Source organism: Gopherus evgoodei, chromosome 6, assembly GCF_007399415.2.
Source record: "Gopherus evgoodei ecotype Sinaloan lineage chromosome 6, rGopEvg1_v1.p, whole genome shotgun sequence".
Classification (NCBI taxonomy): domain Eukaryota; kingdom Metazoa; phylum Chordata; order Testudines; family Testudinidae; genus Gopherus; species Gopherus evgoodei.
This window is the reverse complement of record NC_044327.1, coordinates 15,863,176-16,007,354: the sequence shown is the minus strand read 5'-3', so window position 1 is coordinate 16,007,354 and position 144,179 is coordinate 15,863,176. Positions and strand designations below refer to the sequence as shown.

The 144,179-nt window shown below is 44.6% G+C and overlaps 1 protein-coding gene across 2 annotated transcripts; it reads left to right on the top strand.

Moving 5' to 3' along the window:
• The first annotated feature begins 79,720 nt into the window (after positions 1 to 79,720).
• On the top strand, positions 79,721 to 122,314 carry UGCG (UDP-glucose ceramide glucosyltransferase). Of its 2 annotated transcripts, none has more exons than XM_030566164.1 (9): positions 79,721 to 79,933; positions 106,166 to 106,307; positions 108,633 to 108,735; positions 109,937 to 110,038; positions 111,351 to 111,463; positions 115,047 to 115,225; positions 116,205 to 116,291; positions 116,799 to 116,922; positions 119,937 to 122,314. In XM_030566164.1, exons 1-9 carry the CDS (start codon positions 79,836 to 79,838, stop codon positions 120,105 to 120,107), a joined length of 1,119 nt encoding a protein of 372 aa, XP_030422024.1. In that variant the 5' UTR covers positions 79,721 to 79,835; the 3' UTR covers positions 120,108 to 122,314. The 2 variants fall into 2 exon arrangements, with proteins under 2 accessions (XP_030422024.1, XP_030422023.1); XM_030566163.1 differs by having other exon boundaries at positions 79,723 to 79,933; positions 116,799 to 116,988.
• Positions 122,315 to 144,179: the final 21,865 nt, after the last annotated feature.

Here is a 144,179-nt window from a genome sequence, read left to right as displayed (position 1 = left end):
AGGGCAATTTGTTCGCCAGAGTGATGTAAGCTTCGTTATGATTGCATCATCTATGACTTCTAGGAATAACATGATGCAATTCATATCATGTATGATGCAATACCAGCTTCAGTCAAAGATGTATTTTAGTCATTTCTGGTTTAAAATGAGATCCCTTCCCTTTATAACTCACTTATCCTCCGCCATTCCCAAGTCAAGGGTCGTATATACTGACCCAATAGCATATCTTGAAAACTAGAGCCAATCAACAATTTTAAGCACCATTTTCTTTCTCAGTGACCCAGAATTAGTAAAGTTGGACTACATTTATTTCAGAAGCATTTTGGCTGTAGAGCAGTGTTAACAGATCTAACAAATACTTATTTCTTCTGTGCCTGCTGAAGATGTTTATCTTAAAAGCAGAGGGCTTTGGTATTCTAAAATCTGATACTGCCCGGATTGTGCTGCCACTGCTCATGCTCTTCACCATTTTTATTTAAGCTATCATTCCGGCAAGTATATCAGACAGCACTGTGAGTCACTTCATCTGATGAAGTGAGCTGTAGCCCATGAAAGCTGATGCTCAAATAACTTTGTTAGTCTCTAAGGTGCCACAACTACTCCTGTTCTTTTTGTGGATACAGACTAAGATGGTTGCTACTCTGAAACCATTCACACTGCCAGACATGCTGAGTAAGTTTTGATGGTCAGCTGAATTCAGTGAAATGTCCATTTAAGACATCAGCCTGGTCATATGTCAGCTAGTGGAGATTTGGTGTGTGCTAAAGCTGGCAGCCTGTGTCAAGAAGTTATGTCTGCATTGTTTAGCTTCTGTATGTTTGTGTCACCCCTCTATTATGTAACACTGGGATTTCTTTTGGTAATTGTTCTGCAGAGCTGCCATGTGTGTCAAACACCAGCAGCGAGGAAAAGATGGAACAGGCAATAGATTGCTTCCTCCTTCCTTAGCAAAGAAATAGGGATGATTGTGCAAATAAACAATGGCTATTCCTAAACACCCTTTGCCAACAAGGGTAGGATTTTGACGGAACCAATTTCTGAGGCCAGCCAAGGCCAAAATGATCTTATCTGGCCAGGGCTGGCTCTAGGCACCAGCTAAGGAAGCAGGTTCCTGGGCGGCAAATCTGAAGGGGTGGCACTCTTATTTTTTTTTCTTTTTCTTCTTCGGCAGCAGTTCGGCGGCCGCTTTTTTTTCTTTTTTGCTTTGCCGTTTGGGGCGGCAAAAAAGGTAGCACCTGGCCAAAAGGAGTCATGAATCTGCTGATGCTTTAGGTGCTCAGAGATGGCTATGCGTCACCCTGCACGCCGCAGGGGCCCAAAGCGGCTCTCATATCAGGATGGTACCTTTCAATAACTATTTACTTGGCCTGATTGTCCTCTAACACCAGTTTGACACTATTGTATCTGCATTGACTTCCACAGGCTCACTCCTGATTTACCATGATGTAAGAGAAGAATCTGCCCCTGGCACACAGTCCTGAGAAGAAACAACCTAGAAATCTACATAATAGTGAGGGAAAATGCTCATGGCTTTTGTTTTTTGGTTTTTTTTTTGCACCCAGAAGCTCATTTGCAAAGAGAGCTAAAGGCAGAGGAAAAAGTAACATGTTTCCTCCCCCTCTCCCCATACTGGGTATATTGCACCATCCTGTGAGAAAGCCCATCCATGCACTAACCAAGAATCGACCATTATAATACAGATGTCTCACCCTGTGCACTCTTACAGTCCAGCGTGCCATCTGTTCCATACTGTAGTGAGGAGCCTGGTCAGCACTGTAGTATGGATGTGGGCTGATTGGATGCTTTGTATTCTAGGTGTCAGCAGTGGTCATCTCATTGTATAGAATATCCCATTACTCTGATGTAAATAACACATTCAGGTTGCTGATTGTGACGGGATTCGACTCACCACTGTGGCACCTCCTGCTGGCCGTCCTGAGAATTAGCTTGAGGTTGCCAGTGCACCCTTCTCAGGTGGTGTCTAGCCCGTCGTCACTCCCGACTCCGCACCCAAGACCTGCGTCGCTCCCCGGCCCATGTCACCCTCTTCTGGACACAGCCCTCCAGCTGTACCCCACTTGGTTCTTTCCCACCTTCCAGGGGACCAACAGTCCTCAATCCAGCCACTTGCCTCAGTGGCAATCTGCAGTCCAGATTCTTGCCACTCATCTCAGTGGCAGACTGCAGTCCCTGCACTGGTCACTCCCCTCAGTGACCAGTGGGGACAAAGGTGGGGACCCCAGCCCCGGCCACTACTCCAGGCCCAACTCAGGGACCCTGTAGCCAGCAGCCAAGTACTGCCCCTCGTCCAACTCCACCATCTCCTTCCTTGGGCTACTTTCCCCACAGCCCTAGCACCTCCTCTGCCCTTGTATCAGGGCCTCAGTTTGGCAGTCGTCAGCCTGGAGCTTTCTCATACTCTGCTCTGCCCAGGGTGCTCCAGCCTTCTAAGCAGCCAGTCCTCCTCCCTCAAACTCCAGGGAGTGACTGCCCCTGCTCTGCTCAGCAGCCCCTTCTTATATGGGCTAGCCTGGCCCTGATTGGCTCCTCCAGTAAACCTTCCCCTAATTGGCTGGTGTTACAAGCCTTTTCCTTATTGGCTGCCTCCTGCACAGCCTCCCCAGGGTTGCTTTAACCCCTTACATACCAGCGAGGGGCAGCTGCCCCATCACACTGATCCATATGAAATGTGTTGATCATCTCAGGTTTCTAGAGGATAAGTGTCCACCTTATAAAAACAATTTGGTACAATCGCAGTAAAGGGGACTAGACCTCAGTGATTCTGGGCACTGAACTACTCTCTCATTCCCAGGTGGTGCTCCCATGGTGTCATAGATAAGCCACATTAGTGGAGGTGGAGAAGTTAGTGTAAGGAACTGTGCACTGTTGCTGCCCGTGCTTTACTTGTCTGAGTAACCCTGTAAAGGATTTTGGCTTCTACAGCTGTTCTCCTGAAATAATGCTCAGCTTTTTGAATGAATCTGAAAAATGCAGCCCATTTTTTCTGGTGTTTTAATTTTGCTCAGTGGCAGCTTTCAGTGGTCTCATAGCTGCTGTTACTTGAACAACTAGACATAATGCACTCTTTGAACTGACACCACAATATAAAGAAATCCAGGTTATCCAGCATAAGATTATGTTTCCCACACAAGCGATCGTGTTATCTGATTTAAAATTGTCATCTTTTTAATTTAACCTTTGTTTCGCAATACTGCCCATACCTCTATTGTTTCTCTGTTTGCTTTTCATCTGTGCCTAAGGAAAAGTTTGGATTAGATTGTATCAGTGCTGAATGAGTTATATGTTAGGAGATTATTTATTAAATGATCCTGTGGCATTGGAGCTTCTTCAAGCAGAATTTCCAAGTGTCCTGAGTAATAATAATAACTTCTGTGTTAAGGTGAAGATTGTATTAGTTATTGCCATGGAGCACTAAGACATTGGCACATAGGTAGTGCTTTATCAAGGAAAAAAAGATAAATAAAAATTCAGCCTTGAAACAAGAAGACTGAAGATTGCAAAGGAAAGCAAAGATCTCTGATAATAATTAATGAGGATGAGGTAGCTCAAGTGAGAGTCGGTGCCAAATGCAAACATTTGACGAATAAATCATTATGTTGCTGAACCTGACTTCATGAGGGAAAGCAATAAAACTAACTACCTGTTTGCTTTAAACAAAATGCCTTAAAGTTCAATTGGTAAGATTAGAAATTATAAAGGAAGGTCAACAAATGAAAGGTTATAAGTAAGGCCTTACATCATTTGAAATACTGCAGAAATTGTGGATCCTACATTATTAGGCTTCCACTACAATTTTGATTTTAGTTAGCTCTAGGGCTGTCAATGAATCGCAGTTAACTCATGCGATTAACTCAAATTAATTGCAATTTAAAAAATTAATCATGATTAATCACAGTGTTAAATAATAGAATACCAACTGAAATGTATTAAATATTTTTGGATGTTTTTCTACGTTTTCAAATATATCAATTTCAATTACAACACAGAATACAAAGTGCACAGTGATCACTTTATATTTTCTTAGATTACAAATATTTGCACTGTAAAAATGATAAACAAAAGAAATGGTTTTTTAAATTCACCTCATATAAGTACCGTAGTGCAATCTCATGAAAGTGCAACTTTCAAATATAGGTTTTGGTTTTTTTACATGACTGCACTCAAAAACAAAACAATGTAAAACTTTAGAGCCTATAAGTCTACTCAGTTCTACTTCTTGTTCAATCGCTAAGAGAAACAAGTTTGTTTACATTAATGGGAGATCATGCTGCACAGTTCTTAATTACAGTATCACCTGAAAGTGAGAACAGGTGTTCGCATGGCACTGTTGTAGCCGGCATCGCAAGATATTTAAATGCCAGATGCACTAAAAGTCATATATCTCTACAAGGCTCCAACAGAGGAGATTGTGTGCTTACATTTTATTTTCTTTTGGTAACCACTCTGACTTTTTGTCTATCACTTATAATCACTTAAAATCTATCTTTTGTAGTCAATAAACTTGTTTTACTGTTTATCTTTACCAGTGAGTTTGCCTGAAGTGTTTGGTAAAACTGCTCAGATTTACGAAGGCTGGTGTATATCCATGTTCCATTGATGCAGTGGCGAACCAATTAATAAACTTGCACTTCTCGTCTTGAGCAGTGCAATACAGGCTATTCCTGGGGTACAGTGCTGGGGGACTTGGCTTGTGTCTTTCTCTGTGTGATTCATGAGTGGCTCTGGGAGCATTCGTGCAATCTAGCTGGATGTGGGGCTCCACGTGCTGTTGTGCTGAGTGATTACAGCGCCTGGAGGTGTTTGCTGCTTGTCACTGGCAAAGCATTGTGAGACACTCCCCAGGTTGGAGAGTTAGGGGAACACAGTGGTCCCACAGTCCCAGGCTGCACCCCAGGGATCCCATCACAGCTCCTGCCATAGCTCAGGGGCTGGAGGAGCTGTTGCACTCCCCAAACCCTTATGCTGTAACAAGTCTTTGGGTATATCAAACAAATTTGAACCCTTGTTCAAATCCTTTCTTCCTGTCTGGGTCTCCCATGTCCCAGGTGAGTGGTCTAACCTCTGGGCTAAAAGTTATAAGGTGGGCAGTGACACTAACATAACCACCTTGAGTTTTATTAGACCCTGCTGCTGTAGATGGCCTATGAGCAGCCTGCTGGCTCAGGTCCCCTGTGTGAGCTGGGTGGCCAATCTCTCTTCTCCCATTTCATGAACCACTCTGGGGCTCAGGCGCACCCAGAGGGAGGCAGAAGTGTGCCTGTCCAGAGGCAGAAACCTAGGTTTCTGCCAAGGGAACTTTTATCTTGAAAATCCTTTGTGAATCCCACTGTTAATAATTAGTTAGGATGTATGAAGAAATTTTATTGTCTGATTCATGAGCAAACATCATGTATAATATAAGGCAATAATCTCATTCTGAAAGAAAACAAACCCATCTGTACTCTTTGTAGAAAGGATTTTGTGAAATGTTGTTGTTGATTCACATGTGCTCCACTAGAGGCTGACATTGTCACACATGTAAACAATCAGGTATATCATAGGACAACAAGTTAACTATTTCACTGAGACGTAGTGGGGTTGACACAAGCTTCAGTCTACCCAAGCAAGGGTTCTTGCCACTGAGCTGACGAGGCAGCTTGGCTGTCAGAACATAAGAGGCTTTAGTTCCTGAAACTGGATAGGAGTTGAACAAAAAAAATACTTGCTATGGAACCAATTGGTGTTGTAATAGTGGACCATCCTTAGCTAATCACCAACAAAGTCAGTTTCCCTGGTCACTGGGATAAAAGATGAGCATTTTTATGGAGTCTGATTTCTTCTTTGGAAAATACAGAGGGCAAATAATGCTAACTTAAGGCCAAGGGTGTTACTGTGCTACCATAGAAGCTCCATGAACTTTATTACACTCATCTGAACACTTCTTGGGTGCTGACAGTTACTAAGCTGCTAGCCTTATACCATAATGCCTCCAAGGCATATGATAGTTACTGTTGGTTACGAAGTGTCAGTGTGATCATCTTATTTATGCTTTGATTTTGAATAATATTTTGGTCACAAGTGCCTCTCAGATGCCCTTAAAAATATAAACATTAACAGGCTAATCAACTAAATATTAAGGGTGGGATTTTCAAAAGCACTCAGCATTGGCCTCTGTTCCCATAAAGCAGTGGTCCCAAAGCTTTTGAGGTTCATGCCTCCCCTTACTCCTGTCTGTGCCCCCCTGCTCTCCTCCTAGAGCTGGGAGAGGGGCCATGGCTCCAGGGGAGGTGGGACGAGGAATGCAAACGGGGGCAAAGGGGCCAAGGCCAGGGCCTGTGGTGGGGCTGGGAGCGGGGCTGCAGCTGGGCTGCTGTGGGGGCAGACAGCTGGGCCTGGGGCCAGGTGCGGCTCTGCTCCCGGCCTCGCCCCCAACCTTAGCCCCAGGCCGGAAACAGAGCCACAGCCAGTAGCTGAGGCTAGCGGCGGAACCAGGTGTGGAGCCAGGAGGCTGGGGACACGACTACGGTGGGAAGGGGCTAGGTGGTGCTCCCTCCCCACCCCATGGGGGCTGTCCCAGTCCCTGCCACGTGCCCCCAAAGGCTCCTCCATGCCCCCTTAGGGGAAGTGCGTCCCATAGTTCAGGGATCTCTGTCATAAAGTCAGCACTTTTGAAAATCCCATCTTCATTGTGCACTCAAAATTAAAAGCCATGGTGCCAATAGAAAATGGTTCCAATCCTGCATCATGTTCTCAAGTAAGGAGCCCTGTTTACTTTAATGGGACTACTCATATAAGCAAGGACTGCAGGATTGGCCCTGATATTACTATCACAGAATGAAATCTTTGCAGAAGGAATAAAGGGAAAATTATTTTTCTTCCACTAATATTTGTACAATTGGTGTTTTAATATATTTCATTTTCTAATTAATCTAAGGCCATCTGGGGCATGTTAATACAATATTACAAGGTAAACTGCTAAGGTGGCTATGACCACGAAGCTAAACTATAAGAACTCAGATGATATTTGCACTACAGGCTAGGTTGGACCTGGTCTTTCTCTAGTTGTGAAAATGGATTCAGTTAAAAAGTAAGTGGCACATCAGGCTGGTAAATGTGAAACTCCAAATGTACTTTAGGAATATAATCAGGTGGGGGGTAAAAGAAACATAGCAATATAAGGGTTTCCTAAGTAAAGAAATAGTATACAAAACCATAATCTTAAACATCAGTAGCCGTAGTGATACCTCTTCCAAAGGTTCAAATAATTGTTGTATAAGGGCTTTGAGTACTAATCTTAAAACCTGCTATTGCACAATACTGTACCTGCACATACATAGTTACAAACTCAACCCTCTATGTAACATGGGTTAGTCTCTATTTCACTGTCTTCTGATAGATTTCCTCCCTCTAGCTAAACACTCCATCACCTGAGATACGCTCTCTCCTAGGAATCTACCCAGGCTGCAGGGCTACAGCAAAACAGTTCAAGTTTAGTTCTGCAAATGTGAAATGTTCATGTTTAAACAAAGTACAGATACTTTGAAACGGGGAGCCAGATGCAGAGGAGATGTATAAGGTGATTAGGTTACACATCACTAAGGGAGTGTAAATGAGTTGAAGGGACTCATTTGTAAGTTGATGCTACATACATACCAAAGGACCAGAAGAGAGCAATCTAGTAGAGGAAAACCAGTTGTGTGTGTGTGTGTGTGATGAGGTTAGCTAATTCAAGTCACCTTTTGGGCTGATGTGTAAATTGCACCAAGTTGGACTCCTGTAGTCACTGACACTCACTTACTCCTAGTGAAATGATAAGCTACCTGTTGATGGCAGTGTTTGCTTTCTGTGTCTTTGGTGTTTCACTTGTAACGTCTTCATTTACTTCCTTTACCTACATACAGAGAGGTACTAAAAGCTGAGAATTAATGAAACCATCAGTAACAGACAGGGGGGAAGCTTTTCTTCTCAAAACTGAGTTCAAAACTGAGCTTATAAATTAATTGGAGTTTTGGTGATCTCTCATCCACAATAGATATTTGTGTAAAATATAAAGTCCCTGCACATTTGGACCCAAGTAATAGTCTCTTCTCAAGAGAGGTCTAGGACTGGAATAGCAGGCATTTTGCAGCTCAGGAACCTTGACAATACTATATGGAGAAGCTAGCACAGTACTTGAGCACTAGCCAGTGCTATGAATCCAATGATCTGGCTTGTGTTTTCATGAGCAGTTGGTTGTGATTTATTATCAATCTCTTCAATGCAGTGGTCCCTAACATTTTTCCATGGGGCAGGCACCAGACAACTAGTCGCCAAGGTCTGTGGCCGCCGGACAAGCAGCCGCCGAAATGCCGCCATTAAGCAGCAACATCAAGAGGCGTCGCCATCAAAATGCAACCAAAGTTCGGCAGCATTTCGGCGGTAGCACTTCTTGACATTGCCATTTTTCAGCAGCATTTCATTGGCTGCTTGTCTAGCGGCCAGTAGGTGGGCGCTAATGGATGCCCTGGTGGGTGTCATGTGCTCATGGGCACCGCGTTGGGGACCTCTGCTTCAATGGAACAACAAAAGAAAATCCTCCTGAGGGGACCTTAAATATTTCTTTTTGACGACCAGGGCGGTAAATGTGACCCTAAGCAAATCTATTAAACTTAAATATCGTATGTATCATTCTAGTCTAGTAAAAAGATTAGACTCTTTGCTTGTTGTTAATGTGAAGCTCTTTTCTCTCACCAAGCACTCTGGCACATAAAAGGAAGGCCCACATTTGGCTCTATGGAGTCATATTTGGACAATTGCAACCACATTTCTGTGTGCGCACATGGGCACAGATTCATTCAGCTATGTCATGAATGCCACATGCTTGATTTGCATAGACAAAGAATGCACAAGCCGATTTGTCCCAAAGAGAAATATTTAAAACATATATTTAAATATTGTATTTCGTTTAGAAGGAGTGCATAGAAAACAGAACAGAACAACATACCCGCGCATTCATCTTCATCTCTGCTCACCTGCCATGGGTGTCATCTTGTCAGTTCATACAGTGCACCAAGTTCTCAGCTTAGTTCTCACACACTACTACTATGCAACATATCAGACAAGCTGGGAGCTGGGAGTAGTGCATCCATTGAGGTGTAACTAAGTTGGGAGTTGCCCAGTGGACTCAAACTAGTGTTGTTTTAACACTCAAATCCATGAAAAAGGCTTGAGTGACATTTTGAACTGTGAGTTGATTTTAAAAGCTTCAGAAGGTATTTGCAGGCCATGTACTGTACAAAGCCAATAACATAAGTAGGGCTAAGGGAGAAAGTTGCTGGGCCAAGTTTTGTCCCTGGATATGTGCATTCAGCTCATACAATTCCCACTGAAATGAATGGATGCTCATCTAATGGTAGAATTTGATAGACTTTTTATGAATAAACAAGAAGGCCGGAATTCCATTGATCTCTAGAGCAGTGCTTCTCAAAATAGTGGTCCGTAGACTGGTGCCGGTCCGTGAGCTATCAGCTGCCAATCCGCGGCAAGTTTCCTCATAAGAGCATCGAATAGGATAATAATATGGCACTGGTCCCTGGCACACTGGGAAAAAAAATTGCCGTTCCCCCACATCAGATAGCTTGAGAAGCACTGCTCTAGAGCACTCTAGGTGTTCATGGAACTTTACAATCGCCTGGGGGCTAAAGAAATAGAGGGGAAGGGTATTGACAGCAGAAGTTAGAGGAATTAGAGGACTGGGCCAAAAGAAACCTGATGAGGTTCAACAAGGACAAGTGCAGAGTCCTTTTCCCATCGCTGTTACAGACTAGGGACCGAATAGCTAGGAAGCAGTTCTGCAGAAAAGGACCTAAGGGTTACAGTGAACAAGAAGCTGGATATGAGTCGACAGTGTGCCCTTGTTGCCAAGAAGGCTAATGGCATTCTGGGCTGTATAAGTAGGAGCATTGCCAACAGATCGAGGGATGTGATCATTCACCTCGATTTGACATTGGTAAGGCCTTGTATGGAGTACTGCGTCCAGCGTTTGGGCCCACACTAGAAGAAGGATGTGGAAAAATTAGAAAGAGTTCAGTGGAGGGAAACAAAAATGATTAGGGAGCTAGAGCACATGACTCATGAGGAGAGGCTGAGGGAACTGGGATTGTTTAGTCTGCAGAAGAGAAGAATGAGGAGGGATTTGATAGCTTCTTTCAACTACCTGAAAGGGGGTTCCAAAGAGGATGGATCTAGATTGTTCTCAGTGGTAGCAGATGACAGAACAAGGAGTAATGGTCTCAAGTTGCAGTGGGGGAGGTTTAGGTTGGATATTAGGAAAAACTTTTTCACTCAGAGAGTGGTGAAGCACTGGAATGGGTTACCTAGGGAGGTGGTGGCATCTCCTTCCTTAGAGGTTTTTAAGGTCAGGCTTGACAAAGCCCTGGCTGGGATGATTTAATTGGGAATTGGTCCTGCTTTGAGCAGGGGGTTGGACTAGATGACCTCCTAAGGTCCCTTCCAACCCTGATATTCTATGATTCTATGATTCTATGAAACTGAGTTAGCATCTATGGAAAAGCCTGGCTAAACAGGTTAGTCTTGCAGCACCTTCAGAACGTGGGCAGGCTTGGCTTTAGGCAAATAGCTAGTGGAAGTGAGTTCCAAAGGTTAGGACCTGTCACTGAGAATTCCATCCCTCTGGAACGTGGAGGAGAACGTCGTTCTGTGTAGGTTGTGAAGTGATCAGAGACAGAGGTGATCCTTGAGGTGGGCTTTAGATAGCTTACTGGTAGGTAGTGCAGAGTTCAGGTGTAACATGTTCTTGTCAGCCAGCCCCATTCAAGAAGTGGAAAATGATGTTCTGCACTAGCTGAAATTTCCAGCTGACCCCTGCACTTATTTCTTGGTAAAACACTTTGCCACAGTCTATTTTTGATGTCACAAATGCATGGATGATGGAGGTGAGATTTTCACAGAAAGAAAAAGGGTAGAGGAAACTGTCTTTTGGCTAGCCCAAAGGAGAGAGAGGCACTTCTGGCTACTGCTGTTATCTGGGAGTCAGGGAGCACAGATCTAGTAAATCTCTGAGCTTGCGGACAGTTTTTATGATGGATGGACAGGTAACCTCTATAGTGTTGCCAGTTCTTTAGGGTACTTCCACCTCCTAATCAGTATCACCTTCAACTTGTTTGAGCAGATTTTAAGACAACTGGTTTTTATCCAGGCTCCTCTTTCTGCCACACAGTGGGACAGCCAGGAAATTGCTTCTCTAAGGTCAGATGAGAAGGAGCGGCTGAGGGGAATTCCACTACCCCGCTGATGATGTTGGCGCTTGTACTGCCTCATGCATTACAGTGGTGGGATTATACAAGTTGAAAAAGACAGGTGATGAGTTTGAATCTTGAAGGACTCCACAGCTGAGAGTGGAATTGCCCATTACTAACTTGGGAGATTGCTCAGACAGGAATGAGTAGAACCATTTTAGGAGAACTCTATCTGCTCCTGCTACATGCATCAGCAGCACCTCATGCCTGACAGTAGGGAAGGTTGCAGCTGGATTTGGCAGAATTACAAGGAAATGAGGGAAATAACTGGCTCAGAAGAAACCTGTGGTCTGAAAACCCTTTCCCAGAGAAGGAGAAGAGGGCTATGTACTTACCCTGCAGCCCAGAAGGATTCTATGATCCAGCACCCCCTCCATGGAACACAGGAAGGAGAAGGAGACTGGGCTTGGGTCCTGCAAGATGGCTGGACTTTGTAAGGTCAGTACAGAACCTGACCTTCTGTAGGATCGCCTTCCCCAAATTAGAGCTTTAGCTATCAGTAAAAACTTCAGTCTGCCCAGTGCTAGAGCCAATAAGGAGACACACTGTAGCTGCAAAATCATGATCTCAGGGCCTCAATCTGGGAACATCTGGTTGTAAATTCCTTTTAGTTTGCATGGGCCTGATCACACACTGAACTGCTTCCAAAATGACACAATCTTGGCAGCCTGTCCTGGAGTCTGTAATCAAAGATCAATGCAACTTTTGCAGTGTATGTGACAAAAAGTATTAGGTAACACCCTAGGGGCTGAACTGTCAGTGCACCCAGCAGGGAACAGTGATTTCCACTTGCAGTGGCATATCCAGTCCTCCCCTGAGAGTCCTGCCCCATAAGGCACCACCCTGATGGAGGTACTTGCTTTGATTAATACCTAGAAGTCAGGGCTTTGTAACCAAACATTCCAAGGTCTGGATTATCAATGGTGACAACAATCAGTGTTGATCTACTGCAGTCATGTCCTGACTGCAGATATTCCAAGTTACTATCTACCCATAGGCCTGCCAACTTTGGATCAGGATCAGAACTTTGCTAAATGTAAGGGGGCTGTTGTCCCCTTCCTAAAACTCAGTGAGGGTGTCTTGGTTGGCTAGCTTGCAGTACCAAAAGAAAGGGGACCGGTAAATGGGAAATCAGGACCCTGAGACTGACAGTCCCCAGGAACAATGGGGAGAGGCCAGGGCTCCAGGTCATCCTAATTAACAGGGCAAGCAGGCTAATCAGGGAATCAGGAGGCTGAGGGGGGTCCCTTCCTGCTGTGAGTGGGAATTGCCTGGGCCAGACAGAGTGGGGCTGAGCTAAGGAGAAAGCAGGGGCCCGAGCTGAGCTGGGGAGCAGAGCTGAGCCAGAGGGGCCAGACAAGCAGCCCAGGGAGAAGGTCAGAGCTGGGAGCAGAGCCACAGAAGCAGCCCACAGAGCAGACCTGTCCTAGGAGCAGAGCTGCAGAAACCAGAGCCACTGGGGCCAGAGAAGCAGCCCAGGGAGCTGGAGGCAGAGTAGCAGCAGCAGCCATGCTGAGGCAGAGTGGTGGAGCTGGAGCTGGAGCTGGGTCTGGAGCTGGGTGCGGTGAGCAGCTGGGGAGAGCGAGGGGGACCCTGGGCAGCAGACCCAGCGCAGGGAGACGCCTCCAGCTAAGAGGCCTTGCAGGGCAGACTTGGACAGGGATCGTAACCCCGATGGGGCAGGGGCGATGCTGGGAAAAAGGGTCCTGCCACCTTGAGCTTGAGAGTGTGTGGCTGCTGCCAGAGCAAGTGTCCAACCCACAGCATCCCTGCAGCACAGCCAGGGCCTGAGAGGGAGGCCTGGAACTTGTGAGGAACAGACTGTGAACTGCCCTTACATTCCAGAGATACTGGTTGTGATGTCCCTGTGCCACAGAGCATGTTGATGTGTTTTCCTTTAACTTTTCCCATTTTTTCCCTATTTTTTTTAATTGATTGCTGTTTAATCAATTGTATTTGCTTTGAACCGTATGTAATGATCAGTGGGGTCAGGGAAGCATCTAGTGCAGAAAGAGCACCCCAGAGTGGGAACGCCTGGTGCCTGCCCTAAGTGGCCATGACAAGGTTGGGGATCGAGCCCCCCAGGAATCCTGGGCCCGCCTTGTTGGGGTTACGAGGACTCTGCCACACAGAGGAGTGGAAGGGGAGCCCTTGACATCAGGCAGGCCGCTGTGTAAAGGAAGGGAGAGTGAGGATTCAGATCCTTTCTCTAGCCCATTTCACTGGGGTAGTGTATAACCCAGAAAAGTTCCCCACAATAGCAAGACCATTCCCCCGCTTACATAATGTTCAGGAGATGTTCATAGGTAGGTTCAGGTTCCCCTATTCCTAACCTTGCCTTTGCTACACTCTAACAGGCCATACTCTGTGTAGGGGAATGTGCAGTGAGAAAGCTTTACACACAGGGGTCAAGAAAGAATTTCTCTCTTCCCCTCCACCTTTCCCTCTCCATTGTCCAGCACTGCATTGCTAATCTAATGTATTACAGGCTCTTTCCTCGCCTTCCTCTGTAAGCATTAAGTATTGGTCCCTGTTGGAAGCAGAGCACCAGCCTAGATGGGTCAATGGATTGATCCAGGATGCTATATCCCAAGTTTCACATAACTTTCCAGCTATCATTCAAACCCTCTGAAAGTGGATAGCTTGGATTATTATTCTATCTGAGTTTAGGTTGCCACACCCCTAATGCTATATGGAGGGACTCTGGTTTGGGATTGACATAAAACTGCTGTGACAGGTTAATCACAGAAGGGCTGATCTCATTTGTTTACTAAATCACAATATCACTGAAGCAGTAAATATTGTGGGTGAAACCCTGTCTTCAAGGAAGTCAATGGCAAAGCATCCATTGACTTCAGCAGGGCCAGGATTTCACCCTATATGGGTGAATTAAATTTAGCGGCAAGATTATTTTTACAATGTTTTGAGTTAACACACAGGAAATAGCCCTGAAGCCCCAACAGAGGTTAGGACAATGACAGGTCTGAGGAAGCCTTTGGATTCTCATGACAAGCCTGTGACTCCTTCGCGCCCACACTGCTAGAATGACGCTTTATGCTCTTTGAGGGAGTAGCTTGTTTAATGCAATTAGAGGGACTGGTAATGTTAGTTAATGATCTTTGTTATTTGCCCAAGAGCCAGGGATGGTGCTAATGGTATAGAATGTGCTTTATTTTAGCCTTTCCTTCCTCTTGTCTTGTCTTCTGATTCTAATATCCACCACTAGCTTACTGGGTGACCTTGGGCAAGTTGCTTGACCCTCAGTGTTTCAGCAGCCCCTCTGTACATTGGGGGTACTATGCTCTGTGAAGTGCTTTGAGAGCTACGGATGAAAAGCACCATATCATTGCAAAGGTTTAGTAGTACTGAGTCAGGTTTCTGCCGTGACATTCTGATGTCTTCCAAGGGCATTTCCCACTCCGTGCAGGTATTCTCTCTCTCCCTATCTTGCCTGCAGTTCTTGAGGGTGGTTGGTTGATCTTGCAGAAGTGAATGAAACTATGTGGTGCTTAGGTTCCTGTTGAAGCATTACACAACAGTGTGGCAGCTGGGGGTGGGGGTGGAAGCAACATGAAGTGACCGGTGTGTGTGTAAATATAACATGAAAAATCTCTATTCAGCTCCCTCATCCCACCGTCCCCACACACTGCACATTTCTGTAGGAATTTGTAGTGGTTGACATTATTTCTTGTTGTCTTCTAATTATATATGGGGGTCAGATTCTCCGCTGGTGTGAATAGGCAAAGCCACACTCATTTAAACAGAGTTACACCAATTTATGTTAATTTAGCATCTTGCCCTATATGTTACAATAATCCTTGCCAGAGAGCTGAGAGAGGGGCATCTAGGAAAGTGTTTGTGGCACATATGGCATTGTCTGGGCCCACTTCCCTTCCATGGCTGGAGTCTCCTGTACTTTTTAGCTTAGTAGCATTGGGTCAGTTTGTAGTTGTTGTCTGGCTTGGGGAGTTGCCAAAGAGGAGAGTAATTCTCAGGCAGTAGGAGGGTAATGAACTGGCAGGAATTTCGAATGGCCCAAGGTGCTCGTGTTCATTTAGTACTATTAAAGTCCCTGTCACACTGCAGTAGAACAAACACTACTGAGGAAAACAGTGTTAAAGGGAAGCAGTGACCCTTGGATTCTTGCATTTTAATTCTTGCATTTTAAAAGTTTCTTCCATGCCTGGAACTCTCTTCCTGATCCCCAACTTACCATTCTGCTCCTCTTTTGTTCAGCAAGGCCCTTCTCAGAAAAACCCACTTCCTCAAGGAGGCCTATAAACGCCAACCCTATTAACGAACTAGAAGGGCTAAAAACAAACACCATCCCTCCACAGCCCCAAAACTCCAGCCACAGATCATTCTCCTATGCAACCACATGGCTGGACAGTCCTATCCCTCTCACTTACTCCTTGTGCATCCTCCTGTTTTTCTTCTCTTAACCAGAACTGAGAACCCTTCAGGGCAGAGACCTGTCCTTTAATAGGTGATTTCTGGGTACCTGTCTCACTCTGTCAATCTGTTTCTTTGCTTCCCCGGGTGGGTATTGTAGTTTTAAGAATGCATGATACAGATGTTGTAGGTGTTTGTCTCTGTCTGAGGGATTGGAGGAAATGCAAATATTGCCTGAGGCTCAGCCTCTGTGCACACCCCTGATTCATACCCTTTTTGACATCATCACAGAGGCCAAAGACTGGATGGGTCTTTGGGCTGAATGCCTCTCCCCTTCAAAAGAAGGTCTTTTCCAGTTAGGGATGAGGCATAGTGGCAGATCAGTGTGAGAAAGGCTGCCCTGCTGCTGCCTAGGAGGTGTACCTGCTTTGAGAACAAAAGCCTTTATTCTCTAGGGTTATCGGTTGAGCGCCTTTCAGAAACACTTAAGTTCTTCTGATAAGAACAAATTATTTCTCAGTGCTGCGTTGTGTGCTTGGTACCAGTCTGTCCTCCAGAGCTTGGGACAGGAGAGCCAGCATTGTTCTTCGCAAACACAAAAGCTTTTAAGGGAAAAAACAAACCAAAACTTGCTTCCTCTGTTTATAAAGGCCGAAGAAATACTTTAAGGTACTGCCAATTATTGTATGGTGCACCCTTTCTGGGGCAGAGACATATTGTGCCTTTACTGGATCAGACTGCTGCAGACTGTGGATGAAAACTGAGCTGCAGATTTAATTATGAGGAGGCTGATTTTGACAATGAATATTTTGGTGAAATATTCAAAATGATGCAAACAGTCATTTCATGATGTACCTGTTGGGGCTTAGGTATCTTGTCTGATTCTGTACTCTATTGCAGAGGGGACAAGTCTGCCAGGAGCTTGACTCAATAGCCCTGCACACATCATGGAGCTCACTTGTGTTATTTTGCCACCATCAGCTTCTTCAAGAGCAATCTAGACTATTCCTGATTAGTGTGTCACACAGGAGGCCTTCTTATAAGGCTTGTTGCCTGTTGGCTTGAACTGTGATTCTGGTGCTGGTAACCATTTAGAGAGATAGGAAATCCAGGCCCAGCTGAACTCAATCATTGAGAACACTCTAGTCTAGGAGCTGGCATCAAAGCACCTATCAAACTCCAGCTGGGCATCACCTTGAGTGGCAAAGAATTCTGGGAAAAGGCAGTGGCTTTGAAATCCAATATAAGGCAGCCCGGGACAATAGCAGCATCTAAGTATAGTGACTGATCCTTAGAGGACAAATGCCCTTGTAGCTATGCCTCTGGTCATGTCATCTGTAGGGACAGACTCTGTGACCTCTGGATCTAAAAGCATGAGTGTCTACTGTGTGAGCTAAAGAGCCAGATACAATTGTTGGGAGGCAACAACAGAGCCATAAACCCTTTAAGTGGTCCAGCCACTAGTGGGGACAAAGACACAGTTGGCCAGCACATCACACCCTCAGCAGAAGGCGAATGTGAAGCCAGTGTCCTGGCTGTCTTCTAGAAGCTCCTCTTCTGACCAGCATCACTTCTCCCTTCCTCAGTCCCCATGTGTATACACTGTATGTTTATCCTATCAAGGAGTCATCTGTCTGGCAGTCTGGAAGATATCCGAATTCTAAGGGTTAATATAATAAATAGGCCCCTTTAGAATTGTTCTTATGGTCTGAGTAGGTGGTGAGCTGCAAATGAGAGAGATTGACATTTTGGTGGCATTCTATTAAAATTGTAATTGGCATCATAAGGACGATACATTGGTATCTGCTTGGATAAGGAGCAAGCCTTTGATACTCTCCTGTGTATTTTTACACATACAGTATTGTCTGGCAAGAAAGCAAGCAACTTTCCATTGCATCTTTCACACTGTAAATTAGGGTGTTTGGGATTTTTTAGAGAGAGCAGTTATATAAACTCCCCTTAAAACTAATGCAATGCCGCATGCACATTGTTTCAGTGAAAATAGGGGGAAAAGTAACGCTGAATCAATCCTTAAACGGTTCTGGGCCTGAGTCTCATGTACAGTAGGGCCATTTAAACTACTCTGGCAATGTAAAGGAGCCTTAATGTGGGTGAAAATTTTGGAAGCACCTACACAGTGAAATTTAGCAGGCAGGAATTGAATAGCAAGAAGTGTTGTTAAGTGAGGGGATTGGAACCTTCGCAGGCATCAAGCTATAGGCAGGACTTGATATTTCTACTGCAGCTGACCTAGGCTACAAAGTTGGTGCTGGTGGGAGGAAAAAAAAACAATTTGAAAGGGTTTGGGATTCAAATATCCTGTGGTCTCCCATGTTTGGCTCTCACTGCCAGCTCTCATAGACACTGACATCTGAAACATGGGAAGAAGAGCATTTTTCTCTCCAAGACTCCTTTGCTTTTCCTGCTTACACACCCATCCTCACATCACAGCCACTGTCTTTTTGCTGAGATCTGAACAGACCTTCCTTCATGAGTCCACTGGCACTGTTCTACCATAGGAGTTGCTGTTCCGTGGTGCAAAGCTTCTCTCTTTCACAGCCCCAAGACCTGCTGGCCCAGGCAATACGAGGCCAAACCTGAAAATCAAAACAGTAACAGTACACTCATCTTCAGTATGGCTGTGCAGAGCACTGCCACAGAGCCACTGGGTTGGCCCAAGAGTACTGTTTGCTCCACTAAACTGAACAGGACCGATCCTTCTCCACTGAAGTCAAGGGGAGTTTTGCTATTGATGTTAATGGCAGCAGAAGCAGACTGGATGGATATATACAAGATAATTGCAGTCTGTATGAAAGCTGGTTTCCAAAACAGAATCAATTGGAAGTATGGTTTATTATCTGTACAGCAGCAGAATCTAGAGGCTGCAGCCAGGATAGGGACCCCATTGTGTTATGTGCTGTACAATCCCATATAGGAGTCTACATTTTAAAACAAATGATTTTTTTCTGGAATTTTCCCTTATGTTTCTCTTCCACTTTAGTTTGTGAGAGGGGAACAGCATTAAGGAACAGAAATAGCCAGGGTAAAGAATGTCGTGCTTAACTAAGAGAACAGGAAGATATCGAACAGAAAATAAATCAGATGAGAAGTTCTGCTGGGTAAAACCAGCACCTATGCATCTCCACCTACGCATCAGTTTGGCTAGTTCCCCTTCACAAGAGGAAGGGGCTTTAAATCACTAGTGAAGTAAGAAACAATGTTGGAAACAAAAGAACAAGCGAAATGTGCACTCCTATGTTCTCAAGGAATCAGACAGGATGAAATCACATTTTTAACACTGTAACTGTTAGCTTGTTTTCCTGTGAACAAATTCTGCAGCTACATTACGTCCCTGCAACCCCTGAATGTTTTATAAGCCAATCAAAAACCTGATTCTGAACAGAGGAATGAGATCCAGAGAAACAGGAAAGATTGAGCTGATAAGTGGGTATTTAGCCAAGTTATATCATGCAGGGGGAGAGGACATGCTAATGGTCTTCAAGAAGGTCAACATTTAAAAAAATAGGGGCCTTAAGTTAGTTTAGGGTCCTAAATCTTTACTTAGATGCTAAAATAACAAGCCTGATCTTCAAAAGCTCCAAGGGAGCCTAACTTTAAACATTTGTTTCCTGAGGACCAAGGCCCCTTGCAGTTCCAGCATGAGCTAAAATCACTCTGATATCAGTGGGAATTTTGACAGCGTAAGGGCTGCAGGATCAGGAAGGGAATGGAAATCTTCACGTGGTCCCAGAAAGTGTAACTAGATGAAACAAGCAAAGGAAATTTAGGGTGACTGCTGGGAAACAGTTCCTGATAAGGAGGCCTGGTAGAATGGGGGGTAGTCACCAAAGGGAAGTGATGGAATAATTCTCATTGCTGGAATAATTCAAAACAGGATTCTGCAAAACACTAAGGAGTATTTTGTATTGGCAGCTACCCTTCACTGGCAGGGGCTTTTCAGCCTTAAACTTTTGTAAAACAAAGTGAGTTTGGTTAAAACAAAAAAGCCAGTGCTCCCCCTGCTGCCTCGGGTTCTGAGCTTGGATTGCTATATGGGAGCTTGGCTATGGTTCACTCAAGTTTGAAGAGTCTGCTGAGATCCTCAGATGGAAGGTGCTATTCGGGAGTCAGACAAAGGGAAGTGCCTCCACAGTTCCAGCAGCTCATAGTAAAATGATTTTCATTCATTTTGTTAGTTTAGGCTTTATTTCAATTTAGAGTATAAGCCCCTTGGGGCAGGGACTGGTCCTTGGTTTAGCACAACGGGGTCTGGGCCATGACAAGGGCTTGTAGGCACTACCGCAATACAAACAATAAATAGTAATAAGGAGAGGAAAATGTGTGTTAGTTGATCTCAAACCTATACAAGGCAAAAGAGACACTGTAGCGTAGAAGGTGTATAGATGAGGATTTTCAGATGAAATAAATGACTACAAAATGCCTGCCTGTCATTTGGTTCTTGATAACATATCTAGACAATGTCCAGAGAACAAGTGTAGTATTTAATAAAACTGGATGTGCTATACAGCCATGTTCAAAGAACTGTTTCCTTTCATTCCACTGGGCTGCTAAAGTTAGCATAACTAGCATTGTCACTTTCTTTATGAGACCGTCCTGTATTTGGAAGTGTCAGGTTGGCACCAGCTGTGCTCTCACATGGCTGACTGTGTTTTGGTTGTTTTTGAAACTTTTCGACATCAAACTTTCCAGAACTGTCTCTTGACTTTCCTTGCAGCTGAGCACACACTCATTAGGGTTCTTACATTACCCAGAGGCTCAGATCTCTGGAAGTGTTCATTGGCATAACTCTAGTGACGTCTGTACATCTGCGCTGCTTTGCACCTGATGAGAAGCTGGCCCATTAGTTTTGCCTGCTGTTTGAGGTGCACAGAAGTGGCTTTTTGCTAATACAGATGCCTATGTGCTCGTAGAGGTCAAGTTTGAGGCTTCTTTGGAAATTTGGTCTTTCGGGGGTTAATTTGAAGTGATAAGTGAAGCAGAAAATCTCAAAGCAATTTATAGACATTAAGTTATCAAACCTTACAGTGACCTCATCAGGGAGGTAAATTATAATTATCCCTCTTTTGCATAATGTAGAACTGATAAATGAAATTGTTTTTAATTGTTCACTTTATTAATGTAACTTCTGTTCACCATTCACTACACTTGCCTACACTGTAACTTCTGTTCCATATTTTAATTCAAACCCCATTTTAAAACACTCACTCCATTTTGTAAAAGCTTCCTCCAACCTTCATTTTTGCAACCCCTGCTGTAATCTTATTAGTTTAGTTTAGATGTGTGAATGAGGTATGTATGAATGATGGAATCAACCTCCAGCCCCAGCCTGTCCTGATGAGATAAAGTTCAAATACCAACGGCTGAAGACCTAGACAACAGCCCTAAACAAAGTAAGAAGCATCCACCCTAAAAAGAAAAGGACAACAGAACAACAGAAGGAAGATCAAAGCCAGGTCCAAGGCTGAAAGTCACGCCTGCAATTGATGGGTGATCAATCTAAACCCAGAGGCAGCGTGACACAGCAAGACCTATAGACTTTGAATCCAAACTAAAAGCCTATAAAAAAGAAGGGTGAGATGAGAGACTCTGGGTAACATTCTGCTGCCAACATGGAAGAACATCGGTGCCTGCCCAACAGAGATCCAGCTCAGCCTTGTGCCCACCTTTCCTGGCCAGTTAGCTGCCACAAGCTACGAACCCAAGCTGCAAAATCAAGCCATGAACTTAAGCTATCTTCAGGACTGGTAACTATGCAGCAGCTGCAGAACACCTGAGGAATGTGGGGGTGTGTGTGTGAATGTGTGTGTGTGTATAGGTATTAGGTATAATGTGAATGTGTGTGTGTGTGTGTATAGGTATTAGGTATAAGGTGTGCATATAAGAATTAAGATATTAGTTATTAGTCATAAATTGTTATCATAATAAATGTGGCATCTTTGCCTTGTCCCCTTTAATAAGATCCTGCTGGTTTTTACTGGTCTAATATAATTGGTACAATAATAACAGGATATAGACACACAGAGAGATTGTGATAGTGGTTTGCCTGAGGCGCCTCAGAAAGTCTGTTGCAGACCTAGGAGAAGTACCCAGATCTTCTGACGTATAACTCTGTGCCTCAACTACAGGGCCATCTTTCCTCTCAAATGCAATACAGTCTGAAGGCAAAATAATAGAAATAAGCTACTTTGCTACAGTAGCTATTGTTTCTTTTCCCCAAATGTGGGGCCCTTCTCCCTCCCTCTTCACTTCATAGCATACATGCACTCAGAGTAAATCTTTCTAATTTCAAGAGAACCACACTCTGGACTTAATATCAGTAGATTGCATTGTAGGGAATATCTGACACCAAAGAGAGATTAGTTTTTGACATTGGCTTTCTTTGGCTTAGATAAAATGCAGCAAAGGCTAAAGAATTAACAAGTTGGCTGTCATCTTCTAAGTTGTTAAATGATGATTGTTATTGATTCTCTTTCTTCTTCATGTCAGCTCTGGCCAAAAAAAAAAAAAAAAATTTTTAATCAAGACATAGCGTATTTGTGGCTAAATCGCTTCTTCTAGTGCGTGGCTTGCATCCATTTTAGGACCTCTGAGGATGTCCTAAAATGGACACTTGAGGGGTTCCTCACCCTTGACCTCCATGTTCTAAATTAATGAGTTGAGCAAGTGTTGCTGCTGGTAGTGCTGATCACTGCTACCTATAATCAAGCATTCCTAAGGATTTGCATGGTAAGACTCTGTTTTGCACAGCAGGGCAGTTTCCTCATGAATTTCTGCATAATTTGGTGTTGAGTGACTGCCTCTCCATAAGGAGGTTTTTATGGTCTGTAATCTTGACACAACCAACTATTGTACCAAACATCCTGGAGGGAAAGAACTTGATGAAGGTGTGTGTGTAGAAAGGCCTATACAAGGGTTTCACAGATTCAGAGATTTTTCAGGCCAGAAGGGACCATTAGGTCATGTAGGCTGATCTCCTGCACATCACCATAGAATTTCATCCAGTTACCCCTGTATTGAGTCCAGTACAACTTGTGTTTTGACTACAATATACCTTCTGGAATGGCATCCACTCTTGATCTGAAGACATCAAGAGACGCAGAAGCCACATTTCCCTTTGTAGTTTGTTTTAATGGCTCATCTCCCTTGCTGTTAAATTTGTGTCTAATTTGAATTTGTCTGACTTCAGCTTCCAACCTTGCTTCTTGGTCTGCTTTTCTCTGCCCTTTAGTACCCAGTAATGTGTCCACATGAAAGTACTTACGCACACCATAATCAAGCCACAAACCAATCTTCTTTTTGATAGGCTAAACCGATTGAGCTCTGTAATTCTCTCACTGTAAGGCATTTTCTCCAGCCCTTAAAAAAAATGTTCTGGCTGTTTTCTGAGCCCTTTCCAGTTTTTCAACATCCTTTTAAAAATGTGGACGCTACAACTGGATGCAGTTTTCCAGTGTCAGTCTTACCAATGCCGTAAACAGAGGTAAAATCACTTCCTGCTCTAACGCCTTACTCTTGTTTACACATCCCAGGATCACATTAGCCCCTCTTGCAGAGCTTTGCACTGGGAGCTCATGTTCCATTGCTTGTCCGCTTCATTTAATTACTTGGATAATGGAGTGGAGACTTCGCTTATACAATTTGCAGATCACACTGAGAGGAGTGGATTTACAAGCACATTGGAGGACAGGATTAGAATTCAAAATGATACATTGGAGAATTGGTCTGACAGCAACAAAATGAAACTGAGTAAAGAAAAGTGCAAAGTTCTACACTTAAGAGGGAAAAATCAAACTCACAAGTACAAAATGGGGACTAAATGGCTAGGCAGCAGTACAGCAGTACAGCAGAAAAGGATCTGGGGGTTGTAGTGGATCACAAAATGAATATGAGCTAACAATGTGATGCCAATATCTTTCTGGGTTGTATTAATAGGAGTGTCATGTGTAAGACATGGGAGGTAATTGTCCCAGCCCTCAGCTGGAGTATTGTGACCTGTTTTGAGTGCCAAACTTTAGGAAACATGCATAAACTGGAGAGAGTCCAGAGGAGAGCAACAAACATGATCAAAGATTTAGAAACTCTGACCTCTGAGGAAACGTTTAAAAACCTGGACATGTTTACAGTGAAAAAAGAAGACTGAAGGGGGACTTGATAACAGCCTTTGAACATGTTAATTGTTCTCTATGTCTGCTTATGGTAGGACAAGAAGTAATGGTCTTTATCAGCAGCAAGGGAGATTTCGGTTAGATGTTAGGAAAAATATTACAACTATAAAGATAGTTAAGCTCTGGAATAGGTTACTAAGTGAGGTTGTGGAATCCCTGTCACTGGAGGTTTTTAAGAAGAGGTTAGATAAACACCTATCGGGGTGGCATAGGTTTACTTGGCCCTGCCTCAGCGCAGGGGCTGGACTAGATGACTTCTCGAGGACCCTTCCAATCCTACATTTCTGTGATTCATGTTGAAACACTGGACACACCAGTCCAATGAACTGTCAGCCTGCTCCTTCCTTTGAGTCATGAGGTTGACTCCCACTGACCACAAACTCTGTTTCTTAATCTATACCCTTCTTGCCTCCTCTCTGTTGTTCGGTACTTGACTCAACTTCCTGTGTCACCCTGAGCAAGTCACTTAGCCTCTTCGTGTCTCAGTTCCCAATCTGTAAAAACAGGGCTAATAGTGCTTTCCCATCTCACTGGAGTGTGGTGAGGATAAATACATTACAGATTGTGAAGTGCTTTGAGATCTAGCATTGAAAAGTGCCATCTAAGAGCTAGGTATAACTAATTCCTAACAGACTTAAGCTGAATCAAAATAAATGTGTCCCCAGAGTCTTTAAAACCCCTTTAGTTCAGGCAGTGCAATTTAGGTGTAGGCAAGCCATTAAGCCCAGATCCACAAAAGTATTTTGGCTCCTAGCTTCTATTGACTTCAGTGACAGTTAGGAACTTAAATATCTTTGTGGATCTGGGTCTTAGTCTGTACAATAATTGTATGAGCTTTACTCTCCCCCATCTCAGACTGTGGATACATCCAGATCCCTCTTCAGCAAAGCTTAGCTTGAAGTCAATAGGATGTAAGCTCATCCTTAAAGGGAGGCACATGCTTAAGTGCCCTGCTGTATCTGAGCCCAAATGTTGCGATTCCTCCTCACTTGTTTAAATGATAAAAAACACAAATATCTATAGAATGAAATTAGAACAGCTCCATGGGGAGGCTCTGAGGTCTTCTGTCACGTATTGAATGCGTGTCTTTGAACATGCACTGTTGCAGAAAATACTGAGTGAGTGTCTGGGAGTAGCAGTTTTGTAGTGATAGCTCTCGAAACCACACGTGTGCTGGAGTGGGAGTATGTTGTACCATGCTGAGATAGTCCTAATGACAACATTAAATGTTGAGCAAAAGTACCAAGAGTGATGGAGGGAAAGGAGGTGACAGGGAAAGGAAAATGCTGAAGAAAGTGGTGAAGAGTTCGAAGAAAGTTAATTCCTTAGTTCACACTGGCTTCCATGTGCATGTGCCAACAAACCACTGGGCCGAGGTCTGCCACAGGAGGCCCCATTGGAGTCAAGCCAGCAAAAGTGAATAGCATGTAGCTCTTTACAGATTGTTTGGTTTCGTCCAGGGGGGGAAATGTTACTGAAATGTTGATTTCAACAGTGCTTTACAGACCAGAGTGGTGAGGATTCAGCAGCCATTGGTGTAACCCTGAGAGTCAGCCAGATACAGTGTGCAGATGGATTTGAACACACACAGCTTTCTAAGCATCAGGCAGACCCCTCCGCCCCGCCCCCAATTCCTCGCTGCCACTGTCTTCAGAGGTACCATGGCCAGGCTGTGCCAGCCTGCTCCTAGGGCCAGACCAAATCCTGAAGTCCTGGGGAAGAGCAGGCTCCTCAATCTCTACACTGGCCCTAGCACCTAAGCAGGTTGGAATGTGCTCCAGTGAGTGCTGATGGGTCAGTGTTTGTACAGCGCCTAGCACAATGGGGTCCTGGTACATGACTGAGGTTCCTAGACACTATAATACAAATAATAATAATATGATGGGGAATTAGCTGGATCCTGGCATTTGAGGGTCTGTTGGTTTTTTTAATGGTGTGGGAAAAGGAAGAGTCATATTAACTTTAACTACACTCTTTTCTGTGGGAGGACTGCAGTGCAGAGTAGACCTTAGCTGCTTTGCCTAATGTTCCTGCTTCAACCACTGCTCTTGCTTCCTGCAGCAGAAGTGAACCTCAGGGGCTATTGCTCAGGCCTGGTCCACACTACGCAGTTAAATCGATTTAAACAGCGTTAAATTGATTTAATGCTGTACCCGTCCACACTACAACACACTCGATTTAGGGTTAGTGTGGATGGAAATCGAAGTTATTGGCCTCATCATTTTACAGTCGCTACCCACAGTGCACCACTCCAGAAATCGACGCTAGCCTCGGACCATGGACGCACCACCAAATTAATGTGCCCTAGTGTGGACACATAAAATCGATTTTATAATATTGGTTTTATAAAACCGGTTTTAGTTATTTCGATTTTATGCTGTAGTGTAGACGTAGCCTCAGTAGCTCTGTTCCTGTATTTGGGGCAGGGATGGAGGGAAAGGAAGCGGCGTTAGCGCCTTTAAGCCATCTTTATGCTCTCTATGATCTGGGGCCATGCAGCAGCCTTCCTGGCTCAGGTGTAATTTAGAGCAGCCTCAATGCTTCTCTGACTTGCACTCAGCTTCCCAGGGCCTCCTATGGGAAGTGGATACTAGCTATAGTGCAGTGCCAGCACTGCCAGCTTTCATGATTTTAGCATGACTCTCATGATAGTTGGTGTTCTTCTTAAAGCCGCAACTCCTAGAATCATGTGATAACATCGAATCTCAGTGTTCATTTTAGAAAAGTCACTTTCTAGCCCACATGACTGTAATGAGAAGCAAAAAACATGACGAGAGGGCACCCTAAGGCCCAGGAACCGGAATGCAAAGAAAAAAACTCAAAATATTTTCAGAATCTCATGAACTGTAAGCCAGTATCATGATTTTGAGAGGCCTGACTCCTGATCTGTGAAGGCTTGGAGTTGGATGATACTGAGCACAGTTCGGTCATGCCCCTGACACATCAAATCCACCTCTTAGGACAGGAGTGGGAGCAGGGCCATCATAGGGCCCTTACACCAGTTCCACGCCCACTGCAGAGGCTTGATGTTCAAGGGGTCCATTGACAGCTCCCCTTCCAGTGCTCCTTTACAATGCCAGAGCAGCATAAAGAGGTCTTAGTGTAATTGAGAATCAGGCACTCAATTTATTTTCCCTTCCTGAATAGATGTTTAGTCTTGACAAGGCACAGAAAAGAGTTCAGTGAAATGCCTGGGTTTTTTTAAGCAGATTTTTTGTCTAATTGCAGTCATCTGGCTTGCTAATAAATCCTGGTATTCCAGAAATCATAGAATATCAGGGTTGGAAGGGATCTCAGGAGGTCATCTATTCCAACCCCCTGCTCAGGGAGGACCAATCCCCAACTGAATCATCCCAGACAGGGCTTTGTCAAGCCTGACTTTAAAAACCTCTAAGGAAGAAGATTCTACCACCTCCCTAGTAACCCATTCCAGTGCTTCACCACCCTCCTAGTGCAACAGTTTTTCCTAATATCCAACATAAACCTCCCCCACTGCAACTTGAGACCATTACTCCTTGTTCTGTCATCTGGTATCACTGAGAACAGTCTAGATCCATCCTCTTTGGAACCCCCTTTCAGGTAGTTGAAAGCAGCTATCAAATCCCACCTCATTCTTCTCTTCTGCAGACTAAATATTCCAGTTCCCTCAGCCTCTTCTCATAAGTCATGTGCTCCAGCCCCCTAATCATTTTTGTTGCCCTCTGCTGGACTGTTTCCAATTTTTCCACATCCTTCTTGTAGTGTGGGGCCCAAAACTGGACACAGTACTGTAGATGAGGCCTCACCAATGCTGAATAGAGGGGAATGATCATGTTCCTCGATTTGTTGGCAGTGCTTCTACTTATACAGCCCAAAATGCCGTTAGCCTTCTTGGCAACAAGGGCACACTGTTGGCTCATATCCAGCTTCTCGTCCACTGTAACCCCTAGGTCCCTTTCTGCAGAACTACTGCCTAGTAGTCCCTAGTCTGTAGCAGTGCATGAGATTCTTCCGTCCTAAGTGCAGGACTCTGTACTTGTCCTTGTTGAACTTCATCAGACTTCTTTTGGCCCAATCCTCTAATTTGTGTAGGTCCCTCTGTATCCTATCCCTACCTTCCAGTGTATCTACCACTCCTCCCACTTTAGTGTCATCTGCAAACTTGTTGAGGGTGCAATCCACTCCATCCTCCAGATCATTAATTAGCCTTGTCAAAAGACCATCCAACCAAGGTTCCCTGATGGAGTGGAAATAGAGAACAAGGTGACAGGTTTTGCTACTGTATTTCAACTCCTACTGGGACAAGCCTTCCTGAAAGTGCAGCAGAGAGGTGGGGCTGATGACAGCCCTCTGCCAAGTAGTATGGATTACAAAGGAAGGATGATCTGTGCTGGACAAGTGATTGCTGCATAGTTCCCAGTAGTGTTACTTAATAAAGTTGCAGCATAGTTAAATCATATGCCTTGTGTCTTGTCATTCTTCCTGTCCTTTCTTTTTATTCTGCATGTGCACAAATACTTGACAAACACAGTATTTTAATATAAACATAACAGAGTCTGATAAACATAACCCCAATTAATGGAGCGGCAGAATCCAATTCACCATTCTCTCTCTCTCCTTTAATCCTGCCCACTCCATTCAGATTCTTTCCAGTAAATGATTTGTACAGTGCCGGTCCCAGAAAGCACATAGCACTCATGCTTTATTTTGTACTTCCATAGAATCTTTCATCCATGGCTCTCACAGCAATTGGTAGCTCATTCACTAGCCCTTCCAACACATCCAGGAGGCAGGTAGCATCCTCCTCAATGTACAGATAGGGAAATGGAGGCAGAGAGAGGTCAAATGACTTCCCTGAGGTCACACAATCTCTGAGTAGCAGAGAAGGAAATAGAACCTAGTTCTGGTGACTCCCAGACCTGTGGTCTAATCGCATAACAATCCTTCCTACATTTTCCTATTGAAAATGACTTTGGGCCTGGTTCTCCACCACTTTGCCCATTGCGTGGTCACTTACAGCTGGGCAAAGTGAGTGTGATGAGCGTGTCGAACGCCACTGAGTCAGGATAGTAGCATTTTACGTGCATGTTGCACTGGTGGAACAGACAAAACAAGGTGCAGGGCAATGGAGTCATGTGCCAGCCCAGGGTGCTTGTATTTGCTCTGCTTTTAGGTGCACTCTCCACTTCAGCTGTAGGAAGAGAATATCTCTTTTTAAATAGGAACTCTATCTCCATCAGCGGCATTCTCCCTGCAGCACAAGAACTCCTCAGCGGGGCAGGTAGGCTTGTGAGGCTCCCGAGGCTAAGGGAAGGGTTAGCGTTTCAGGTAGGAATTGCCATACTGGATCAGAACTGAGGTCCATCTGGTCTAGTATTCTGTCTGACAGTGGCCAGAACATGTGCACTAGAGGAAGGTGTAAGAACTCCATAGTAGCAGCTCTCATCCTGGTCTCTAATAGTTAGAGATTGGCTTAAGCCCAGAAACACTCGGAGTAGGGAGCTGGCTCCATCCCCATCTTCTCCCTTGGGCCTCCCCAAGTGATAATTTTTGGAAGGGGGTGGGGGGCTCAATATCAGATTTTGCCCAGGCCTCCAGAAACCTCTGAAGGCAGATGCAAACATTAGTTCTCACAGTAATTACACAAGGCAAAATTCTGAAGGGGAAACTCTCACGGCTGTAATGGGAATTTTACTTAAGTAAGGACAGAGAAAGGATTTCTGGGTTTGGCCTATTTTTTTTTTTTTAATTCCAAAGCTCCATATTAAACATAGAAATTCTCATTTTGCTGCAAGGACCTTCAACCTTTAGAACAATGCCACTGCAGCAATCCTTGCATCCTTAACTCAATTAACTCCTTGCATCCTTTCCAACAGATCTTTATTCCTTTTAAAAACAGACATATAAGTGTAGCTCCTTGCAAACAGGATTGGGAGAGTGGGAGAACCACAAAGGGATGTTTCAGTTCAGAGAAGCATCATCCAAAAGTTTAGGTGCTTATCTAAGTGGCACTGAAATAAGACTGCAAATCTCACAATTATCTGTTAGATTTCCCCCCCCCGGTTTTGACTTGATTGGAAATACTGTGACACAAGCTTTTCTTTCCTTATATTGATGCCGGTATTTACAAATGTGGTCCTTGAAGAATCCAGGAAGTGGAGAAGCATATGAAAGTAGAATGAAAAATAGTTAAATGAGAAGATTGTAAGTGGGGTCCTAGTTCATGAACGGGGCTTCTAGGAACTACTGTAACAAATACATAATAAAACAATGAGTATTTTTATAGTTCTCAAAATGAGATTTGATTTCAAGTGTAGGGGAAGATTCAGATCAGTCTGTATTTTAGCCAAATCATTTTGCCCATCTTTACATGTTACCTATTGAAAGAATCACGCACTTCTCAATATTTTGTGGGTTTGGTTTACATGTTAGATTTCCCCATTTTGCTCCAGACGCAAAGCATATTTCCAGCTGTTGGAAAGTGACTGATGTTTGTTTACTATCAGCTTTGCCACCCACTTTGAAATCATCCCCAGTTTCCATTGACAGGAAGATGAGCTTTTAATAGTTAAATACATGCCTAAATTCAGGGTAGATCAATGTGTTTGCTGCCAAAGCCCCAACGGAGGGTTAACCCAACTATATGTTGCAAATTGTGTGACTGGCTGACTACTTGGTACACAGAGTAATCTGCAGGCTTCATTAAGGGTGTGTCTACACTTCTCGCTGGAAGGTGTAATTTCCAGCTTGAGGAGACAAATGCCAAGACTCAGGGTAGCAAATTCCGGTTGTTGCTCTTGTAGCCATGGTTACACTCCATGGGCTTGTCTACACTGATAGTGCTGCACTGGTGCCGCTGTACTGCTGTAGTGCTTAGTGAAGATGCTACCTATGCTGAGGGGAAAGCTTCACCTCCCCAAGCACAGGGGCGGGTTAAGATTTATTGCGGCCCTGGGCACAAAGAACATTCTGGGCCATGATAAGAGCTACCCAGGGAGCCTGGGTCATTGTGGGAGTCATGGACCCTCCACTTGCCCTGGGTGGCATGCCCTGGCGGGCAGGGAATGGGTCAGAGGCTGGTCTCGTGCCCCCCATTCGCCCACGCAGAGCAGGAGGTGGATCCGGGGCTCCCCACAGTGGCCCGGGCTTCCTGGGTGGTTCTTAGCACAACCTAGGGTGACCACACGATCCATTTTGGCCGGGACAGTCCCCTTTTTAAGCCTTGCTCTGGACATCCTGACCTTTTTGGTGAAACTATGCATTTGTCCCATTTTGCCAAAAAAGGATTGGGGGGTGGTGGATCTCAGGCCAGCTCTGCATGGGGAGTTGGAGGTGGGGGGAAAGAGAGGCTCTGGCCAGCTCCACGTGTGTGCATGGGGGGTGACCCTCAGGCCAGCTCTGTGTGGAGGGAGCGGGGAAGGGAGGAATATGGTCACCCTACCACAGCCGGGTTCCGGCTTCTGGCCTGGCCATGGGGCAGGGCCTCAGAGGGAAGAGGAGCAGGGCACAGGGGCCCCAGTGGAAGAGAGGAGGAGCAGGGGGCAGGATCACAGTTCTGGCACTCCTATGGGGGCCCCCGAATTGGCTGGTTAATCCACCACTGCCAAAGAGGGAGTAGCTGTATCGACAAGTGAAGCCCTCCTACCAACATCGCAATGTCTCCATGAGGACTTGGGTCAGTATAACTATCACACTCAGGGGTGTGGATACAGTAGTTATCCCGACATTGGTTGACATGTAGACCAAGCCTCTATTTAATGGGCTTGCTTGATTAGAGCAAGCGTGGGTATGTCTCCTCGAGCTGGGAATCGCACTTCCATTTTGAAGTCTGGACATACCCTAAAATCAAAAACCATTACATGGGCTCAGATGTGTGTAACAAAAGGCTCCTGAGTCTTCTGTTCACAAAAAGTTAATGTCCATCCCCTTCCTACTTCTTCTTTTCTGCACTGCCGTTGCATTCTGCAGGGAGCGCAATCATTCCTATTCAGCATGTGCAGTTTTACTCACTTATCTTGTTCTTTCAACATCAAGTGATTATGGGAACTGGGAAACCAGCACTGCTGACTACCCTGGGGATGGAATGTTTCAATTCATACAGCAAATGAGGAACTTTCAGACTTCATGATAAGCACTTAAAACGCAACCTGTACTTCTGCCCCTGCAAATGGTACAACCTAGCCTGGTTTTTCTATTCCTTTTTGTTAAATTTTAAAGTAAACTAGTATTGGACACTGTTCCTCTATAACGTCTACTTCATTGTATATAGACACAGACTAACAACAGCCAGGCTCTGAGGGGACATTGGCAACAGTGCCTGAGGCCATGTCTACATCTAAAATTTTGCAGCGCTGGTTGTTACAGCTGTATTAGTACAGCTGTATAGGGCCAGCGCTGCAGAGTGGCCACACTTACAGCAACCAGCGCTGCAAGTGGTGTTAGATGTGGCCACACTGCAGCGCTGTTGGGCGGCTTCAAGGGGGGTTCCGGGACCGAGAGAGCAAACCGGGAAAGGAAACCAGCTTCGCCGCGGTTTGCTCTCTCGGTCCCGGAGCCAGCCAGCAAACCGCGGGGAAGGAGACCTGCTTGCTCGGGGTTCCGGGACCGAGAGAGCAAACCGGGAACGCCGCGGTTTGCTCTCTCGGTCCCGGAGCCAGCCAGCAAACCGCGGGGAAGGAGACCTGCTTGCTCGGGGTTCCGGGACCGAGAGAGCAAACCGGGAAAGGAAACCAGCTTCGCCGCGGTTTGCTCTCTCGGTCCCGGAGCCAGCCAGCAAACCGCGGGGAAGGAGACCTGCTTGCTCGGGGTTCCGGGACCGAGAGAGCAAACCGGGAACGCCGCGGTTTGCTCTCTCGGTCCCGGAGCCAGCCAGCAAACCGCGGGGAAGGAGACCTGCTTGCTCGGGGTTCCGGGACCGAGAGAGCAAACCGCGGCGAAGCTGGTTTCCTTTCCCGGTTTGCTCTCTCGGTCCCGGAACCCCGAGCAAGCAGGTCTCCTTCCCCGCGGTTTGCTGGCTGGCTCCGGGACCGAGAGAGCAAACCGCGGCGTTCCCGGTTTGCTCTCTCGGTCCCGGAACCCCGAGCAAGCAGGTCTCCTTCCCCGCGGTTTGCTGGCTGGCTCCGGGACCGAGAGAGCAAACCGCGGCGTTCCCGGTTTGCTCTCTCGGTCCCGGAACCCCGAGCAAGCAGGTCTCCTTCCCCGTGGTTTGCTGGCTGGCTCCGGGACCGAGAGAGCAAACCGCGGCGTTCCCGGTTTGCTCTCTCGGTCCCGGAACCCCGAGCAAGCAGGTCTCCTTCCCCGCGGTTTGCTGGCTGGCTCCGGGACCGAGAGAGCAAACCGCGGCGTTCCCGGTTTGCTCTCTCGTCCCGGAACCCCGAGCAAGCAGGTCTCCTTCCCTGCGGTTTGCTGGCTGGCTCCGGGACCGAGAGAGCAAACCGCGGCGTTCCCGGTTTGCTCTCTCGGTCCCGGAACCCCGAGCAAGCAGGTCTCCTTCCCCGCGGTTTGCTGGCTGGCTCCGGGACCGAGAGAGCAAACCGCGGCGTTCCCGGTTTGCTCTCTCGTCCCGGAACCCCGAGCAAGCAGGTCTCCTTCCCTGCGGTTTGCTGGCTGGCTCCGGGACCGAGAGAGCAAACCGGGAAAGGAAACCAGCTTGATTACCAGAGGCTTCCTCCTTCCACGGAGGTCAAGAAAAGCGCTGGTGAGTGTCTACATTGCATTACCAGCGCTGGATCACCAGCGCTGGATCCTCTACACCCGAGACAAAACGGGAGTACGGCCAGCGCTGCAAACAGGGAGTTGCAGCGCTGGTGATGCCCTGCAGATGTGGACACTCTCAAAGTTGCAGCGCTGTAACTCCCTCACCAGCGCTGCAACTTTCTGATGTAGACAAGCCCTGAGAGTCAGAGTTTTTAGGTATTCGGTGCCTAAAGATGTAGGTAGGCATCAAGTGGGGTTTTCAAAAGTGCCTGGCACCTAACTCTCTTTGAAGTCAATGGGAACTGGGCACCTAACGTGCTTGCGTGCTTTTAAAAATCCCCCTTGGTGCCTATCTACATCTTTAGGCACCTAAATATCGTGAAAATACAGCCCTTAGACACTTCTGACTTCTTGAACCCAGAACACTCTGGCTGTGACTTCATGCTGCATATTTTAACATAAATGTTCTTACCCCTTGCTCCACATACACACTGATTGACAAGCTGTACTGAAAATGTGCACAACTTTTGCAGAAATTGAGAAAAAGAAGAGGTTCTCATAATACCTATTATTACACTTGTCCATTTTCTTGAAGGGGAGAAGAGGCAGAAAGTCCAGCTCTTGAGTACACACATAACTTCAAGCGTGTGAATAATCCCATTGAAGTCAATGGGATTACCCAGGTACTTAAGCGCTTTTCTGAACTAGTGGTCTATGTGAACAGAAAATTTTGCCAGGGAACTGCTTTTTTGCTTTATTGGCTATAAGATGTAGCACAATGCAGATGGATCAGATGGTTAAAACCGGATCCTAGCCATAAAACCACTAGTACAAATGAGAGACTTTGCCAAGGAAAGAGTCGTACAGAAAGAACAGTAATTATCAGGTTGTCAGTGTTGCCAACACTCATGATTTTACTGCCTGTCTTGCAATATTTGGTGTTTTTTCTCAAAAGCCCTAGCTCCTAGAATTGTGTTATTTCATGAGAATCTCAGCTGTCATTTTAAAAAAAAAAGTGTCTAGCTTTCGTGGTTGTTGAGAAAAGCTTGAAAATGTGACTCAAGTCTTATCTAAAGCTTCAGAACCAGAAGGCAAATAAAAAGAACCCAATGAGAGCCAAAATAACATTAAGCAGAGATACACACTGCAGGTTGGCTAAACAACAGAGGAGGAGCAAGAGTTCCTGATAGCGCTGGACCAAGTGATATGTGAAGTGGGTTATTTGAGCAGATCTCAATGGACACATGGACAACTGCCAGGGAGGAGAAGGCTTTGGAATCAGAAATAAAGCTGGTAAGGATAACTTACAATTAGCCAGAGCCCATGGGCTGATTGTTGCCTTTACATGCTTTGTAAAGAGGGAGGAGCACTTAATTACATACAAGAGCCATGCCAGCAATGCCTTGATTGACTAACTCCTGACAAGAAGAAGAGATCTAAAAAATGTGAGAGACTGTAAAGTGATTTCTGGGATAGCACACGGATCGTTTGTAATGGACTTTTGGGTAAAAAGGTGTTAGTGGGGACAAAAGATGTGTTGTGGAACAAAAGAGAAAGTGGTGAAGGCCTGCCGCAAGGGAAGTTAGTCTGACATTTAAGGATGAAGTTCTATGGAGGTTGGATAACAACCAAACCAACCACAAGGACAGCAATCAAGTATCAGAGGGGTAGCCATGTTAGTCTGGCAAAGAATCCTGTGGCACCTTATAGACTAACAGACGTTTTGGAGCATGAGCTTTCGTGGGTGAATACCCACTTCGTCAGATGCATGTAGTGAAAATTTCCAGGGGCAGGTATATATATGCAAGCAAGAAGCAAGCTAGAGATAACGAGGTTAGTTTAATCAGGGAGGATGAGGCCCTGTTCTAGCAGTTGAGGTATGAAAACCAAGGGAAGAGAAACTGGTTTTGTAGTTGGCAAGCCATTCACAGTCTCTGTTTAATCCTGAGCTGATGGTGTCAAATTTGCAGATGAACTGAAGCTCAGCAGTTTCTCTTTGAAGTCTGGTCCTGAAGTTTTTTTGCTACAGGATGGCCACCTTAAGGTCTGCTATAGTGAGGCCAGGGAGGTTGAAGTGCTCTCCTACAGGTTTTTGTATATTGCCATTCCTAATATCTAATTTGTGTCCATTTATCCTTTTCCATAGAGACTGTCCAGTTTGGCTGATGTACATAGCAGAGGGGCATTGCTGGCATATGATAGCGTATATTACATTGGTGGACGTGCAGGTGAATGAACCGGTGATGGTGTGGCTGGTGTGGTTAGGTCCTGTGATGGTATCGCTGGTGTAGATATGTGGGCAGAGTTGGCATCGAGGTTTGTTGCATGGATTGGTTCCTGAGCTAAAGTTACTATGGTGCGGTGTGCAGTTACTGGTGAGAATATGTTTCAGGTTGTCAGGTTGTCTGTGGGCGAGGACTGGCCTGCCACCCAAGGCCTGTGAAAGTGTGGGATCATTGTCCAGGATGGGTTGTAGATCCCTGATGATGCATTGGAGGGGTTTTAGCTGGGGACTGTATGTGATGGCCAGTGGAATCCTGTTGGTTTCTTTCTTGGGTTTGTCTTGCAGTAGGATGCTTCTGGGTACACGTCTGGTTCTGTTGATCTGTTTCCTTATTTCCTCGTGGGGGTATTGTAGTTTTGAGAATGCTTGGTGGAGATTTTGTAGGTGTTGGTCTCTGTCTGAGGGGTTAGAGCACATGCGGTTGTACCTCAGTGCTTGGCTGTAGACAATGAATTGTGTTATGTGCCTGGGATGGAAGCTGGAGGCATGAAGGTAGGCATAGCAGTCGGTAGGTTTTCGGTATAGGGTGGTGTTAATATGACCATCACTTATTTGCACCGTTGTGTCTAGGAAATGGACCTCCCGTGTAGATTGGTCCAGGCTGAGGTTGATGGTGGGCTGGAAGCTCTTGTAATCATCGTGGAATTTTTCCAGAGTCTCCTTCCCATGGGTCCAGATGATGAAGATGTCTTCAATGTAGCGTAGGTAGAGAAGGGGCATGAGTGGACGAGAGCTGAGGAAGCGTTGTTCCAGGTCGGCCATAAAAATATTGGCATATTATGGGGCCATGCGGGTGCCCATAGCGGTGCCACTGATCTGGAGATATATATTGTCATCAAATTTGAAATAGTTGTGTGTGAGGATAAAGGCACAGAGCTCAGCAGCCAGTTGTGCTGTGGCATCATCAGGGATACTGTTCCTGACAGCTTGTATTCCATCTGTGTGTGGGATGTTTGTGTAGAGAGCCTCTACATCCATAGTGGCTAGGATGGTGTTTTCTGGAAGGTCACTAATGCATTGTAGTTTCCTCAGGAAATCAGTGGTGTCACGGAGATAGCTGGGAGTGCTGGTGGCATAGGGTCTGAGTAGGGAGTCCACATATCCAGACAGTCCATCAGTGAGAGTGCCAATGCCCGAGATGATGGGGTGTCCAGGATTCCCGGGTCTGTGGATCTTGGGTAGTAGATAGAATAACCCTGGTCGGGGCTCTAAGGGTGTGTTGATTTGTTCTGGTGTTAGTGTAGGGAGTGTCCTGAGTAGATGGTGCAGTTTCTTAGTGTATTCCTCAGTGGGATCTGAGAGAAGTGGCCTGTAGAATCTGGTATTGGAGAGTTGTCTGGCGGCCTCCTTTTGGTAGTCAGACCTGTTCATGATGACAACAGCACCTCCTTTATCAGCCTCTTTGATGATAATGTCAGGGTGGTTTCTGAGGCTGTGGATGGCATTGCATTCTGCACGACTTAGGTTTTCTCTATGGAAAAGGATAAATGGACACAAATCAGATATTAGGAATGACAATATACAAAAACCTGTAGGAGAACACTTCAACCTCCCTGGCCACACTATAGCAGACCTTAAAGTGGCCATCCTGCAGCAAAAAAACTTCAGGACCAGACTTCAAAGAGAAACTGCTGAGCTTCAGTTCCTTTGCAAATTTGATACCATCAGCTCAGGATTAAACAGAGACTGTGAATGGCTTGCCAACTACAAAACCAGTTTCTCCTCCCTTGGTTTTCACACCTCAACTGCTAGAACAGGGCCTCATCCTCCCTGATTAACTAACCTTGTTATCTCTAGCTTGCTTGCTTATATATACCTGCCCCTGGAAATTTCCACTACATGCATCTGACGAAGTGGGTATTCACCCACGAAAGCTCATGCTCCAAAATGTCTGTTAGTCTATAAGATGCCACAGGATTCTTTGCTGCAAGGACAGCAATGAGGCTTGTGGAAAAATACTCAAACATGTTACAGAAAATGCACACGTTGCCTGTGGCCAAATGAAAGGAGAGAGAGTTCATGGTGAGGAGACATGGTGATGGTCTGAGGTAGGAGGCAGTAAAGAAGAAGGAAAGGCATAAGTGGTGGCAGAAAATAAGAATGTTAGAAAGTTGTAAGAAATACACAGTGATGAAGAAGAAGGAAAAAAGAGCAGTTGCGGAAGCCAAGATTCAAGTACTTAAAGCCTTATACGCAGGGCTACTTACAAAGGAAAGGGAGAAAGGAATATACTGATTAGCTTAGATCAGGCAAAGAAGCATGGACAACTTGGGAGCTATGAAGTATGTCAAAGAAAAAAATGGAAGAGTACTGGTGGAAGATGGCGAAATTGGTAGGAAATTGCAGTAGTTTTACAAGAAACTGCTTAATGAAGAGAATCTGAGGAAACCATTGAGGGAGGTGTGCATAAGCAATTACATCACAAGACCTATCACTGCAGTGGAGACTCTGACAGTGCTCATGATGATGAAATGTGAGAAGGCAGTGGGACTGGATGGTGTACTAATTGAAGCATTTAAAACATTAGGCCATGAAGGAGTGGCAGTCATGACAAAACGTCTTCAATTTAATCCTCTGTATTGGAAAAATGCCTAAAGAGTGGAGGAAGAGTACATTAGTTCCTATCTTCAGACGCAAAGGAGATGTGCAAGAATGTAATAATTAACAACCCTTCAAGTTAATGAGTCACACAATGAAATGGCAGGAGAGAATTATTGAGAGAAGACTTTGTGAGGAACTGGAGCATGCAATAAGCAACAACCAATTCAGGTTTATCCCAGGAAGGTCAACAATGGATATGGTGTTTGTAGTCCAAATAGTGCAGGAGAAGTACAGGGATAACACAAAGAATTGCATTAAGTATTTGTGGACTTAGAGAAGACTTAAGACAGAGTTCCTAGAGAACTGATATGATGGTGCCTGTGGTCACACAATCTGCCAGAGACATACGTTGAGGTTATTATGGACATGTAAACATGTACATGTAGTAGTTTAACAGTAGTGGAAAGCAGCTGCAGCTACAATAATTCACTGTGAGGGGAGGTCTATATCATCGCTTAGTCTTAAAACCATTCCTATTTGTGATTGTAATGGACATCTTGATGCAGAGGATTAGGGGAGAAACTCCACAAACATGCTTTTTGCTGATGAAGTTATGTTGTGCCGCAAAGATAAATATGAATGGGAAAGGGAACTAGAACTATGGAGGACTGCATTAGAAGAAAATGGTTTACCAATCAGCTGGCAAAGACAGAAAACATGGGATGCTTCTTTGAGTGGGATAATGAGAAGCCAGTAAAACTAGACGGCATAGAGTTAAAATCTGTGCAGCCATTCAAATACCTGGTTCAGTGCTGAGCCATGATGGGAAGGTGGATGAGGAGGTTGGACATTGCATGAAGAGTGTTTGGTGCAAATGGAGGGAGTTGACGGGAATTCTCTGTGGTAAGAATATACCAAGTAAGCTAAAGAGCAAAGTGTATAAGACCATGATTAATTCAGTCATGATGTATGGGTCGAAATGCTGGCCAGTGAGGAAGAGAGAACAACTACTACCTCACATTGCTGAAATTAGTCTGTCAGGTGGACACAGGGTAAGACAAGAGCGGACAGGCTATGCAATGAAACAGCACAAGCCACGATGAAGGAAGCCACACCCTGGAAAAGCTGAGAAACTATCAACTGAGACGGTTGGATCATGGGAGATAAGATGCAGGAGATGTTGACCAGAGAGTACAAGATGTATTAATCACAGGAGAAAGACCGTGAGGAAGACCCAGAAAAAGGTGGTTTGGGACACTGAAGGAGGACAGTATCGGTTTACGCACACAATAGGAATGGCTGGAGGTGGAGAACAAGAGCCACAGACTCTGACTAATGGGACAAGGTGAAGGCAAAGAAGAATATCATTTGTATTACTGTAGAGCCTAGGGCAGGGGTGGTCAACCTGTGGCTCCAGAGCCACATGCGGCTCTTCAGAAGTTAATATAGGCACTGATTCCAGGGCTGGAGCTACAGGTGCCAACTTTCCAATGCTCCAGGGAGTGCTGACTGCTCAACTCCTGGCTCTGAGTTTGGTACAGGGCTGAGCACATTGTTTCTGCTAAACAACAATCAGTAACAGTAAGAGCAATGGTATCTCTGATTATTGTTGTTTGTAACTGGGCGCACTCCACTCCTGCCTTCTCGCACCACAGAAACTGCGCCGACTCCACTGGCTGTGTATCCACCTGTGCCATTTATTTATCTTCCCTGCACCAACACCTGTACAGCCTGTTGCAGCAATACTGTTTAGAGTGTCCCCTGTGCTGCTGGCCCTTTCCCCAGGGCCTGAGAGGAGCAGAGGTCCCCCTTCTCTGAGATCTCTGTGAGACTGGGGTCAGCTATTCCTCTCTCCCTACTTCCTTCCTGCACCCTTCTTATCAGCCTTGAGCCGATGGGCTAATTGGCTCTTTATCTCCCCCAGGTCCCCCACATGATTAGCTAATTAACTTCCATTACCCCAGTCAGCCTTCTTGTGGGGGGAGAGGATGAGGAGGGACTAACAGGGGCCAGACTAATCAGAGTGCAGACTCATTGGTTAATTGCCAGCACTCTGTCACACTTACAAAGATGGGCTGGTGTCCGAAAAGGGGGGCAATGCTATTTGAATAATGACAGAATAATTGTATTCTACGTGGTTTCCCAGAGAGGTGCCTGAAAGGAGCACAGCAGGTGGCTCTCTAGGTATGACATCTATGATTATTTCGATAGTGCCGTAGGTGCATGTGGTGCTGCACAAACATGCAAGAAGGCAGGTTCCCAGTGGAGCTCACTATCTAAATCAGCCCAGTACAGTCTGCACCTCTGGGCAAAGGTGGAGCAGTTAGCAACTGGGAGGGTGTTGCCACATCTGTAGAGTTTAGAATGGGAGGACAGGCTTGAGTGCTGGTGCGCTCCCTTTCCTCTTTTGGGGATCTCTTTAGTTTCCTGCTCCCTCTGCTGCATCTCTTCTCGGCACCTGCAATTTGGCTCCAAAGATCCTGCACACGCTAATGGCCTGTCTGATCACTGATGCATGCACCCTAGCAGGCTTGGTGCTTAGGCACAGGAAATGGCTTTTGTGCTGTGACAGACAAGTACAAAATCAGCTGGGGAACGTTAGCTCAGCTGGAGAAGCTAGTGAATGGGAGCTGGTCAGTCACACAGGAGTTCCTTACAGATTCCATGAAGGGGCAGGAGTGGAGGGAAAGGCAGAGTAGGGACCTACACTCTGGATGAATGAACAGGCTGTGGGGACCTGGGCCCCGATTCTTATGTACCCCCTTCCTGCCCATGGGACAGCAATAGGTCTGGGGAAAAGTGGAGCTTTAAATCATCTGTGCAATCTCTCTGTTCTGGGGCTACACCAAGGCCTGCCTGGCCTCCTCTATAAAGTTAGAACAGCCTCAAAGCTGTTCCAAGTCTAACTTCAGTTCTGCTTCCCACTGTTTGCAGAGTGATGCCAAATGCTGGTTAACTTGAACAAGCAGAACTTTATTAAACCCTCTCCTCTGCTCTGTCCAGGTGGCAGAATTGCTTCCACCAGTTCTATTTCCCTGGTGTGCCTTCAATAACAGTCCCTCCAGAGCACATGGGCCTCTGATTCCTGTTCCTCCAATCATGATACACCCATGACCCTCTCTGAGCCCTGGGAAGCAGAGAATAGCTGTAATGCAATACATTCTGGCTGTGCCCTGATCTGTTCACTATGCCACAGTCTGGGATCAGGGCCAGTACATAACCTTTAGCTAGCAAGGGAGGCCCCACTTGCAGAGGGTATCCTCAGAAGTCTAGTTCTGGCAGCATGGTATGAAAGGCCCTTAGAGTGTGAGAGAATCAGGCCCTTACTATAGAAGTTGGCAGCAGTGCAGAGGGGGTGCGTTTGGCTCGTTTTGTGGTTTTGTATAGAGCTCTGTACTCTTTATCGCTTCTTTTAACAGTAGTTTCACACCCACAAATTACTGTAATAATAACTGAAATTAAAAGATGACTGCATGTCCTTCTTTGTTATGGTTTTAACAAGTGAAAGACAAACAACATTTAGGCTGCTCTGCAGTTAACAGAATTAGTCTAGAGTCTCTTATGTACTGAATGTACAGAAAATGTTTTGTGATTTTCATAGGAAAAGGGGCCTTTGAAGTTCTTATGTCTGGACTGTTTTAATGTCTATTTGGAGAAATGTTGCTTCTCAAGAGACATTTCGAACAGCTACACTTCTGATTGTGAGAGTTTGACTTGAGTATAAAAAGAAAGGCTGACATTTTAACAGCTTGTATGTGTTCTGAGGACAGTGGTCTCGATCCTTGGCTGATGAGTGTGCTACAAATGCAGAAGGCGACACATTGAGAGAGTGCTGTTTCTAGCAGGAGGCTTTATTAAAAAGGGGTGTTTATGGTCTGAACATCATCAGAGTTGGGTTCGCTTTGATTCCTTGTAGCAAGGAATTGTACAGGTGCCATATTGTTTCCAGAGGGTGATATTAGGAAGCAGAACCCTTAGTGGTGGTGGCAAATATCAGTTTGCAAACACACAGGACTGCTATAGCCATGGTACTTAATATAGGCAAAATACAAAATATGTCTACAATTGCCCCATCTTCTGTGTAAGCTAGCCCCAGCTAAATCGAAGGGGTGGAGAGAGAGTTTACTAGCAATGTCAAACACTGTCTAGCTTGTCACTGAACCATAGGCTAGGATCATTATTATTTGTACAATTGTACTATGAAGTGTAAACTGAAATTGCTGCAGTCTCTTGTCGTCAGCATCTTGCTATGTGCATGTGAGGTCTCTTACTGTGGTCTTAAAAACTGAGGTCCTGTTGTCCCATATACACTTTAAAGTCCCCATAAAATTAAAATCTGGGGATCTGGCCCATTGTCCTTGGCCCACACTGTTGTGCAGCACCCTTGATTGTAAGTTTCTTGGGGCAAGGACCATCATCTTGTACAGCAGCTAACATGGTGGGGTCCTCCGTCGTGACTGGGGTTCCTACATGCTACCAAACTGCAAATAATAAATAGTAACACTGTGTTCTAGTTGTCCATCTGGGTTGCTGCCCTGCACTCTAGGGAGTTGCATTTCAAGGAGTCATTTTTATGTCTTTCTAAAATCCTTGTGCTACGTAAGTGGGAGGTCTGACATCAGGATTTTGCCTTTACAGTAACATTTTATTGTTTTAATTATTTATTTTTACAGACATCTATGTGCATTTGTAAATGGCAATGCTTTGCCCAGATCAAATTTAGGAATAAAACTCCACAAAAGCATCAGTCCCCCCCTCCGAATGCTTGGGAATAGAATATGGTAGTTCTACACAGCTCTAGTGTTAGCTGACTCCTGACGTGGCACTGATGACGTCCAAGCCCTGACAACGTTCATGAGACACACTTGATGAAAGAGACTGCGCCGGCAATGCTTCCCAAGACACTAATGGACCCTGCAGCCACAACTCCTAAGAAGCCCCTTAGTGGCAGTCATTTGCTGATTTCACAATCAGAGGGGAGGCAGGGGGAGGTTGAGAGTGTTAGTCCCCTATTTAAATGTTCACACAGTGCTCCATGAACTTGACCCAAAAGCCCACTAAAGGCAGAGGAAAGACTCACACTGACTGATGGGCTGTGAATCAGGTCCTATGTGACTCTGGCCCAGCTCCACCAAGGCAGGAAGCAAAGTATTATTCAGTGATGCAGATCGAGTTCAGTGAGACTACTGTTATGTGTTAAATCTACTCATGTGAGTCAGTGTTTGCAAGGTTGGGGCCTACGGGTGGAACAGATTTACAGCGAACTGGAATCTGCACAAAACCCTAGTATTGAGTTTACGGCGTGTTAATGAGAGACACAAGTAATGAGGGGAAATGAGGATTAAATTTATAATTTTTAAAAGACAAGATTGTGAAACTTTAGGTATTTCAGTGGTTCTGATAAAGTTAATGTAAAGATTGGGAACAGAAGGTCATTTCACCTAATCTTTATAGCTCCCATCATATAGGCAGTACAAAAACATGGGTTGGAGACAAGATTCCCTTTACATCTTTGCTTCAAAAATTTTTTTTGCTTGAATACTGCAGCTATAAAGAATGAAGTTGATTAGTTCTGTCTCACTAGCAGATGTTGCTGTGGAAATGGGTAAAATATAATAGCTCTTAAGAATTACAAGGATGCACTGAACAATAGTGGAAAAAAAGTAACTCATAACTTGCCTTGAACAATGCTAAACAATAATGTGGATACACAGCTAATTTAGAGGGGCCAGTCTTTTACCATTTATTTGTTGCACTATACTTCTTTAGTTATGGCTATTCAAAACATTTAGAGGAAGAAAATGGGAAGTGATATCTTTTATTGGACCAACTTCTGTTCGTGTGAGAGACAAGCTTTCAAGCTACACAGAGCTCTTCTTCAGGTCTGGAAGCTTGTCTCTCTCACGCTAACAAGTTGGTTCAATAAAAGATATTCACCCACTATGTCTCTCTAATATCCTGGGTCCAACATGCTACAACAACACTGCATACAGTAGTTCAAAGCATTATCCATTAAACAACTACAAAACAAAGGTTTCCATTCAGTAGTGCTCAGTCTGTAAATCCTTCACAGCCTGAAGTTTCTGTGTGAGCTATGTCTCTCAGATGCGTATATAAGGGAAAAGACAAGATTTACAGAGCTTGGCTGAGCAGATGTGGTTCATGGCAGTGACTGAGGGGCTGCAAGCTGCTAACTTGGCTGAGTGAGGCCAGACCCAGGGTAGCTTTAGCAGGAGATAGGATGGATGAAGATAATGACGTTTTACCAAACAAATCTGCATACAGTAAACCACACAGCAGGAGATGGGGATGAGGCAGGGCCATTAGCATACTGGTTCTTTTAGGGCAAAATTCACTCCAGGGAGAAAGGCACATGCAATGACCCCATGTATCACTAAAAGCCAAATTAAGGACATTTACTTCACGGCATAAAATATATGAGATAAGGCTCTGTGTGGGTAGAGTGCTGCTGACTAGGAGGTATAATCCACACCTAGTCCGTGCCCAGAGTGTGGGGCTGCAGCCACTACTCCAGCCTACATCCTAGGCTCTCCCCCATCACACTCCCTTTTTGTCAGCCTATGTAGTGCCCAGGCAGATTGCCTTCTGCAACACACAGGGACTACTGTTCCCCCAGTCCATGGCAGCTTTGCTCCTGCTCTCCCTCCATGGCACAGCAGTAGGGCTGGGCCTTCATAAATTTTCACCCTGAGGGAACTTAAGTATCACATAGAACCTTGCAAGGCCCTCTGCACTGGAACGAATTTCCCTCCTAGTTAAGCTGTGACTCCAAGGGTATGTCCACACTGCAATCAGAGGTGTGAGTGCATCACACGCAGACATATCCTTCCTCAAATAATAATAGTAGCAAATCTGGCCTGCAGCAGCATGGGCTAGCTGCTTGAGTATGTACCCAGGCTTCCAAGCGGAGTTTTACAGTCCATGCTGCCATGGCTTCACTTCTATTGTTGTTAGAACTAGCCAGATCAAAGTTAGCTTGGGTATATCTACACATGCTGCAGTCACACCTCGGACTGCAGCATACACAACCTCAAGAAGAATCAAGGCCACTAATGTATAGATAGTACAGAGAAGATAATGTCATGAATAGATAATAAATAGAAACAAAAGGCACTCCAAGTATAGTCCATAAACAACTCCATGGACTGAATCAGTTTTTATTTAAAGAAAAAAAATTACTCGAGCACTGAGATCACTCATTACTGTAGAGTATGTCTAATGGGTTCTAATGATTGGATCCTGGAAATTTATAAGGCAGTAATTATTCTACTTGGAAATTAGAGACTTGGGGCTGGTCCACACTACGGGGGGGAAATCGATCTTAGATACGCAACTTCAGCTATGTGAATAACGTAGCTGAAGTCGAATATCTAAGATCGGATTACTCACCCGTCCACACCGCGCGGGATCGATGTTCGCGGCTCTCCCTGTCGATTCCAGAACTCCGTTGGGGTTGATGGCGTTCCAGAATCGATATAAGCGCGCTCGGGGATCGATATATCGCATCTAGATGAGACCTGATATATCGATCCCCGAGCAATCGATTTTAACCCGCCGATACGGCGGGTAGTCTGGACATAGCATTGGAAATATTGACGAGACTGTTCCCTCAGTGTGCCTGCCACACTCCCATTAGCGTTAATGGAAATTACACCAAGAGGGTATCCAGTGTGTTGATGTTTTCTTAACTGTATTGCCAGGTCCTTAGGTATATGAAAATTCAAGGTTAGTACCCTGACCCCTTATAATAATAATTGAAGATTACCTATCTCCTAGAGCTGGAAGGGACCTCAAAAGGCCATTGGGTCCAGTCTGCTCCTTCGCTAGGAGAACCAAGTACTGATTTTTGCCCCAGATCCCTAAGTGGCCCCCTCAAGGATTGAACTCACAACCCTGAGTTTAGCAGGCCAATGCTCAAACCACTGAGCTATCCCTTCCCCTGTAAAGAGTTGAGTTTTCCCCTTTGATCCACCACAACAGAATAAAATCTGTTTAATCTAATGCTTTTCATACTGGATGTATCTTAAACAGCTTTAGCAAGAAATATGTTTGGTAGTGATATTGCAATGCCTTTACTGGCACCAGGAGCACCTTTGGGTGCAATTTCTCACACAGAGGTTAGAGTGTGAGACCCTGTTTACTTAAGAGCGGGACTATTGGCCAGGACATCAGAGCTCTACCCTCCTCCAATGGTTGTCATGATCTAGGTTAGGCGATTTCTATAGTCAAAGTTGCACTGGTTTAGCTAAAGGTGTCATATTCAGACGGGTTTGGTTAAAACAGTGCAAAGTCCTTTAATTGATTTAAATCTGGCTAGTATCCCTTTAAGTCAATTCCTTATCGAGTTAAAGTGAATAGATATAAACCAGGTTTAAATCGAGTGAAGATAATCCCATGGGATTTTGCACTTGTTTTTAAAATACATTTAAATGAACTTGTTTTTAAAATACTTCTAAATTAAGCCTTTGTTAAGTTAACTGAAGTGCAACTTTGAATATAGACAAGGTCTTATTTGCTGCATGGCTTTGGACAAGCCACTTAATCACTTTATCAATTATCCCACCTATAAAATGGGCCTAATTGTACTACTTTTCCACACAAGAGTGTTGTGAAATTAATTAGTTATTGTTTGCCTTGAGCCAGAAAAGTGCTAATCCTTATTATCAATCAAAAAGAGCTTGGAAAACTTTAAGGCCTTATCTAAACTACCAAGTTTTGTCGCCAAAAACTGCCTTTTGTCAACCAAACAGTGTGTGCATACAACCTTTTTCGGGAGAAATGCCTGGTTTTGGTGACTAAATACATCCACCCCGATAAGAGACTTACGTCTTTTTCCCCTACATTTTTCTGGACAAAGTGCCAGCGCAGATACCACACTTGATTTCATTGCTTTTATTGGCCTCTAGGAGGCATCCCACAATGCCCATCGTAACCACTCTGTCAGCGGTTTGAACTAAACGACCACCCACCCCTCCCCCTTAGAAGTCCTAGTAATTTTTGAAATTCCATTTCCTGCTGGCTCTGTGTGGAAAGGTCTCCTCGCATCTTCCCAGGTTACCATGGCAGGTTATCGCACCAAATACTCTCCCACTTGCACCATTGTCGAGCTGTTGGATCTGATCAGTATATGGGGAGAGGAGGCTGTGCAGTCCGAGCTGCGCTTGTGCTGTAGGAATTGGGATACCTACGGCACGTTTCTTGAGGCTTGTGCGAAAAGGGCTATGATCGGGACACGCTGCATGCAGAGCAAAGTTAAAGGCCTCACAATCCACCATCATCCAAGTGTCATTCAGTTCCAGTCACCAGTAGAAAATTCAATCAAGTTAAGAATTCTAAACAAGTCCACCAGGAAACAGCTTCTCCTCAAAACCCTCCCCATCCTATGAAGGTGCCTTCACCTTGCCATGGAAGAAAGGATCAGTTCTTGGCTGTGAGAGGAGAGATCAGTCTCTTTTGTCTATACAGACCTGGGCCACCAAATCATTTAATGTGGACCATCAAATGGTCAGGAATCATTTGTATCCCTTACAGCTTAGATAGTTTCACTGCAGAGAGGACTTCAGTGACTTGGACATGGGTTGGAGGTTTGTTGCAGGAGTCGGTGGGTGAGATTCTGTGGTCTGCATTGTGCAGGAGTTTGGACTAGATGATCACGGTTGTCCCTTCAGGCCTTAAAGTCTATGAGTCTATGAGATGAGGCAGACTAACCATAAGGCAAGGGAGGCAAACCGTCGCTTTGGTGCTTCTCCTAAGACCTGCCAGTTCTATAAGGAGCAGGATGCTATCCTTGGTGGCGATCCCAATCCATTGCTAAGAGCCCCCTGGATACTTCGGAGGGAACAGAGGCGGTGGAGAGAGGATCTAACCCAGAGGACAAAGTTATTGATGAAGAGGTGGAGTTGGACGAGGATTTGCAGCTCCCGGCGGGGTCACCTGGTGGGGCAGGCAGCCAGGAAATGTGCATCATGCCAGAAGTGTCTAGCCAGTCATAGCAGTCACTCTCTAGGGAGCAAGAAGCAGGAAATGAGATGCCTGGCAAGTGGCTGTGGTTTGTGTAGCACGGAGGTGGGTTCAGAGTATAGAAATGTGGGTGGCTGACTGTGTTTCTGTGAGCTGGACACTTCCCTGTGTAGCTAATCAGTACAGCGGAACAAGGTGTTGATGCACGTCAAGATCTCCCGCTGGGCATCCTGCAGAGAGATCTCCGGGAAAGTTTTCTGGAGGTACTCGGTAATCCTCTGCCACAGATGGCGTGGCAAAGCAGCTTTGTTGCTTCCCCCATTGTAGGAAACTTTCCCACACCATTCGGCAATCACTTGTGCGGGGACCAAAGCAGCACATAGGTGAGCAGCATAGGAAGCAGGGTGGAAGTCACAAGCGTGGAGTAGATGTACCCTTGCTTCCCTGCTTATCCTTAACAGTGAGATGTCTGCTAGAATGACCCTTGCCTATAGAAAAGAGTGGGAGAATTTTAGAATTTGTTCCCTAGAATGCTGCACTACAACCCTTTCAGAGAGTGCGTGCTCTTTTCCCCATGTGGAGCACCTCAGCCTCACCCTACCAACACTCACCATGTTTTGGCTGTTCGTGGAGATGTGTGCCTGGTTCTGCATGGAGTAAGATCTCAAACAGATGTCACACAGGAATGTGAAGGCTCCCACTGAAGACTTTTTTTCAATTAGTTCTTCACATCCATTTTTTTCTCAAAGTGTTTCCAATCTTCCTTGATAGTTACTCTCCACTCAGGTCTGTCTGCGGCCATGTCTGCGAAGTTATCAATATCTATGCTGCATGGTGTGGGATTCTGCGTAAGAGTGGTTTATGAAGTGTTTTCGTTGACCAGCGCTCCTGTGCTCTCTGAGTTTCAGCTCACCACAGAGAACTTTTTTCTGGCATCAGTCACCATCCATTTTGATAACATGACCTGTACACTTAAGCTGAGTTTTGATGATTATTGCCTTGATGCTGGTTGCTTTTGCTCTTTCAAAGATGTTAATGTTTGAGACTTTGTCTCACCATTGGACCTTCAGAACAGAACGGAGACAGAGCGTGTGAAGTTTTTCAAGTTGCTTAAAGTGTCTGCTGTAAATTGTCCATATTTCACACCCATGTAAAAGGGACGCTATCACCACTGTGTTGTATATCATCATTTTTGTTGACTGTTTTATAGTATGCTAGTTGAGGATTCTATGGTAACATTTTCAGAAGGCCTGATTTGCCTTTTGTATTCTGTTTGCTATTTCTTGGTCCAGAGAACTGTCACTCAAGATAGTACTGCCAAGGAATGTAAAGCGATTGATGCTCTTTAATTCTACACCACTGATGGCGCTGTCTGGCTCAGTGGTAGTGGTTGAGGGACCTGGCTGGAAGTGGACTTTGGTTTTTTTCCATGCTGATGATAAGTCCAAAATGTTTAGGTGCCTCTGAGATGGTCAAGGATGAGCTGTAGGTCACTTTCATTATGACTAAGTAGAGACAATTATCTGCAGAAAGTTCCTCAGACACTTTGGAGACACCTCTAATGGTACACATTCTGCCAATCCAATACAGCAGTTTCCTCAGGATAGAAAAAACAAGGCACATGAAATCGATGTTATGACACTCGCTGACAGAACTTTCAGCGCCCACCATCACCACCACACCGGATGCTTCATCGACTCGCCAAGAACACTCTATGCACAATAAAGGGACATTTTTATAGGAGCTCAAAAGTTTGGATCCTGAAACAGAGAGAAGCAAATGCAACTCATTAATTTACAATTGCATAACAGTGTAGGCTTGTGCAGGATCTCTCCCATGCTTCCTTGAATACACCATGGCACCTGAGTGTTTTTATATGGAGCAGTCACAAGATGCTGTAGTCAGTACATACCTCTTGGTGAGCTGTACGAACAGATAAGACTCCAAAGGTATATGTATAGCTTCACACGTTATCAGGTGAAGGGGCATGATTGCTTCAGATGTATGAATAGTAAGCAGGGCATGTTGCTGCATCTCCACAGGCACTGATTCATTCCAGAACTGGATGGTGAGTCTAATGCCACAGTTAAAATCCACTTGCGCTCATTCACGAAGTACAAGAATGCAGTAAGGATTAGATTTACAAAATGTCCCCGTCAACATGTTAAGGACACTATACAACATAAAGACAATAACAACATTCAATGGACATATTATAATGAGGAACAACCCTCTGAGAATTCAGTCCCATTGAATACTAGTATTGGCAATGCTGTCCTGTAGGTACTTACGATTTCAGCTCAAGGAGCTAACATATCCCACTGCTAGGACTCAAATCATGGGCAAGGATTAGGAAAGACTCTTGTTGGGATGACAGCAACCAGGTCTGGAGTATGTTCCATATCCCCTGGTACAGTTCTGGAGCCAGGGGACATATTAAGGCTCCAGGAGTGTAGGGCTGTTTCGTTACTGTACATACATTTACTATGATGTGTATAATATTGGTGAAATATTTCAGAGATAGGCTGCTTGTTTTCTTGGTATTGTCAGAGCAGAGTTATGCTCCTGTGTAATAAATAGCTCCCTTTGATGGACACCCAGCCTGCCAGTTAGATGTAAAATCCCTCCTGCTAGCTGTCCTTTACTTGCTTTATTTGTAAAGGGTTAAAAAGTCCCCCAGGTAAAGAAAAAAACTGGGCAGCTGACAAAAAGAGCCAATGGGAAGGTAGAACTTTTTAAAATTGTGAAAGAAACTGTCCCTTTGTCTGTCCTCTCTGGGCTGGAGGATCAGAGCAGCCATGCTATAAGCAGCCAAGCCAGGTATGATTATAAGTTATCAGAGCATGCCTGGAACTACTTATCTGAACTCCAATGTGTAAGTAGATCAGAATGTTAACTAGATGTGATTAGGGTTATTTCTTACCAGCTTGCGGACTCCTCTTTGCTAACCCCAGATGCTTTCGTTTGCTTGTAACCTTTAAGTTGAACCCCTAAGAAAGCTATTTTGGGTGCTTGATTTTTGGAATTGCTCTTTTAAAATCTAGCAAAAGTCTAAGCTCCAGATGTATTTTCTTTCTTTTTGTTTTTAATAAATTTTGCCTTTTTTCTTAAAGAAAAGGATTGGATTTTTGGTGTCCTAAGAGGCTTGTGCATGTTTTTTGATTAGCTGGTAGCCATGGCTAATTTCCTTTGTTTCCTTTCTCTGTTCTTCCCTGGAGGGGGGGGGGTGAAAGGGCTTGAGGGGACCCCACAGGGAGGAATTCCCAAGTGCTCCTTCCTGGGTTCAGAGGGGGTTTTGTTGCATTTGAGTGGTGGCAGCGTTTACCAAGCCAAGATCAGAGACAAAAGCTGTAACCTTGGGAGTTTAATACAAGCCTGAAGTGACAAGTAGAGTGAAACCCCGCTATAACGCCATGTTTGGGCTCCAAAAAATTCCATTGTGATAAATGCAGGGTGGCAGTATAGTGGGGTTTCAAGCCAATCAGTTTAAGTCAGTGGTCCCCAATGCATTGCATTGATGTGCGCTGCCCAGTGCCCCTAGTGCCTAGTGCCAAGCAGGGGAGAAAAGCCGCGGCCCCGTGCCTGCCAGGGACAGAGAGCACTGGCACCCACAGCCCTGGAGTTCTCTGCCCCAGCAGGCGTGGGGTCGCGGCTTCTCTCTAAGCCGGAGAGAAGCCGCAGCCCCACGCCTGCTGGGGACAGTGAGCACCAGCGCCCGCAGCCTCGCAGTTCTCTGTCCCCGGCAGGCACGGGGCCACAGCTTCTCTCTCCTGCTGGGCACTAGGCAGGGGCACATCAATGTCCCGGCAGGTGCCATGGCATTGGTGACCACTGGTATTAGGCCTTAAAGGGGAGGCAACTTATGATCACGTTATATGCGATTTTGCGTTATGGCTGGGCGCGTTATTGAGAGGTTTGACTGTATTAATTTTTAAAATCCTTGCAGGCCCCACCTTCTGCACTTGGAGTGACAGAGTGGGGATTCAGCCTTGACACCCAGTTTCAGTCTTATATTCATCCTGCCCACAGTACAGCAGCAAAATCACTGGACAAGTGGTACATTTGATATAACCCCAATACTAGGCCTTAGCATGTGGATGGGGAGTAGATAGTCTAGTGCACACTGGACTGGGAGCATCTCAACCTTGTTTTACATCTGCAAGCTATTGTCTCTGTAGAAACTGGGCTATTTAGGAGCATACAGCTGGAAGAGGAAAAGGAACATATGTTGCTATGAACAAGAGGAAACACATGCAGGCAGTGTTCTAGTGGAACGTTGTTTAGATACTAAGCTATTTGAGAGTGGGGTATTGGACAGTATTTTATGTCTTTTACAGCACTGAACATGTTGTTGCTCAGCAAATGAATGATAATTAATAATACTTACAGATACGTCAGTGTACACTGCAGATAGTCTCATCTCAGTAAAACACTTTAGTCCAATGTGGACTTGCAGCACTGCAGGTTGTTACATATCAGCTGAAATTTATGAATCAGTCAGCCATAAACTCTGTATTCAGATGTGTAGCGTTATTGTCATTCAAAAAGGGAAACGGAACCTTTAAACTTTCACCTCAGCATTCCCCAAAACCTGGGAGTGACGGGTCAGAATGTTGATAACACAATGACATTCTTGAGCCAGCATGAGCAGAAAAACCAAGGAGGAAGGAGAGGCACAGGTCTCATAAGTGTACCCACCTGCTTGCCCCAAGGCAGAACATGGCTCAGTGTGTTGCATATCTGTGTGGCAAGCAGCAAGCACAGAGCTTATCACAAACAGAACACATATGTACCCCTTTGCTTTGTAAAAAATGCCTGCATGCCAGTGCCCTCTGATCCATGTAGCAAACAGTGATCAAAGTTTCCAACAAATTTTCCTTGTTTTTTTTCCCTGTGACACAGTCATCCTGTTTATTCTGGCCACTGCCACGGCTTAGGAGAAGTGGGGCTCTCACTATGGTCTACCCATGCCGGCTCTCTAATATCAGTGTGCTATCAGCATTCTGAGGTGAGCCAGGAACAGAGGCACTGGAGCTCGGCCTGCCTGTGTGCTTGGACCATATGGTTAAGGGAGGTTTATAGAGTGGATTGAGCCAGCCAGCCAAACCAGCATCTCTCTGCTTTCAAAAGCTGCTTTTTATTAATTATTATTATTTATTATGACCTCTGCTCTCTGTATGTTTATTGTACTCCCCCCTCCATTTATCATCTGGTTGTACTGGGACCCCTCCTATCCTTTTATCTCTCTGGGGGATGAGATTGTCATTCTATGGGGGCTCTAAAAGGGCCTCTCCAAGGACCCTCTCACAAACTCTCATGGTGTGGGCAGGGCCAGTGACGAGAGGGCAGATTTGGGACTCCAGCATCCAGTACTGTGGCCCATAGGGCAGCCCAGGGAGGCTGCTGTCACTTATATAAACCCCCAGGATTGTCTAGGCCCTTAGAGCTGCCCAAGCTTTAAAATCACCAGAGTTCCCCATCTCCTAGGGCTGCAAGTTCTGGGCTAACCCTGAGGCTCAGAATCTCACCCTTGGATTTTAAGCAGGAGTTTAAATGTATGTCACAAGAGCCAGAGTGTCTTGGCTGGCTATTTTAAAAATGAGTTAATATCATTATAACTGTTGTTAGTCAACAAGAACAATAGACCATTGTTATTTCACTTTGGGATTTACAGTTAAGCTGGGGAAGACTGTATCCAGTCATACTAAAAGTGCCTATGAGGAGTACTTACCCAGTTTACCCCATCAGGAGTACCGAGGACATGTGTCCAGTGCAGCATACGACTACCTGGGTGAGGTTCAGTAATGCTTTGTTTACTCATAAAAGGCCTGATCCAGCTTCCACTGACTTCAATGGGAATTAAAACAGTCAGAGGATAAGCCTAGAGGTCTCTCTGTCTCTTCTCTGAGGCTTGGTCTACACTAGAAAATTGAGTTGGCCTAATGACATCAGTCAGAGGGTGTGAAAGTTGAGCTGGGCTCATTCCCCATGTAGACAGTGCTAGGTCAACAGAAGAATTCTTCCATTGACCTAGCTACTGCCTCTCTAGCATCTTAAGTGTAGATGAGCCCTTTCATAGAAGATTTTAAGGATCGTCATCTCTCCTGTGTGTCGTGTCTCTGTGCAGTTTAGTGGTTGCAAGAATTAGTAATGATTTGGATGCCCTATGGAACCGTTGACTGTGTGTGGGAGTATGTATTGTGGGGACAGGCCAGGATCAGCTTTGGGAGAGGAAACTTATACAAAGAGAAGGTGGCATGCAGGGCAGCAGTTGTAGCCTTCCTCTGTCCTTGCCTACAATATACTTCAAAAAATGTCAAAGAAAAGTACCAATTCACTTGGTACTTTGTGAGTACCAAATTTCAAGCAAAGGTGGCTTTTTGTCTTTCTGGCAATTTTCACACACACACAATAACCATTTGCGCCTGAAATGTTGCAGAAAGAGGCAATTTCAGGAAGCCCAAATAACTTGACAACATCTCCTCTAGGTCTAGTTAGTGTTGTAATTTCTTCACCAGATTTCATCCTCAAGTAAAGTAATTTAATTTCTTGCACTGCTGCTCTGAGGAGCAGTTGTCACTGAAAAACAAGGCCTTAGCTCATCTGCACAGTGAGTAAGGATGATAAGGATGATACATCAATAGGATGGCATGCAGTGCTACAGGGTTGCACAAATCTAGGGCCCTGAACCACAGTCCATTGAAGTCTATGGGAGTTTTTCCATTGACTGTGCTGGGCTTTGGATTGGGCTTTGGATTAGGCTTTGAGAGAATGCCCCTTTTGAAAGTAGTGCTTAGCCTTTAGCATATTTTAGATTTTTGTTTCTCTTTTTTCTATTCAAGTTTTAAAACATTTATAGCTGGATGTTGAAAGGATTATGAACAAGTCCTTTTGCCTGACAGCCTGCATGTGGAGAAACATTATGTATATGACTGAAAAGCTTGCTATATCATCACAGGATGTATCTGGCACAAATAGAACGGTTGCAAATCTGGCTTTCTGCTTATGCAACTTTGCAGGTTACAGTAACACAGGGCACTTCCTATATGCACAGAGCCAGACTTTAGCTCATGGTGAGTAGCACTTGCTCACTTATGAGGGATCTTGCTGAAATCATGTTATCTTCCCACTCTTTGAAATTTCCCGTTATAGACTAAGGGCCCTCTGAAGCACATACTCAGCCTAAGTAGCACTTACTATTGCAAATAGTTCCATTGGCATTTTAGTATTCATGGGTGTGACGGACTGGACCCTCTGGGATGTCTCCTGGTGTGCTGGGATGCTATTCTGCCAGCCTGGGCCCCCTTTTACCTGGTCTTGCTGGGATAGGCTCCTCAGCCTTTTCCAGCCAAGCGCACGGGCAGGGCCCCACCCAGCTGCACAGATAGACAGAGATCCATTCTGGGAAGGCTCAGCTTAAGGGGCTTGCCACAGCACCCAGATGTCCACCCTCGCTTGGAGTACAAATCCAAACTTATATGAAATTCACTTCTTCCCTCAATGTGAAGGAGGGTATGCACACTTCTTGCCCCCCCACCCCCAGTTAGAAATCACGTAAACTGGGTTATATTGTAAGTCAGAAATAAATGTATTAACGATAACTATAATTTTAAGTAGCTGAGGTAGCAGACAGAAAAAGGAAGATTACTAAGAGAATAAAACAGAGCATGCAAACGAAGCTTAATACACTAAAAAAAACTGGTTACATGTGGTTTTAATAATCTTCACAGGCCAGATGCTCTTCCAGCCTGAGTCCAGTTCTTTCCCCCAGTGCAGTCTTAGTTGTTTCCAGCAGTCATCTTGGGTGGGGTAGTCGGGGAGAACTGACAACCTAGATTACCTCAGTCCCCACCCTTAAATAGGATCTGCATAAGGTGGGAGTCCTCTGTTTCCTAGTTTGGCCCCCCACACACACCTCCCCCCAGCTTCTCATGGAAAAGTACAGAATTCAAGATGGGTTCCAGTATCAGGTGACATGGTCACCTGCCCCCGTAGGGCCCCGGTAGTCATTCTTCACAGGCTGACCCACATGTTCACAGGAAGACTAAGCTCTTTTACAGTCCATTGTCTCTTGCTGATGAGCCATAAGCACTGTCTGACACCTTAAGTGTTAGCAAGGGGGGTCACCCAAAGTAGCATAGGTGAAATACAGATACAGAGTCATTATTCCTAACTTCAGCTACAGAAATGATACTGGCATACAAACTGGATAATCACATTCAGTAAATTATAACCTTTCCAATGATACCTTACAAAACCCATCTTGTGTAAAGTGCATCTCAGTTATGTCATATTCATATCATAAGCATATTTTCATAAAGAATATGGAGCGAAGCGCCACAGTGGGATATTTCCGATTTCTATGCATTTTTATCAAACCTGCTCTTAGCTTTCAGGTCCAGGTTCCACATACAGAGCTGGAGACCAAACCACCACCAATGCCAGCAATATTTACCTGTTAGCTTGTCACAAGACCACCTCTGTGTCTTATTCCCCATTGCCCCTTATGCATGGAAGTGAGCTGTACGGTTACTATTCTCATCTCCTTCAAATCCCTCTTCAAGACCCACTTCTGCAGGGATGCTTATGAGAAATCAGCCTACAAATGATGGTTTGGCTGAAGGGCAGTTGGAGATAATTGACACTTGCTTTATCTAGTTATAATAATGATAATGAAAATGTACATATGTATGTAAAGATTGTATATATTTTACCCGTCTTCTCTTCCCTCTCCCCCACATCCTCTGCATGTTGATTGTCTTCTTAAATCAGCAAAGCCTGTATGTTTGTACAGTACAATGTGGTCCAGATTCTGGGCCTCTGAGCGCGACTGCAATGGAAGTGCTAAGTAACACTGATGCATACTCAGCAGTCTCTTTCTATTGTGTAATATACTGCGTGCTCAGTATGGTCAAGTAAGTAATAAAGGGAGGACAGGATGTCTAGAAGGGGGAAATGATCAAGAGTACTGAAAATGGCAGAGAGGTTGAGGAGGATTAGGGTGGAGGATGAGAATACAGTATTGCCTATTTTGGCTGACGTCCATGCTTCTTTTTCTTGCCAGGCAAAATGACTGGGAAAATCCCTGGCAAGATCAGGAGCAAGCTAGGAACAGTAACAGGAAAAAAAGGGGCCACACAGTGGTGGGAAGTGAGCTGGGGAGTTTCCGGGATGGAGTGCTAGAAACTAGATACAGGTTTAGACAAGAAAGGTGTAGGTAAAAGGACTGGAACACAAGTGGTGTACTTAGAACCCTGAAGGTGGAATTGGTTCTTTGCTGCTGTTTATGCTGTCTCTGTTCAAGATAAGCAGGGCTTGTCTGCATAGCGTGTGTTTCATGCACCATGTGTTGGGTAATAACATTAAAGGACTCCATGCTTATAAAATTAAATTGGCTCTTTAATATTAGAGCGATTTGCAGAGATTATGCAGGAGCAGCTAGCATTCTAGCTATGTTCATACAGACTGACTTTCTGATGCTGCTTCCATACTCTTCTCTCCTGCAACCTGTAGTCCTCCCTCTGAATCCCATGCAGGGTGTAAATTGAACAGACCAGGAGGATTATGCTAAATCTCTTTCATCAATTTCTCTCCCACTGAGAAACAGATATACCCTGAAGTCCCGCACTTTAATATAGGACTCCCCATCTTCTTTCTTAGATCAAGCTTACTGATGTCCATTGGCCCTGTGATAGAGCTCCTTGAGCCTCAAGGTGTGCACTGAATCTGTGATCATGGCTGTAAGGTAGCATGGTGACTGAGGAGATGGATTTGAAGTGTGATCAACCAGGATTGGCAAGTAACAGTTAGTTGTGGGGCAGCATCAGCCTGAGGAGACAGAATGGGAAGTCACTTCTAAGATGAAAGGATCTCGTTCTGCATCCTGGAACCAATAAACATGTGGGGATGAACTTCACGAAGAAGGTAATAGAAAAGAGCACAAAGACACTAGGAAGAGTGAAATATTTAGGGAGAGATGATTGCTGTAGAGAACATCAAAAGTCTCTTAGGTGGTCCCCACCAAAACCTGGATCAATACATAACATACAGTGTGAGGTACAGAAGAGGATGATTGTTATTAGCATCAATTCACAAAGAAGACTCTTGGGAAGAAATGACATTGCCACTTAATGATATGTGTTCTTCTGTTTGCCCTTTTTCTTTTGAATACGAGTTCAACCTTTGCATGGCAGTGGTCTTTTAGTTGCTGTTTTTCCAGTGGAACCTCACCTCAAAGACGATGCACTGTGCCAAATACATGGGGCAGCACTGGAGATACATATTGGTCTCCATTGCTGGTACAATAGGCAGAACTCAAGTGGTCAAAGACGGCTATGAAAAGCTGGCTAATAGACTTGCTTTCAGAGAAATGGGCATGTTCAAAGAGACAGCAAAGAATAACATGCATTGGAAACACAGGAGAAAAGACTTAAAAGATCATAAGCACCCCATAGGATGAAAATGGTGTAAGTAAGCAGGGAAAAGCTAAGCTGACAACAATCCGTAGGTTACTAGCAAAAACTAAAAGGTTCTAAATATCCATTTCTTTCAAATAATGTACAGTTCACTGGTGCCTGAAGATGTGAACCTTAGAAGCTTTCTTGGAAAGTCTGAGGGACAGCTGTGACAACGAAATGCATTGTCAGAATACCCAATGGAGAGCCGGAACAAGGAAGTCACCCTGCATCTACTGTTACAGAATTTTACATTTCATGTACCCAGAAACTTGTGTTTCAACAATCTAAACAAAATACAAAACCCAAAAAGCTCCCAATAATGCAATAGCAGCCTGATCCAAAGCCCATCAAAGTCAATGGGAGATTTTCAACTGTTAGGAAGTGCAAATGAGGACACAGTCCCTTGAGGGTTTTTTTTTAATAATAATAAGAAAATAAAAAAGGAATGATGTGTCTAATCCAAATGGACAGTGAGTGAAGAATAAAGCTGTTTTCTTAAGAAGGAGACCTGCATGTATTAGTTGTTTGCTGAATTGTCTAATCAGACCAAATGTGCTGAAATAAAACAACCCTACACTACTAATGTGTTGGAAAGGACAGAAGTTTGATTTTATATTGTAAGTACCTTGGGACACAGACTACCTTTGGGTGTGTCTTCGTGTGACGCTGAGCACATCCTCAGCTCTTAACAAATAATAATTGTGATGGGATTGGGCCCTTCAGGGTGTCACCGGATGTGCTGAGGTTTAACTGAGCTTCCCTTGCTCAATCAGCCTGTGCTCCCTCTCCCTGCTTTGCTGGATTAGGCTCTCCGGCCTCTTGCAGCACACACACACAGGTAGGGCCTTCCCTTCAGGCGGCTTTAGCAGTCTTTCTTCTTGGGCAAACAAGGCACGGAGAGGAGGAGTCATGTTTGCATTCCTCTCCACCCTTAAATAGGATTTACGTAAGGTGGGAATCTTTTATTTCCCAAACTTGATCCCCCCTTCTCTTCCAGTGGAAAGTTACAAGAAGTCCCAGGTAATGTTTAATATCAGGTGACAAGACCACCTGACTTAGTAGTTTCACAGCTATGTCCCCGGATGCCTCCCAGGAGGGAGAGAGATTAGTATCTTCATGGTTTTGTTGTTCTTTCCTGATGACTCATTAAATTTGATGGCCTGTCCTCTGGTGGGTGTCTTCCCAATACACACCCAGTTGTAATTGTTACATAGTCCATATTTCTAACTTTAGATATAGAAATGATACATGCATACAAATTGGATAATCACATTAAGTAAATCATAACCTTTCCAATGATACAAGACCCATCTTGTATCAGTTATGTCATATTAATATCATACACATATTTTCATCAAGAATATAGAGTGAAATGTCAATAATCATATCTAAGGGACTACAGGAATTACTGGAACTAGAATTATCAAGATATTCAGTGTAGGTATCTGCGTAATTGTGTGATCTAGACTGCAAAATCTGGGTATTTCCTATATGTTTCCAGAGCATTTAGCAAACCGGATACTCTACTGGGGCCTCTAAGCACTAATGTAATATAAAAAAATAATACTTTCGTAGTAATTTTCATCCTACCTCTCCCTTTAAGACTCCTTTTCTTTGTTGTCCTCCCATGTTGTGCCATATCTAAAATCTAGCCTGGAAGTTCTTTGAGGCATGGAGCAGTCTGACTTGTTCTGCAAAGTGTGTGATACAGTTTTGAGTAAACTCAAAATACATAACAATTACAACGAACCCAGAAGATTTGTATACCATTAACATATTTGTTGTAATAAAGAACATTTAAGTAGATCACATTTATCAAATACGGGTTATTGTATGGACTTGGGAATTAGTTTCCTTATAGTCCACAAAAACTACAAATAATTGAAATTCATACATGAAAAGCTGAAAGTGTTCACTGTCAATAAGGAAATGATGTGATCTGTTAAGTGAAAGGTCATTGTTCAATTACCTTTGTATGGGAAATTGATTTATAATTATTATTAGTATAGCTGAAGTGGGAAGGGATCACAGAAAAGCCATAACAATCAGTGCTAGATATAGATGAGGACCAGATCCTGCAGTTCAGATACTGACGTCAGTGGGAGCTCAAAAGCAGTTATGGATCTGCTGTGCTTTAAATGTATCCATAGAGCATATCTACTGAAGCTCTTTAAAACTTGAGAGGATGAAACCAGAAAATTTCAAAGGGATGCTCTAGGGCAGTGGTTCTCAAACTTTTTTTTTCATGGACCACTTGAAAATTGTTGAGGGTCTTGGCAGACCACTTCATGATCTTTCTAAATGTTGTTTGTACCATAAGCTAACTAGTGTAAACCGCTTTGGATAAAAGCGCTATATTAAAATAAAAATAACTTTTTTTTTGTTCTACAAATAAAAGCACACAACTCATATTTTAATATTGGTAGTCTTATCTTTCTAATGAGATGTATGTGCCCTCTCTCACATGCCGCGACAGCCCCCTGAGCTGGGGCTGGGAAGGAGTGGGGTCTCTCCCAGGCAGCCTCATCCCTGAAGCTGGGGAAAGTCGCCTCTTTCTCTGGCCACCGCAGCCCTGCACGTCCCAAATTCCCCCCACCCCTCACCCCACTGCACCCTCCCACCTACTTCCTCTTCCCCCCAAGGCCACTATCTCACCTTACATGTATGTCTTCTCAGAGGCCAGGCACCTAATTAGTGGAGCCACGCCTATGCGGCTTCACTAATTAGGTGGGTGGGCCTTCATTCTCTTGTTTGCGGCTGCCCAGGTGTGCACCTTAGAGGGAACTTTCTGAGGACCACCTGAATGGCGCTCGCAGACAACTGGTGGTCCACAGACCACAGTTTGAGAACCTCTGCTCTAGGTGCATGGCTTGGGAATGCTTTTTTCATATCTTTTTTTTTTTTAAATTTGGGCCAGATCCTTAGCTGATATAATATGACATAGCTGCATTGGAAAAAATGAACCACATTTTCTTTGACTGTTCACACTCCTTTCCTGTTTGCTGTCCGTTAGTATTTTAGTGAGCAGGTTTATGAGCCAATCAGCAAATTGTATTCAAATATGATTGAATTACTGTGGACACAAGTTTCAAATGTGTAGCTAAGAATCACACTGGAAACCTGTTTCTAATAGTTACACTCTTCCAGTTAGGGAAGAGATCCATACCATGTGTCCAATCCAAACAGTGCCCTGGGAGCGGACCTGTCTGGGTCCCCAGAGAGAATGCAAGCTTTCTGCATTGCAACCCCTATTCCTAGACTCACTGAGCAACAGCTAAGTTAGAATTAGAGCTTCTGCAGTTTGGTTCCATGCTATGATCCCATCCCACTTTTTTCTGCCCCACCCCTGGAGGAACCTGCACCATGTCCCTGTTCACTGGGGAGCCATGGGAGGCACTGTGGACAATCATTTCTGGAGCTACTTTAAGCACACTGCCACCTGTGTGTAAGTCAGTGGTCAAATGCCTGAATCTGGCCAGACAGCTTTGGGGTTTTGTTGCCTGTTGAGAAATCCCATTGCTTCATTCTGTTCTCAGCAATATTGCCCAATGACAGTCAGTTTACTGTTCCACTTTCAAGATGTAGCTTACTCTGTGAGCAATCCCATTTTCATCAGTGGAAACACCTGCAGATTAAAGTACATGATTAAGGGGGGCGATATCTGACCCTGAGTTTGCAAAGTGCTTCAAATAGGTCAGTGAGGTGTAAATGTGAAGTAGAACTAGGGCCTCAGAAATATTGTGGCTGGTTATTTTTAGAATTTTGCATGTCTAGACAGGGGCGGCTCCAGGCACCAGCACGCCAAGCATGTGCCTGGAGTGGCAAGCCATGGGGGGCACTCTGCCGGTCGCCACGAGGGTGGCAGGCAGGTTGCCTTCAGCGGCATGCCTGCGGAGAGTCTGCTGGTCCTGCAGCTTCGGCGGACCTCCCACAGGTGTGCTGCCGAATCCGCGGGACTGGGGACCTCCCACAGGCAAGTCGCCGAAGGCAGCCTGCCTGCCGTGCTTGGGGCAGCAAAATATCTAGAGCTGCCCCTGTATCTAGACCAATTGCTTACTTGTTTCCTTCTAAGCCATTTCACTCTTGCCTGTAAGACACAGTAATTGTACATTCACATGAATAAGGAAATGTGTTCTATTACATAAAATGGAGTTAGTTTCAAGATACCACAGGGAGACTCAGCAGTTCACTGAAACTTCCTATGATCATTAGTCCAGAGAAGTCACACCAGCTCTAGTCAGTAGGATGTATGTAGGTGAAATTGACATCCAGGGCAAAGTCAGAGCAAACAGATGCTGGAAGGGCTGGTCTTAGGCATGAGCCAGTGCAGTGGCTGCCCAGGATGCCCGGTGGTCAAGGGAGTGCCATGTGGCAGCACAGAGTTGTGAGGTTCCAGTGTAGTGTCAGAAACTGCTCCCTGGGGAGCACCACTTGGAGAGGCACCCAGATTTTTCCCTGCTTCCTCCCGGTGGAGGAACATGGAGCGGGAGCGGCGACACTCTGGTGACAGATACTGCTCACCCCCCCAAACGTTCCTCTGCACCCCACGAGGGGGCAGAGTGAGGCACAACACCAAGTGCTCCGTGCATCCAGGTCATTTTTCCCACCTCGGCTGGGCTGGGCTGTGAAGTGAGCATCAGGAGCTGCTGCCCTGGTGCTCTGCCCTCCCCTTACATAACCCAGGTGGGGAAAGTGACCTGGGTGCAGGGAGCCCTGATGTCGCTCCTCGCTCCCCCCTCACTGTCCCCTAGGATTGTGGGGAGGAGCAGTGTGCCGGGGGGAGCAAGCAGCAGTGCCGGTTAGTCTCCTCACATGGGCTCAGGAGGGGGTTCACGGGTTGGGGGTGCAGGAGGGAGGTGCAGGGATTGGGGGGCAGGAGAGGGGCAGGAGGATGGTGCAGGACTGGGGACTCAGGAGGGGGTACATGGGCAGGGGGGCAGGAGGAAGGTGCAGGGGATGGGGTGCAAAAGAGGGACAGGAGGGGGTGCATGAGTTGGGGGAACAGGAGGGAGGTGTAGGGGTTGGGGGCAGGAGGGAGGTTTAGGGGTTGGGGCAAAGAGGGAGGTGAAGGGTTTGGGCTCAGCAGGGGGTGTATGGGTTGGGGCAGGAGGTAGTACATGGGTTAGGGGGCAGGAGGGAGGTGCAGGGGTTAGGGTGCAGGAGGGAGGTTCAGGGGTTGGGGAAAAGAGGGAGGTGCAAGGGTTGGGCTACAGGAGAGGGGCAGGAGGGGGTATATGGGTTGAGGGCAGGAGGGGGTACATGGGTTAGGTTGCAGGAGGGAGGTTCAGGGATTGAGGCAAAGAGGGAGGTGCAGGGGTTGGGGTGCAGGAGAGGGGCAGGAGGGAGGTGCAGGACTTGGGGGCTCAGGAGGGGGTACATGGATGTGGGGGAGGGATGCAGGAGCTATGGGGGGAGTGCAGGGGTTAGTGGCAAAGGGAGCTCAGTTCAGGGGTTGGGGGGCAGGGTCACAGGAGGGGAGTGCTGGGGGTTGGGGCAAAAGAGGAGAGAGAAGCCCATAGGGACCCAAGGCAGTGGGGTGGCCCTGCACCCACGGGGGCCAGGGGTACCAAAATACAAGTTCACCCAGGGCACCATTTTGCTTAAGGCCAGCCCTGTAGCAGCCACCGCCCACATTATGTCCTCTGTGGGGTAGGGGACAGTGTTTTGGCTAACAGAGCCACCAATAGAGCCCAGTGACTATGTTCCTGCCCCTCTTCTTGCTTAATATCCCCATTTTCCATGCTCCCACAGAGAGCTGCGGTGGAGTTTATCTCCAAGGCCCAGGGCCTGTGCGGCATCCCTGCTTCCCACCCTGAGTGCGGGAAACCACCACAGTGCTGCTGCGTTGTCCAAGAGCTGGTGTCCCCCAGCAGATGGAAAGTATAGACTGCCTCAGCACCCAGCAGCGGCTCCTAAATAATAGCGCTTTAAAAAAATGGAAAAGGAGGAAAGCTGAATGGACCCAATAGTCATAAATACCAACGTTTAAATCCTGTCAAGCTGTCTGAAGGGAACACGGGGGGCTGTGGCGGGGGGGGGGGGTGCAAGCTGCCAGTAAATTCTGAGACATTCTGCTGCTGTAGGACAGAATAGCACAGGGTGCTCCTGGGGAAAATGTGTTTGGGCTTGAGCCAAAGCTCATTGAAGTCTGTGGAAGGACTCCCATTCACTTCAGTGGACCATAGATCAGACCCTTAGTGAACAAGCTGACATTCCTTTAAGAAAGGGGAGGGACAGCTCAGTGGTTTGACCATTGGCCTGCTAAACCCAGGGTTGTGAATTCAATCATTGAGGGGGCCATTTAGGGATCTGGGGCAAAATCAGTACTTGGTCCTGCTAGTGAAGGCAGAGAGCTGGACTCAATGACCTTTCAGGGTCCCTTCCAGTTCTATGAGACAGGAATATGGTGCAATGTACATGGTGAGAGGCTGACCAAGCCTCTCAGATAGCACCCCACAAGCCCTGGGGCTGTAGAGCACAGTGGGTGCGATAGCCCCTTACTTGCTTCTCCTTTGAACATAGGAACATAGGCATTGCTGGTCTGGATCAGACTCAAGGTCCATCTCATCCAGTCTCCTGTCTCTGACCCTGGCCAGCAACAGATGCTGCAGAGGCAGATGCAAGAAACCTTTCATTAGGCAGATGTGGGATAATCTGGCCCCACACTAGGTTTTATTCTGATCCCTGATAGTTAGAGATTGGTGTAAAGCCTGAAGCATGAGCTTTAATATCCCTTCCAGAATTCGCATTAGCATTAACAATCATAACCTTGAGTGTTCTTGTTATCCACAGATCTAGCCAATGCCTTTTTGAATCTCACTAAGTTTTGGCTTCAACAACATCCTGCGGCAATGAGTTCCACAGCTGAATTACGTGTTGTGTGGAAAAAGTATTTCCTCACCAGGTGAGAATTGTGCTGTGGTGTTAATTGAGGTGCACTGGGTGGTAGTGGTAGGTGGAGGGAGAAAGGATCTCAAGGCTTGATTGGGTCCTGAAGATATCCATACTGCAGACTGTAACACATGCATTGCAACTATGAGGGAGTGAGAGAGGCCAGTGAAATTCTCTTTACTTTTTTAATAAAATTTTGAAGGGGGGGTTGTTTTATTACGTTTTATCTTCAGGGGCGGGGGAAGTTGGGTCCTGCTCCTGGGAAGTGGGAGGCCCTGGGGCCATATCTGGTCCTGCCATGGAGGGATGAGCTGGAGACTGAGCCTGCCCTATTCAAGTGAAGAGAGGAGGGTAAAATTCACCCCTGTGGAAAGACCCAGCACAAGGTCTAAGCACCACTTCAAGTCCCACGTAAACCCTCAAAACAGTCCTTAAGTGGTGCGCAGGTTTTGTGCTAATTCTTGGCCCAGGGATGAATTTCTCCCTTATTAAGGTTTTGTTGAGGACGGTTCATGTGAAGGAAAACCTATGTTTGCTTTAAAAGCATATTATCACTTTATGTGGTGGTAAAAAAGTATTCAAATCACCAATCATTTTTAAATCATTAAACATAATGAAAATGGAAAGTTGCTCAAGAAGGAGGAAGCCGCCACCTTGACTTTCAGCTGGCAGTTTGGAACAAAGGAATGTCAGTACAGGAGAGAAGCTAGAGAATTTCACAGATGTTTTCAGGTAAGCTTTGTCATCTAATGCATTTAAAAAAAATAGTAGTTTAATATAAATATTTTCTATGGGTGCTTTTCTAGTAAATAATACTTTGCATTTCAGTGGCATCTTCCAAGAGAGAAAGTGCTTTGCAAGCAATTAATTTACTCTCATGAACACTCCTGTGAGGAATGGCAGTACATTATTAGCCCAGTTGTGCCAACAAGAAAACTGAAGCACAGAGACGTTAAGAGCTTAAGTGGAATTCCTGCTTGAAAGCAGCTTAAAATGGCAGCACTCATTGAGAGACACTAGAACCATTCATCCTTTATAAAATATGACAGCAGCTCCAGTGTTTCTACAAATATTTTTAAAACGTATATTGAGATGGATTTTTTGGTGTAACAAATATAATACCTTGGACAGCCAAATGAATACTGCAACTTTCCTCTCACAACCGTGACAGTGTCCTTTTACTTCAGGCTATGTTATAAATTGTCTTTATATTTTAATTAATGTAGGAAAAGCAAAGATTGGAAAATATGAATATAGAAATTTCACAATGGAGATAAAAAAGAACCAAACAACTGAACACACTTATTTTGTATGCAATATTCTGTCATTACCTGCAGCTGATGCATAATGTCCCTCTAATTCTAGGAGACTATTATTCAGTAACTGAACTATTTAAAACCGCTAGCAATAACAATTAATAGCACATTTATTTAGAAAACACATTCTGGAACGCCCATCTTAGAACTTACAAAAGTGGATATAGTCATGGAGACAAATTCAGTGCACACACATCTGCAGAATTTTAAGAAAAATATTTAGTACGTGAATGTTTATGCCCCAAAGTCTTTTTGGTTTCACAGCTCTCCCTATAATCAATGTAAATGCTTTGTGATCACAAAAGGAAATAAAATAGAATTACATTTTCTCATAGCCTCTTCTCAGCATTCAGACATCTATGGATAAACCTGCAAATGGACCTGGCTGTTAAAGGGACTGTTTGCTTTATAAGAGCCTTAAACGGACAAGGGTCAACTTTTCAAACTTGGGGAGCAAGGGAATGTTTTTTAAAATTTATTCCATTAACCAAAAGGCGAGAGAAGGAATAGTACATAACGTCCTCCTATTCACCTTAGCCTTCATCTCCCATCCAGCTCCACACTTCAGGTCTCATTCTTTGCCTGTGAAGCATTCATGTGAAACTCATGGGGAAAAAACAACCAACCAATCCTCTCCTATGGAAAAGATTAGGTCTCTCCAGCAGTCTCTACCATGTGATTTTGATTACTACGTGGACAGCCTTGGCCCAGCCTCTGCTTCGCCTCTTTTGTCATTGTGCTGACTAATGAACAAGTTATGCTGGCACTAAGGTGAGGCTGCAGCCAGGTGTTCTGTTTTCTCCCAGGCTGGGTTTTGTGTGGGGTCGTCGTTTGCTGCAGAGGATGATGAAATGATTTAATAAGAACCTTTGTTCCTTATATTGAGCTTAAGAGCAAAAGGAAACTCATTTTATTTAGTCTACATCTTTGAGATGATATCTGTCTGGGAAGGAAAACACTGATTTCTTTTCAGCTGTTCTTGGAAATGGGGAATGAAACATGGCGATATGTAGGTACAGCAGCTATTTATGGATGCTAACGTCCAGAGGGCAGTGTTTTAACAAAGGTCCTGCCTATCACAGGGCTGCTCCTGTTCCCCCATGAACAGAAGCTGGAAGTAGCTTGGCTGCTGTCAACAGAACTAAACTGTGTAAGACCCTTTAATAATAGTAATATTAATATACATGTATGTAGTGCAATACTGGCAGTGCTTCACATAGAGTTAAAGAGAAGTCATGGTCCCTGCCCAAAAGACTTTACAGATTTTAGAAAAGCAAAGCAAAAGGAGTAGGAAAAGGTGAGATGAAGGTTAAATAGATATGTATGCACATCACATTACTTAGACTGCAAAGCATAAACTTTGTGATGATTTTTTAAAGCAGAAACTGTGGTCGGGTAAGAAGGGAGAAGACAGCACAAGAGGAATAGTAAGCAGTGGGCAACACTTATATTTAGGACAAAATTCTGCCTCTCTTTGCTCCCCCCGTTCCCTTCAAAAAGAGAAATCAACATGACACAATGTTAATTTATGTCTGTATTCTGGCTCCCCACAACCCTGTGCACAACTCCTTCTGCACATTATTCCCACCACAAGATGTAGTAATATGTGGAAGCAGTTGTGGAAACACAAGGACTATGGTCCAAAATGGCTAAATGGCACCCTGAAATGACCCTCTACAACCAGAGGTATGGAGAAGCTGTGGAGTGGTATTTCCTCAAGTGTGAAAGGGAGCCAAAATGGGGCAGGAGGATGTTGGGGACCATTCTGCCCCACCCACAATTCTTCATGTGCTACAGATGTACAGACATATGTGAAAGTGTAGCCCCAAACAATAATATGGCTCATTGTGATAGGTGAAGAGGAACCTGGCCAGTCCAAAATTCTGAGCATCCCACAGAAAGGTTAGCCAGGGATGTCAGTCACCCTTGTCATTTAATATATGTCTCTATTCACCTACACATACATGATGTTCTTTTTGCAGTGTTCTAAGAATAGTTTTCTTATGAATTCGAAGTCTTGCAAGCTTGTTTAGGGTCTGTAATTTGCTTGCTCCCGTACATGCACAATCCACCATTAGGATGACTGCGTGGGAGACTACCATTGGATTTAATATCGGCCTTCTGGCTAAGAGAGGTGAAAACATTATTTAGTTTCTTTAGGCCTCAACAAAGCTATATTCAAACACTTCTATATTTAATTAGCAGTAGGTCACCAAAACAATAAACAATATACAGGAGGGACAAGGTGGGTGAGGTAATATCTTTTATTGGCTCAACATCTGTTGGGGAGAGGGAGAAGCTTTTGAGCTTTCACAGACCTCTTCTTCAACAAAGACACAAGCCAGGAGTGGCAGCTGTGTCCCAAGAGCTGCTAACAAAATGGAATTAACATTCCATCACAGTACATACATTAGGGCAAACCCAAAGCATCTGATTCACACCACGGAGTATTTTGCCTCTAGGTCAGCTTGATGAGCCACCACCCTGTGTGAAGGAGGCAATCTTGGCAGGTATGCAACAGAGGAAGTACCATGTTTTACAAAATGTAATATTTACATTTCACACTAACAATGGACCTTGGGGCAGATCTTCAGTTTCAGTGAGCTGTCATAGTTCCAAATGATTCAGCAACTAAGAATCTGATGCCTTGTTTGAGAAAATATATCCTGCTACTACTCCTAAATCCAGTGGTTATGCATTCTTAATAGAATCCATGTTGCAGAGGACAGGAGCAGGGGCTAGTAAAGAATGTGTACAGAAAAGATGTCCTGCATATAACATTACCATTTATTGTTAGCCATGCTCTCAAAGAATCAATTAAAAAGTGAATTGGAGTTACATATTGATCCAATCCAGACCATCCCTGAGAAATATTAGGTCCCCATGAAATGGTTCAAATATTTTAAATCAATCTTCTCTGCAGAAATCATGCATAAGGAGGTGGCCCTTTTGTTCCCCTCTAATGCACAGTAAGGTGGCTAGATCTCTGTTGAATAGTAAAAACACAGGAGAATTTGGCTCCTTTGCTAACCTGAAGTTATTTGTACCAACTGTGTATTGACCATACATTTTGATATCTTTTGGTCAGAAGAACAGAAATTCGTGGTGGTGGTGTTTATTAATGGCATGAAATTTGATTTCTGTGGGAATGGAATTAGATTTCTTTCATCAGGTTTAGTCTGCTTAAATGAAATAAGAGATATAGTGTTAGGATGAACCAATAAAAGGTATTTTATTTAAACACAGTCAATTCTTAAACATGGCCCTAAGTTAATAGAAAAACACACCTAAGGGCTTGTATACATGCTAGTGCAGACTAGCTATTCTAGAATAATTCTCCCTCTAGATACTTATTCCAGAATAAAAATGCCTTTTCTCTATTAACTTAATCCACTTTGGAAATCAAAAAAGGCACTTTTATTTTAGAACAAGAGTCCACACAGGGAGCTATTCTAGAATGGCCATAGTGGAATATCTTATTCTGCAGTAGCTATTCTGGTCAATTCCCCTGTTTTAGCAAGCCCTCAAACATCCTAAATCCACCATACTATATCTTACTTCCTTTTCTTCTGCAGCGTAAGGGTGGGTAATACAAAAAGCTATTTCCCATTCCCTCTAATTAAGGAAGGAAAACAATTCATTAAATATTTCACTAAGGTCATAATCCTGTTTTCATGACAAACCTTTGCAGCAGAAAATATTGCAGGTTTAAAAATACAACATTATGCGCCAATTCACCACTAGCGTATGCGAGTGTAGTACGTTGATTTAAATAGAGCTAAAGTTTCGTACACCAATATAAGTTTTTGTTTTGTGATTCTAAATGCAGGATCAAACAGAAGACCATTTAAGCAAAAAGCAGCTTCCGTTAGCAAATGATGTAAGAATAATTATAAAAGACACGTGAAAGGTAAAACTGATAATTTAAAGTTATTTTATTTAATTAAAAGTTTTTCTGATCATAACAAAGTTACTGTAAGAAAATACCATGGTTGGTTTGAGGATGGGTTTCTGCACATTAAACTGCCACCATGACATGAGCTACAATTACAGTATACTTCCAGTCATCCAAAACCCTATAATCCAAACCTCTGCATTATTCAAGTCCCTTCCTTGTCCTCCGCCATGAGATACATGCCCTCTGCAGCATATATTTCATACTGGAGGATAATCAAGAGATTTGGATAATGCAGAGAATCGGCTAATAGAGCAGAGACCCCCAGCCAGGACTGTGAGGATAAGCAGGAAGAGGGAAATGCTGTGCCACTGCTGAATGGCTCCTGAACTTCCAATTATGCAAATCAAATCTCCCATTCTGTTCAGATAATCGGAAGTATACTGTAGCGCTGTTGGCTCCATGAACAACTGATTCTTCATCCATTCTTATGTCTGGAGTTAACAGCTTTTAATTCTTTTAAAAATAAATTCAGCCAACCAACCTTTCTCCTGTCAACAGCACATGAAATCCCAGTTGTTTTTTTTAATATGTAATAACTGTGAAATCTCTATTTCCTACTTCTCATTAATGAGGAGAACACCTTTAAGTTTCATTCATGCTAAATTTCAAAATGTTATGGTGCCTAGCTTGAAAAAAAAGACGCCTTTGAAATAAATATAGTATATTCTTAAACCTAGCTGAGCTCTTATGCAGTATTTATAGGTACTCTTTAATCTAAATTAATAATTGAGGTTCCTGAGATGACAAAGGAAAAATACACCTAGAGAAGTGGAAGTCAAAAAAAATCTCATAACTTTTAGTTTGTGGTTCTGGACCCAAGTGCATAATTGGTAAATACAACTCTCTTCGGGCTCAGATTGTAGAAATTTCAAACCTAAAGTACTAACGGGTGGTTCCTCTCTGACATGTATCTATGTACAAACAAGAGAAACAAGGTGGGTGAGGTAATATCTTTTATTGGACCAGCTCCTCTTGGTGAAAGAAACAAGCTATTGAGCTACACAGACCTCTTCTTCAGGTCACAAAGAGGGTTACCAACTTCCTAACTCCAGAAAACTGAACACCCTTGTCCACTACCCCCTGCCTTCCCTGAGGCCCTTCCTTGAGGCCCTGCCCCCGCTCCCTCCCTCCCTCCATCGCTTGCTCTCCCTCACCCTCGCTCATGTACTAATTTTCACTGCAAGGCCCAAACAGGCATATTTATTGTTCTGACAGATGTATTATGCCAAGTTCAGGTTTTATTTGTTACAGGACACTTGAGCTAGCAGCAAAATAGTCAAAAAGGGTAATCTTTAAAAAAATGAAATTTCACAGTGGTTTTCATGATTCTTTCCCTCCCCTCTTCCCATTTTTTGTAACCAGCTCCATGGTTTTTGTTCACTAAAGATATTGTAATTTTATGTGTGGAATTAGGACCACACATTATCACAGCTGCAAAGGGTCCATTAAAGGCCCATTCCTGAAGCCCAAATACAAATCCATAGAGCACAACCACAGAAATGCACCTGTCCAGACACCTGTATAAATAAATCTGTAGAAACTGACTCCCACCCCTACATGCAGATACACACGTGTATTCATGTGTACACATCTAGCATGCACTAACACAGGTACTTCCACATTAGGCACTAAACAACAATTTTAATATTAAATAGAGACCCCAACTAAGATCAGGGCAATCAGGGCTCCAGGGTGGTAGGTGCTGGACATACACACAAAAAGAGAGAGTCTGCAACAAAGAGTTTATAATGTAGCTAGACAAAGGTGGGGAGAAATGTCTGATTCATCGGCTCTTCTGCAATTACTAGTCAACAACATTCACTTTCTAAGAAATAATACATTTCTTCTAGAGTTCCCGTCTCTTTTAAAAACTTGTTATGAAATGAATACACACACATTTTATGTCATCAATTTTTTTTTTTTTGCACAAGCCAGCAAAGGGAATAAAAGTCAAAGAGTTAGGCTGCAAATTTTATTCACACAGGTACACACACGTGGCAATACACACACCTCCCTACACAAACAGACAGTCTCTTACATACATACAATGCATGTACACACTTGCTTACACAGAGACACTTTTTCATACACTTTTCCAGGGGCTGCCTAAATCACCCAGCAGGGAAGGGAGGAGAGTGGGCTGGAGGGGAAAAGATAGGGGCTGGGGTAGAGGAGAGAGGCTGGGGAGGGAAAGAGGCCAAGGACGAGAGCAGGGTAGGGTTAAGAGGAGGCAGTAAAGGAGAGAGGAGGGGCTGGGGGGGTATGTGGGGTGGATGGGGATGCAAGGGGAGGCAGAAAGCTACAGGTGCATGAGGATGTGAGGGGCACAGGTGTGTACAGGGACATAATAGGAGTGCAGCAGTGTATGGAGGTGAATGGGGTACAGGGCTGTGGGGGGTGAGGGACATGGGGGCGGTGGCTCTGGTAGGTGGGGAGAATGGGTGGGAGAGCGCTATAAGGGGTACATGACTGGGATGTGGGGGACAGGATGGAACAGGGGAGGGATGCAGTGAGGAGGATAGGGGTGGGGGGTGGGACGGGGAGGGATGCAATGATGGGGCAATGGGGGTGCGAGGGAGTTGGGATGGGGAGGGATGCAATGATGGGGCAATGGGGGGTGCGGGGGAGTTGGGATGGGGAGGGACGCAGTGAGAGGGATGGGGGAGTGGGGGTGCGGGGAAGGGAGGGATGCAGTGATGGGGGAATGCAGTGAGGGGGATGGCGTGGGGGGGCTGGGACAGGGAGAGATGCAGTGAGGGGGATGGGGGTGTGGGGCGATTGGGACGGGGAGGGATGTAGTGAAGGAGATGGGGGTGGGTTGGAACAGGGAGAGATGCATGAGGTGGGTGGAGGTGTGGGGGGTTTGGGAAAAGGACAGATGCAGTGAGGGGGTGGAGGGGTTGGGGCGGGGACAGGGGGATGGGGCAGGTAGGAATGCAGTGAGGGGGTAGGAGTGCGGGGAGTTGGGACAGGGACAGATGCAGTGAGGGGGATGGGGGAGGGATGCAGTGACAGGGTTTGGGATGGGGAGGGATGCAATGACAGAGGCATGGGAGGGCAGAGGGGTTGCGGCAGGCAGAGATGCAGTGGGGGGTGGGGGTGCTAGAGGGTTGGGACAGGGACAGATGCAGTGAGGGGGTGGGGGAGTTGGGGCGGGGAGGAATGCAGTGACAGGGATGGAGGTGCGGGGGGGGCTGGGGTGAGGAGGGATGTGGGGGGGTTGCAGCAGGGAGAGATGCATTGAGGGTGTGGAGGGAAGCAGTGACGGGGGGATGGAGATGCGGGGGGTAGGCAGCCCCATTCCCAGCACTCAGAGATGCGTATACACATACCTCGAACTCCTGTGTGCCGGTAATGGGGTGACAGACAGTGGTTCGCCACAGGGTACATGCCGCAGCTTGCGCCCAGTCACACGAGGAGAAGATGGCTGGGCACCAGTGGGAGAGGTGTTGCTACACGACCCCTCAACAGCCGCCTGCTGCGCGCTTATGAGGCACGCTCATTCCTCCCCTGCCCTAAGCCAGCCAATGGGAGCTGTGCCTGGGCAGGGCAGCACATGGACCCCCCTAGCCGCCCCGATGGCTAGGAGCCAGACATGCCGGCTGCTTTCCAATCTGGAAGCCATGCAGCATGACAGCTAGCAGGCAGCCTGCCAGCCCTGCTGTGCAGCACGGCCAGCTGGACAGTCAACGGCCCCGTCAGCAGTGCTGACCAGAGCTACCAGGATTCCTTTGTGACTGGGTGTTCCAGTCCAAAACCAGCCACCTAGTCACCCTAGTCACAAACAACGTAACAAACAATATCTTCTTAGTCAACAGACCTGTTCCCTAGATGTATCATGGTCATCTTTCAAGTATAGTAACAAAAATAAATATTTACTGCTTTTTACTTCTATGAACCCTTTAGGACTAACACAGGTAAAGGAACGCAAACTGAAGTCTATTCCTATTTGTGCATCATTACATTTGAATCTGTTTGAAGACAATAAGGGTGAGATTCTGTGCTGCATCTCCAAAAATGCTTGCAAACCCAGAGAAGGAAGAGTACCCTCCTGATTCCAGGCTGCTCTGGCGGCTGCAAAGGCCCCCAGTGTACATTATGGCAGCCTGTGTTGAATTGCAAATAAGAATCAGTGCCAGTATCACCCACAATTCTCCTAGTGCTACTCACAACATGTCCCTGGGCAGGGTTTGTTTGCAGTGGAGCCTGTGAAGGACTGATAAGCCCTATGTCAGGAGAATTATTTCTGGTTGGCTGCAGGGGTTTTACAGCCCCTGCCTAATCCAGCACTAGTGTTCAGGGGCTGTCACAGGACTCACAATCTCACCCTGGGATTCTACAGGTGTATGTGAATGTTTAGTTCAGCCTGAACCATTATTACTGGTGATGATGTATGAGAGGGAAAGAATCCATCCTGAATCATTCTGAGTTTCCGGGGCTGGTAGGTAGAAAAAAAAGTTACTTTTAAATTGAGTATGTTTGATGTCGAAATAACTGAGAAACAATAACCATGGAAACCAACACTAACATTTTTACATTGTTACTTTGCAGAGTAATACCACCTATTTAACTATATGGTCCTTACCACCATGGTAGCTGAGTGTCTCACCAAAATGAACCAATTTATCTTCACAATATCCATGTGACGCTGGGGTGTACTATTACCCCCATTTCATAGATAGATTGGGAACTGGAAGAAAGAGTGACTGAGTGAGTTGCCAAAAATCACAGAGGAAGTCTATGCCAGAACCAGAAATTAAACCCTAATCTCCTAACTCACAGTTCAAAAGCCCATACTTCCCCATTTTGCATTTTCTAAGGTTTCATGTTGTTGAAATATACTAAATAGGGCTGTAGCTCTGCACCTGCTCATTCAGTGCCCCATCTTCAGTTTATCTCCCAAGGGCCCTCTCTGACCTCAGGACCAGGAAGTGAATAAAGCTTTCATTGTCACTGTTTCCATCATGTATAAATAGAAGTATATGATATAGATACTGATTAGCTGCTGGATGCAGAATAAAGACCCCTTGAAAAAGATATACATTACAACAAAAGAGGGAGCAAACATAAATACCATATAACAGGAGAGACTGGATGGGCCAGAGGATTAGTATGGTGCTAAAGTGCCTTTTACCTACAGGGCATCGGTTCAAATCTAGCCTAGGCTGGTAACGGCCATGTGTTGTGACTAGGCCTGACAATTAATCGCAGTTAACATCTGCAATTAACTGAAAAGAAAATTAATGCGTTAATTTCATACTTCTGGGCGGCAAGGGAGGCATCTGGGCAGAGAGGGAAGCATTGGTGGCAAGGGAGCTGAAGAAGCCCACAGCTCTGCAGCAGTCCTTTGGATCGGAGCGCGGACCAGTAGGTTTTTGCCAGGAGCTGGAGCAGAGCAATTCAAAAATGTGATTGCTCCAAATCCCTGCTCTGCATGGTGCACAAGGAGGGAACGAAGTCCAAGCCTGCAGCTCCGTGGCTAGGGCTGGAGCCCTGTGTGCCAAGGGAGGCTGGAGCCCCACAGAGCACACCCCCAGGGGGCTGAAGTCCAGCACCCCAAGGAGGGATGAAGCCCAGCGCCCTGAGCCTATATTTAAATAAATAGTATTCTATTATTGTGTAATAGGGCAATTAAAATTGGGATTTTTAATCGCTTCACAGCCTTGGTTGTGACTATATAAATTAATAGTGTAAATGCAGTTCTTATTTGTCCACATTATAACTGACATTTATTTTCACCCTTCTTGGAAAAACCAGCATATCTGAAGACGAAGTTACCCTGCAGAACAAGAATGAGACACATTGACAGGATGGCATAGGCTAGTGAATGTCCAGTTATTTCCAGGGGTATTTTGTTTGAATAACCTCATAAGCAGTGTTCAAAATGTGCTTTCAACTAAAAATCTGTCATGTGATCTGATGACATCAACGATCATCCCATTCACCGGGCAAACTCAAAACCCTGGTGCTTGCGTTGCACCTGTTCTATATGTAGAAGCCTTCGCTCTCCTCAGCTGCCAAGCCAGCACCCTTCCCTTGCAATAAATGTCATTTTAAAACCTCCCATAAAGATTTTTAAAAGGTCACTTTAGAAATGATTAACATGCTGTAACTACCTGCTTGAATATCCTTCACCATCACACCTATCCAGCTCCCTCTCTGTCTCTCCTTTCTCACTCTCTAGCTTCCCAGAGCCTGTGACCCCTGCCTCCCCCTTCCATTCCTCTAGTTAATTTTGGTTTGTTCAAAGGCTTTGCCATCCGTCCTCCCATATTAGAGCACCACACAGACACTGATGAGTGCAGCCTCGTGACCCGTGCCCCACGGACTGCCAAGTACCATTAAGCCCACTGTGCCATTCAGTGACTTGCCCAAGGTCACACAGGGAGTCAGTGGCAGAGGAAGGAGTGGGACAGAGACTATCTCCCCCTACTCCAGTCTAGGGCCTCAGCCATATACCCTTCCCTCCCTCTCTCCACCCAACCATCCCTTTCCAGCTCCCCCTCCTTTGCTTCCTCCGTCCCCTCTCTTCCCAGCTCCCACCACCCGTGCCTTCCCAGTTCCACCTCCTCCACTCACTCTGCTCCTTGCCTCCATCCCTTTTCCCAGTTCCTGTTCCTCTGTCCCTCCCTTCCCAGCTCTCCCTTTCTCAGCTAGGATTGCCAACTTCCTACTTGCACAAAACCATCTTTGCCCTGCCCCCTCCGCTCCTCCAAGGCCCTGCCCCCTGCTCACTCCATCCCCCCTCCCTCTGTCGCATGCTCTCCCTACCCTCACTCACTTGCTTATTTTTACTGTGGGTGCGGGCTCTGGGGTGGGGCGCAGGAGGGAAATCAGGGCTGATGGATGGGGTCGAGGAGGGGTCAGGGTACAGGCTCCAGGTGGCACTTACCTCAGGCTCCTGGAAGCAGCGGCTCCTACCTGGTGGCATGGCCAGGAGGGTCTACATGCCTCCCCGTCCACAGGCACTGCCCCTGCAGCTCCTTTTGACCGTGATTCCCAGCCAGTAAGAGCGGTGAAACCGGCACTTGGGGCAGGGGCAGCACACGGACCCCCGTGGCTTCCCCTGTGTGCAGGAGCCAGAGGGGGGTTATGCCGCTGCTTCCAGGAGCTGCGCGGAGCCACGGCAGGCAGCGGGCCTGCCTTAGCCCTGCTGCGCCAGCGACTGGACTTTTAACAGCCCAGTCAGTGATGCTGACTGGAATCGCCAGGGTCCCTTTTTGACCAGGCATTCGGGTCGAAAACCAGACACCCGGCAGCCCTACTCTCAACCCCTCCCTTCCCAGTTCCCCCTCCTCTCCTTCCTCTCCCTTCTCAGCTCCCCCTCTCCCAACCCTCCCTCCCCAGCTCCCCCTCCTCTCCCTCCCCAGCTCCCCCTCCTCTCCTTCCTCTGTCCTCTCCCTTCCCAGCTCCCCTTCCCCAACCCTCCCTCCCCAGCTCCCCCTCCTCTCCTTCCTCTGTCCTCTCCCTTCCCAGCTCCCCTTCCCCAACCCTCCCTCCCCAGCTCCCCCTCCTCTCCTTCCTCTCCCTCCCCAGCTCCCCCTCCTCTCCTTCCTTTGTCCTCTCCCTTCCCAGCTCCACTTCCCCAACCCTCCCTCCCCAGTTCCCCCTCCTCTCCCTGCCCAGCTCCCCCTCCTCTCCTTCCTCTGTTCTCCTCTTCCCCAGCTTCCCCTCTCCCAACCCTCCCTCGCCAGTTCCTCCTCCTCTCCTTCTTGTCCCCTCCCTCCGCAGCTCCCCCTCCTCTCCTTCCTCTCCCTTCCCAGCTCCCCTTCCCCAATCCTCCCTCCCCAGTTCCCCCTCCTCTCCCTGCCCAGTTCCCCCTCCTCTCCTTCCTCTGTCCTCTCCCTTCCCAGCTCCACTTCCTCAACCCTCCCTCCCCAGTTCCCCCTCCTCTCCCTCCCCAGCTCCCCCTCCTCTCCTTCCTCTGTCCTCTCCCTTCCCAGCTCCACTTCCCCAACCCTCCCTCCCCAGTTCCCCCTCCTCTCCTTCCTCTCCCTTCTCAGCGCCCTCTCTCCAAACCCTCCCTCCCCAGCTCCCCCTCCTCTCCTTCCTCTCCCTTCTCAGCTCCCCCTCTCCCAACCCTCCCTCCCCAGCTCCCCCTCCTCTCCCTCCCCAGCTCCCCCTCCTCTCCTTCCTCTCCCTTCTCAGCTCCCCCTCTCCCAACCCTCCCTCCCCAGCTCCCCCTCCTCTCCTTCCTGTCCTCTCCCTTCCCAGCTCCACTTCCTCAACCCTCCCTCCCCACTTCCCCCTCCTCTCCCTGCCCAGCTCCCCCTCCTCTCCTTCCTCTGTTCTCCTCTTCCCCAGCTCCCCCTTCCCCAATCCTCCCTCCCCAGTTCCCCCTCCTCTCCCTTCTCAGCTCCCCCCCCCCATTTCCCCTTCTCTCCTTCCTGTCCTCTCCCTCCCCAACCCAGGCCCCCTCCTCTCCTTCCTGCCCCCCCTCCCAGCAGGGAGGAACTTCCCTTGCCAGGGGCTGCCCCTCGCGGGGCCGTGACATCACTGCCGCCCTCGCCGTGACTCATCCCTCCCCCGCGAGAATCCTGCCCCCTCATTCCCGCTCCTCCCAGCGCCAGGTGAGAGACGCGAGGGCGGGACGGGGCTGCTAAGCGGATGGCGTCACTGCGGGGAAGGGAAGGGGAGGGGCGATCGGGGGCGTGGCTAGCGGCTGACGGCGGGGCGGGGCGCCCCAGGGTTGTCAGCGCGCGCCGAGCCGTTTCGCTTAGTGCGCGAGCAGCGGCTGGGTGGAGCGCGGCGGGTCTGGCAGGGACGGACCGAGGAGGGGACTGCGGGCAGAGCCGCCAGCGGGGGTCGGAGCGGCCCGGCCAGCGCCTCTCGCTGCGTGCGCGGCCCCGGGGCGGGGATGGCGGTACTGGCCCTGGCTTTGGACGGACTCGCCATCTTCGGGCTCAGCCTCTTCGTCGTGCTGTGGCTCATGCACTTCATGTCCATCATCTACACGTAAGTGCGGCCGCGGGGCCGGCCCGGGGTCCTCGCTGCTTCCCCCGGGCGGCGGCGCCCCGCAGCCAGCGGGCTTGGCCCGACCGCCGCCCCGGGAGCTGAGGTGGACTCTCCGCAGCTCCCTCCGCGCCCGGCCCTGTACAGAAGGGGGGCGGCATTGCTGGATGATTCATTTCCCACCGGAGAGCTTCGCCTAGCGCCTGGGCAGCCTCCCTCCCCGGGGCAGGGGGGCATCGGTCTGCCCCCCCGACACGTGGCCCCCCCGAGCCGGACCGGCCCCCCACTCAGTCTCCCCCCGACACGTGGCCCCCCGAGCCGGACCCGCCCCCGCCCCTCACTTTGCGCCCCCCCACACACACACATCGACCCTCCTTGACACACGGATCGCTGAGCAGGACCCGCCTCCCACTTAGCCTTCCTCTGACACATCGACCTTCCCCAACACATGCGCCCTACCCCCCGCACTCAGCCTCACCCCCCCGCACACACACATGGCCCCTTGAACTGGACCCGCCCTCCACTCAGCCTCCCCCTGATACATGGTCCCCCTAAGCCAGATCCACTGCCCACTTAGCCTGCCCCTGACACATCAACCCCCGACACATGGATCCCCTGAGACAAACTGAACCCCTTGAGACTTGGAGCCCCTTGAGCTGAATCCCCCCAACACTTAACCTTCCTGACACATGGACCCCAGATGCATGGATCCTCGCAAGGCAGACCCACCTCCCCGTGTAGCCCCCTCCCCCCCCATGGATCCCCGTGAGCTGGACCCCCCACATACATGTGACATGGATCCCCCGAGCTGCACCATCCCAAGCCTACTCCCTCTTGGCACATGAACCCCCTGCCAGCCTGCCCTCGCCTGCCCTCAACGCATGAATTCCCTTGAACCTAACCGCCCCCCCATATACCCTCCCCAAGCTTTCTGCCTGTTGACACCCAACACATTCACACCTGTAATATATGCACACCCATAACCCTGCTGCTACATCGCATATATCTGCACACTCCCATAAACCTTCCCTTTCATAACATACATGCACCAGTGAGCCAGCCCTAGTTGTTTTAACACACATGCACACACATTAGCCTGCACCCCCAGAATACACACACACACACCCTCTTTCTGCCCTAACCCATCTTAATTGTTAAATATGTGAGTTTGCCTTTTGTTTGGGACTCTATTACCTCCTGGCCATCGCCACCATACCTTCCTTTCTTATGCACTGATTTACAGTGATAGGTGTGTGCTTTTCATTCTGTCTTTGTTGTTATTGTTATTGTTACATTTAAAATGTTTGCTTGGAGGCATAGCCTTGAGGGAGGGACTTTAGGTTTCTTGTGAGGGTCTCTTGGGGACAGCAGTCATAAAATGTTGTGTTGAGCATTCTTTAGAAGAATGCAGACAACAGCTCAGTCTTAAATAGCACACAACTTTGAACAGTCTTAATTTTAGTGATATTTACACTGATAAGGTTTCTCAAGATAACTTATAATGGCAGGGGGAATGAATTCTGGTCTGGATCTGCCTAGAAAACTAGCTCTGAAGACAGGTTTCAGAGAGGTAGCTGTGCTAGTCTGTATCAGCAAAAACAATTAGGAGTCTTTGTGGCACCTTAGAGGCTAAAATGTATTTGGGCATAAGCTTTTCTGGGCTATGACCCACTTTATCATGGAGTGAAAATGGAGATGTATGGAGTGAAAATACAGTAGTCAGGTATAAATATGTGCTGTATATTTATTGTTCTAGCTCTGAAGAGAAGAGGTGCTTAAAAATAGCTCCCTGCTACTGTTTATTTCCTTTTTTCATTACTACAATTGACCAAGCATTTCTGCTTGGGCTGTGTGCAGGAATTGATGTGTGTGTGTAAAATGGGAGAGAATATTAAGAGATGGGTTACTTTTGAATGCAATCAGTATTGTTCAAATAACAGTCTAAATTTACCTTACAATGACTACAGCAATGTACTGGTTACTGCAAATGGGTTTTCCTGTAGCTGTTGTAGAATATACTGTAACAGAGTATCAAAGATTCTGCTGTTAGTAAATGATGCAAGTCTTCCTTTCATATTTTTGTTTTATGTTATGTGGTATTTGTGCCTGTCTTGCTGTTCACTCAGCCACACCACAATTAGTTGTCTGTGGAATCCTGGCCTTAGTAAAATCAATGGCAAAAGTCCCATTGACTGTAGTGCAGCCAGCACGCCAGGATTTCATTTCTGGAATTTGTGGCTGTGACTGAATTATGAAAACCCACATATGAGCATTAATAATTTTATTGTAATTCAGTTGCATTTAGCTTCCGTATTTACTCAAGAAACCATGCCTTTCTTCCTTTGAAAGTTAACTGTACAGGAATGATATGGCACTCCCCTTCGTGTACTGTTCTCCGAAGTTCCTGTAGGAGTCAGATACTTTCCTGCAAGACTCCCATCAAAGTCAATGGGAGTTCTGAAAGCAAGGGATTGTAGAACTGCAGCCTTAAACATCAAACACCAGATGGTTTCAGTCTGTCCAACTGAAAGTTACTTAAATGGAACCTGGGAGATTGTGGAATGCTCATAGTCTTGTTTGGACAGAGTTACATTTCTGTTAAATGTGTCTTTGATTGAAGCACTCTACTGTGTTTCTCTCCTCTTCCCCCCTTCAAAAAACAACAACAAAAACAAACCAACCCACAGCAGCCCTTCATCCTGTAATTCTGTAGTTGTGGTCAGTTGGACAGTCTTTCACTCTGATTCAACAAGGTACTTAAGTACATGCCTAACTTCCAGGATGTGACTAGTCCCATTCCCATCTTTAAAGTTGCATACATGCTTAAGTGCCTTGCTGAATTGGGGCCTCTTCTCTTAGTGCCTTCAGGAATTGCCAATGTAAAGTCCTGTCAGCAGGTTTCCATTACAGGGGTTTTTGATGTGGCATCTTTAAAAATGTACGTCTATATGTGATATCCACAGGGATGAATTTTGGCATATAGGATTTGAGTCAGGGAACAACTCTAATGGACAATATTTGGTGAAGTGAAACTGTCACTATTTTCTCAAATTTGAGTGGCTTTGATTTAAAAAAAAAAAAAAAGAATTGGGTCACAGTGTGGCCTTTATAGCTCTTGAAATTAAATAAACCATTAAAGATAAAAATCTTAAGTAGCTACTGCTGTTGTCATGGCAAATGTCCATTTTATAAATCTACTTAATACATGTGATTATAAAACAATAATGGTTTTGCTAGGATCATTGAGGTAAGCTCAGTCCCCAGGAAGACTCCCAAAGTTTGGCCCCCTAACGGTAAGGGTTGAATATAGTCTGCATGTATTATTTTTAGGCAGGTTTAAAGATTTTAGCCATTTCAGTCAAGCCCCATGCAGAGTTATCTGCCATGAATCGCTTGTGACTACCTGGAGTCTATTTGAAGTCAATAAGGACTGCACATAGAGGCATGGGTCTGTCTACTGATCTAATGGCAGGATTGTGGCCTACCACTGTAGACTATCTAAATATGTTAATTTGAGAACCTAAAACATGTTGTTTTTGAAATAACTTTTTAACTTTATGAAGCTGTGATGCTATAAGTAGCTAAGGTGGACATATTTAACAGAAAATGAGTGCGTGGCAAAGGAGAAGTTAGATTCTGAGTGTGTATGATGTACCGAGGAAAAATGTGATTGAATGAAAATATTGTCTGAAATAATACATCCTTAAGTTATAGGAAACCATGGAAAAAACAAGGACTAATTCTTGATTTCCCCTCCCCCGCCAACAGTCTCTTTACATATAATGATTTTAAGTGAAGTAATGTTTTCCAGTGCTATCCATTCAAAATTCTTCCAGAGTGTAGTGCAAATGACTCTCTCTAAAATTAAAAAGAAACATTTAAAATAGTATATTAAAATTTATAGCATTCCAAGATGTATGCTTAAAAAAGAACTTTTGAACCAATGAGTGAGAGATTAATCTGAGTAACAATGGATTTATGGTTGTACTATTTTAATGCTAATTACTTACATTCATCTTGATAGAAATTTTGTATGCATAAATAATATTCTTTTAACATAGATTTATTTATTTATAAACATACAGTTAAAAAATGCCTGAATTAAAATTGCCTGTGTATCCTTAATTTGCCCCCCTTTGTCCCTGTGTATTTGCATGATGATAGTCTTTAATTACATGATATACTTTTTTTTTAATTCATTCCTTCTGTCAGTGTTGTTGGTAAGACGCCTGCCTCATTTGCTGCAGAAGTTGGAAGATGTGTGGTGAATGAGGCAGGGGATTGCAGAAAGAGATTGGATGGTCTTGTGGTTAAGGAAATTGAATGCCACCCTGGAGAATTGGATTTTATCCTTGCCTTAGCCGTAGAATACCTGTGTGGTGCTTGGCAAATCACTTACATGAAAATGTCCACAGCTGGCCACTCCTTTTCTGTGTACCCAACTTGAGATACCTGCATTTACAGTTTTGAGTTCTCAGTTCTCCTGCAACTGAGCACAGTAGGAGCTCTGATCTGAACATACATAGTGCCATAATATGGTGCATATTCTGAAAAATTGGGTCCTAGTCTTCTAAAATTGGGCACCCAAAATAAATTTGGCTCTTTTTTAGCTTTCAGCTCCCCACATGTTTCATTAGTGAGGTTGGAATCTTTAGCTGCATGGCACAGTCCTCAAGCATGTGAGCTAGAGAGTAACTGGTAAAGGCTATCATTTTCTGTATGGACCTGCCTCTAGAGGGAGATGGAGACACACTTTGCCTTTGGCTTTCACAGCTGTTTTGCTACACACCAAAGGAATGTTGAAATTCAAGAATAATGGTTTTGATTCCAGATTATGTCAGGGAGTGATCTCTAGTGGTTACAGCCCTTCAGCTCCTAGCTTCCCCTACTCCTGTCTGATTCATGCACCTGTTCCACTCTGACCTAGCTCCTGCCCCTTTTCATTTTGATCTGTTCTTGACCCTCTCTCCTCCCTGCCTTTTATCTCTTCCCCCTCACCCTTCTGAATCTGAGTCAGGCCACTTTACTCCTTCTCCATGTTGCCTGGGCACCAGCAAGGAAAGCTTTGGCAGCACAGGAGAGACAGTCTTTCAGTTCAGTTCTGGTGCTGCAGCAATCTGTCAAGGAAAATCCAGCTTATCCTCTTGTGCTCTGGGATGGTGCACACTCTATTGCTTTGTGTGAATGGTGTATGTGCAGGTTGGTTGCAGACAGAAGCTGTGAAAGGGTGGAACATTCTTAAAGGAGATGCAATCTTTGGATAATTTCACTGCCAGACTCCAAAGTCTCTGTGGAGCATGTGTAATTTGAGATCCCCCCCCCCCCGGGTTTTTTAATTTGGTGAAATCTGGACAGATTTTCTTGAGGAAGGAAAAAAGACTCATTTTTATCACCCAAATGACCCCCTGCCAAATTTCAGGTCCTTGTTTCAAGGTAGGAAGGGGCAATTGAGCATCTCAGGGAAATAGCTGAATTTTGGATTTTGTTTTTTTAATGACTGAAACTACATATCTTTCCCTAAACTCATTCTTGGATACAGCTGATTATTTTTTTTCCAAATTTAGGCTGTTTAGCCTTTACTATAGATGTTGTCACCTGTAGTTTTTTCTTGCATGCTGCAGAAATTTTGAGAGAGGTGAAAGCAAGGTAGGAAGGATGGATTTATGGTTAAGGCACTGCACCAGGGATTTAAAGACTTGCATTCAGTTCCTAGCCCTTCTACAGACTCCTTGTGTGATCTTGGGCAAGTCCATTTAATATCTGTACCTCAATTTCCTATCTATAAAATGAGACTGATACTAAATAGAGGTATTGCAAAGATAAATTCAGTAATGTTTATAAGGTGCTTAGATACAACAGCAGTGTGGTCATAGAAACTGATACTACTGTTGGTGTGTATACCTAAAATAACTTAAGAAGGAAGATTTCCCTATCACTGGAATTTGATTGAAGTAGTTATCCTACTTAGACTAGTTAGTATAGGTATGAAAGCTGGTTTATTAGTTCATTAGGCTGCTGTGCAATATTAAAATATAATGGAAATCTATTTAGGGCCAAATCCTGCTCCCATTGACTTCTGTAGGAGTTTTTGCCTCTGATTTAAGTGGAAACAGGATTTGTCCGACTGTATCTAACTCTATGTACACACTAGAGCTTAAGTCAGTGTAAGTTATGTTGCTCAGGGGTGTGAATAAGCCACCCCCTAATGTAAGTACAATTTACAGCGCTGCAACTTTCTCACTCAGGAGTGTGAAAAAACACCCCAAGCGCAGCAAGTTTCAGCTCTGTAAAGTGCCAGTGTAGACAGTGCACCAGCACTAGGAGCCGCACCCCTCATGGAGGTGTTGGGGTTTTTTTGGCCATGACCACACAAGCCACGTTAAAGAACTGCTGTTGCTGGTGTAGACTAGCCCTAAGATTTGGCTTTAAACTTGGCTTTATCATAAATAACACTTTTCAGTAGTGTTGTTGCTCTGATGTTGAGGCTCAGGAATACCAAATTTAAGTGTCTTTCAAATGTAAGTATATATGGCAAGAAGTTCCTTACTATGAGAATTTTTGTCATTTTGGATTGAACTAAATTAATACAGTTTTCTGTTAAATAGCTTATGATGATCAGTGGCAGAATAAGTTAGGCACCCCCGCCCCATTTGTTTTGTTCAGAAGTAATGCCTATCTTAAGTTAGGTTAGTGAGTTGTCTTTCGCATACCCAGAGCAACTAGCAATATATCTGCTAATTCCTTTTTGTGAGTAAGACTTAATGTTTCTGTTGGATAACATAGATCGTGAAATGATGTTTTGCTTAATTTTGGACTCCCCAATAATGATTTAAAATACTTTGGCAATACAATGTTAAACTAACTCCAAAACAAACTGTTTCCAGAAATTGCTGTAATGAACATAACTCTTCCTAGAAGACCAAATTGCTACTGAATTTTTCCTTCTGTTAAAGCTACCATATTGCAGCTGGACTGTTAGATCAGTTAACAATATTACTAGTATTGTTGCATAGTATTTTAGGTAATTTTCGTCCATATTTAATATTTTTCCCTTTCAGAGGTACCAGTATGAAAATTGAAGGCTGATTTCTGCCCCACCTCCTAAAACACAAAATAAATCAATCTATCTTTCAGGTTTATCATGCCTCTTTGCTAGGCAGTAGTGTGTACAGGGTGCAGAGTAGGGACTGGGTGAAGAATAAAGTGATATCAAATTAAACAATTGTTATATACTTCAGAATAGCATTTGATAACAGCTTCCTATTTTTGTTTAATGTAAATATTGCTGTAGTGTGACAACTTTATAGCAAAACTTGCAGCTGACCTTTTATTCAACTATATGTGATTATAGTATAATATTCATGGTTGTTTTTTTTTTGAATGGAACACTTCTTTTCCTGGACATCTAGAATCATTTGTGCTTCCTAGAATCATGTGTCCTCTGATACTAGGGGTTTACTAGAGAAGATTATAATCTTGAGACTTTTTTCTTATTTCACAAAAGTTAAAGAATTGTTAATAATTTTATTAAATTGCCTCCTTTCTTTCCATGCCATGATTGTATTTCAATTTCAGCTGTCTCTGCTCTTGTACCTCCTGCCCTATTTTAGGTGTATTTGCAGATTTTGCAGGGGCTAGCCTGGGGTTACACGTTTGTCTTGAATGTGGCTGGGAAGTCTTTGTGATTTGGTTTTTATGACAAAGTAAATAACTTAAATGTTCTAGGACCAGTAGTTAAAATTGTGCAGATAGTTTTTAATAGTTACTGCTAGCCTGGACATTGCATGTTGAATAGTTTGTGCTTTTGGAGGTGGCGTTGTTAGCTGGGACATCTTGCTCAGTGTCTCTCTAAGCCCACGTCCAGACTAACCCGCGGCATCGGCGGGTTAAAATCGATTGCTCGGGGATCGATATATCGCGTCTAGTCCGGACGCGGTGTATCGATCCCCGAGCGCGCTTACATCGATTCCGGAACTCCGTCAATCCGAACGGAGTTCTGGAATTGACACGGTGAGCCGCGGACATCGATGCCGCGCCGTCCAGACTGGTGAGTACCTCGATTTTAGAAATTCGACTTCAGCTACGTTATTCCCGTAGCTGAAGTTGCGTATCTAAAATCGATTTTAATACCTAGTCTGGACGTGGCCTGAGACTCTCTTCTGGATACTTGACTATTTCTCTGTTTTGGGTGTGGAGCTGTAATTTGCTGGCCCAAGGTACTGTGGGATCACTGTCAAGGACAAACTTTAGGCCTTTTTCATGCATTGGTAGTGTATGCGCACAGGCAGACTGCCAAACCCAATCATTTACAGAATTAGGGCCTTAACTATTTTTCTGTGGAAAGAAGAATATGTAATGTCAACCTTTCCTGTTCCTTCAGAAATCTTTGAAATGTCATAAATTTAGCTGAAGGAGTGATATTCCAGGATAAAAAAAAAGATGTCAGATGGTGTCACAGCATATCCTGTCTAAGACCATGGGTGTCATGCAAATAACTGATTTATAAGCACAATGATAGCTTCTCCAAAGGGAGAAAGCTTTCTTTTTACAGTAATCTTTGGAGTCTTAAGCCTTCTGCCTCCATGTTTTGGAAAACCTGTTTGTTTTTCACAGGCTGTTCAACAGACTTTTCTGAGGTAGATTAACTGCATAGAATTAGTGTTCTTCACATCTCTGTGGCTGAAGTAATGTGTGGCAGAAAGATAGCATGTATGAACTTCCTGAAATTTTAAGCTTTAAAATCAATAATTTTCAAAAACTATTCAGAGATAATCACGTGATTTAGATTTTGTAAAGAAAAATGGAAATATTGTCATGATATTTTAATGGGGGGGGAAATGTCAAATGGTGGTGGATTTAAACATTCTTTGTAGGGTTTGCAGTGTAAACTGTGCTTTGTTGTATTGGGATTTAGGAACTAGCGAGTAAAGCTAAGTCCAGTTTTTCTGTCCATACTGAGTAAATGCAAAAACAAACCAATAATAATGAAGAGTGAGAGTTCTGAAACTTCAAGTTTAATAATGTTAGCAAGGAAACACTTTAACCTGACACTGTTTCCATTGGCTTCTACTTTCTAATATGCAGCCACAAAGACAATGTTCCATAATCCGTAAGGAAAGGTTATGGACAGGATGCATGTTAAGACATCAGGACTTAAAGCAGAAATCAATATATCTAGCAATTTGTGGATACAGAATAGAGTTGAGAGAGATGTTCCAATTAAGACAGTCTCATTCACTCAGTTTAGTAAGAGATCATGAAAGAGCTCCCAATCTAAAATCCTCTTGAATTGAGAGCAAGGTCTGAGCCTAAATTGCAGCTAAGTTTCTTGGTTCTATGGAACTATAGTGCAGCACGCTGGAAATACTGTAGCAGCTATATTTTAAATATAAAAATTGAGTATCCTTTATTAGAAGTGTATGGCACAGTCAGTATAATAGTGTCTATTTTTGATGCTCGGGTCACCTGGTCCCCATGTTTACAATTTTCAGTATGACAAAGATATTTGTCCTGATAATCCTTACCTACACTATGGACTTTGTCAGGAGGATGAAGTAGAAGACTTTGACTGTTGGGTAGGAGGCAGATGGCACCAAGGGAGTACTAAGAGACAACTTCAGACTGTGAGATAAACACGTTGGCTAGCTAGAGTTTTTGCTAGAGCGGTGAACAGTAGAATAATTGAATTGCCATTTAAATTGTCATCTTTATTAATTCATTAAGATGAAGGGGGCAGTTCATATTTTTCAGATCTCTTATTTCAGGTTTTCCGCAGAATTGGAGAACACTGCATTGGCTTACTATTTCTGTTTTATAAAGTTTTGTGTCTAACCGTAAGCGTTAGATACAATTCTGATTTTTAAATGAAAGTTGGAGATTCTGTATGCACGGATCTGTTGCGAGGGGTAAATTCTGCAGCCACAAAACAAATGGGGCCCTGTATTGTCCTCTGGGGATTTCCTCTTAAGTAGATTAAAAAACATTGTTTTCAGTCTGTTGAGACAACTCTCTGAAGACACCCAAGACTTTCCTACAATCAGAAAATATGCAAGTAAATTCCCTCTAGTTTTGCGCATTCTGATCTGGTGAGAGCTCTAGTGTACACAAGGCTTCTGGTTCAGCCATTCTGGGTGGGTGGGGTGTCTTTTGTTTTTAACCTCCCTGTTTTACATGCTGTAAAGTACACTTAACTAACATCATAAAATTGCAGGGGCTTCCACTGGTTTTAATGCTGGTACAGTTTATTATATGCAACCTTACTTGTTTCTCCTGTGTCTACATATCATACTTAATTGAACAGGGAGGAGATTTTTCAATTAAAAATCTCTGCATAAATTGTAGAGGTGGTGGTGGGGGGAGGGTACAGTGTTAACTTTTTTTGGAATGGAAAATTATTAAATTGTACTAGCAATTTTTGTATGCTAAACAGTACTTGGTAATAAAAGGAGAACTCAAAATAAGATCAGATCTCTCTGTGCCAAGTCTCAGGTTGACTTAAAACCAGAATGTCCAGCATATGTTGAGTTGTTCTGTAACAGTCTCCTTTAAAGAATATCAGTCCTATCTGAGGACTTAAAATTAAGAAATCTCTCTTCACTAAAATCCTGTTTAATGGGATTTTCTATTTTCTCTTTGTACACAACTCAGTGGATAGGGCATAGGTCATAAGCCTAGGAGTCAGGAAATCTGGGTTTTATTCTCATCTGTGCTTTGACACTTTGGGGAATAACAGCTACTTTTTGAAAAACACTTTGAGTTATGTGGATGATAGGAATTGTTACAGCTATATATTAAATGTTAAGTAGTCTTTCCACTCTTTTCTGTTCTCATGCTTTTCCACCTTAATTCTGTATCTCATCTATTTCATGGCATTTGTCTTTTCCATGTGTTGATTTTTTGCGTTTTATTTCCAGTTTGGGCTTCAGTGCATTCCATTCAGATGTTATCTCTTCATTTTATTCCTAAGTATGTAACATGTGGCAGAGGAGAATGTCATTATAGTGGAATCATAAAATGTGACTCTGGGCCACCCTTTCTTTGTAACTGCTGTGTGAGGAGGTGTTGATCAACTGTAGGATGCTTTTGTTAAACAGGAACTTCTAGTTAGATTTCATCTAAGAGCCTGTTTATTTTTGAAAAAACAACCACCCTCATCCCCTTAAAAATAATCTGGTTGTGGCCATTTGATCCTGAAAAGTAGCCAGAGCAGCTGTTCGTGCTTTGTGTTGCAGAAGTTGGATTCCTTGATGCTGTCCTTTACAGAAGAGTTAGAAAGACAGAAGTAGTCATCTCTGTAGGATGGGATACAATAGGGAAAGTTTCCTCCTTCTCTTCAGCGCTCCCCTCCCCCCCCCCATCTCAACTATCCATTTGAAGCAATTGAAAAGAAAACTATGGAATGAAGACCAGAGATCTGGGAACTTCACAAATCTCAGAAAATATTGTAGGTTAAATCATCACTTTGGACTTGAGGCATCATGTGATAGAATAATGGCCTCTGCATATGTTTTTGCCTTATTTGCTCTTTATCACTAGTACTAATCTTACATCTGAGGGAATTCTGCACCATAAAAATAAAAATTTTGCATGCTATTTTAAAATGCTGCATATTTTATTTGTCCATAAATCAATACGGAGGCTCCAGCGTGACAATGGGGAGCACAGGCCATTGGCTGCATGGAGGAGGGAGATCACCCTGCAGCCCACCCCCCGGGACATGGACTCAGTGATGAGGCTGCACCTGACCCTGACGCAGTGCAAGGGCTGTGCCCACCCCAGAAACTCTCCAGGGCCCTTCCTGCTCCTCTGCGCCAGGCACACCAAGATAGCAAGCAAGAGGGAAAGAGGCTTGCACACATGCCCAGCCCTGGCCCCCGATTCAGGTAGACTCAGGGTATGTCTACACTACGGGATTTTTCCAATTTTACATAAACCAGTTTTGTAAAACAGATTGTATGAAGTCGAGTGCACGTGGCCACACTAAGCACATTAATTCGGCGGTGTGTGTCTGTGTACGGAGGCTAGCATCGATTTCCGGAGAGTTGCACTGTGGGTAGCTATCCTGTAGTTCCCGCAGTCTCCCCTGCCCCTTGAAATACTGGGTTGAGATCCCAGTGCCTGATGGGGCAAAAAACATTGTCACGGGTGGTTCTGGGTACAGCCTCACCCCTCCCTCCGTGAAAGCAGCAGACAAACATTTCGCGCCTTTTTTCCTGGCTGAACTGTGCAAACGCCATAGCACAGCAAGCATGGACCCTGATCAGATCAAGACCGCAATCATGGACGTTGTAAACACCTCGCGCTTTCTTGTGCAGTCTATGCTGAACCAGGACCTACAAAGCCAGGCGAGGAGGAGGCGGTTACGGCAGCCTGATGAAGAGAGTGATGAGGACATGGACACAGAATTCTCTCAAACCGCGGGCCCCTGTGCTTTGGGTAGCCTGCTGGTAATGGGGCAGGTTCTAGCCATTGAACGCCGATTTTGGGCCCGGGAAACAAGCACAGACTGGTAGGACCGCATAGTTTTGCAGGTGCGGAACGATTCGCAGTGGCTGCGAAACTTTCGCATGCGTAAGGGCACTTTCATGGAACTTTGTGACTTGCTTTCCCCTGCCCTGAAACGCCATAATACCAAGATGAGAGCAGCCCTCACAGTTGAGAAGCGAGTGGCAATAGCCCTCTGGAAGCTTGCAACGCCAGACTGCTACCAGTCAGTCGGGAATCAGTTTGGAGTGGGAAAATCTGCTGTGGGGGCTGCTGTGATGCAAATAGCCAAAGCAATCATTAAGCTGCTGCTACGAAAGGTTATGACTCTGGGAAACCTGCAGGTCATAGTGGATGGCTTTGCTGCAGTGGGATTCCCTAACTCTGGTGGGGCGATAGATGGAACCCATATCCCTATCTTGGCACCAGGGCACCCATTACGTAAACCGCAAGGGGTACTTTTCAGTGGTGCTGCAAGCACTGGTGAATCACAAGGGACGTTTCATCAATATCCACGTGGGATGGCCAGGAAGGGTTCATGACGCTCGCGTCTTCAGGAACACTACTCTGTTTAAACGGCTGCAGCAAGGGAATTACTTCCCAGACCAGAAAATAACAGTTGGGGATGTTGGAATGCCTATAGTTATCCTTCGTGACCCAGCCTATCTCTTGATGCCATGGCTCATGAAGTCATACACAGGCAGCCTGGACAGTGGTCAGGAGCTGTTCAACTACAGGCTGAGCAAGTGCAGAATGGTGGTAGAATGTGCATTTGGCTGTTTAAAGGCGCACTGGCGCACATTGCTGACTCACTCAGACCTCAGCCAAACCAATGTCCCCATTGTTATTGCTGCTTGCTGTGTGCTCCACAATCTCTGTGAGAATAAGGGGGAGACCTTTATGGCGGGGTGGGAGGCTGAGTCAAATCACCTGGCCACTGATTACGCACAGCCAGACACCAGGGCGATTAGAAGAGCTCACCAGGAAGCGTTGTGCATCAGAGAAACTTTGAAAACGAGTTTCATCACAGGCCAGGGTACGGTGTGACTGCTGTTTGTTTTCCCTTGATGAACCCCGCCCCCCCCCCGATTGACTCATTCCCTGTAAGCAACCCACCCTCCCCCTTCGATTACAGCTTGCTTAAGGAAATAAAGTCACTATCATTTAAAAATCATGTATTCTTTATTAAGTCATTATAAACAGAGGGAGAGAACTGACAAGGTATCCCAGGTGTGGTTTGGGAGGAAGATAGGAGGGAAGGAAAAGGCCACTAAAAAAATTTCAAAATAATGACAGCCTTTTGGTTGGGCTGTCCACGGGGGTGGAGTGGGCAGGTGCACGAAGCCTTCCCCCACGCGTTCTTACACGTCTGGGTGAGGAAGATATGGAACATGGTGAGGGTGGTTACACAAGGGCTGCAGCGGCACTCTGTGACCCTACTGCTGTTCCTAAAGCTCCACCAGACGTCGGAGGATGTCAGTTTGATCACGCAGCAGCCCCAGAGTTGCATCCCGCCACCGCTGATCTTCCTGCCGCCACCTCTCCTCACGTTCATTCGTCCCTCCTCTCCTCACGTTCACTGGCATCTTTCCTGTAATTTGATACCACTCATTCAGATAAGCTCTTTCATTGCGGGTCGCTTCCATGATTTCCGAGAACATTTCATCTTGCATCTTTTTTTTTTTCCGCCGCCTTATCTGAGATAGCCATCGGGATGGAGTAGGGAGGCTTGAAAAAATTGCAGCTGCATGAGGGAGGGAAAAAAGGGAGAGAAGTATTTAAAAAGATACATTTTAGAGAACAATGCTTATACTCTTTCACGGTGAACAACACTATTCACCTTACATAGCACATGTGATTTCACTACAAGGTCGCATTTTGCATCTTAATATTGAGTGCCTGCGGCTCTGGTGTTAGAGATCTCACAGATGCAAGTCCGGTCAGCAGAATTCAGCTTGCATGTGGCCATGGTAAGCCATTGTCTTTCGGCTTCTGCAGCCTTCATATACACAGTGCCCTCCTTTCCCAAATACCAAGCAAATCCCGTTCAGTACTGCTGCTTTCCTGTTAACATGCAGTAGCAGAACCCCCCCCCCAACCAATTCTCTGGGATTATCGCTTTACCCTTCCCCCCACCGTGTGGCCGGTATCATGGAAGATCACTGCTAAACACCCCCCTTTGCCCCCCCCACCACGTGGCTGGTAGCAGGGAAGATCCCTGCTACCCAAACGTGAAAAAGCTCAGCGCCATTCCTCCCCCCTCCCCTCCCCCTACTTGGCTACCTGCAAGGAAGGATTTCTTTTAAGAAACAGGTGAACAGCCCAGTAGGAATGGCCATCTCTGTCCCCTTAATTAAATTCCTGAATTTCAACCAGGTTACCATGAACGATATCACTCTCCTGAGGATAACACAGCAAGATAAAGAACGCATGTTGCTTGAATGCCAGCAATCACCGGAACCATACGCAGCTAGGCTTTGTCATGCAATGGTACCAGATTACTTGCTACATGCATGGCATGGTCAAGTGTCCTACCATGGAGGACGGAATAAGGCTGCCCTGCCCAGAAACCTTCTGCAAAGGCTTTTAGAGTACCTCCAGGAGATCTTCATGAAGATGTCCTGGAGGATTTCCGCTCCATCCCCAGACATGTTAACAGACTTTTCCAATAACTGTACTGGCCGCGAATGCATCCCAAGTCCTCAGGGCAAATTAATCATTAAAAAACGCTTGCTTTTAAACCATGTTTTATATTTACAGAGGTACACTCACCAGAGGTCGCTTCCATGGCTTCATTGTCTGGGCTAGTGGAATTACCCTCTCAGCCCTCCCAAGCCATCTGGGTGAGAAAAAGCTCCTGGCTGTTAGGGAGAAAGGAGTGCTGTGTGCTCTCTGCAAGCTCGTCCTCCTCCTCATCTTCCCCGTCCACAGAATCCTCAGGCATGGCTGAGATTACCACCCCCACCTCGGAATCCACGGACAGGGGTGGGGAACTGATGGTGAACCCCCCTAGAATTGCACGCAGCTCAGTGTAGAAGCGGCATGTTTTCGGTCCTGCCATGGACCTTCCGTTTGCTTCTTTGATTTTCTGGTAGCCTTGTCTGAGCTCCTTAACTTTCATACGGCACTGCACTGAGTCCCTGGTGTGGCCTTTCTCCATCATGGCCTTGGAAATTTTTTCAAATGTTTTTTTCATTTCGTATTTTGGAACGGAGTTCTGTTAGCATGGAATCCTCTCCCCATACAGCAATCAGATCCAGTACCTCCCATGCGGTCCATGCTGGAGCTCTTTTTTGATTCTCAGGAGACTGCATTGTTACCGGTGCTGATGAGCTCTGCGTGGTCACCTGTGCTGGTGAGCTCTCCACACTGGGCAAACAAGAAATGAAATTCAAAAGTTCGCGGGCCTTTTCCTGTCTACCTGACCAATGCATCTGAGTTCAGATAGCTGTCCAGAGCGATCACAGTGGTGCACTTTGGGATACCACCCGGAGGCCGATACTGTCAATTTGCGGCCACACTAACCCTAATCCGACATGGCAATACCAATTTCAGCGCTACATCTCTCGTCGGGGAGGAGTACAGAAACCGGTTTAAAGAGCCCTTTATATCGATATAAAGGGCCTTGTTATGTGGAGGGGTGCAGGGTTAAATCGGTTTAACGCTGCTAAATTTGGTTTAAACGCGTAGTGTAGACCAGGCCTCAGCCCAGCAGGATCCAAGTGTGGAGGGGCTTAGTGGGCGGGGGGGTATAGTGTGGGGTGAGAGGGTTCTGTGTGGGGCATTCTGAATGCAGGTGGTTTGGTGGAGGATCTGGTGCAGGAGGGATGTGGATGCACAGGGGCTTGTTATGGGGTTCTGGGTGCAGGGGGAATAGAACTCTTGGGGGGTCTGGGTATTGGGGGATGGGGCTCAGGAGGGGTTCTGGGTGCTGGGGGAGTGGGGCTCGGGTGGGGTTTGAGTAGGGGGCTCAGTGGATGGTAATCTGTGTACAGGGGGTGAAACTTGATGGGGATGCTGGGTGCAGGGGGTGAAGGTTGGATGCGGGGGGTCTGGGGGGGGGGCGGGAGGTGGTCCGGATGCATAAGGTTTGGGTGGAAGGAGGAGCAGCTTCCTGTACAGTGAGGCCTCCCCCTGTGGTTGAGGAGTGATGGGGTGACAGGAAGGGAGGGGGTGCAGAGCTTCCTGCAGCCAAAAGAAGTTTCTGAGGGTGGGTCTAATCTGGCCTAGCTGCTCCTTATAGGGAAAGAGACGCTGAGGAGGGGCACATCACCACTCTTGTGGCTTCCCTTTTGTTTCCCCATCAGAAAGTCATTTTTCTGCAGGGACACAAAGAAATCTGCAGAGGATATGAATTCTGCATATGCACAGAATTCCCCCAGGAGTAGTTTAATCTAGGTACATTAAAATGAGCTGATGTAGCCAAGTTAGTATACTCTGAGAATTGTTCCGTGTAGGGATAGCGGAGTGACCAGATCGGTTTGAAAACAGCAAACAGCTGGTTTGAGGGTGTTCTAAAGTTCAGCAAGCAGCTTTGTAAAAGTGATATGTTCTAAACACTTACAGTTGCAATTTACAGTGGAGTTTCCTGGAATCCAGAAATTGAAGGTCTGCCATGCTCTTTTTCTTATAGCAAAGTGGCATGACGCAGCATTGCTATGCCAACAGAATTTGTTGGAAAGCACGGTATAGCAAAATGAAAATTAGTAAAGTTGAAAAGGAAATAGCTGGTAGTGTAACTATGCCATTGCAAATAGTCTTTCTCTGCTTGGGAAGCAAAGCTAGATTATCATTATTAGCATGAGTGCCAATAAATAAGGCGTTGATGCAGATGTTGCCAACCTCTTCTGCCCTTCCCCCTTTCAGTGAAAACCAGCCAACTAAACGAATCCTTTGTAGTGCAGCTACCAAGTGTACTGAGCGATTGATTACCGTATTTTGAATCCTGGTTGGATCCAGTGGACTTCAAATAGAATTAGATATAAAGGCTATTGGGCAATTTACTATAAAACAGTCATATGTATAGGTTATTAAGGCAGAGTTAATGTTGTGGGATATTGTAACTTAGAATTAGTAGCCATCTACATTCCCAAGTGCAGAACTATTTTGCATAATCAATTCATTGATGAAATTCTGAATTCTTTACAAATAAGTCTTATACTGTTCCCACTTTTCACTGTGAAAAGCAGCTATTGCAGTTAAGCAAAGGATTCTACAGAAAAGCCATCCTTAAGCAAATTCCAAAGTTAATTTCAAGTTATGGTATTGAATGTGCATTCCCAATTCAGTGCTCTTTATTCCCTGGCCCCGTGACATAGTGCATTTTATGAGTGAGGTATGTTAGAAGTGCTACTTATATAACTCTGGAAGGACATCACTTTGTTGTTAGGTGCCTTAGAGATACTTAAGAATCAATGTCTGTAAAACTTCCAGACCTTATGCTAGTAGTGTTGATATCTTGACATTAGTCGACAGATGCTTGTAACTGTTCTTTAAAGATTATTTGCCAAGCATGATGAAACCATCTGTATTTTGGATAGTTTCTGAAGGAACAGCATAATCCTGTAATGAAAACTCTCAAACATTTTTAAAATATCATTATTAAGGGCCTTTGGGTTACTGCTTCAGCTGAAAGACTTAGCAGCCATTGTGCTATGGCAAGTTTCTTATATTTGCCCCAACCATTTTTTCCATTTTTAAGGAAAGAATGTTCTGTTAGACGTAAAATGGAGATGTTAATTTTAGACTTTTTTTAATTGGGGTTGCTTGAGTAACATTTAGAAAGAGAACGAGGAGTCCTTGTGGTGCCTTATAGATTAACGAATTTATTTGGGCATAAGCTTTCATGGGCTAAAACCCACTTCATCATGTTCGATGAAGTGGGTTTTAGCCCATGAAAGCTTGTGCCCAAATAAATTTGTTAGTCTCTAAGGTGCCACAGGGACTCCTCATTCTTTTTGCTGATACAGACTAACACGGCTACCACTCTGAATCCATTTAGAAAGAGGGAAATCATTGTATCTTGGACTGGACAGTGGTACCTTATTACCCAGAAATTTGCCCTCAAAAGCATTTGTCCTTTTTCACTCTCAGAAAACTAAAGCTACTTTGGAGTCAGCAAGATGAATAGTGGCTCCTTCCATGGGCTGACAGGGGTTAGGCTAACTGTTGCAGATGTCATTACAATAACATACGCAGTAGTGGGGTTTTGACACTGCTTAATGTTTCAAGTCTCCTGGCTCTTAATCAGAAAATCACATAACAAACCAAGAGGAATTTCAGTACTCTGTGCAAATGACTATAAAGTGTTAGGTACACTATGCAAGCTCCATGAGAGGATTGTTTTCTATTATTCGACTAGTTTTGAACTGTACTTGTCAAAAACTTGAGTTGTCACGAGAACTGCTGCTGAAGAATGAATTTGCTTAAGTTGGAGAAGAAAACAATTACAGAAGATCTATTGTTCTTGTTTTCTTGGATGGCTTAAAAAGTCTTTCCCATCCCTTGGTTTTTCTTTCTGAACGAAGTTATCCATTGAGAAAGGGATAACATGCTTGTTTGAAACACTGTCTTCTCATGTGTTGGATTACAGTGAAAGTGATTAGAAAACAACAAATTAAGAAATAGTTGCAGGTTTTGTGTGCAAAGATACTATGGAAAACAGCAGATGTCCTCAGATTCAATTCTGTGGTCACCTGATTGACTTGGACATTTGTACTCATTCTGTGACTGAAATTCAGATAACCGTAAGCAGGTCAGGCCATTGCTGCAGCTTGGCAGGAGTTACTTGACACTTCCCTCCCCCCGAAGCAATAAATGGTATTGGGGAGGATGAGTTTACTGGACACCTGTTGGCAGCAAATGCTGCTCCAGTAAGTTACCACTTCGTGAGACTGACAGTGTGACTTACACAAAAAATTAGACACTTCAAAACTAGAAAAGATCTATCTTTCAAACACTGTGAAACTGTTGTTGAGCAGTCAGCAAAAGGAAATGAAGTTCACTGGGTGCTGGCAGGCATACAGAGCAAACAGTGTACTACATTTTGGACTGTGGCTTTTTTATTATGAAGAGTCATGACAAGCCTTTGGCTTTGCGAATAAGCTGTCCCAGAGAATTTGTAGATGTGGTATAGACTTTTGTCAAAGACCTGTGACGTCTATTTCAACTGAATGCTTTAGAGACTGATTATACAGATATCAGTAAAGTGCCGTATATTGGCTCAGGAGAAGAAAAATGACAGGATTACCTTTGGCGGAGGGGAAGGCTATTCGTTGACAGAGAAAAATGATGAAAAGCCAAGCTGTTCTTCCAAAGCACTCACGTCACACTGAGGAAAATATCTAATTCATAAAAAGAAAATGAGTAACCATTGAAGTTAAAGCTTAAAACCTAAATTCCCAGAGAATTAGAGTAATGTGTGCACACAATGTTCTTGGAATGAAACCATTATTGTTTATTCCCAGATAATATTATTCCACAATAGGCACCTAGGAAATACTCCATTGTGGAAGGAGATCAAACTTAGTACAGCCCTTGGTACAGGCTCTGAGAGTTGAGGAAGGTGTAAGAAGGTAAATACTTACTTTAGGTATGTTATCTAAAGAGAGAAGAATGATAGCTTTGTGCGTACTAATTAAAAAAAAAATAGCAAGCTTAAAGTTTTTTGTCAACTTTACCCTTACAACAGCAGTTCATCACTACATATCACAAGGAAATGTGGGCCCTTTAAATTTGATTAGAAATAACTTGATATATAGCTAGCTATTCTTGTGACAGTGCCCAAAATGCAGCAGCCATGTTCTCAAACCATCAAGAAAAACACCACTCTGATCTCAAAGAGCTTAAAGTTTTAGACATAGAACTTCACAGCTTTTGACAGTTAGCAACTTTTTCCCCCTTGTAAATCTCAGTGTCTTTCTTTCTGTCATTCATTGCAGTCCAAGGCAATGGGTGGCCCTATTATGGCTAACTTAATAGATGTCAGTTCTCATAAATATAGCCTAGTGGGTAAAAGTGTCTGTTTCATATTTTAGAGAAAGCACATTCAAATCCAGTTAAGTTTCTACTGGCACTCTTCTATAAATGTGACTTAAGTTTAAATCTTGTTAACATTCTAAAATGCACAAAACCTAATCCAGAATACTTTAAAAAAATGTAAATATTGCCTAATCACTCCAATTGTCTTCACTCTTCTCTTTCAATAGCTACTCTTTAACAAGCCTGTTCTTATATCTCCTAGAATGTTTTTATGCCATATTTCCAATAAAAAATAATACCTTTTAATTGTGTTTACCATTGCCAATTCAAAAAAATTACTACATTCTGAAAATGACAAGCTTTCCCCAGGATGAGCAGTTCAAATCTATTGTATAAAATATTTCTTAAACAAACAAACAAATCTATCTCTTTATTCTTGTGCTACATAACTGGGAAAACCTGTCTGTGGTTATTGGCATGGAAGTCGTCATGGCATTTTAAAATCTCTGTAGTACTGTAATAGGGCTGTCTTCATGACACTAACATGGTACTGACAGTAAGCCATGAGGCTTATACTAGTACAGTGTGCTCCAGTCTCTTTATCATCCAGAGTGCACATGCATGCTTTTTACAGTAATATTAGCAATAGAGTAACTTTAGCTTCCACAAAAGAAGCCGCCTCTACAGATGCCTTCTGTCTCTGTTGCTCTCATGAGGACCCTGTCAACACTGCAAGCCTCATGCCCCTCATAGATATGGTATCCACAGTACCTCCTCCATCTACTATTATATCAGGGAACTTACTTTCAGAATTATCACAAGGATCTGTAATTTATCATGTACTTTAGACCACCTCGTGTCCACTCTGCTCTAATCTATCCCGCTACTCATTCTGATAGTCCAAACAACCACCACTTTGTTTTAAATTAACCTGCCCCAGAAGTATTTCTTCCTTCTCCCCAAAATGTGTAATTTCCCCTGAAAGTACCTTCCCCTTTGCCCCCACAGGCCAGGTCACCCAAGAATGAGTCCTGGGCCACTGTTGACAGTTTTGTCCTTAAAAATAACTACCTCAAAGCTAGGTATCGTGGTCCTGTAGGGCTAGACATTTGAAATGTGTCTCAGTGGAAAAAAGAGTAATTTGCCGTTTTTAAAAGGAGACACAGCACTTTCTTCTAGCTGTGGAAGAACATGAGATACAGGAATTCAAACTCATAACAGTTTTATGTACAAAAAGGTGACACAGGGCGACGATTGAATCCTGCCTGTTTTGGACCTCAGGTAGAAATACTTTTCTTTTTTGGGGGGTGGGGGGGAAGAAGTCTGTGTTTGAGGTGCAGAGGAAGAAATCTTATCTGGCTGGTTTGGGGTGATGACTGTTCAAAGCTGCTTTTAGGCTGGAATGTTGACATCCTTGGATACTAATTAGTGGGCAGGCAAAGATGCAGGATAATTTTTTTCACATAGCTATTTTCTCCATGTGCATGTGTGTAAGTAACACAGGCACCCACCTCTCGTGATCCCCTCATGGCCAGAGGTCACTTAAAAGCACCCTTCCTCTATTTCCTGCCCCCCCCCCCCCCGGCCCTGGTACTTTAAAAACTCACTCAATTAGAAAGTATGTCAAACAGTCTCCCCTTGGGTCCGATTTGAGTCCTGAGGTGCTTACTGGCACTCTGGGCCTCTACCCCAATTCACTCTCTTTCCTGGTAATCCAAAATAACACCATGGTCTTTCAGAAATAGAACACAAACTCAGAGTCTTCATCCCAATTTCAGATGGGCACTGTCCTACCTCCTTGAGAGACTGTCTTTCTGGTTCCCAGCATCTTCTGCCTTTAGTTTGCCCTTCTCCACAGGCCTTTCCAGTCTCATCCCTGCTTGGACAGGGTGGCTCTCAGGCCTCCCTGCCTGGATAACTGTCATCACTCTCTCCTGCTTCTTGAGCTTTTCCCCCACTGACTGAGGGCCCTGCTGAAGCTTTCTTGCTCCCTGCAATGTGTACAGACATAACTAATTTCCTGGATTTGCCTACTTCATTGCAATTTCCTGCTCCTTTTGTATGGGAATCCCATAATTCCTCTCAGGTGGGGCTCATCCTGTAATCGGCATTGGCTTAGCTCCAGGCTCTCCAGCCCATGGGGCAAGCCATCCTATTCCATTACACTGTATGTAGTCCAATGTGCTCCATAGCAACGTTTCCCTCTTTCATTATTTGGGATCTCTTCTTTCTTTCTCTTCTATCTGTCTCCCACTTCACAAAATCTCTTGTCCTTTTCACGACCCTTCCTTCTTTTATTAAAACTATTTCCCACTCAATCTTCTCTGCCCCCTTCTCCTTCCCTGGGTCTCCTGTCCTCACTTGTCCTTGCCTCCTTCCTCCAAATGTGCCCTCCCAGCACCATTTCCTTTCCTCATCTACCTTGTTCTCCACCTCTAATTTCCCTGAATCTGCCCCGGTGTCCTTATTCTTGTGTTGCAAAGCATCTTCCACTCTGTTCTGTCCTGGATGCTCTTTGTTCTCTCGCTCCTTACTTCCCCTCAATACTGTCTTCAGTTCTCCTAGGGTTCTCTTTCGTCGCAGTCAAACTGTCCCTCCCTATTCCGACTTGGGCCCAAATCCTGAGTGCTGTTTCCCTGAAACTCCTTATGGAATCTTTGTCCCCTCACTCCCCTTCTCTCCCAAGTTGTATGAGCCACTGCTTTCCTACCCCTAGTCCTTCTGTCTCATTCTTTCCCTTTTGCCTTCCCCAAATTTCTTTCCACCTCATTGATGTTTTGTAAGCCGCACTGCCCTTCCAGTGCCAATGTCTCTCTAGACCCTTCTTTGAGGGCTTCTGTGCATTCCCACCTGTGAGATGTGATTGTCTTGGGGTCAAGCTGCAGAACTGCCTTGAAAAGCTGCATCTCTTGGGGCGTGCATTAGAGATCTTATGTAAGGATGACATCAGTCTACTTTGTATAAGGGAGTGCACCCTCCAACTACTTCAGCTTATGTATTGCTGCAGTGGGCTACCAGACTCTTCTTTGGTCTCTTCAGGCTAGGTCTTCCCTTACTCTAGATTATTAATAGTAGATACCTATAGTTGGTGTAGAATGGTATAAGGTAGTTTTATGTACATAGCTGGCCCTTAGTCCAGGAACCATTAACCCTGCACCAGGACCAACAGGGTTCTGAACTGCATACGGAATGTCTACAGTACAATAAAGTGCATGCAACTGGCTCATATCAGCTGACTTGGGCTCATTGGGTTTGGGCTGTGGGCCTATACATTTTCAGTATAGATGCTCAGGCTGGCGCCTGGCCTCTGTGACCACCCCTGCCCCTCCACCCTCATCCTGGGGTCTCAGAACCTGGGCTCCAGCCTGAGCCTGAAAATCTACACTGCAGTTTTATAGCCCTATAGCCTGAGCATGAATCAGATGACGTGGCCAACTGTGGGTGTTTTCTTGCAGTGTTGGCATTACCCATAATGGCTTTGAGATGAGCCTCCTGGGAGCCTCTTGATCATACTAGAGATTGACATCTACAATTTCTCCAGTAAATGAAGCAAAAGATGACAGCCTTGCTTATTACACCAATCTGATTTGTCCCCTGAGCATCATCCATCTTGTGTACTGAATAAGGAGGCAGGGACATTTGTGGGGGGAGGAATAGTATGTGATCAAGTATCTGAAGAGTGTCTCATCATGCATACACACAAAGCGGCAGAATTAAAATTATGCCAGAAACCTTAATTTTGGCACTTACTGACTTTTGAGTGGTTGTCTATGCAACCATAATATTCTTTTAACATTGTTTTTCTGTAATCTTCAAAGTAGTACTATGAAGTCAGCCACTTCCTTCTTAAAACTTTGAAGATGAGACTTTGGTTTTTTGAAAACCCACTTGAAGTAGATTACTTTACTACTTTTGCCGTCTACACACCAGCTGACTGTCACTGTCAACACTCTCTTGCTTATGCTGTAAATGTGTGTTTTAAAAAAAAGCAAGGGGAACAGGGTTGGAAGTGGGTCATACACCTAGGGTTTGTCTACACTGGCACTTCGTCATCAAAATTTTTGTCGTTCAGGGTGTTTAAATAAACTCACACCCCCAAACGACAAGTTTTACTGACTGAAAACACCAGTGTGAGCAGCGTCTTTTAGCAGCACAAGCTCTGTCGCTAAACGCTGCCTAGTGTAGCCATAGCCCTAGTGTCTGAAAGGTAGGTGACCCCCAGGGGCACTAAATCCTATAGTGCAATCCTGTGCCATTTTCTGAAACAATTCTGTTTTTTGGATTATTACTATTCTTGGCATAATGTGCTAGTAGATTTCCAGAGGGGTTCATATACACAGCTTTTCAAAGGAATTTGGTCAAGCTAATTGTATACAGTAAAACTACAAAAACAACGAGTCCAGTGACAGCTTAAAGACTAACAGATTTATTTGGGCATAAGCTTTCATGGGTAAAAAACCCACTTTTTCAGAGGCATGGAGTGAAAATTACAGATACAGGCATAAATATAGGCACATGAAGAGACGGGAGTTACATGACAAGTGGAGAATCACTTGTATGGTAACTCCCTTCTCTTCATGTGCCTATATTTATGCCTGTATCTGTAATTTTCACTCCATGCCTCTGAAGTGGTTTGTTACCCACGAAAGCTTATGCCAAAATAAATCTGTTAGCCTTTAAGGTGCCGCTGGTCTCCTCATTGTTTTTATGGATACAGACTGCCACGCTACTCCTCTGTTACTTGGCAGTAAAACTACCGTATCCTTGTTACCTGATGAAATAAAACTACTTAAAAAGCTTTCCCCCACCCCACTGTGCTGTTTACTTTCTATATTTTTGTCAGCTTGTATAGTGAAGTAAACAAGTCATTTTCACCCTTGTTTGTAGTCCGTTTCTCTTTCTGAGTCTTGTGCTGAAATACTGGTGGTCTCAGCACTTTAAGGGAAAATGTAGATCTCAAAAACCTTTTTTCTTAAAATTAAAAGGCTGTGTTGCTGTTCTGGTACACTTCTTACTAGAAGACAAACTGGTGGAAAATAGGTTTAACTCTCATGTAAAATTCCTGCGCTCGTTTTTCATGGTGTTTGCTGCCTTTTTATTTAAAACATTAACTGTTAAGTTACACTATTACAGCTTTCAGGCTGTGAAATTTAGACATAGTGTCACCTATGTAGTTGAAATGTGTTTTGATGTAATTATTTCCCCTAGAATATGCCTGCCTTTATGAAGTGCGTAGCTTGGTTGCCATGTGTTGTAAAACTTCATAGAAATACAGTTCAAATTATAACATTTTAACTCCCATTAATAGCTCAGTCTGACATGCTTTGATCCTCATTTCACTGGTTGCTTTAAAGGGACACTGACTAGATTGTGATGACAGTTTAAAAAAAAGTTAGAAGTAGTTTCAAGTGCACATCTTCTATAGAGCCCCTGCTTTTTTTGAATTCTTACGGTTTTATGACCTATTTATATACATAGCTTTTTTCTCTCTCCTCTCTTGTTGTGTGAAAGACCCATACAAACGGGAAACTGACTACACAGAAGAGCAGAGAAACTGATTAAATAAAATCAAATGCACAAAATAAACTAGTGTCAATATTTTTCAATGTGACTTTTCTAAGTTAATATTGTGAACCTCTTGGTGTTCAGACTGATTGATTCAAGGGAGGATTGAAACTAACTAGATCAAATGTATGAGGTTTGGTGTGTAGTTTACTTTGAAGACCAGAAATATTTTCAAAGATAGCTATATATATCTCCACTTCTTTGCAGACGTCTCCACCTCAACAAAAAAGCAACAGACAAACAACCCTATAGCAAGCTTCCTGGTGTCTCACTTCTAAAGCCACTGAAAGGTGTAGATCCTAACCTCATCAACAATTTAGAGACCTTCTTTGAACTGGATTATCCAAAGGTAGGTCTGAGTTTACTTTTTTCAGAAGTTGAATTGGTGGCCTGTGCTAGAGCTATCAGAGTATAATGTGAATTTTGATTTTTACACTATAGATGGAGAGGAACAACTTACATACCACGTTATGTATTTCATGACATCTGTTTGTTACCTCCCCTTGTTCCTGATATCTTGGACACAACATCCCTACTCATTATTCTGTCAAACCATCTTATCTGGTGTAACTTTAGTGCCCTTGTGGCCAAGATGGAGTCTGCTCTGCAGGCAGCTCTGGCCAAGAGAGAGCGCACGCAGGAATGCAGCAGGAGAAATCCTTTCCACCCCAGGGGCACCTGTTCCAACCCCCCCGGAGTGAACACACCCACCCACAGGAAAAGTACAATGGATATAACAAAGGGAGATATTTATTTACAGAGGGATGAGAGGAGAAAAACAACGAGGGGAAATATAGGGGGAGCAGTAGAACAGGGTTGCATTCAAACTCAGGCCCCACGGGACCAGTGGTAGCACAGTCTGGAGGGGCAGGCACTGAGTAATGTGTCTGCACACAGAGTTCAGGAGTCCTGAGCAAAGTTCCAGTTTAGTGGTGAGTCTTGGGTGCTCCTGGTCATCTTCGGCGCCAGTGAACTTTCCCCAGCAAACCCCTCCGGTGCCGCTTTCTGCCGCTCTCTGCAAAGCCACACAGAGCGACCACCTCCCCACTTAACTATCTAGCAACCTCCCTCCTTGTTCCCAATGCAGAGTCACAAGCCCAGTACTCACAGCCCCATGCAGCTCTGGGCAGCCATGATACTGGGTCCGACTCCAGCGTGTCCTTCTTGGACAATTCCTCCCTGGCACAGGGCTCCTCCTGGCTCCTGTCCTGGGCTGTCCCTGATCAGGCCTGTCCTCCTCAGGCTTCACGCAGGTTCTCCCTTCTTCCTTCTCCAGGGCCTGCAGACTGCCTCCCTCTCTCCCTGGAGCTCCAGTCCCGTCCCCTGGAGTTTCCCTCCTTTTTTCTTACTCTCCCTCTCCCCCCTGGGAAAAGGGACCGTGCTCTCTCAACCCCAAAGGGGTTACACTTGTACTAGATTGGGGTGTATCTGTAGTAGCCTTCTGCAATATATTTACATAACTACTTTGTGCACACTAAACTAGCAACAACTTTGCCAAGTTTATGTACCAAACCGTGTACTTATAAGCATTTACTTTAATACCTGGCCTGACTTTGATTTACAGCCTCTGGTTCAGGACTCAAATCTTGCACCATGCCCAGTGCTTCAGGCTTTCTCTCTACTACGTTTCCTGCAGCTTTTTTTTTCTTCAGATGTGGAGGATGTTTACCCATCATTTTGGTAAAGCATAATGGAGTGGGCTAACCACTCTTTTATGGCCACCTTATGTTGGCATTTTTGTCCCATTTGTTCTTTGGTTTCCCCTTTTTTCATGCAACCAATAGACCTATCTTAGTTTTTAGTTGTTTTTAGTTTTATATGGTGGGCCTGGGAATGTTAGGTTTGGAACTTTAATTGAGTGGTGTAGTCTCAGTTGTTCTGAAATACTGCGATAGGCATTATTACAGTGTGTTTTGCAATGCCATGTATATAAGAAGTAAAACAGAAATTTTGTAGTGACATTACAAATGAGGCTTTGCCAGGACTCCCAGTGGGCGCAAGAGGCTCTCTGAGGATTCCTTTCCACGGTCAGGCTTTCAGACACTTTATTCCGCAAGCACTTGGCAAAGTGCCTTATGTTTTGCAAGAAAGGGACTAAATAGAGCGCTGCTCCTGCTAGCTGCATTGTTGGGAACTCAAGTTTTTGGTGATAGGCGATGTAAACACTTAGGCACAATAGCTGGTTTCTATCTTATTGTAGTAATAATTGAAAGAATATTTTATAACTTGTAGCCTTAAAAATATTAAATATATTTTGAGGTTCTTAAAATGTCAATGCAAAATAAATTTGGTTTTCTTCAGTATGTGGGGGCATGGGAGGGGGAAGAGGGAGAGAGAATCAAACATTTAACTTTTTTCCTGTACAATAATGTTTGTTTCCTGCATAAAAATATCTTTCCAGTAACACAAAAGAAAATTCTTTAATGTTTTACAAGTACAAAAATGTTCTCTGGGGCTGAAGCTATATGTTTTTTCAGAAGTACTGATGGTATACTCTAACCACAGTATTCTGCACTGATAATACAGTACTTGTAGCTATCGATCTGTAAAAGCAAATCCTTCAGTTCTGTAACACTGCTTCCTGTGTCAAGTTTTGGCAGAGTTTTGTAGACTGTAACGATTTCCTTATTTTAATAAGTTGTACAGCCATTTGCATCAAATCTTGTTTTACTAGTATGAAGTGCTCCTGTGTGTACAAGATCATGATGATCCAGCCATCGATGTGTGTAAAAAGCTCCTTGGCAAATACCCAAATGTTGATGCTAGATTGTTCATAGGTAAGTAATGCAACTGCATGGCGCAATTCATGCCTTTATAAATGGATCGTAAAGAAGCTAACAGCAAAAAAATGTGTGGAGTCTTCTAAACTGGGAAATTTGTATTTGTCTGTGGATGCTGATTCTGTAGTAGGACAGCCTATTCGAAGGAAATGTAAGCTTGTCATTGACATCTTGACAGCAATTAAAAAAAACAAACTCCAGGAGGATAACTTGTGCGAATTAATATTTGCCACTCTCTTCTACTCCAGAATCTCTCCTCTCAGTGCTAGGGCTGTGCAGCTTATCAATTACTTCAGCCTTAAGACTGCAAAAAACAATTGTGCATTGGACTTCAATGTCAGTTGGCTAGGCCTGAATGCCCAGTAATGATTTTAGAGAGTTACCATGTATCTTCGTGATGATAGCTCTGCTCCTAAGAAATTTTCCTGCTCCACACACTTGTAGGATAGGGCCACGTCCTCTCCTCTGTGTGCCTTGTGTTTAAAGGAGGGGAAAGGATCTTTATTGCTCTCTCTGCCTAACTTTGAACAAACTGAATGATGTCAGCTAGGGACAAAAACGCTGAGGTGGTTATTTTTTATTTGTATTACCATAGTGCCTCGCCTAGGCACCCCAGTCATGGGCCTGGACCCCATTGTACTATCTGTTGTACAAACACAGAACAACAAATTGGTCCCTGCACCAAGGAACTTTTAATTCTATTCTCCCACCCAATCAAAAAAAAAGATATTGTACCCAAGAGAGTCATTGCCCCACATATCAGTTGAGTTGGCAAACTCAGGAGAAGGGGACTCTAACCCCTTAGAATGCAGTTTCTAAGCCCCAACAGATAGCTGAGCTCCTTTTTGTATGTACAGGGCCCTTAGTGTGATAAACAGTAATTTAGTGAGCTTATAATATTGTCTCTTCGATGCAAAATGTAATAAAAATGTTCTTTGGAAAAACTACAGTATCTGTTAATGGGAGGAATATATGTCACACGTAATATAGGCTTCAACTGTCTTCTTTGTTTGGCTAAGAAGACCAGAATAGATTTTCAGAGGTGAAGGTTAGCATTTACCTCCACCGCCCCTTTTTTTTGTTTTTGTTTTTGTGGAGGGGGAGGGATATAGAGTCTTTATTCTATTAAATATTTGTAAAATAGCTTCTGGATTTGGAAACATGCACGATGTGCGGAACTGTTTTGTTTTTTTTTAAGGTGGAAAAAAGGTTGGCATCAACCCAAAAATTAACAATTTAATGCCAGGGTATGAAGTTGCCAAGTATGATCTCATATGGATCTGTGACAGTGGAATCAGAGGTAGGTGTATGGTGTGATGGTGGTGTTTGGAATGTTCTCTTGAAATAGTTTACTTAAAAATACAGTTCTGCCTACTATAATATAATATAATAATTGGAGATATACCTATCTCCTAGAACTGGAAGGGACCTCGAAAGGTCATTGACTCCAGCCCTCTGCCTTCACTTAGCAGGACCAAGTACTGATTTTTGCCCCAGATCCCTAAGTGGCCCCCTCAAGGATTCAACTCACAACCCTGGGTTTAGCAGGCCAATGCTCAAACCATTGAGCTATCCCTCCCCCCATACTAGTTTGCTTCTTGGCTGTACCACTAGGCAGGCAATTTAGTTCTCGTAAGACTATACATTAAGATTGATTTCCAATTGAGTTACAACTGTTTAAGGACGCAGTCTGCTTTAATTTGGGATCTTAAATGACATGGCTTCTGAATTCAAATACACCTCTACCCCGATATAACGTGACCCAATATAACACAAATTCAGATATAACGTGGTAAAGCAGTGCTCTGAGAGCAGGGGGCTGCGCACTCTGGCAGATCAAAGCAAGTTCGATATAACGTGGTTTCACCTATAATGCGGTAAGATTTTTTTGGCTCCCGAGGACAGCGTTATATTGGGGTAGAGGTGTATATGAAATGTTGTCAGTACTTCAGTTAGTGGATTTTTGTTGATCACTCCAAAGCTAAATTAAGGTGCACCTGTGTGATCAATGCTCAGTGTATAACTCTGCACAGACACAGGCAGTAAGTGCCATAGCATTGGTCTTGCTACTTGAATAATTGATTGGTGGTTTTGTACACACAGGCATGTCTCTTGGTGTAATGTACAAGTTAAAAAATAAGAGATTTCAGTCCTAAGTAATGTCTTTCAGTTGAAGTAGCACATCCAATTTTTAGATTTAGAGGATGTTTGCATTTCTAAAAATGAAACAAGTATTTTGATATTTCTAGTGATTGAGTTACTAGTACTCTAATTTCAGGTCTCAATCATAACTATTTCTCCTTTTGCAGAAAATCTAATTTTAAAAAATTGGTGTCAGTTTTTATTGTCCCACTGCTGCCAGTCTGCAAATTGTTAGAAACTTACGCTAGACTGCAAATGTTGACAGCTCCCAGTCTTAGTGGAATTTTTTGTTACACAAAAATATAGTTCACCAAATACGTGACTAACCTTTTCTGCACTTTTAGTAGTAGAATATAAGCTTGAATATATCTTTATAGAGTGAATTTCACTACTAATAATGAACAAATGGTTTCATAGAACAAATGGCATACAGTGTTTGCATACTAATAATCTATTCATCATTTACTTAGTAACACCAGACACCCTAACTGATATGGCCAATCAAATGACAGAGAAAGTTGGTTTGGTCCATGGTTTGCCCTATGTAGCAGACAGGCAGGGCTTTGCTGCTACTTTAGAACAGGTGAGTGCAATATTACTTTATTTTATTGGGGTTTCTTTCCAACAATATGTGTTTTACCTTTAATGAGCTTTTTATATATCAATTTAAAAAAATATTTTATAACATTTGCATGCGCATTAAGCCTAGTTTACAGGAAATTGGAACAGTGTTGACAGCCTGTGGTTCAGTGTCTAAAATTACAACTTTATATAAAATAAAGGTTTTAGATTTATTATAAAGGTTGTGAGAACTGATCAGGAAAGTCACTGCTTTTAGCACCGCATCCAATTGATTGAGCTTCCTCTGTTTTTATGGGGTGGGGGAAGCTTTTGAATTCACCACTGTGCTGGAAGGGAAAGTTCTTTGCTGTGAACTAGAATTGAGACTGTTACTGCCCTTTGTTTAAGCGGCAGTTCTTGTCTATTGGATCCATGTATTACAGAACAAATAGCCCCTCCCTTGATGTCCCAGCAGCCTAGTCACAACTCTGCTGCCAAAAGGGCTTTCACGCTGGCCCTGAAGGCCCCTCTGCCCACCCGGTCCCACCCGAAGGGGTACTATGGGTTAAAATTGTTTGGAGAGACTTGTGAGTATTTGCCCTTGGATCAATTTCACTTTTCATAAATTTTTACTTTAATATAATTGTAAGCAGAAATATTATACACCACCTCTTCTGAAGAACCATCCCTGGGGTAAAAACATTTAGGGTATGGCTACATTTGGAATTTCGGAGCGCTGCTGCAGCAGAGCTTTGAAATGTGAGTGTAGTCAGAGCGGCAGCGCTGGGAGAGAGCTCTCCCAGCGCTGCATGTAAACCACATCCCTTACGGGTGTAGCGTGCAGCGCTGCTGCCCTGATTACACTGACGCTTTACAGCGCTGTATCTTGCAGCGCTCAGGGGGGTGTTTTTTCACAACCCGTTTGCAGCGCTGTAAAGTGTGAGTGTAGCCAAGCCCTTAGTTTAGCTGTGAACAAAGGAACAGTAATGACGTAAGGTAAGATACGGGTGCAGTCCGTGTGTGATCTGATAGTGATCTGATGGCCACTAATGGGCCATTTATAGGAACTGTGATAATGTGCATGTTTTATTCCTGAAGGCTATTCTTCATTGAGAGTGGTTGGACACATTTATGATGTAAATAAAAAGGATCACATTAAAATGCTGTAGTTTGAATAAACAAAACTTGAAAATCTCAGGAAATCTAAAGTAAAGTTTCTATTTAAAAAAAAAACAAACAAACCAAAATGCTGAATTTTTTGCCTTGCCAAAGCATATCCTTTAGCTATTCACTAGATACCCCTTCATGACCAATCACCAGGCTTCCTTTACGTGTCCAATACTGAACCATCACATCCCCCCCAAACCACCACATAACTGAGAAATACCTCTATGTAGTCCAGAAACGCTGCCCCGAATTCTCCATCACATAGTGAAATGAGTAGTCCTATGATTCAGTCCACTTTTCACACTATATATTGCCTAGGATATCTAACTGTCCTCTTTTCCTTACCCTCCTAATACAGTGTTACTAATGATACTGTGCCATCGAGATAAACAAAGATCTAGCTTAACTTGTGTATGCTACACTCTTCTAAAATCTGAATTTGTGCTCAACAACTTTGCATATTTTTAAATTAAAGCCAGGACCCTATTAAGTGCATTATTGCTAGGGAATGGGTATCAAACTCCAAATGTCCTGATTCTCAAACATTTCTGCTTGTTTTTACAGAATTCCAGTGGATAGTTTCTTTAGGGTAGATTTCCAGCCTTAGGCCACGTCCACACTACAGAATAAAATCGAAATTAATAAAATCGATTTTATAAAACAGGTTTTATAAAATCGATTTTACGCGTCCACACTAGGGCACATTACTTCGGTGGTGTGCGTCTATGGTCCCAGGCTACCATCGATTTCCGGAGCGGTGCACTCTGGGTAGCTCAGTAAAAGAATGGGACCAATAACTTCGATTTCCGTCCACACTAACCCTAAATTAATATAGTAATATCGATTTTAGGGTTACTCCTCTCGTTGAGCAGGAGTACAGAAATCGATTTTAAGACCCCTTAAAATCGATTTTAAGTGCCTTGTAGTGTGGACGGGTACAGCGTTAAATCGATTTAACGCTGTAGTGTGGACCAGGCCTTAGTGCTGTCTGATAACACACTTTGATTTCGTAACCTCCACAACTTAGTGTTTTGGTTTTGAAGAACTATAATTGCAATGATAATATTTTGTCAAGTAACTTTAATGATGCCGGTTTTTTACATTGTAATTGATGCTGGCAGTTGGCAGAGCAAAGTTCAGTTTACAAACGGATACTTAATTGCTTAGTCTCTCTGACGTGCTATTGATAAGCTTAGCAGAACTCTATTTTTAGTTTTTTATAATTTCAACAGATAATTTAGATGTTTGTTTTTAAGCATTTTCTATTTTTATTGATTTTGAATTTTCAGTTATGGGGAATTTTTGTGGGGAATCAGACAATAATTACTTAATGACAGACATTGAGGTGCAAAAAATTAAAGCTTTATAACTGTTTAAGCAGAATTGGTCAACATAGGTCAAAATATACAGCATAAATATCCTTAAATCAAACTGTAAGTTTGCAAGCAACATTTTTCTTACTTGCCTATCTGTAAATTTCAATTATTATTGACAGAAATATTTTTTGTTGGTTTGTGTGTGTACAGTGAATTTGACACGTACCACCTAAAAATCTAATCCTCACTATTAACTACTGTGTGTGTGCCTGTCTGCAAATGAGCACAAATGGTGGATAGGGCTGGTGACACAAGCTCTGCTGGATTCCTTGTAGGCCCTAGGAAGTTCTAAGCTGATTATAATGTTTATAGGTGAAACCTCAGCTTAATATTTTTATAATAAATAACTCCAAAATTCTCCATCTACCATTATTAAAATCAATACCGTACACCATTCTGATTTGAGGACTCGTGGGAACACAGTTTTATTTTATTCTAGATCAGGTTGTTTGTTTCTGCACCAGTGTTATAGATTCAAATGGATAGCTGCAGAATTCTAGAAGGGGTAATATGTTCTGGTCTCCTGTGTCATAAAATCTTGTTTTATCTAAGTCTGAGTTCTTGGACTATGTACTCGTAATAGGGCAGTGAAACACGATAAATACTTTAAGTGGGAATGAGACAATGTAAAGCAGTAACAACTATTGATACGTTAATGTCAATACAAGTAAACCCATTGTGCCTAATACAAGATGGGAGATTGATATTTGCGTTTTAAAGTGCAAAACTTATGAATCAAAGCTGTTTTCTTCAGTTTAGGACAAGAAGTGAAAGTGTAGTTTTTGATTCTTTCTATGCTTTCTGTACTGTGCAGGCAGAGGAGTTTCAAAGCAAATAGCGCAATACAAAAACTGAAGCTGCTTGAAAGGTTACAGCCAAGTTTCTTTTAGTGAAGTCAGGCACCACTAGCTAGCCATTGTCTTCTCAAAATCTTTTAGAGAAATAAATCTGATAGTAAAGATGCCATAAGTGAAGTAGAAAGTCATTTGACTAGAAAAACAACTTGCACAAATTGTCTGCATAGTTTTTAAAGCCCAATTTATTACTATTATCTTTTTGTAGGTATATTTTGGCACTTCACATCCCAGATCATATATTTCTGCCAACATAACTGGCTTCAAATGTGTAACAGGAATGTCTTGCCTGATGAGAAAGGATGTATTAGACCAAGCTGGAGGACTGATAGCTTTTGCACAGTACATTGCTGAAGATTACTTTATGGCCAAAGCAATAGCTGACCGGTAAGATAACTTCCAGGGAGTCGTCTTTAGACCATATTAAGTTTACAGTGTGTTCTATAGTTACATACTTTGTTCTTGTAAAATAAAACTAATGCCTCTTAAGTATTTGATTTGAGGCACATTCACTGTGTATGTTTAAAACTATGGTAGATGTTCCCATGTAGTGCATAAATAGCAGCATAAGCCCCCCACCCTTCTGTCTCCTGTACACAAAATGTCCTCTCTGAATTAATCTGTAGGGCTACGACCCGCTACTCCTGCAAGTACCTCCTGAAGAGCCACTTCTTCTGGAACCTCTGCAAGGAGTTAGCAAACAGGAGATGGCCAGGTGGTGCAGCATTGGGGATGTATGATTTTATTGTCTTTTTAAAAAAAAACAAAAAACCTTTCAGTTGATTTGGAACCCCCACGCTATGCACACACTAACCTATGGAATCATGGAAACTTATTTTCATTACCGTGCTCATCCCTTTTCTCCTACTATTTAGTCACATTCTTTGCATCTTGTTTCAAATAAGAGTGCAAGCTCTTTTGTGGCATGGTATGGGCCTGTGTGTTAGTGCCGTGTCGGCCCCAAAGAGATTCTGACTGACTGGGGTTTCTAGACACTGCCACAGTGCAAATAACTAGAACCATGGTGGAAATGCGTGTCCATCTATCCCATATGAATAGATCCTTTGAGAAGTAATTAAACTTGTATCTCACTTTCAGAAGTCTACAAGGGGTCAGTTTTTCTGTGAACACGGCACAAACATAATCTGTGTTGTTGCTGGTGGCTCAGGTTTTCTGAAGTAGTAATGTGACTCCTTTTTCAATTATGACTCTTGTGTGTGGAGAGAGAAATTATTGCTTATATTAAGCATGATAGTTTAACCATTTTATTCCAGCATGTATGGCAATGATAACATGTCCTTCAACACTTGAGTTGTTCTTTACATATGTTATTTGGAAGTTACTTATGACGTGCATTCATTTTCAGAGGTTGGAAATTTGCAATGGCCACACAAGTTGCAATGCAAAACTCTGGTTCATATTCCATTTCACAGTTTCAATCCAGAATGATCAGGTAAAAATTCTAACTATATAGATTTTCCTCCTGTCTTTCTCTGTCATTGCCTCTAATCAGTTCACAATTATAAGGTATAATGCACTTTTCCAAACTAACAATTTGATCTAGTAGCCCAAATAGAACTGCTAAAGTATCAGTTTACGTTCTGATGCAGCTTTCATGTGGGAGAGCTTTCTAATGTATTATTGAGAGAGAAATAAACACTGAAGAGCTTTTAATAGAACAAATATAAAAATGTAAGCAAACATTTTTCTAAATACTTCAGTAGACTCCAGTAGATAAGTTTTGGACTTAGTGTGCAATAACCATATAACAAATATTGTTTATGCCAATATTTGCTGGAGTGGGTATTAAGCAAAAGATTAGAGGAATATTTTATTGAAAAGAAGCTTAAAGCACAACTTATTGAGGGAAAGGGGAGGAAATGAAAACAGAATTTTAACTATGTATTATGCAGCAAAGTTTGTCTGGTACTAAAAATAGACCTTATATTTTTAATTTTAGGTGGGCCAAGCTGCGAATTAACATGCTGCCTGCTACGATAATTTGTGAGCCAATCTCTGAATGTTTTGTTGCCAGTTTAATTATTGGATGGGCCGCTCATCACGTTTTCAGATGGGATATAATGGTATTTTTCATGTGTCACTGTTTGGCATGGTTTATATTTGATTACATTCAGCTAAGGGGCGTCCAGGTATGTAGTTGGAGTCCATATTGACCTGTGTCTTATACTGACAGATATTGCTAATGCCATTATTACAGTTAAAACTGACTTCACTTGAGAATGTTGTATAAAACACTATCCTGGGAGATAGGATAGAATTTGGCCTCATGCATTTTCTGCTATCTTACATACACTCCAATTTACACTGGATGAAAGGCAGGATAGAATTTGGCTTTCTGTTCTAGTTTTGTTCTTCGTAAACACTGCCTCTCTCTGCAAACTCAGGGAATTTTGAAATATGATACTTGAAAGACAAGCATCTTCTCGATGTTTGCTTACGTGCGCCTTCTCTTTTCCTTTCAAGATATTATGCACTCAAATGCCTAGGGAGGGAAAAAGTATGAACTACTCATGGCCTAAAACCTAGCTTATTCCTGGTGATGCAAGAGGAGATTGGTGTTTGTTTTTAACATGCTTTACCTGCAAAGCCTGTGGGTATGTCTAAGAGGTGAGCTGTGGTCGTGATTCTTAACTTGAGGAGACACTAGCTCTGATTGAGCTAGCCCACTAAAAATAAGAGTGTAGCTGCCATGGCATGAGCCGCGGGAAGGACTAGCTACCCAGAGTACAATCCTGTCTGAGGCCATAGGCACGAAATTAGAATGGCTAGCCCCTGCCACCTCTTGCTCGGCCATGGCTGCACTCTATTTTAACATGCTAGTTTGGTCAGATCTAGTGACCTTGAGCTGGGAATCATGACCTTAGCTCTAAGTATAGGCATATCCTGTGACCTAGGAAAGCTGAGCTGTTTATACATTCACCCTAGATTGAAAATGGAACGGAAAAATATAGGGGACTTATTACTGGGGGGAGGGAGCGGCAAGAGGACTTCAACAGAATTTCAAATGTGGGAAACCACTGCATGGATCATAGTGTTCTGATCTCAAGATGGCACAGCAAGAATCTTTCAAATTGATCCCTCCTTTCTGCACCACCACCACTCTCCTCCCTCTTTTTTCTAATAAATAAATAAATAAATAAATCTTAAAATTGACTAGCATTGGAATCTTGCATTTGGTCTTGTGCCTGGCCTCCTTCTTGCAGCACCCTTAGTGGTGTGAAATTGATTCAAAATCAGTTTCATTTTATTATTAGAGGCAAAGAAACAGCACCACCGCTTCAGAGCACAGGCAGAATTGGAGTCCTGGATATTTACCTTTCTTCAGCTTGCCATCTGACCTTTGTTCTGGTGATTCTTGGACACATGATCGGTGTACTTCCACCCAGGGAGGAACATCTGGTATAAGGATGATCCTGCAGTGGTCTATGGCTGACTGTGGGGCTCATTCTCTACACACCTTCTTTGCTGTCGCTGTAGTGAGGAAGGAAGAGGCAGAACCACGTGCCCCATTGCACTTCATGGACCTTGGTGTAAGTGCCTTGGCTCCATGTGGCCCTTATAGGCTGATATGACTGAGCCCCGGTCTACAGAAGCAGGGCGGTCGACCTAAGATACGCAGCTTCAGCTATGTGAATAGTTTAGATCAACTTACCTGACCATGAGGATGGCAACGAGTCAACCGCTGCCACTCCCCCATTGACCCTGCTTCTGCCTCTCATGAGCTAGAGTTCCAGAATTGATGGGGAGCACAATCGGGGATCGATTTTATCACATCTATTCTAGATGTGATAAATCGACCCCCGCCCAATAGACCGATCACTACCCGCCAATCCAGTGAGTAGTGAAGACCTGCCCTTAGAAACATCTCTCTAGCTGCTCTCACACAGCACCTGGTGAAATGCATGCACCACAAGCAAGGTTAGCATTGGGTAGTGCCAGTGGGAGCTTCGTGCCAGGTTTGCACTCCCCTCTCCACCCTCTTGATCTTATGTGCTTTTCACGTAGAATGACATAAACCCTTGTGCAGAGAGACCACACGTGCACTATTTACATCCTCCTTGGGCCCTGTTCTGCAGGCTTAAATGGTACATAGGCCTTGTGCCATGCTCTCTGTATAGGATGGATTTCACTCTTTGGGAGTACCCAGACATCTGACCCACTAACTACTACTTTAGTATGTGTGAGATGCTTTTCCAACTCATCTCTAAAAGCAGCAAAGAGTCCTATGGCACCTTATAGACTAACAGACGTTTTGGAGCATGAGTTTTCGTGGGTGAATACCCACTCCGTCAGATGACATGCATCTGACGAAGTGGGTATTCACCCACAAAAGCTCATGCTCCAAAACGTCTGTTAGTCTATAAGGTGCCACAGGATTCTTTGCTGCTTTTACAGATCCAGACTAGCACGGCTACCCCTCTGATACTCAACTCATCTGTTGCCTAAAATGGAATGTCCATTTGAAGGTCTCTCTTATAGTTTTCTTTTGAAGAGACAGTTAACTAATGAGAAACTTGAGCCATTCTCCTTTTCCCCCATCTCCTCCTTCTGTAGACGAGATTTCTCAAACCCTGCTAGTGATCATGCCATGAGCCTATCATTTAACATGTAGTATTCGTCACAGCAGGTGAATAGTTAACTTCTGTTTGAGAAGTACAACGATTTTCAGACTGTATGTGAAAATAATATCAGCTTTCTTTTGACCAAGAGTACTTTTGAAATTGTATCTTCTTGTTGTTACTGTTGGTGTGTTTCTAAGTATCGGATCCATCTCCCAATAAAGTTAATTAACTTCATTGGGTGTTGAATCAGGCCCTAAAGCATTCCACTGTGGCTGGAAGTACAGTATTGAAAATATTTACTAAGTGGGTTGCTTTGAAATTGGGCAGGCTACAGTATGTTAGCAGAATGGATGCTGTTGTATATTTCAAGGATAATTGTTTAACCAAACACAATTTAATTGATAAAAGACTGTACACATGTGATAATACACTTCTATTTAAACAAGATGTGCCCATAAAATAAATATTTAATTTAGTAGTTGCATTAAATATTAATGTCTGTGTTTCATTCCCAGGGTGGTGCTCTGTGTTTTTCAAAACTTGATTATGCAGTAGCTTGGTTCATCAGAGAATCCATGACAATATACATTTTCCTATCTGCCTTATGGGACCCCACTATTAGTTGGAGGACAGGACGCTACAGATTACGCTGTGGAGGCACTGCAGAGGAAATCCTTGATGTATAGCCCCAGCTTTGTGACTGTATTTCAAAAAAGAAAAAAAAGGAGAAAAAAAAGTATTATAAATTATGTTTATATAAATGCTTTTAAAAAAATCTACCTTCAATAGTTTTATTACTTGTATGTTTTGGTATTTGTTCTTTAATTTATTTTTGCATGGCACTTGCATCTGTGAAAAAATACATCTGTAGTTTTGGCCAAATGGTACTTTCTTTTTTATGTACAAAAGGAAATCAAGCGAATTGGTCCCAGGATCCGTTTTCTTTATGAATGTTCTGCAGTAAACTCTAAAGACAGTATCCTTCAGTACAGGAAAAGCTTCTTGCTCTGTGGTACGCTATCTCGGTAAACTGAGAGGTAAAATGGCCTTTGTCCATTGGATTGCAGCACACTGGAGAGTAACATCACTACAGAAGTACAACAGGCTTCTGCAGCATTTGAAAGATGGCGCTAGTAGCGGAACACTAGGAGAGAAGTCCTTAGATGTTTCATGCCTACCTCTTGTAGTTGCTGCAGAGCAAATATAAACTAATAGATAACTAGGCCTTGCAAAAAACAAAAGCTGGAGTCTTGTATTTATATGTATATATTAAAACTATTTTTTTGTCTCATTGCAATGAACCAAAAGTGGGCTGAGTTTGATGGGGTGGGTGGGTGGAATTATTAGTTAGCCATGTGTTGAGGGCATCTTTTGGCAACTCTGATTGGTTCTGTCTTGAACCACTGTTATCACTGTGCTGTAATTAGCCTAGCTAAGCCCCTTCATCATTCCTGACGTCTTTAAGGAGGTTTTTGTTTCTGTGGGTGAATGCTTTGATGATTGGGGCGGGAGGGGAATGCATTTCAAAAACATTTCACACATGAGCTATTTTCTTACACAATGTCTTATTGTTAATAAGAATGTAATTTCATGATGCAGGTATCTTTTTTTAAGTGAGCAGATAATATACCTACACTAGTCATGAATAAATATTAAATTGCAGTAGATATTGTGAGTATATTAACGGGCAGGATGAATTTGCTGTTACTGATTACATTGTAACCTTAATTTAACTAAGTCTACGCTCTTGGCTTTTTGCCTTCTACTGTTAGTCTAGTCTTTAAATTGGATTTTTTTGTATTCCAATGGTATGATTAAGGACTAGATTATAACCAAGTTGTAAATGCATGCTGTACTCTTTCCCTCTCTGCTCCTATGAGCCTGTTTTCCACCCCCATTGTGAGATTGTTCTTAACTTGTGGTGAACTGGACTTGTTTGGTTTTTTGTTTAAATATTTAAAAACAAATTTAAAACCGTACAAAGCAAAATTGGAGAGGGACATTGCATAAGCCTTATGTTTTTTTATAACTGTATACCGCTTCTTGAGAATGGAATGAATGTCTTGCTGCTAAATGCAGGGCTAGCATTGTCACTATGGCAGCTTTAAATCCTAATTTATACGCCACGCCTATGTCAAAGCATAATGTGTAGCATATTAGCAATAATTATATGTATTTATAAAAAACGGACAATTTTTCACCTTACTGAGCCAATCCATTACTTGTCTATCTGATATACACGTGTGTGGGTGTGGGTGTGTGTACACATATTCTGGGGCAAAATGCTTCACCCAGCTTCATATTCTTTTGCCTTATGACATCACTGAATTTGTTTTTGAAGGGCATTTTTTCTACATGAAAACAAAGGCTTTTTGATGCATGTTCCATTCTTTACATGTGAATCAGGGAGAAACTCTTCCTGAGGAAAGGTGCACGCTGAAAACCAGTCTAGTTGTGACCCACTAAAAGGTTGCTTTTTTTAAATCACTACTACACAGCTGAATTTTGCTGACAATGTGTATATTTTATTTGTTTCATGAAGTTTGGTTGATGCCATTCATTGCACTGCTAAGGTGAAGCCGAGCTTGTTACTTAGCTTTATACTGTTCTCCATGTGGGCAGTGTTAAAGAAAAACCAAAAAGGCTGAACAGACTTCATTTTTTAAAAAGTTTGTAGGTGTGAAGAATAACTGTGGTGATGTGCTTTTTGCATTGGTGGAGCCTTCATCACTAAAAAAAAAGATGATGCTTCATTTAAGCAAACACTTGATTTCTTGTCTTGTTAGAAAGTTGAGTTGATGAAATGGAAACCAATACTTTTGAGTACTGCAGAGGGCACCACAACAGAACTGCATAAAAGTTATGGTTAAATGTGATTAGTTTTAAAAGTCTTGATCAACAGAATATACCATGTTTATTATTTAAAATCATTGTCTTGTTTAAAAAAATAAATTTTGAATAAATCAAATGTTTGGAATATAAATCTGTTTTTACTTTATTCAGCTGAACTAACGTTGCCTTAAAAACAAAAAAACACACACACACACACACACACACACACACACACACACACACACACACACACACACACACACACACACACACACACATTTAATTACCAGTAGTTGACTTGCTGTAAAATAAAAATATAACTTTAATTCATAGCATTTCTATGGTGCTATTCTCTGTAGTAACTGAATCCAGATTACTACAACAAATATGATCTAGTTAATTTTGGTAAATGTGCATAGCAAATCATTTCTAGAAATCTGTCCATACTACAACTTTGAACTACTTTAAAGAACTCCACATGGCTTCTTAACAAAAGAACAAAGTTTACAAAAAGTGTATTCTGAACCCTGCTAAGGAGTTTCTTCTGAACACATTTCAACCTAACAGTTCATTTGTGGAAGGTTTGTTGCAATAACATGCTAGTTTTCTTAGAAGCAACTCAATTCTACAACATGGTGTGAAAAAAGTACAGAGTTGCAGAGTGGGTACTTCCCAACCAGAAAGTAAACAGATTTAGTATGAACATGCATTAAAATAAGCAAGCCTGCAATTACTAAAATTAAATGTTGACTTCAGAGCAGGGCCGGCGCTTCCATTAAGCGACCCTAGGTGGTCGCCTAGGGTGCCAGGATTTGGGGGGTGGCATTTGTGCGCTCCTCACAAGGCGCACGGGAGCTTCCGGTTCCGCTCCTGTCGCGCTGCCAAAGAAGGACCTTCTGCCGACATGCCGTGGAAAACAGCGGTGGGCAATTGAGCAGCTCAATGACTGCCGCTGTCGCCTGCGGCATTTCGGCGAAGGGTCCTTCTTCGGCAGCACAATGGAAATGGAACTGGAAGCTCCCGTGGGGAGCGCACAAAATGCCGCCTCCTGAATTCTGCCTAGGGTGCCAGAAATCCTGATGCCGCTCCTGCTTCAGAGATACGCACCTGTGGTTTTGTGCTGTTGGACATTTGAAGCTTACATACCTATGGGGTCTGTTTATGATGGCACTTTAATTAAAGTACTCATTTATTTGAACATGATCATTTAATACATTTCTTAAAACATCATTTGTCTTCCTTTAGTTATGGGTGTTTAGGACAAATGTCACAAGTTATAGGACTGAATAATACCCATCATTTGTCCCATAACACCATGTGAACATCTGTGCTGGTTCCTGGAGCGGTTTTGTGAATAGTTCTCCTATTTTCAAACGTATTGAACTTGCTGTAGTCTGATTGCTGTATTGTACCAAGATGGGTATCATCCCCGTAGAACATGTGGAAATCGAAGCAGAAACGACTCCTCCCCCGCCCCTTAGTATTTTAACACATAGGTGTGTCTACTCTGCAGTTAGGAGTGAGCTTTCATTCCAAGGGAGGCAGAGTTGTGTTGGTGTGGGGGGTTCTCGTGTGCTAAAAATAGCTGTGAACGTTGTGGCACTGGCAGAGGCTCAGGATAGCTACCCAAGCTCAGACGCAGGGGTAGGATATGCTTGAACTAGACACTATCCTAAGCATCTGCTTGTGAACATGGCTATTTCAGAGAGCACAGGACCTGTTAGCAAAACTTTATCTGCCAGGGCTGGGAGGCTCACTTTTGGCTGCAGTGTAGACATAACTGTATAACAATGGCTCTTCTCTTCGGCAGGAGTGGAGGGAATTATTCACAGATCGAATAACAGGAACGTTTTGCATGAAACTTTTTGCAAAAAAAAAAAAAGTCCCTTATTTTTTTAATTTTCAACCAAGCCTATTCAGTCCCTTCAGGGGCATTCATCACCTTACAGGATCAGACCCTGGAAGTATGGAGGTAAAGTATTTCCATTTCAGAATTGGAAGGAATGCCCACCTATCCCCTACTGTACTGTAGCACATGGATAAAAGTAGTGATATTACACTTTTAAGCTAATTTGTTTTGAATCTCCTACCTCTGACAGTTTAATACTGTTAGGAGCTTTTAAAGGATTCAGCTAGCCCCTCACAACCCGGAGATGGCCAGTTTTAGCAGGTGCGTGAATACTGTAATGGTGCTGCAAAATACACATTACCACAATTAAGGGTTGGTTTCCTGTTCATGGGGAAATTGCATCTTATGAGAAGATGATACAGATTGTCAGCTTCATGACCACAGGGTAAAGTGTCACAGTATGGGGGAAGAGTTTCCTGGACATTACAACCACCTCCTACATTGTGTGCTCACTGTAACGCAAATCCTTCCAGCTGCTCAAAGATCCTGTAAACAGGTTTTGCACATGGGAAGGGGATGTGACTGCGAAAGAGACAAGCAGACTTTGTCCCCACCCCACTTTCCTCCAGGCTCATGAACACTTGTGGAGCGTCTCCATGGCCATTACTGCAACCCAGGGGTTCTGGAACTAAGGATGTGGCAGAACCCCCCGCTTGCAGTGGTTTCCATCGAATGCAGGGTTTGTAGTTTTGTTCAATGGCTTTCTGCACCCCTACTATAAAAATTGTTCCAATGCCACTGCTGCAGTCCATGGGCAACAGCACCCTCTGTGGCCACTGTATGCTGCCTTAGAGATTGGTTACTTTCCACTAATGGCCTTATGTCTGCGGTGAAGCAACAGCGGGAGCCTTGCCAGTGATCCATAAGGATTACGGGTAGGCATAACAGCAGCCACCAGAGCCATTGACTTGGTAGTTTGTAGCTTTGACTTGTCATGTGACTGGAGCCAGAAGGAAATGAAGACCAGGTTTTTTTTTACAGCACTTCCTATGTTCAACAGCTTTATTAGGTGTTGGTGGAAGAAAAATGAATCACAGGGAAAGTGGAGCAAATGAATCTGCCTGAATCTCAGTCTGGCAGTGATCCTAGCAGAGCACTGCAGGAAGTGGCTGCTTCCAAATTTTCCTGGAAGTAAGTAGTACTGAAAAACCCCCAAGGACAGAATCATCCACATTCAGTGACAGCCTGAGCCAAGCCAGAATTTTAGTCAGGAATACCATGTTTTCTTTATTAAAAAAAAACAAACAACCAACCCAGCTGCCAGATGAGAGCATTGACCATATTATAGAGTTGCTCCATGAGAACAGTTGAGGTCATATTTAGACTTCAGAATGCAAGAGTGTTTTCCATAGTGATGCAATGAAAAATGTAGTCAGGTCTGATGTGATACAGAAGTTTCAAAATTCTGCACATTCAAATGCCCTTCCAGTAGATATATCTTAAGCAACTTCCTTGTGAGATTGTCTCAAATCTGGAATATCCCGTCCCAAGTGAAAACCCAGATCAAAGTTTTGCATATCCTCCTTAGCTTTGTCTGCTATGTATAGTTCTGATTCTGTTTTCTATGTATTTATCTTTCCCTGTAAGAAGACTGCCCATCTGTCTCTGAAGTGTCCCTAGTCTCTGTTTGCCAGAAGCTGGGAATGGGCAACAGAGGATGGATCACTTGATGATTGCCTGTTCTGCTCATTCTCTCTGAAGCACCTGGCATTTGCCATTGTCGGAAGACAGGATACTGGGCTAGATGGACTATTGGTCTGACCCAATATAGCCATTCTTATTTTTGTAGTAAACTACCGTCCACTTAACAGCTTAAAACCAGGTCCTAAGGTGGTGTGATCAGCATAGCTCCTTTGAAGTCAATAGTGCTATCATGATTTGAAGATTTGGCCCTTAGATTTGTAAGCAGTCTGCAAAGCAGGGATAGAATTCAGGTCCTTTGGCTCTAAAAAACACAGAATCCAACCACTTGAGTTAAGAGGCTCAGTTTTAGGTGCGCCAGTATTAAGGCTTATAGTAACACTGACATCCCATAACAGTAGATAATAACTGTATATATGTATTCCCACACACCATTACAAGTTGCATCAGTGACTAGAGGTGTTTAGGAATATATTCTGCACTGCACAGTGGAATTTAGCCACCTACTCTACTTTCAGTTTCCATAAATCTGGATCACAACTCATCCTGAGCACAGCAAAAAATGGAAGAATTTGACCCAGACTGGATTCATTCAAGTACCTGTATCTTTTTGAGGTTGGTTTCCTCTGCTCAAGTTGCAACAGTGAACACAAATATGAGCTCAAGCAATAGAATATTTTCTACCTGCAGTGAATGGTCCGCGTTACTGTTAAAAAAATGATCTAGCACATCCACTGGCTTACACAGGCTAGCTGCCTCAAGTACAACCTTCTCCCCACCCGACCCCACAGGTATGTAATCAGGGTAGCTAGGCCTTGCTGCCGCTCACCACTGCTGCGTTTACCCTACTATTCGTTGTGTGTTAGCTCAATGAGAGCTAGCACAAGTATGATGACAAGCTTGGAATCACACCCCAGCTCCATGTGTAGATGTAACCACCACGTGTCTTAACTTCTCCCTCTCCCTATGTGGTTAACCCTTGCCTACCTCACAAAGATGTGGTGAAGATTAAATAGTTACAACATAAAGACTTCAGGATAGAAATCTCTTCCTCTTAAAAACCCCACACTGGGAAAAAATATCATAATGGATGGGAAAGAAGAACAAACTTACACATGGAACAACTCCCAACAGGTGCTCTTCACTTCTGTATAACTGTACTTCTGCCTCAGAAGAGTACAGTTTAGCAGGGCCATTCTCTAGGGCTGTCAAGCAATGAAAAAAAATTAATCGTGATAAAAAAATGAACGGTGATTAATCATGCTGTTAATAGAATACCATTTAAATATTTTTGGATGTTTTCTACTTTTTCAAATGTATTGATTTCAATTACAATACAGAATACAAAGTGTACAGGGCTCACTTTTTTATTACAAATATTTGCACTGTAAAAAACAAGAAACAGTATTTTTCAATTCACCTAATACAAGTACTGTACTGCAATCTCTATCATGGGTGTTCAACTTACAAATATAGAATTGTGTACAAAAAATAACTGCATTCAAAATAAAACAATGTAAAACCTACAAAAAATGCAGTCCTACTTCAGCCTGTTGCTCAGACAAACAAGTCTGGTTACAATTTGCAGGAGATAATGCTGCCCGCTTTTTGTTTACAATGTCACCTGAAAGTGAGAACGTGTTCTCATGGCACTTTTGTAGCGGGCATTGCAAGGTATTCACATGCCAGATATGCTAAACATTCATATGTTCCTTCATGTTTCATCCACTATTCCAGAGGACATGTTTCCATGCTGATGATGCTCATTAAAAAATAATGTGTTAATTAAATTTGTGACTGAGCAACTTGGGGGAGAATTGTATGTCTCCTGTTCTGTTTTACCTGCATTCTGCCATACATTTCATGTTATAGCAATCTCAAATGATGACCTAACACATGTTCGTTTTAAGAACACTTTCACTGCAGATTTGACAAAACGTAAAGAAAGTACCAACGTGAGATTTCTAAAGATAGCTACAGCACTTGACCCAAGGTTTATGAATCTGAAGTAGTGTCCAAAATCTGAGAGGGACAAGGAGTAGAGCATGATTTCAGAAGTCTTAAAAGAACAACACTCTGATGCGGAAACTACAGATCTTGAACCACCAAAAAAGAAAATCAACCTGCTGGTGGCATGTGACTCAGTAAAGGGCAGTGACACCAATAGCTTATAGCTGAATTCCGATTCCGATTTAAATTTATATTACATACACAGAGACAGCATTTTTGTTGTTGGCTTGTTTCTGGTGCCAAGGCTGGGAGGGAATGGCAGAGGCCTAACTCACTAACACACAAACTCACCCGCAGCAGATCCTTAGCTGGCGTAAAATTGTGATAGCTTCACTGAAGACAATGGAGCTAAAATAGCCTCATCTGGTGCAAATTCTGCCCAAATTATTTATCTCCTTAGAAATCTAAACTCATCTCTCCCTGTTCCCTTCTGTTCCCCCATCTCTATTTGTTTGTCGTATCCCCCTCTTGTCTCTCTCATCATATGCATAGATTGTAGGCTTCTTGGGGCAGGAAATCATCTGTTCATTCAACAGCGCCTAGCACAATGGGGCCTGAGGCACCATCTCAATGCAAATAAGTGGTCACTGTGGGAGAGGATCATCTAGATCACTGTGCGGTGGTATTTTCTGGCAAATGCTTTTTAATGGCAATCAAGTCCTGTCATAAACAGATAGCTAAGGGTTAATGTCTCTTTCACCTGAAACACCTGACCAGAGAACCAATCAGGAAACCGGATTTTTTCAACTTTGGGTGGAGGGAATTGTGTGTCTGAGTCTTTTGTTTCTGTCTGCCTGCTGTCTCTGAGCTTTGGAGAAGTAGTTCTGTTTTCTAGTCTTCTGTTTCTAAGTGTAAGGACAAAGAGATCAGATAGTAAGTTCTATGGTTTCTTTTCTTTGGTATTTGCATGAATATAAGTGCTGGAGTGCTTTGATTTGTATTCTTTTTGAATAAGGCTGTTTATTCAATATTCTTTTAAGCAATTGACCCTGTGTTGTATCATCTTAATACAGAGAGAACATTTGTATTTTTTCTTTCTTTTTTATATAAAGCTTTCTTTTAAGACCTGTTGGAGTTTTTCTTTACTTCAGGGAAATTGAGTCTGTACTGACCAGGGAATTGGTGGGAGGAAGAAATCAAGGGGAGAGCTGTGTGTTGGATTGCTAGCCTGATTTTGCATTTCCTCTGGGTGAAGAGGAAAGTGCTTTTGTTCCCGGATTGGGAACGGAGAGGGGGAATCTCTCTGTGTAGTTTCACAGAGCTTGTGTCTGTGTATCTCTCCAGGAGCACCTGGAGGGGGGAAGGGAATCAGGATTATTTCCCTTTGTTGTGAGACTCAAGGGATTTGGGTCTTGGGGTCCCCAGGGAAGGTTTTTCAGTGGGACCAGAGTGCCCCAAAACACTCTAATTTTTTGGGTGGTGGCAGCAGGTACCAGGTCCAAGCTGGTAACTAAGCTTGGAGGTTTTCATGCTAACCCCCATATTTCGGACGCTAAGGTCCAAATCTGGGAATAAGGTTATAACATGGTGGCAGCGGCGGGATATAGACAGAATCCAGAAGCCAGTAGGAATATTATATTTTTCTTTTCTCTGCTAAGGGCTTTTTAGCAGAGAGAAACAGTTTGGTTTTAAAAGGGAACCAGAGAGAATTTTTTTTTTCTGCTCTCTCTCTGGCCGTTTGTGCCTTGCATGTTAAGCAAGAAGTCGTTAAGGACTGTTATCAGTCTTTTGTCATACAATAGCCCTCCCATTAGGAGGCAAGTACCAGCACTTATATGCATGCAAATAAAGTGGTTTTTCTGGTTTCCCTTCATTGAACATTAGCTAGAGAGAGAAAAGGAAAAAAGCACTGTTGCTAGGCAGACTTCAGGAGGCAACAGAGAACCTGCAGTTCAGAGGATAAACACCGGAGGGCACCCCAACACAAGAAAACTGGAATCATGACTTCTAAGGCAAAAATGGAGGCTGAAGACCAATTCAGAGAAGCTGAACACAGGCGACAACTGGAAATAAAACAAGCAGAGATGGAAATAAGAGAAAGAGAAAGAGAGGCTGCCTACAAAAGAAAACTAGAAGAAGAAGAGGTAGCCTACCAAAGAGAACAGGCAGCCAAAGAGGCGGACCACCGCCGAGAAATGGAAAAAACAACACAAGAAATGGAAAAACAACAAAAAGAGAATGAAGAGAAGGAAAAACAGAGAAAACATGAACTGGAGTTGGCAAAAGCTGGGCTGCATGTGCCAGCCAACCCTAACAACCCGGCGCCAATTATTGCTCCACAGCACAGAAAATTTCCCACCTACAAGGCAGGTGATGACACCGAGGCCTTCTTGGAAAATTTTGAAAGAGCCTGTCTTGGGTACAGCATCCCCGAAGACCAGTACATGGTAGAATTAAGGCCACAACTCAGTGGACCTTTAGCAGAGGTGGCAGCTGAAATGCCTAAGCTGCAAATGAATGACTATAAACTTTTTCAAACCAAGGCCAGATACAGGATGGGGATAACCCCAGATCATGCCCGTCGGCGCTTCAGAACCCAAAAGTGGAAACCAGAGGTGTCATTTCCCAAACACGCCTACTACATTGCAAAAAACTATGAGGCCTGGTTAACAGGAAACAACATTCAAACTTTGGAAGAACTGAACCTCCTCATACAAATGGAGCAGTTCTTGGACGGTGTTCCTGAAGACATCACACGGTACATACAAGATAGAAATCCCAAAAATATCACTGAGGCAGGGGAGATTGGAGCCAAATGGATGGAACTGGCAGAAAGCAAGAAAGCTACTGTCAAGGGGAACGATTACCCCAGGGGGCACACAGACCATAAACCCTACAACCGAGGACAGCCAAAGACCCCACATACCACCCAAGTAAAGCCACAGATACCCTACCCTTCAACCTCACCAGTCTCCAGTAACTCACCTCGGCCCAGTGACCCATCAGATGGAAGATGCTTTAAGTGTAATGAACTGGGACATATCAAGGCCAACTGTCCCAAGAACACCATGCGAGTGCAATTCATTACACCACCATCACCCCAAAGATCCCCAGGCCCAGATGCCTCTCAAATACCCTTGGAGCGAAGGGAAAATTTGAGAGTGGGCGGAAAGAAGGTTACTGCGTGGAGAGACACGGGGGCACAAGTGTCAGCTATCCACCAATCCTTCGTAGACCCCAAATTCATCAACCCAAAGGCCAAAGTTACAATTTACCCCTTCATGTCACAAGCTGTAGACTTCCCTACAGCTGAACTGCCTGTCCAGTACAAAGGCTGGTCAGGAATGTGGACTTTTGCAGTCTATGACAATTATCCTATCCCCATGCTACTAGGGGAAGACTTGGCCAACCAGGTGAGGCGGGCCAAGAGAGTGGGAATGGTTACACGTAGCCAAACCAAGCAAGCTTCCAGACCCATTCCTGTTCCTGAGCCGTCCACAGAGGCCCCGTCTGTGTTACCAGAGACCCAGACAGAGGTAGTGGACCCGGATTCCATGCCTACCACTGAAACAGCCACAGCATCTCCAGTCCCAGGCCCGGAACTGGAACAGCAACCAGCACCAGCAAGTGCAACCACATCTTCAAACTCAACGCCAGAGGGTGCCAGCGAGCCAGAACTGGCAGAAGCAACAGACAGCCATACCCAAAAGGCTCAGCCAGAGCCTGAAATACCCTCAGGTGCACCAGCGGAGAGCGGTTCACCAGCAACGGAAACAACCCCATCACCTACATCGCTTCCAGAGGGACCAAGCCCGAGTCCACAGTCTGAGGAAGAACTGGTGACCCCAGCCTCAAGGGAACAGTTCCAGGCTGAGCAGGAAGCAGATGACAGCCTTCAGAAAGCGTGGGCGGCGGCACGGAGCACGCCACCGCCTCTCAGCTCTTCTAATCGATCCCGGTTTGTTATAGACCAAGGACTTTTATACAAGGAAATTCTTTCTGGTGGACACCGGGAAGAATGGCAGCCGCAAAAACAGTTGGTGGTTCCAACTAAGTACCGGGAGAAGCTCTTAAGCTTAGCCCATGATCATCCCAGTGGCCATGCTGGGGTGAACAGAACCAAGGACCGGTTGGGGAAGTCCTTCCACTGGGAGGGGATGGGCAAGGATGTTGCCAAGTATGTCCGGTCTTGTGAGGTATGCCAAAGAGTGGGTAAGCCTCAAGACCAGGTCAAGGCCCCTCTCCAGCCACTCCCCATAATTGAGGTCCCATTTCAGCAAGTAGCTGTGGATATTCTGGGCCCTTTCCCAAAAAAGACGCCCAGAGGAAAGCAGTATGTACTGACTTTAGTGGACTTTGCTACCCGATGGCCAGAAGCAGTAGCTCTAGGCAACATCAGGGCTACCACTGTGTGCCTGGCCCTAACAGACATCTTTGCCAGGGTAGGTTGGCCCTCTGACATCCTTACAGATTCAGGGTCTAATTTCCTGGCAGGGACCATGGAAAAACTGTGGGAAACTCATGGGGTGAATCACTTGGTTGCCACCCCGTACCACCATCAAACCAATGGCCTGGTGGAAAGGTTCAATGGAACTTTGGGGGCCATGATACGAAAATTCATCAACGAATTCTCCAATAATTGGGACCTAGTGTTGCAGCAGTTGCTGTTTGCCTACAGGGCTGTACCACATCCCAGTTTAGGGTTTTCACCGTTTGAACTTGTGTATGGTCACGAGGTTAAGGGGCCATTACAGTTGGTGAAGCAGCAATGGGAAGGGTTTACGCCTTCTCCAGGAACTAACATTCTGGACTTTGTAAGCAACCTACAAAGCACCCTCCAACACTCTTTAGCCCTTGCTAGAGAGAACCTAAAGGATGCTCAAGAAGAGCAAAAGGCCTGGTATGACAGACATGCCAGAGAACGTTCTTTCAGGGTAGGAGACCAGGTTATGGTCTTGAAGGCGCAACAGGCCCATAAGATGGAAGCATCATGGGAAGGGCCATTCACGGTCCAAGAGCGCCTGGGAGCTGTAAACTACCTCATAGCATTTCCCAATTCCTCACTAAAGCCTAAAGTGTACCATGTTAATTCTCTCAAGCCTTTCTATTCCAGAGACTTACAGGTTTGTCAGTTTACAGTCCAGGGAGATGATGCTGAGTGGCCTGAGGGTGTCTACTACGACGGGAAAAAAGACGGTGGCGTGGAAGAGGTGAACCTCTCAACCACCCTGGAACGTCTGCAGCGGCAACAAATCAAGGAGCTGTGCACTAGCTTTGCCCCATTGTTCTCAGCCACCCCAGGACGGACTGAACGGGCATACCACTCCATTGATACAGGTAATGCTCACCCAATCAGAACCCCACCCTACCGGGTGTCTCCTCATGCCCAAGCTGCTATAGAACGGGAGATCCAGAACATGCTACAGATGGGTATAATCCGCTCATCTACCAGTGCATGGGCATCTCCAGTGGTTCTGGTACCCAAACCAGATGGGGAAATACGCTTTTGCGTGGACTACCGTAAGCTAAATGCTGTAACTCGTCCGGACAACTATCCAATGCCACGTACCGATGAGCTATTGGAGAAGTTGGGACGTGCCCAGTTCATCTCTACAATAGACTTAACCAAGGGGTACTGGCAAGTACCGCTAGATGAACCTGCCAAGGAGAGGTCAGCATTCGTCACCCATGCGGGGGTGTATGAATTCAGTGTCCTTCCTTTCGGCCTTCGAAATGCACCCGCTACCTTCCAGAGGCTGGTAGATGGTCTACTAGCTGGACTGGGAGAATTTGCAGTTGCCTACCTCGATGATGTGGCCATTTTTTCAGACTCCTGGCCCGAACACCTACTCCACCTGAAAAAGGTCTTTGAGCGCATCAGGCAGGCAGGACTAACTGTTAAGGCCAAAAAGTGTCAAATAGGCCAAAACAGAGTGACTTACCTGGGGCACCAGGTGGGTCGAGGAACCATAAACCCCCTACAGGCCAAGGTGGATGCTATCCAAAAGTGGCCTGTCCCAAGGTCAAAGAAACAGGTCCAATCCTTCTTAGGCTTGGCCGGATACTACAGGCGATTTGTACCACACTACAGCCAAATCGCTGCCCCATTGACCGACCTAACCAAAAAGACCCAGCCAAATGCAGTTAAGTGGACTGATGAGTGTCAAAAGGCCTTTACCCAACTTAAGGCAACACTCATGTCTGACCCTGTACTCAGGGCCCCGGATTTTGACAAGCCATTCCTAGTAACCACAGATGCATCTGAGCGTGGTATAGGAGCAGTGCTCATGCAGGAAGCAACAGATCACAACTTCCATCCTGTCGTGTTCCTCAGCAAGAAACTGTCTGAGAGGGAAAGTCACTGGTCAGTCAGTGAAAAGGAATGCTATGCCATTGTGTACGCCCTGGAAAAGCTACGCCCATATGTTTGGGGACGGCGGTTCCAACTACAAACTGACCATGCTGCACTAAAGTGGCTTCATACTGCCAAGGGGAGCAACAAGAAACTTCTTCGTTGGAGTTTAGCTCTCCAAGATTTTGATTTTGAAATTCAACACATCACAGGAGCTTCTAACAAAGTTGCTGATGCACTCTCCCGTGAGAGTTTCCCAGAATCCAGTAGTTAAAAAGTGTTCTTAAAATGTAAAAGTCTGTTGGTTATATACTTAGTAGTATATGTAAAGGTGCATGTGTTGTATTAATCTGTTTATTTTCAAGTTCTAGAAGGAAATTGCCGCCAGTGAGCTTCCCCACTGTCTGCAATTTGGGGGGCGTGTCATAAACAGATAGCTAAGGGTTAATGTCTCTTTCACCTGAAACACCTGACCAGAGAACCAATCAGGAAACCGGATTTTTTCAACTTTGGGTGGAGGGAATTGTGTGTCTGAGTCTTTTGTTTCTGTCTGCCTGCTGTCTCTGAGCTTTGGAGAAGTAGTTCTGTTTTCTAGTCTTCTGTTTCTAAGTGTAAGGACAAAGAGATCAGATAGTAAGTTCTATGGTTTCTTTTCTTTGGTATTTGCATGAATATAAGTGCTGGAGTGCTTTGATTTGTATTCTTTTTGAATAAGGCTGTTTATTCAATATTCTTTTAAGCAATTGACCCTGTGTTGTATCATCTTAATACAGAGAGAACATTTGTATTTTTTCTTTCTTTTTTATATAAAGCTTTCTTTTAAGACCTGTTGGAGTTTTTCTTTACTTCAGGGAAATTGAGTCTGTACTGACCAGGGAATTGGTGGGAGGAAGAAATCAAGGGGAGAGCTGTGTGTTGGATTGCTAGCCTGATTTTGCATTTCCTCTGGGTGAAGAGGAAAGTGCTTTTGTTCCCGGATTGGGAACGGAGAGGGGGAATCTCTCTGTGTAGTTTCACAGAGCTTGTGTCTGTGTATCTCTCCAGGAGCACCTGGAGGGGGGAAGGGAATCAGGATTATTTCCCTTTGTTGTGAGACTCAAGGGATTTGGGTCTTGGGGTCCCCAGGGAAGGTTTTTCAGTGGGACCAGAGTGCCCCAAAACACTCTAATTTTTTGGGTGGTGGCAGCAGGTACCAGGTCCAAGCTGGTAACTAAGCTTGGAGGTTTTCATGCTAACCCCCATATTTCGGACGCTAAGGTCCAAATCTGGGACTGGCAAATGCTTTTTAATGGCAATCAAGTCCTTCCATGTGGGACAGAAGAAATCAAGACTTCTCATGGTAAAACCCACTCATTGGATCAAGCTACCCGACCTGATCTTTGCCGAACAAAGAGCTGACTATAACAAGGAAATCTGATGATTTAGAATTAGAAGGCACATAATACACGTCTACCAATTTAACCCTTTAATTTAAGGGTTAAATTGGTTGTCTTCCTGGTCCCTCAAATATGTTTTAGTAACGTTTTCAGGTAGTCAGGTAGGCCCCTTTCCCTTAATGTTTCTTAGATTTCTAAATAGATAACACCAGGTGAGGGTAAAAAGAAGAAGAACAAGTTATTCATAAATGTAATGAATATGATAGGGTAAGTTTTTGTATGGGATTATCAGAAAGGGATCCAAACTATATTCTAAAGACGGAATCAAACCAGTATCTTGGGTCTGAAAAATACTCAGAGTTTCGATCCACATATGAGCTTCCCAATTTCAGTCTGTCTCTGCTACAGTCAAGGCCTTGAGTCCTATGTGGAGTTATGGAGTGTGAACCACAGTATTATGCAGCAGTGACTCTGAAGTAATGTGTTATAGCCCCTACAGTTCCTTGTGTGTTTGTGGAACAAAAGCGTCTGAATTTTCTTTCCTTTGCCAAATCATGAAGTCCAGTCAGGTACTCAATCATTAACAGCAACAGGTCCTGAGTTCTATCCCCCCACGCCACCTGGTAGGGTGACCAGGTATCCGGTTTTGACCAGAATACCCTGTCGAAAAGGGATCTTGGCGGCTCCAGTCAAGACAGCTGATCAGGCCATTGACTGTCCAGCTGGTGGCGCCATGCAGCAGGCCTGGCAGGTTCCCTGCTAGCCACCACCTCCCGGGAAGCAGCTGGCATTTCTACTCTCCAACTCCTATGCATAGGGGCAGCCAGGGGGCTCCTCACGTTGCCTGCGCCCCAAGGATCACCGCTGCCGCTCCCGTTGGCCAGGAACCTGTGGACAGGGCAGCGCGCCGACCTGCTTAGCCACACATCTGCATAGGAGATGGAGGGAGGCTATGCCAGCTGCTTCCCAGGAGCTGCTTCAGGTAAGCGCTGCCTGGAGCCTGCACCCCTGACCTCCTGGGCCCCAATCCCCTGCCCAGCCCTGATCCTTCTCCCATCCTCCGAACCCCTCAGTCCCAGCCTGGAGCACCCTCCAGAACCCTAAACCTCTCATCCTCAGCCCCGCCCTAGAGTGAGTGAGAGTGAGGAAAGCGAGCAATAGAGGGAGGGGAGGACAGAGAGACCAGTGGGCAAGGTCTCGGAGAAGGAGCAGGGCAAGGGGCGGGGCACAACTGTTCGGATTTGAGCAAGTAGAAAGTTGGCAACTCTACCAGCTGGATGCAGCTTAGCTCATGTCTGAATATATACATCCACATGTGCTTCCAAGGGCCTTCCTTATGCTGGGTATTCATTCTTTCCTGTAACAATATCCAGAAGGTTCCATCCAAGCTCTCAAGCATGAACCACCTCTGTGCCCAGAGCCTGAGACTATACAGAGGAAGAGGTATGACATTTTGCTCTCTTTGCTGGGCTGACACTGTGGCAAAATCGGTGAGTCCCAGGTACACATAAGCAGAGCTAAATCCAGAGAAGACTCTGGAAAAACATAAAGCCCTGAGGAAACTGAATTTTGGTCTTAATGGGGCCATTAGTTAGGAAACAGCAGTTAAAACATTACCTGACTAATTTTAGTATTATCTTTAAAACTTGACATAGTGGGCCCAATTGTCCATTGCCCTGCACCTCACAAAGCCATCGACAGCAGTGCAAAGTAGATATAAAATGCAAGTAGATCAAAATGTTAGCATTTTGCACCCACTTTGTGCTAGGATAAGTTAAGGCAATGGGGAATCTAGCCCTGTGACTTCTAGAAGAATAATGATCCTACTCAACTTGGAGGGACACAAGCCAGTGTTTGTTTCTTTGAACACATCCCAGAATAAGGTCTCAATTTGCCTGTAGTTCTAAAACATCTGGCACACTGCTGAAGGAATATAGTGTTTGAACAAAAGGTCTTTATACTGAATAGGGTAAATAAGATGTAGGCACTCAAACATCAATACAAGTTTCAGGTTTATAGAAGGTGAACATTTTCTGTTTCATGTGTGTACACACACATCCACCCCTTTACTTGTATTTATAATGAAGAGTACCTAAAATAAACGTCCACTATTAAGGAAAAACTGGAGCATTTGAAAATGAATAGTAACTACCGTCCACATGAACATAATAGGCTTCTCACTGTGAACTCTGCTTAACTTAAAGCTGCAATTTAGTCCAATATATAACCCAAATTCAACAGCTCAAGTTATTACAGCTAAAATACATTCTCTAATCACAGCAGCGTAGGGATGGAAGGGACCTCCAGAGGTAGTCTACCCCTACCATGCTGAGAATAGCTGTGTGTGGCTCAAAAGCTTGTCTCCCTCACCAATAGACGTTGGTCCAATAAAAGATATTACCTCACCCATCTTGCTCTCAGACTATCCCTGACAGATTTATTTCTAACTTGTTCTTAAAATCCCCAGTGAGGGGGATTCCATAACCTCCTTGAGTAACCTGTTCCAGAACTTAACTATGGGACAGATGTCACAAAAGATGACGCCCAATGTGAGGACTGTAGGGAGGGACTCCCCTAAAGAATGGCCAAGTGTTTGCGATTTTGGTGACTGAACCAAACCAAGCCATGTGAGGGCAAATAGCTCGCCAGCTATAGATACCTTGAATTTGCTCTTGGTTGTTGTGTTTGAGCCTAGGGCTCCTATGCAACTGAACATATTTATTTTCCTGCCCTGAACTACAGTGTCAGGCCCTTTTGTTCAAACTAGCTATGCCTTGGCTCTAACAAAATGCCAGTAGATGAAACAATGGAGATCGGTGTGTTGGTGTACCTGCTGTAACAAGCATGCTTTATCTAGCACCCCTTTCTTCGGCGTGTTTCAGCTAACTAACACACAGTCGACAGAGAAAACCAAAGTCACTCTCCTCTCCTCAGTGCAAGCCAGTCCCTATAGTCAAGGAAGTCTCTTCTCCTCTGATAAGATCTGTGCTGCACTAGGCATTCCCAATTACGGTACCGAAGATCCTTGTTGGGTACACAAGTAAGACAAAACAGAAAGGGACAATTCAGTGCAAGAAAGATCAGTTGTGGCTCTATTTGCTTTTAAAGCTGTCATTGGAAGAGAGAAAGCAGGGTAGATGAAAACATCACCTTCTTGCTCAGGACACTTTGCCAGCTCCTTGTGCATAGTAAGCACCCCCACAGAGGTGCGGTACCCTGCTCTCCTCTGATACCTGCTAGCATGCTGGGAGTATCACACACTCGCAGGCAAATGCTGCAGGGGCTCCAAGCACTAGATTCTTCAGGCTCTAGCCTTTGGTGGGTTCCCATAAACACTCCCATTCAGAGGCAGCAACTGAGGATTCTTTTACCAGGGCTGGCAGAAATGACACGTGGAAATGCAATAGGCACAATGGCATTAACGGGTACAAGAGATTAAAACAACTCCCAGCCCCCAAGTCTTATAACTTCTCTGCACCACTCTCCTGCCTGCAGGCCACTGTCCTGCAGTTACCTCCCTATCACAGCTGTCGTTGCCTCCCTGATGATAACAGGATGGGTCTCTGGCCAATTCCTGGGTTGCTGCCAGGGCCGGTGCAACCATTTAAGTGACCTAGGCAGTTATCTAAGGCACTAGGATTTGGGGGGGGGCAGCATTTTCTTTGGCAGCGACCGTGGCGGCCAGATCTTTGGCCGCTCTGATTTCCACCGGCATGTAGGCGGAGGGAGCTGGGGCAGGAGAGGGTGGGGAGGGCCGCCTGCAGCAAGTAAGGGGGGGGGGCGGAACACAGGGGAACTCCCCGCCCCAGCTCACCCCTGCTCTGCCTCCTCCCCGAGCACGTGTGGTTGCTTCACTTCTCCCACCTCCCAGGCTTGCAGTGCCAATCAGCTTAGGCACCGCAAGCCTGGGAGGCGGGAGGAGTGAAGCAACGATGGCATGCTCGGGGTGGAGGCGAAGCGGGATAAGTTGGGGCCAGAGGGGGTGCTTCAGGATGGGGAGCAGCCACAGGGGGGTGCGCCTCAGGGCAGAGGGAGGGAGCTGCTGCGGGGAGGGGGCACTTCAGGGCTGGGGCTCGGGGACGGGGGAGGGTGCAAGGTGGAAGTTTCACCTGGGGCGCAAAACATCCTTGCACTGGACCTAGCTGCTGCTCTTGCATATGCAGCTTCTGGCTCCCTGATGAGGCTGGCCCCCACTGCCCTCAGGATATCACTTTCCTTTTCCTGTACCATGGGGATTATGGACACTGCTACTGGCTAGATACTGGACTGGGAGGCGAAGTAGCTAGTAATATTGCGAGTGAGCTATTCCACCCCCCATGATACTTTTTGTAATAAATATACTTTGTGTATTTATCCATTTCCATTTAGTCAACCAATTCAAATGTGAAATACTTCTGCTTTATTTAAAATAAACAGGTTTCAGCTGAGAGTACAAAATGAAGCCTAGGATCTAAACACCTCTCTCTAGACTGTACTAGAAGGAATGAAAAGCTGTTTCACGTTGGGATGCTGGAATACCATGCTCGCTGCTGTGGTGAGCATTTCCACCCAGCCTATAGATTCCTGCAAACGTCTCACTTTTTTTTTTTTTAATGCCTTCTGAGATTCTCCATTTCATAACAGCTGGAGCATATTTTCTTCAGCAAGACCAGAGCATGCCACACATTTGTGCGTCCAAGACACAATACCTACTTCAAGTGCTGCAGAGGGATAACATACAACAAGCTCAATCTGGGCCCGTCTGTAAGTGTTCCTTAGAAATGCTGATTGGACTCCATTCTGCCCATATCTTTCCTTTATATTAGAGACAGACAAGCTTGTTCATTTATACACAAGTTACAGTATTAAAAACTATTGACATGGGTGCAACACAGAAGTTAAAAGTGGCTGCAGCATACAGCTCAGGCAAAAGCATGTGAAGGCTGTCAGGGGTCAGCACGTGGCAGTGAAGTCATGGCACTGCACAGCAATGAATGCAAAACCTTTGGCCCATAGAGGTTTAACCCCGTGATGCAGGAAGCCTGAATTTCCTAGCAGTATGACAAACCAAGGAAAAATGCTTTCAACACATTTCCTGTGAGAAGTTCAACTTCCTGGCATGATACATATTTAAATAACTGGGAGAAAAAGACAGATCAGCTGCCTGAGGCATTGAACTAAGAATTCAGGAACTGCCTTTTATATAAAACCACAGTACATCTTTTTGATTATAAAATATTTTGTCTTAAGATTTAATCAGTGTATATGCAGGACATCAGTGTACCCAGGAAATTCCATTCACACGAAGTAAGACTGCCTAATTTTCTGGAGAAGCAAGCTGCTTTGGTGTGGTTCGGCAGGCACTCCTATAAACATATGGGGCTGTTAGGTTGAAAACAATTTGTTTCCTTATGGCAGCTGCAGCACTTTTGATCTGAGCGCTCACTATCAAGACTCAGCTCTGTAAGGCTGCCTTGGGGGATTGCCTGCTAGAACTTGGTTTCAAATTCCAGTAAAGTCAGCCTCAAATGGATCCTGCATACGTGATAGGCACCTTGTGCTTCAAGAAACAAATTCCTTATCCTGTCAAAGAACTAGTACGCTGTTTGATACTGATAGACAACCTCAAGACCAAAAAACACAGATTCTTGGGCCTGGGCTACCCCCGGGGGGGGCGTGGGCAGGTTGGAGGGGGGAGGGTTTTGAACTAAGATACTCAACTTCAGCTATGCTATTTGGGTAGCAGAAGTCGAAGTATCTTAGCTCAATCTACCCAGGGCCGGCTCCAGGCACCAGCTAAAGAAGTGGGTGCTTGGGGCAGCCAATACCAAGGGGTGGCATTCTGGCCGCTATTGGGGCAGCACTTTGGGGTCTCCGGCGGCAATTCAGCAGCAGGCCCCTCGGTCCCTCTCAGAGCGAAGGACCTGCCGCTGAATTGCCGCTGAAGAGTGGAGCGGCATGATCGTGCTGTTGCGGCTTTTTTTTTTTTTTTTGCGCCGCTTGTTTGTTGTTTGTTCCCCTGCCATGTTGGTACTTAGACTGTGATCAAGTCACCCTGTCACAGGGTCCACTCACCATTGGTGGCCTCTCCCCCTTGCCATCCTGGAGATTAGCTCTGCCAGGCTTTGCACTCTCTTCTGGCGGTGTCTTCCCCTGTTCTGTCTTGCCCTGTGGCCCATCTCACTCCAGGAACTGCAGCCTCCTCTTCGTGACTCAGCCCTCTGGCCGAGTCAGTGTACGTGGTCCCCTCTTCCAGGGTAGCACAGTCCCGCTCCACAAATGGGCTCAGGTAGTTTTCCCGCTCACTGCCAGTGCCACTTCACCGGTGGCTGGTATGGGGACCTGGGCCTGCCCTCTAATCTTAGGTGGTGTGTGACTCTTGTGTTTGTGGAGGCTGGCCACAAGCACCAGAAGCTCTGTGAATGAGGGGGGGGCCCCCACAGGCACCCGGACTGTGGGCCCCCCCACTCCACCCAGAGGCCCTGCTCCAGCTTGGGCTCCACCCCCGGAGCCCTACCCCCATTACAGCTCACTCCTACGGTTGCTGACTTTCTAATCACACAAAACCGAACACCCCTGCACCACCCCCATGCCCCTTCTCAGAGGCCCCGCTCACTCCATCCCCCCTCCCTCCATCATTCACTCTTCCCCACTCTCACTCACTTTCACCAGGCTGGGGCAGGAGGTTGGGACTTTTTAAATCAACTCCAGCTCCCTAGCTCCTCCTCTAGATGCAGCCTGGGGAGATATTTGGCCTGCCTAGCCATCTTAACCGCTTCCAATCCTGTGTGGGAGGGACACCCCATCACACATCCCTGAACCTTCTCTTTAATAAGCACAGGGTACCTGAAGCAGAGCAGTGCTGGGGATGGGCAAGAGGAGCTGGGAAGCTCCAGTCTGGCAACTCCCCAAGCTGAGGCCTTGTTTAAGGTCTGAGGAGTACTGGGGCTGCAGAGGTGGAGCCCGGGGATAGGCAGAGGCAGCTGGTCCAACCCCCTTGCCAATGATGCATGGCCATGACAGACTGCAGTGTGCCCCACAGAAAGGGGGCTAGATGACGACTGACAGTAGCCACTGAGGCAAGGTGGGCACAGGGGAATGAGGTTCCCCTGGGAAGGGAGACCCAGAGTGTGGGGGCACTGCTGTGGGGCAGCACCCCAAGGTAAGGGGCTCCTTGGTTCAGGAGGGACACGGGGGGGCCTGAAGCAGGAGAGACACCAGCCAGCAGGAAGTGCTCTGAGTGCTGCAATTGAGCTAATTCCCTGATGACCAGCAGGAGGTGCCGCAGCGGTGAATCAGCAACCTGCTACAATGACTTACAGAGAAATGCCATGAAGTTGAGCTTAGGGCCTCACTTTGCTTAGCCGATAAATCCTCCTAACTGTAATCACATAAGAACCAGCTATCAACAAATGCTGGCTGTAACATATGGCTGTGCACTTCTGTCAGGATTCAAACCTCATTCTCACCAGCTGTAACATTTTCTTCTGTCCACACAGGCAATGAGATATCTATTTATCTAGGCACATACACACGCCAGCTGTGGTCTGGCTAGTGCCATGCTGTTTGTTCAGCCATGATCATAACTGCCGTGTGGATGGTGCCTAGGATAACCCAAACATTTCTGGATGATAATGAGAAAGTTTCCCTTCTAGTATCAGGAAATAATAAACTTTATACACCACACAAACAGGATTAGATAGAGTCTGCTTTTAGGGCAAAATTCTCACTCTCATGCACACAGTGGATCTTCCCTCTCTGCACAGTTTTATGTACACTCTACATGGAGTTTGTGGGATCTCTGCGCACAGAAAGTAGGCTATTAGAGTTAAAAAAAATTATGAGTAAGGATTTGAGAAGGAAGTTTTGGCTTTAGTGTCCTTTGGCTGATGAAAACAATATCTGCTCTGTCAAAAATACTTGTATTAGTAACAAATGAAAGGATTACTAACGTTATCCTTCACAGAAAACTACAATACTAGAACTGCTAGTATTTTGCTCTGAGGTAATGTCACTATCCAAACCAAACCCACAAATTCAAACGCTCTCAAACTTTGGGAAAAGTCAGAACTGACTCCAGACCCAAGCTGCAGCTCAGGCCTGTATTCTGGGGAAAAGGGGGCACTATCGGAAAGTTTGGGGTGTGACCCAAATTTCTGGAGCTTTTCAAAATTTTCTAGAGACTTCATTAAAATATAAATAGTCTCTCCTCCCCACTCTAAACAATAAACCTTACATCCTTCTCAGAGATCCCTTTTGTAGATACTATTTAGACAAATATATTTTCACACATTTTAGCAAGTCTGTTTTAGAAAATGATAAAACGTGCACAATAAATCCCCAATTATGGGCACTGGAGCCTCTCCTGCTTCGTGGATGGAATCAGTACACGGGCAACAACCCAAACTCTACTTTATATGGACGTGTTTTCCATCATGTGTGGAGGGGAACCTACTGCTGCAAAAAGGCAGAAGTTCCACCTCTGCGGCATGCTCCTACCTTCTCTACAAAAGCCCCTGCATTGGCACTCCATGGAGTTGGAGATTGTGGAGTCAAGGAGTTAGCTGGGCTCTGTCAGTTCTTCTTCCATCCAGAAACCAATAGTATAAAAAACAGGGGGATCTGAAGCTGTACGGACTTTGATTTTTCCCCTCCGCCTCTGCATTTTGGAAAACCCATGTAGAAGGGCATCCACTAGGGCAGCCAGTCAGGCCAACCC

What these genes read in the sequence shown, in the direction of transcription:
- UGCG (XM_030566163.1), top strand. Translation starts at nt 79,836, where the DNA reads ATGGCGGTACTGGCCCTGGCTTTGGACGGACTCGCCATCTTCGGGCTC. An exon ending in TGATGCTAGATTGTTCATAG is followed by an intron (nt 108,736 to 109,936) that starts GTAAGTAATGCA and finishes TTTTTTTTTAAG; the next exon opens with GTGGAAAAAAGGTTGGCATC. An exon ending in TTCAGCTAAGGGGCGTCCAG is followed by an intron (nt 116,989 to 119,936) that starts GTATGTAGTTGG and finishes TTTCATTCCCAG; the next exon opens with GGTGGTGCTCTGTGTTTTTC.